We start from the raw sequence: 117429 nt of genomic DNA on the forward strand, positions 1-117429 counted from the left end.
AAAGTCAGAATTTGGTATTAGTTTCTTGAGAGTAAATTAAATGTAAGACCAAATACTTACGGTGAGGGGATAGTATCACGAGGTTTTTTCCTGGTTTTTCCTCGTGATTTACTATGGAATCTCTAACGCGACAATTTTACTGTCATCGTTGCATTTGGTTGTCTTTTTAAAGACAGATCACATGCTATGATTTTTTTGTGGCGGATATTCTTGAGTTTGTAGCAGATGGATTTCTACTACAATATTTTATAAAAAATATCCATTAATTTTAATCCTATCCCAAGAAAAATATCAATTTTTCTAATTTATTTTGTCAGTTTAAATATCTTTAAAATTTCCTAAGCCGCTCCTGTTCGAAATATTTCAGAATATTTTCGCAACAAAGTAAAATCATAGGAAAGTTCCTATTTATTTGAGTAGCATTTACCAACTACGTAGATAGTTATTGTGAAATCATTCATTATTCGAGAATGAATCCTCTAAAAGGTTTGGTGTTTTTCCTTTAAGTTTTGAGCGATAAAAATCCCATGTTATTATTGGTCTGCATTTTGAAAGATCCTTGAGTTGTAGTTGACGATTGGTCAATAGTTTTGGCCGAACGATCGAGAAGAAATGCATCGTTTGGACGCGAGAGAGACGTGACGATGTAAAGTTAGTTCTAAAAGTACATCAGCTCTGTAAGCATCTTTTTGTTAGAACTCAAAAAGTCGCACTTTGCCGGCCAAAATGGTTTTCTTCTTATAGTAAAAGAACTAATGGATTTCTAACATGTCAAGGAATATAATGACAATAGTTTCACGGCATTTTAATGGATATATTATTGTGAAACAGTTCTATTGTTATGCAGTTTGATTTGCCGGTAAAAGAAGTGCGTGGTTTCCTGGTTCCTGTCCTTTATGTAGCTGTTGCTATTTTTATGATGTTTTGATTTGTTCATGTTCCAGTAAGAAATGCCCAGATGATATTATTTGGTATCGATTTTATCCAGTTTTGTAATGATTTGAATATCTTCCCCTCCCAGCCCCGTCTGAATGGAAAATTTTGAAGTTCCAAGTGTTGTGACATGGATTTTTGTTTTAACAAGGTATGATAATGTTTATTTTAAATAATTCACAAGTGGATATTATTGGTAAAGGTTTTACATAATTAAAAATGTTTGTTTTCAACATGGAAAATATATTATGTAAAGTAAATATTAGATGGCAGTGACATTTGACAGCCATGTCAAATTTTTGTTTTGGTACACTGCTAAAAATAAGGTTAAAAATTGTAAAATCATGTATTTTGTTATTATTATTCATTTCTGGTTTGAGAATGTGTCTATTCTCAATAAAAATAAAAAGGTATTAAGGTTTAAATAAACATTATAAAATGTACACATCTTTATTTCTGTAACCTCTTTATTTAAGAAAATTATTAACAGATATCTAATACAAGTGAATAAGTTTTAGAACAGAAGAAAATATAATGGCATAGAAGCCAAATGATGATAATTTGTAGCCCACTATAACCCCAATGAGGAATCTACGATGAATGTCCCCCAGTTGCTTTCCAGTAAGTACTCGATATGAGAATTTGAGGATTTTTCAAACGGCGTCCCAATTTGTTTAAATAGTAGGAAAGTCCTCAAGTCTGTGTAAGTATCCTTTGCTTATTTGGTTATGTAGTTTAGTCTTCTTTAAACCCTCCTACCCCTCCCAACGAATCTACGACCTGCCACCGCACAAAAAATGAGCTGCCGTTCGCATGAAGGTTTGCGTGTCTGTTCCTTCTGCTAGCCCCATTTCGACTCCCCAGTATCTCTATAGATAGTCTTTCCTTGATCCCATTAGAGCAGACAGGTAAAACGCTTCAACTGGCACCCAACGTGTGAGGCCGATTCATTTTTCTGCCTCCTTCAGTATCCAGTTGTTGTCTTGTCCAGTTGAATGCTTCAAATGGCGCCCAACGTGGGGCCGATTCATTTTTCTGCCTCCTTCAGTATCCAGTTGTTGTCTTGTCCAGTTGAACGCTTCAAATTTACTTTTTCTTCTTGGAACATGATAGAGTTTGATTTTTTTGGCGAATAGTTCGTTGACCTCTCTTGTGTTTGTTTATTGAAAGTAGATTGTTATTAAAAACATCCATTATTCGAGAATGAATCCTCTAAAAGGTTCAGTGTTTTTCCTTTAAGTTTTGAGCGCTAAAAATCCCATGTTATTATTGGTCTGCATTTTGAAAGATCCTTGAGTTGTAGTTGACGATTGGTCAATAGTTTTTGGCCGAACGATCGAGAAGAAATGCATCGTTTGGACGCGAGAGAGACGTGACGATGTAGAGTTAGTTCTAAAAGTACATCAGCTCTGTAAGCATCTTTTTGTTAGAACTCAAAAAGTCGCACTTTGCCGGCCAAAATGGTTTTCTTCTTATAGTAAAAGAACTAATGGATTTCTAACATGTCAAGGAATATAATGACAATAGTTTCACGGCATTTTAATGGATATATTATTGTGAAACAGTTCTATTGTTATGCAGTTTGATTTGCCGGTAAAAGAAGTGCGTGGTTTCCTGGTTCCTGTCCTTTATGTAGCTGTTGCTATTTTTATGATGTTTTGATTTGTTCATGTTCCAGTAAGAAATGCCCAGATGATATTATTGTCCAGTTGAACGCTTCAAATGGCCCCGGCAACGTGGGGCCTGTACTTTTTTTGGCCTCCCTCAGACCCCATTTGCATGTTCCCACTACCATGTCCTTTTAGCCTCCTTTCGGTCTCATTTGTACTACAACTGTTAGGCAGTGCCCGTCTTGGGTAGCCGATCTCAGTTTGTGGTGCAAGTGTTTCCGATAACATGGAAGCTCGACTCGTGTCATGTTTTGTATGCCCATTGTTACAAGTCTAGCTTGTAGACATGTTCAACTAGTAGTTAGCCTATCTACTAGTCCCCAATGTCTTTAGCCACCCCCCACTTAGTGTTACATTTGTAACGTACACCCTGAAGTTTGACCCGAGTAAATATCGCCCAAGTCTTCCCATGTAGTTTAGCCCAGATTCCTCTTGTCTTGCCCCCAGAAACTGTTTCATGTCTGTTAGTGCCCCCGAAACTGTTTCAGTCTGTTAGTCCCCATGAAAGAGCCCATTTTTGTAGTTTTTGTTGCAAAAGTTAATAATTTTTCCAAAGAGGTGTAAGTATGTACACATTTTGTTGTGATGTTGATTTGGTCGTGCTGTTGATTGTATAGGCATGTACCATTTCATACATCATAGTGTATTTAACTTGTAACCCCATATGTATACTGGTATTGTATTGTATTGTAAGTATCGTAGAACAGAATTGTATGTTATTGTAGCGTACTAACTGTATTGTATTGATATTGTACCCATGATGAAAGCATTGATTTGAATTTTTTTGAAAATATTGATGAAATATATAGACAAACAGTTGAATAAAAAAGTAACGTAAAATTTTTTTGAAAATTTTGATTAAAAGTAACGTTAAATATTTTGAATATTGAATCCAATTATGAAGTATAACAGTATGTTGTATTTTTTGCATGTATTCCTATAGATCAACAGTTTTTTTTACAGAATAATCGTTTTTTGTGATTTATTGATTTGGTCATTTGATTAGATGTGTGATGTTGTTGGTATGGTCCGTGTATGAGCTTAGCCCCGTATAGTCTGTGTGAGAGTAGTCCCTTGTTTTTCCAGCGAAGCCTATCTCTGTTGGTGTATGTCATGCCACAGGTTAGTTGGAGAAGTCATCCCATTGAGAAGTCATCCCCTTGAGAAGTGGCCCCGTGAAGAAGTGAAGAGGGAAACCGTGGAGAGGCCCCCCACTTCTGTGTTTTTTTCAAGCAGCCAGGAGAAAAGCTGTCACTTTTAGATTTGAAGATAGCGTTCTCTGTCGACACTGTTTGAGAATAACTGTCTTGAAGTGTAGAAGTTAGCCCCTGAAAAAGCCCCCCCCTTGTCTGTGTTGCCCCTTGTTTTTTTTTTTTTTTTTTTTTTTTTTTTTTTTTTTTTTTTTTTTTTTTTGACTAATCTATCTTTGTAGGTGTCAAAAGGATGCCAGAGGTTAGTTAAAAAGAGCCCGTGAAGTAGTAGTTGAAGTCTCCCCCCAGTGAAGTAGTTGAAGTCTCCCCCCAGTGAAGTAGTTGAAGTCCCCCCGTGAATGAAGTATGTCTTTTTGTATCTGACATGTCACAAGTGTAATACTCGTGATGAAGGAAGTGTTGTTCAGCTATCTGTGAACACTTTCATTAGTAGTCGGAGCAAGAAATGTCTTATCCCGTGTGAGCTCATATAGGAACCAAATTTCAGTATTGTTTGTGTTTGTAAGCCCCTGAGTATATCTAGAAGTCAAAAAGTATGTTGTTGTCTGTTTGTTTGTCTATCCCTGTTTTGTTTGGAAGTTTTAGAGCCCATTGTCTGTTGTCCCGTGTTGTCTATTAGCCTGTGTTGTCTATTAGCCCGTGTTGTCTATTAGCCCGTGTTGTCTATTAGCCCGTGTTGTCTGTTAGCCCGTATTGTCTATTAGCCCGTGTCCGTGATGGAGTTTGATTTTTTTTGGCGAATAGTTCGTTGACCTCTCTTGTGTTTGTTTATTGAAAGTAGGCTAAGAGCAGAAGCTGTGACAAGGCTGGTGAGCTTAGGATCTGGCCGCGTTGAGTACAGGTGAAGTTTGCTTTCGGTGGATAAATGGAAGTGGTCGTTCGTCGGAACTGTCATTCTTTCCAATGTCCCTTAGGTCTTTCCCTTGTGTTTGCTTTCATCCCTGTTTTGAAAAAGTAGTCTAACCCCAGTTTGGAAGAGTGAAGTCTACTCATGTTTTGGAAAAATAAAGTCTACCCATTGTTTTGGAAAAGTAAGATCTACTCATGTTTTGGAAAAGTAAGATCATATCCCCGGTTTTGAAAAGTGAAGAATATCCCAGTTAGTGATTTGAAAATGAGAAAGTTGTCTGGTGAACTTTCATGAAAAGCTTTTATGTCCTAGATTGGACTTTGGATTGGAAACGTAATGATGTAGTATTTCCTATGTCATGTGTTACGTTATTTTTTTTTGATCTTATTAAATGGTTTGATATCCCGTTTGAATCCAGTATACTAGTTTTTTTTGGTCTTTTATGTTGTCACACGCATTCCCCCCTGTTTGGTCTTGTTTGAATGAGTTGTTGAGATAAGTTATTTGTGACATTTTATCTCAACGAGGTATTTAGAATGGATTGTCTAAATCCTCCTTTTGCAGAACCGTTGCCGAATGCCCCGTGAAAGTCGCTAGGTGTTTAGAGTTTAAGCAGATGCCTATCTGCTGAGCCAAGAGCTCAGAAAGATTTTTTAGTTTTTGAAAACCAATCCTGGTTAGGCAACGAGGTGATGAGGCTGTGTCTGCCCTGCTATATGGTATATATTATATGGTATATATAGTATATATGTCACTTGTGTTACTGCAGTGGATGTCGGCGAGGTCCACACAGGGCACAAGATTATTTCTTTCCCAAGGCACAGAAACTCTTGTCACCTACAGTTCTTTGTAGAGTCAAGAAACATTTAAGTCTACTCGACTTTAAAGAGTCTGGCGATTGATGGCACGCTAGCCCACTCCCTAACAATGATGTTTTTGTTTTTGTTTAATCCCCATTAGCCATTATTTAAATATTTTTGTATTGTTGTCCTGTCACACCCAAGAAGTCAATGTTTATTTTTGTAGTTATCGAAAACTGAATTGGTAATCCAGTTTCCTCTCTTCCGAGGAGGCTATTGTAGCAGATGGATTTCTACTACAATATTTTATAAAAAATATCCATTAATTTTAATCCTATCCCAAGAAAAATATCAATTTTTCTAATTTATTTTGTCAGTTTAAATATCTTTAAAATTTCCTAAGCCGCTCCTGTTCGAAATATTTCAGAATATTTTCGCAACAAAGTAAAATCATAGGAAAGTTCCTATTTATTTGAGTAGCATTTACCAACTACGTAGATAGTTATTGTGAAATCATTCATTATTCGAGAATGAATCCTCTAAAAGGTTTGGTGTTTTTCCTTTAAGTTTTGAGCGATAAAAATCCCATGTTATTATTGGTCTGCATTTTGAAAGATCCTTGAGTTGTAGTTGACGATTGGTCAATAGTTTTGGCCGAACGATCGAGAAGAAATGCATCGTTTGGACGCGAGAGAGACGTGACGATGTAAAGTTAGTTCTAAAAGTACATCAGCTCTGTAAGCATCTTTTTGTTAGAACTCAAAAAGTCGCACTTTGCCGGCCAAAATGGTTTTCTTCTTATAGTAAAAGAACTAATGGATTTCTAACATGTCAAGGAATATAATGACAATAGTTTCACGGCATTTTAATGGATATATTATTGTGAAACAGTTCTATTGTTATGCAGTTTGATTTGCCGGTAAAAGAAGTGCGTGGTTTCCTGGTTCCTGTCCTTTATGTAGCTGTTGCTATTTTTATGATGTTTTGATTTGTTCATGTTCCAGTAAGAAATGCCCAGATGATATTATTTGGTATCGATTTTATCCAGTTTTGTAATGATTTGAATATCTTCCCCTCCCAGCCCCGTCTGAATGGAAAATTTTGAAGTTCCAAGTGTTGTGACATGGATTTTTGTTTTAACAAGGTATGATAATGTTTATTTTAAATAATTCACAAGTGGATATTATTGGTAAAGGTTTTACATAATTAAAAATGTTTGTTTTCAACATGGAAAATATATTATGTAAAGTAAATATTAGATGGCAGTGACATTTGACAGCCATGTCAAATTTTTGTTTTGGTACACTGCTAAAAATAAGGTTAAAAATTGTAAAATCATGTATTTTGTTATTATTATTCATTTCTGGTTTGAGAATGTGTCTATTCTCAATAAAAATAAAAAGGTATTAAGGTTTAAATAAACATTATAAAATGTACACATCTTTATTTCTGTAACCTCTTTATTTAAGAAAATTATTAACAGATATCTAATACAAGTGAATAAGTTTTAGAACAGAAGAAAATATAATGGCATAGAAGCCAAATGATGATAATTTGTAGCCCACTATAACCCCAATGAGGAATCTACGATGAATGTCCCCCAGTTGCTTTCCAGTAAGTACTCGATATGAGAATTTGAGGATTTTTCAAACGGCGTCCCAATTTGTTTAAATAGTAGGAAAGTCCTCAAGTCTGTGTAAGTATCCTTTGCTTATTTGGTTATGTAGTTTAGTCTTCTTTAAACCCTCCTACCCCTCCCAACGAATCTACGACCTGCCACCGCACAAAAAATGAGCTGCCGTTCGCATGAAGGTTTGCGTGTCTGTTCCTTCTGCTAGCCCCATTTCGACTCCCCAGTATCTCTATAGATAGTCTTTCCTTGATCCCATTAGAGCAGACAGGTAAAACGCTTCAACTGGCACCCAACGTGTGAGGCCGATTCATTTTTCTGCCTCCTTCAGTATCCAGTTGTTGTCTTGTCCAGTTGAATGCTTCAAGTTGGGGTTGATTTCATGTAATCGAATGAACTATCTTTCAGTAAAGTCGTCCCAGGAACGCAACTCATAAATATTGGCAATATCATGTTAAAGCTTTCTACTTTAAAATGTATAATATATGTCTGAATTGCCAATATAAATGAGTCAGATTAAGTAAATTATTAGAAGAATATTTTACTTAGTAACAACATTTTTGTTTAATTTAGTAGTATTTTTATTTTCAAAACGACACCCGATTTGGAAGTCGAAACGTTAATAAAATTAGTTTTTTCAATTTAATTGTGGCTTATTTCTCATATAGATAGTTAATCATCAAAAAATGTTCCTGTAAGCCAGCAAGAGTACTAAAGACAGACAACAAGAAAAAAGAATTGAGGGGATTAGATAACACCAGATAGTTCTAAAAACTTAGTGACAAGAGATACAGATGAATTATGCTGTTGGTGGAAAAATTCCGCAAAATCCAGTTTTGATGCCTACAAAATATTTAAAATGAATTTGCGGCAAACAGATATAAGTGCACCTGTATCTCTTTGCCTCTAACTTGTCGTATATTATTTAAAGTGAATCGTTCAGCGTTATTAGCGTTAAATTAGCGAGAAAATAATACATAATATATTATTATTAAGTAAGTAACAACTTCTTCTTATTCTTCTTTCGCCGCTTTCTCCATTTTCGGGGTCGCTGTTCCCTACTTTTCTTCGCCACTCATTTCTCTCCATCATCGTAACTTCTTCGTCCAAACCTTTCTGCCACAAGTCTCCCACACAGTCTCCTCAAACTTTTGATTTTCTCCTTGGCTCTCCTCTAGTTTTCTTTCAGTTTTCAGTCTCAAAGTTTTCATATCTACGTCTGATGTGACGAAACTGTTGCAGTCTTTGTTCTTGAATATATTTTTAGACTGGGGTTAAATCCAGGTTCTTTCGCTAATAAAGGATTTCCTCCTGGTTCTTTCTGGAGGAATTAGGATTTCCTCCGATAGTTGCGGTTACAGAGCACTGGCTTGAAGTTAACGAGCCTTTTTTTGTAGAAAAATATACTACAATTGCCAGGTATGATCGTCCAAGTTCGGCTCATGGAGGCACCCTGATTCTCTCTAGAAATAATTATTTTTCTCTGGTAACAAAATATGACTTTTTGTTAAGTGAATCCTTCTTTGATTCTCCTTAGTTTATAATAAAAATCTTTATCTTTACATTATTTGCATTTATAGATCACCTGATTCTACCGTGGAACTATTTTTTCAGAACCTGCTAAATTTGTTAGATGACCTGCCTCATAAAAGCAGAAAAATTCTATGCGGTGATTTTAACATTAATTATGCTGCTGCTAGTGCTACCCAAGTGTCCCTGGCAAACATATTTGAATCGTATGGTCTCTCAATGCACGTTGATTCTCCTACAAGGATTACAAAAACTACATCTACCATAATCGATTATATTGTCTCAGATTTCTCACCCCTTGATGTCTGCTCTACAGTTATTAATGCGGGACTATCTGATCATGAAGCAGTGTATTCGAAGTTTAACATCTTCAGCAAACCCTCCTCAAAAACCCAACGTTTAGGTAGGATTTTTTCCGCCCAGAATTTTCGTAAATTCCAAAATTTATGCTTAACTTCTGAGTGGCAATTTCCTTCTATAGACGTGGACTATAATTTCAGTGTTTTTCTAGATAAGCTTCTCCACATCTTCAATAAGGCATTTCCTTTAATTCCTATTAAGCCAAAACATCGGAAACCTTGGGTTACGAAAGGTATGCGCATATCAGCTAAGAATATGCGTTCACTACTATACATCAAGAAATTTACTACCAATGTTGCTGTCACTGAATATATCATGAAGTACAGGACAACATATCTAAAACTTGTCAGGTCAGCTAAAAAAGCCTATTATCAAAATCGTCTGGGAAGCTCTAAAAGTGTTGCAAAAGAGACTTGGTCTATAATAAACGATCTTCGAAATAAAACTCACACAGCTCAATCATTTTCCAAATCCTGAAAGTCTAAACGACTACTTCGTTAATGTGAGTAAAAATATAACATCAACAATTTTGCCGCAACAAGATCCCATTTCCTATCTTCCTAATTCAAGACAGGTCTCGAATTCATTCTTTTTACGACCAGTCGATAACTCTGAACTTATCCAAACAATCAATTGTATCAAAAGCAAATCATCCTGTAGTACTGATGGACTATCTATAAAAATTTTCTCTAATCTCATAGAAAATGTGTTGGAAATCCTCCTCTCACTAATTAATGATTCCTTCGAAAAAGGTAAATTTCTAGAGTGCCTAAAGACAGCCATTATTATTCCTCTTCATATTGGTGGCGAAAAATCTGATGCCTGCAACTATAGACCTATTGCCTTACTACCAGTACTCTCCAAAATTATTGAGAGACTCATTAAAACTCGACTTATGTCCTTTATCGTTGATAACAACATTTTATCACAAAATCAGTTCGGCTTTTTAACAAATAAATGTACCACTGATGCCATGTTTTCTGTACTACATGAGGTTTACCAAGCACTAAACAATAATCTTTATACTGCCACTGTTTTCTGCGACTATGCCAAAGCTTTTGATTGTGTAAATCACGACATCTTGATTACAAAACTAAATTTCTATGAAATTCGAAGTATTTCTTTGAATTGGTTCCAATCCTACTTGAATAATCGGAAACAACTAGTTAGAGCAAATGATACTGACTCTAGTCTCAAAAACATCGTATGTGGAGTACCACAAGGTTCAGTATTGGGTCCTATACTGTTCCTTATCTTTATAAATGACATCACTAATTTAAAAATCAATGGGAAAATTTTTCTTTTTGCTGATGATACCAGTATCACTTGGAGCAACTCAACTATTGCATCTCTTCATGAAACTATAACTTCGGATCTACTGACGATAAAGACCTGGTCTGACTCTAATTTACTCTCTTTTAACGTAAATAAAACAGTAGCATTATCCTATAAAGGAGCTCTTCAACCTTTGCCACTTCATAACAGCCAGATCAGTACCGTTGATTCTGTAAAATTTCTTGGTATTTTTTTGGACAGCAACCTCAAATGGTCACTTCATATCGATTCGTTAAGTAAGAAACTCGCCTCAGCTTGCTATGCAATACGATCTGTCTCAAGGGAACTCAATTTAGCATCTTCTAAAATAACATATTTTTCGTTGTTCGAGTCTCATCTTCGATATGGTCTTCCTTTTTGGGGTTCTAGTACAGCTGCTCAATTTGATGTCATTTTTAGATTGCAAAAAAGAGCAATAAGATATTTGTTTGGCCTCAGAAGATCTACACATTGCAGAAGTTACTTCAGAGTTCACGAAATTTTAACACTTCCATCTTTATATATTCTAGAAACGGTTTGTTTAATTCGTAAACACCTTCATGTCTTTCCATCGAGGCCCAATCATCTTTACTCCACCAGAAATTCAATCTTTGATATTTATTTACCGATTCCATCCACTGAGTTAGTAAAGAAATCTATATTATATTCCGCAAAGAAACTGTACAATCATCTTCCGTTACAACTTAAATCTGCAACATCTTTCCCTAAGTTCCGAAAAATGACAAAAGCCTATCTATCCAAAAGACCATATTATTCAATAGAAGAATTTCTTAATGAATAACTAAGAAAATTGGGTTCCATGCGCAGTAGCATAAACTTGTCAGTTCCTTATGTTGTACCTATTTTATTTTATTTGTTGTATGTTCAATTTGCAATTTATATATATTTTGCAATAAATTGTTTTTGTCTTGGCTTTTATATCTTATACTGTACATTATTGACGATTTATCTAATTTTAGTAAATTGTAGTTGTTATTTGTTATTTATATTATGTTTTTCTTTTGACTGTATGTAAGCTTTGTCCATAAAATTGTAAAAATTTTCAGTGGCAATAAAGCATATTTCTATTCTATTCTATAAAGTATTTCTTGATCCTGCCCCTTCTGGTCTTACTCAACATCCACCATAACATCTCCATTTCAGCTACCTCCACATTCTTTTCCTGAATCTTCTTCACAGGCCACACTTCATCACCGTGCAATAACGTAGACCACACCGTCTCTTGTATATCGTTCCTTTCACCGCTTCCCCAATAGGGAACTTGCAAAAATTTTTAAATATTAAAATGATATTAAAAAACATAAGGTAACATGATCTTAAAACGCTTGCATGCGAAAAAAACAAATATTTTTAACCCGTACGCTAATTACGACGTTTTGAAAATGCTATAAAATTCAAATATCTTAGGAGGCTCTTGAACGTCCTTCTATTGGTTCGACGTCACCGGCCACGGTGAACCGGCGGAAACAACGCGATTAAGGTAGGTATCACGGGTATATTACATTTTAATCGTCTTTAATGTCGGTCTTGACGGTCCAGTTAGCTGGGGCTCAGTCGATCGACAAGTTTAGTGGATTTGCGATTTGCGGTCGCTGGTTCGAGCCTCAGCTAGGTCATGAAATTTATAAAAGGCCAACGCCGTAGTATAAAACTCAATAGAGTCTACGGCTTGGTCTGGAATAAACTGGCGTCTGATCGGTCTATGGAGGAGCGGTACGGGAAGGGATAAGGGCTTCCGGCTTGGTGATACTCCTCCATAGATCCCTACCGAAGGGCGTTGACGCCTAAGAACGGTGTATACAATCGTCTTTAATGAAAATTTCCCAGGTATTATTTATGTTCATCTTATATATTGTAATAAGCAGTTCCCCAATCAGCTTAGTTTTAAACTGAAATTGATAAAGTTGAGTACTACCTTGTAAAGAGTTTAAAACGCATATTATGACGGACGAGGGTTTTTCAAAAGGTCAATCTGACTAACTTACCTACCGTTGATGTCTTCATCGTGGCAACTTTTATAAAAAGTAGTAAAAGCTATTCTATTGGAGAAATGCGAGGTGTCAAGGCAAATAAGTAAGAGTTATTAATAAGCATGTTTAAACCGTTTATAACAATAGTTTGGTACCATTATATTATAGTACTTATACGGTTTACCCCGTGGATTTGATCTACATACCTCTAATCGAAGGATTTCGTATATCCTGGAAAAGATGACGGTGTAATTTGCATTATAATAAAGATTATATTTTATTGTAATGTTTATTAGTACCTACTGGAGCCTTTCATTATTGTGTTCAAAGCCTTCTGAGAAAAGATTATGGTGATTAGCAGCAACAAAATCCTTCTTTACAAAGTTAATAATACGCATAAATAAGAAGAATCATTATTGTAATTGTACAAGTTAATATCTTTATCAAAGATGGGAGAGGAAAATACAACGAGCAATATATGGAGGCGTGAAAATAGACGGTCAATGGAGAAGAAGAAATAATAAGGAACTTGAAGAACTATATAATGAACCAAAAATAACGACGGCAATCAAAGCACAGAGAATCCGATACTTAGGACACATAGAAAGAATGGGAAAGGCGAGAATGCCAAAAATGGTTCTATTACGTAAGCCAATACAAAAAAGAAGAATAGGAAGACCAAGAAGGAGATGGAAGGACAGCGTATATGAAGACTTAAAACAAAGTAATATTGTAAACTGGAAAGAAAAAGCTTTGTACAGAAAACAATGGAAGGAAGTGGTGAAGAAATGTATGGAAAGACTATAATGTTAAGTGTAGTATTAAGTGTTTTATACAAACAAATGTAATATTGTATATATTATAGTAGTATAGGATATAGCATTATATATAAATATGTAATAGTAATTGTAAGGAAAAATTAAATCTTTCAGCCCTAGGCCTTCACGGCCTGTTGAGCTTAATAAATAAATATCTTTATCATCTCAGCTTATACTTACACCGCATCCCTCGGTAGACCGCAAGCTATAGTAGAAAGCCGACTGTAGACCGCATACTATAGTAGCACCAATACTTTTTAGTTACTCTTACTTTTATTACTAAAAGTTTCGTTTATTTTTAAGTTACTTGTTTCTTCTTTGTTCTTCAACACAAGAAACGAACAAAGTAATTTCATAAAAAAGAACTTTTTGATACATGTCAACAGAGATAAAATGTTAATATTTTGCCTGTCACAGAAAAAATCATTTTTGCCACAGAGTAAAACAAGATATTTCAACTATATTATTTATCTATGGGCAAACTGCATTAAATGCAATGGCCCACCCCGAACGGACAAACGATACGAGTGGCCTGTGACGTCAGACCCCAGGTCTCGCTTTTGAAGTTGTTTAAAACGGAAATTTTAGGCGAGGAACTTTGATTAGATGTTGTACGTACACTATTCATTGTTAAGACGTAATATTTTGAATATAACATTTTAAAACATAAGTTAACCATTTTATGCAAAAAAAAATTTTAATGTAAGTTCCCTGTCCAGGGCCCATCTGTTTTGAGATGGACGTTCGAGAGGTGACTCATATTTTTTTGCAGAAATTGCTTGGCATTAACTTATATAATAATAATTGAGTTATCCTCCCACTCAAAAAGGTCCGGAACATTGTTATATAATCAAAATGTCAAAAAGTGAAGAAAAAATTCGATTTTTTTCTTCGTTATTTGATTATAACTTGAAAAGTATTCACTTCCGAAAAAGTTGCATTAATATAAAAGTTGTGTAATTAAATTTCCTACAATATAGGATTGGTTAAAAATTTTAAAAACTGCCACCCTTGTTGCAAAATGGCAATAATTGCGAAGAAAACCATAAAAGAACAAGTATTCACATTTTACGTTTTTCAACCATTTATGCTACACTTAGGACCTGCATGTTTTACCTAGAAAAACCTTATGATACAGTAAAATAATACTGTAAATTTCATCCAGCTTTCGCAAAAAAAACGCTGGACGGAAGGGCCGCCCGAGAACTTTATCGTACCGATCTATTAATTATCGTTATGATACTAGATACTGGCATTTTATAAAAATAACAAAGTTACTCGTTATTTTGATATTTTAGAAACACCTTCTGTACTTGAAAGTATTTTATGGTTCTACGCATCATTAATTCCTGCATTTGAGTAAATGTTCGATGCCATATTTCGGGGACACACTATAGATGTATAGATTATTGCATAAATCAATAGAATATTATAGTCATACTTTCATTTCAAGTTAGTTCATTTTTCTGAGAGATTAATAGTTTACAATATTTGCATTTCATTCTATTTCGATTACGCCAGTCAATGCGCGAGATTAAGAACAATATATTATCTCCAAATTCTATCCTACTGCATGGATTGTAATGAAATTTTGGGAGTAGCCCAATCTCCTAATTCAAAGTCTATCCTATATACTATGGCGCTTTTAGCATGGGGGAGGCTCCCACCACTTCTCAGGGGTGAAATATTTTTATTTTCGAATTACATGGAGAAAAAGGAAGATTTTTAAGAAAATTTTAAAATTAATTCTTTAATTTGATCACATTTTTTACAAAAACCATTTACTTTAAACCCGTTCAACTTTTTGAAAGTGGAAATAACACTATATTAAAAGGTATTGCAAAAGAAAAACAATGCATTTAAATTATGATGGATGGGGAGTTAAATGTATATACTTTTCATTTTTCCTTAAAGTACATTATTCATATATTTTTTTGCACTATATCTCGCTTAGTTTGTATGTAACCGACATTTAACGGTGCTCGTCTTAAAGGCCTTTTCAAATACTGCAAAAGGTGTTGGTAGCATTATACACCTAAAACCTACCGTTCCTCTGTTATTTCAAGTTGAATACACCAATTTGAGCATGCACCAAAAAACAAACTATTTTCACCTACCATATCTATTTTTGTATTATAACTAAAAGATTCATGATGGAACAATTCTCTTTGTTATTTTATAAGCTACAAAAATATTTTATATAGTGCTTTTAGTTCGATTCATAGTTTTTAAGGTATTCACAAAAAATCCGTCCGAAAAGGTGTCATTTTTCAATGAAAATGGCCAATTTTCAACTACGCATAACTCAAAAAGTATTGAGTTCTCAGAAAAAAGTATAGACCAGTTTTTGCTTAGAAATAGGTTCTTTAGCCACTTCCGTGCTTATTTTGACCAACAAATTTTCCACCCCCTTGAAGAAGTGGGAACCGCCCCAAGATAAAAGCGCCATAGTATATAGGGTAGATTTTGTTTCTTGAGCTACTCCCTACTTAATGTGAAAATATCAAGTACATCAATGTAGTAGGATGGAATTCGGAGCCAAATATCCTCATTGACTGCCCTACAATAATAATGCTCTGCTATGATCGCGTGGGAGAGGACACACATAAGACTATAGCAAAATTTCTATTAACCGTAACTTTTCGACTTTTTGAGCTATAGCAATGAATTTTATGTCATTGGAAAGGTAATTTGGCATTCTTTCAAAATATGTAAAAATATATGGGGCGTATCTAAAAAAATTAAGATTTTCTATTCATTTCCGGTTCAACCGGAAGCCATATTTTTGGTAAAATGTATTGTAATAATAGATAATAAAGTACCATATAAGTTTACAAAATTTCAAATTTTAGTATCTATTAAGAAGGAAGTTACGGGCACTCGAATATTTTTTTATAAAAAATTCATAACTTCCCCCCTATGGAGAGTTAAGAAATCTGACTAATGTCATTCAATGTACTGATAGGATATCAAAAACAAATCAAAAAATAAAAAAATTCCTTGAAGCCATTTTTGAGAAAATCTAGTTCAAATTTATGTCAAATTTTGACCCCTTAAATATAGGCAACCCGTAACTTTTTCTGAAAAACGATAACATTCTTCTTATAGCCCCATCTTTAGGCTATATAACGACTTTTTCAAATTAAACTTATCTTAAACAAGTTTTTAGACAGGTAGGGAAATGTGTTGGGTGGGCGGTCGGCCATGTTGGCCGCCATTTTGAATTTGGAAATGTCAAATTCCGTATTTTTATTTACCTATCGATGAGCTTACTTTGTGTTGAATTTCATTTATTTCGGTCAAAATTTGCAAAAATGGGTCCTAAATAACCCCCCTATTTCGGCCCCCCTTTGAGAGGTTTTTTTTAAAGCTTAGTTTCTCGACAAAATTCTCTTAAACTTACTAATACTGAATTTTATCAAAATCGGTTCGGTAGTTTTTGCTGGGCGGTGGCGACATACGTACGTACGTACGTACATACTTCCGACATGTTTTTTTTATTTGCTTTTTAGACTCAAGGGGACTCAAAACGTCAAAAAAAAGTGAAATCTGAAAAAATTTTTTTGCACGATCCTATAACTTTATCTATTATACTATACTACGTATATAGTACGATAAAGTAAAATTCATTTTTTCAAAATCATACAGGACTGAAAATAAAGCAGACAGAAAGTTGATTTTTTTACATATAGAAGAATATTGTACATTTCATTTGCAATTTGCAAAATTAAAATTGTTTAACTACCACGGGGTCAGGATTTTTTTTAAATACACACTAATTTTTGGTGGTAATTTAATTTAAAATTTAATTTGACACTACCTCCCGGGCTAATCTTATCAACTGTGAAAAACATCTTATTTCCCTCGGCTAATATTTTATTCTTTAAAAGTTTCAATTTTCACTGACCTAAGGCTTAATATCAAATAAAAATTTCGATTGTATCTCTTTAATTATTTTATACACTGCGTAAAATATTATCAAAATTAAACAAACCATGTTTAGAAATTTTAAGTATTTTGTTTTTACGTTTCAAGTATTTTTCGAAATACTACGAAGTGCAGGGACTTACGATAATACACTATTTATGATAATATACATGTAAACTATAAAAAAGTTCCAAGCAGTTTTTAAAATTAAAAAAGAATCGTTTTTAAACTAAATTAAAGCACATAAACATATTGATAATATTGTTCATTCATATCTTCTGTGAAAATCTCAATTGACGAGAAGGTTAATAAAGATTACAGTAAAAACAAAAACACTATCAATCATAGGACATCAATCATGATATGTAAAGTAATAGTTTATAAACAAAACCGTCATCATCATTTGTCATTGAAATTTTCGTAATTTGTATTGGGATTATGAAAATAATTTTCTTAAGATGTATGTAAAGATGGAGTAATAATACAGAACTGTAGTAGCGAATTAATGGTAAAAGGTTTGAACTGCAGTACTGTGGAAAATCATTTTACGGATTATGGATTTTTGGACGTTTGATACCTAAATTCTTTTTGTATCAGTATCATGTCCTGCACGATTTAGGCAACACACTACCAATAGACCAGTAAGGATTTGCGAAAAAACGTCTATTTTTTGATGAGAGAGGTGGCATTCGGATTTTTGCAGATAAAGTTAGGTGACACCTTCGTAATAATAATTGACTTATGCTCCTTCTCAAATATGCCCGGAACAATAACAAAAAAATTAAAATCAAGTATATTCAAATGGGAAATAAGCCACAATTTTACCTAAAAATGATTTTATTAACGTTTCGACGCCCAAGTCGGGTGTCGTTGTCAAAATACAAAATAATACTAAATAAACAAAAATGTTGTTGCTTAGTAAAAAATTCTTCTAATAATTTATTTAATCTGACTCATTTATATCGGCAATTCAGACAGGTATTATACATTTTAAAGTAGACGACTTTAAAATGATATTGCCAATATTGATGAGTTGCGTTCCTGGGACGACTTTACTAAAAGATAGTTCATTCGATTATATGAAATCAATCCCAACTCAAGAATATCCGCCACAAAAAATCATAGCATGTGATCTGTCTTTAAAAAGACAACAAAATGCAACGGTGGCACTGAAATTCTCGCGTTAGAGATTCCATAGTAAATCACGAGGGAAAACCAGGAAAAACCTCGTGATACTATCCCGACATCGTAAGTATTTGGGTTTACATTTAGTTTACTCTCAAAACTAATACCGAATTCTGACTTGATATTTTAAATTTTAAATAATACTAAAATACTCAATGTACTAACTCGATATGTTACTGATTTACTAATTGTGGTATTTTCTTTCTATTGACTTCCTCCTTTAATATGGGTAACCACATCCTACTGCATTCTACCGAGGAATTTGCGACACAATTGGTTTCGTTTAGCATAATTAGAGCCGCTTCTTTGATTTTTCTCTTTTTACTATCTGCTTCTTTTAGGACTATACTTGAATCTCTCCACTGAACTCTATGTTCATTATCCCATGCGTGTTGGCATATTTGAGATCTATCAAATTCTCTATTTTTTATATAAGACTGATGTTCATTTACTCTAACGGCTAATGGTCTTGACGTTTCACCTATATAAAATTGTTCGCATTCACAAGGTATTTTATAAATACAATTCTTTGTTCTTTCTTGTTCACTGTTAGGTTTAGTTTTAGATAGAATAGATCTCAATGTGTTTGTTGTTTTGAATGTTGTGGAAATGGAAAAGGAATACAATAACACCCTACCTTTCCTCGATGTTTTGGCCTCAAAGAAGGATACTGGATATGAGACTCAAGTGTATAGAAAACCAACACACACCAACAGATATCTCAATTACAAGTCAAATCATAAAATCAACGTTAAAAAGGGAATCATTAAATCCTTATATGATAGAGCCAAAATTACTTGTTCTAACGAACATTCATTTTTTGAAGAAAAACAATTGTTAACATCTGTTTTATTAAAAAATGATTATCCCATATCGTTTATAAATAAGGAATTGTCAAGATTGGATCGAATGGAACAGAACACCTTAGAACGGGATCCTACAACATTCACAAGAAATAATACGAGGAAAATATCAATACCATATTTAAAAGGACTATCCGAGAAACTTAAAACAATAGGACAACATTCAAAACAACAAACACATTGAGATCTATTCTATCTAAAACTAAACCTAACAGTGAACAAGAAAGAACAAAGAATTGTATTTATAAAATACCTTGTGAATGCGAACAATTTTATATAGGTGAAACGTCAAGACCATTAGACGTTAGAGTAAATGAACATCAGTCTTATATAAAAAATAGAGAATTTGATAGATCTCAAATATGTCAACACGCATGGGATAATGAACATAGAGTTCAGTGGAGAGATTCAAGTATAGTCCTAAAAGAAGCAGATAGTAAAAAGAGAAAAATCAAAGAAGCGGCTCTAATTATGCTAAACGAAACCAATTGTGTCGCAAATTCCTCGGTAGAATGCAGTAGGATGTGGTTACCCATATTAAAGGAGGAAGTCAATAGAAAGAAAATACCACAATTAGTAAATCAGTAACATATCGAGTTAGTACATTGAGTATTTTAGTATTATTTAAAATTTAAAATATCAAGTCAGAATTCGGTATTAGTTTTGAGAGTAAACTAAATGTAAACCCAAATACTTACGATGTCGGGATAGTATCACGAGGTTTTTCCTGGTTTTCCCTCGTGATTTACTATGGAATCTCTAACCCGAGAATTTCAGTGCCACCGTTGCATTTTGTTGTCTTTTTAAAGACAGATCACATGCTATGATTTTTTGTGGCGGATATTCTTGAGTTGGGATTGATTTCATATAATCGAATGAACTATCTTTTAGTAAAGTCGTCCCAGGAACGCAACTCATCAATACTGGCAATATCATTTTAAAGTCGTCTACTTTAAAATGTATAATACGTGTCTGAATTTGCCGATATAAATGAGTCAGATTAAATAAATTATTAGAAGAATTTTTTACTAAGCAACAACATTTTTGTTTATTTAGTATTATTTTGTATTTTGACAACGACACCCGACTTGGGCGTCGAAACGTTAATAAAATCATTTTTAGGTAAAATTGTGGCTTATTTCCCATTTGAATATACTTGATTATAAAAATGCCACAAGAAAATAGCTTCAGAACAACATTAAAAAAATTAAAATATTTAAAAATTTCGAAAAACATCGATTTTTTTCTGCTTTCTTTGCTTATAACTTTAAAACGATTCGTTTTGGAACAAAGTCGTAGAGAAATAAAATAAAGATAATTGAATTTTGTATGATATACGACTGGTAAAAAATGTCTTAAAGTGTTACCTTTTCTGCAATATAGCAATAAATACAAAATAAGCGGGCAAAATAAGTGTGTTATTATTCAACATTTTTTAACCACTTTAGTGGCACTTGTAACCTTAGTAGTTAGCTTAGGAAATTTTTTGTAATATACTTAAATCGTGTACCAAATTTCATTAAAATCGACCTAATAAAGTTTGCATAATAAATTTTGCAATCTAAATGTTTTTAAATAAGTTCAAATTATTTAAAATCTTTCTGAACAAAAAGTAGACCATTTAGAAGTTGGCTAATTTTTTTTCATATAAAGAGGTGCTCTACCTATCTAATACACTTTACAGAATTAAAATCGGATTATTTAAGGGGCCCTATCCATGTTTTAAATTTATAAACAATTTTTTGACTTATAAACAAATAGCTTTGTTTAATAATAAAAAAATAAATTTTTAGCAATGCAAATAATTAAAACCGATATAATTTGACTTAAACTTTCAAATGCTGTCAGCAGAATTGCTATTATATTTTTTAATCAAACCTTATTCGCGTTCAAAAATTGCAATTTCTCGATTTTTTTAAAGTTCCACCGCGATTATCTCGAAAACTATACATCCTACGAAGAAACTTGTAAGAACATTTTTTGCTAAGAATTACCCAAGAAATACAAAAAAAAATGTTTTAGTTTGCGAAAAATCGATTTTTTTGTAATTCCTCAAGTTCTTTGTTTATAACAATCTTATCGACATCCGGATCAACTGTTACCCAAAAAATTCGTGTTCTACTGGTCAAAATACATAAAAAAACTTGGGTAAGTCCATCTAAATAAAGGAGCCCGTAGTACCCCCTCCTAGCCACAGGACTAATTTTTTTATAAGCCAAAAAATTGTTTATAACTTTAAAACATTGCTGAGGCTGTTTAAATAATCCGAATTCAATTCTGTAAAGTGCATTAGATAGGTGGAGTACTTCTTTATATGCAAAAAAAATTTACAAATCATTGTATGTAATGTTTGTGTTGTGCAAGATTTTAAAAAATTTTAATTTTTTTAAAAAAGTTTAGATTGCAAAATTATCAAGTTATCCTCCAACACCAAATTGTTCTATATGGTCCACATAATGTTCAGAAAAAAGTAACACCATTTTGAGCGTAGGGTTTGGGGGGGGAGAGGGGGAGAAATCTACAAATTCGTAGTTTTTTACGTTTTTCGTCAATATTTCTAAAATTAAGCGGTTTACTATGAACAACCCTCTACACAAAATTGTTCTACATTAAATTTGAAATAAAAAAGGCCTAATGCATAACCCTTCTAAAATGAACGGTTCCAAAGTTACGGAGGTAGTATAGTATAATTGGTCCAAAAAAAAGGCCTAACCCAGACATCCAAAGTAAAAGTTTTCCTTCAACACCAAATTGTTCTATATGGTCCACATATTGTTTAGTAAAAAGTTACACCATTTTGAGCGTCCGGTTTCGAAGGAGATGGGGGAGAACTCGGTAAATTAGTAGTTTTTTTAAGTTTTTCGTCAATATTTCTAAAACTATGCTTTAGCGTAAGGAATGTTCTATAGAAAAATGTTCTACATAAAATTTAAAATAAAAACGTTCTATACATAATTGTTATAAAATCAACGGTTCCAGAGTTACGGAGGGTGAAAAGTGGAGGTTTTCGATACTTTTTATATTCACCGATTTCTCCCCCCTCTCCCTCCCAAACCCGACGCTCAAAATGGTGTGACTTTTTTCTGAACATTAGGTGGACCATATAAAATAATTTGGTGTTGAAGGATAACTTTCACTTTGGATGTCTGGGTTTTTGGTATAGTTACATCATAAATATTGCCCAAAAAATATAAAAAGTATCGAAAACCTCGACTTTTCACCCTCCGTAACTCTGGAACCGTTGATTTTATAACAATTATGTATCGAACATTTTTTGTTTTAAATTTTATGTAGAACATTTTCATACATAACATTGTTTACGCTAAAGCATATTTTTAGAAAATACTGACAAAAACGTTAAAAAAACTACTAATTTACCGGTTTTTCTCCCATCTCCCTCCCAAACAGGACGCTCAAAATGGTGTAACTTTTTACTGAACAATATGTGGACCATATAGAACATTTTGGTGTTAGAGGAAAACTTTTAATTTGGATGTTTGGGTTAGGCCTTTTTTTGGACCAGTTATACTATACTACCTCCGTAACTTTGGAACCATTCATTTTAGAAAGATTATGCATAGAGCCTTTTTTATTTCAAATTTAATGTAGAAAGATTTTGTATAGAAGGTTGTTCATGCTAGACCGCATAGTTTTAGAAATATTGGCGAAAAACTTAAAAAACTACGAATTTACCGATTTCTCCCCCCTCTCCCCCCTAAACCCGACGCTCAAAATGGTGTGACTTTTTGCTGGACATTGTGTGGACCATATAGAACAATTTGGTGTTGAAGGATAACTTTCACTTTGGATGTCTGGGTTATGCCATCTTTTGGATCAACTATACTATACTATAAGTCAATTTTAATGAAATTTGGTGTACGGTTTTAGTACAGTACAAAAATTTTCTAAGCGAATTAGGAAGGTTCCAAGTGTAACCTAAGTGATGGAAAATCATTGAATAAAGACAGGCTTGTTTTGCCCCCTTATTTTATATTTATTGCTATTTTGAAGCAAGGGTGATAAATTAAGACATTTTTAACCAATCGCATCTGATAGAAAACTTAATTATCTTTGTTTTATTCCTATAGAGGACTTTGTTCTAAAATGAATAGTTTTTAAGTTATAAGCAAAAAAATTAGAAAAAAAACGAAAATTTTTGAAATTTTTAAATATTTTATTTTTTTTTATTAATGTTCCGGGCATATTTGAGAAGGAGCATAAATCAATTATTATTAACGAAGTTATCACCTAACTTTATCCGCAAAAATCTGAATGCCACCTCTCACATCCACCTAAAAACAGATCCTTACTGGTCTACAAAGCAAATTAATTTATTACTCAAATTGGAAAGTCTCAGATGCAAAACTCACCACTTTAATAAAATTAAAATGGTAAATAATTATTAATATCTGAAACTTTTCGTGTTGAAAATTCTATCTGTTACATCCTTAGTCTGCGACTTTTACAATTTGAGTAGACCACAGACGACGAATATAGAAAACAAAAAGGTTATGCAATCACATTCCGTTTTCATTGGTCTAAGAAAAGGACAGAAATAAACTTCCTAGTACTCAAATCTGAGTAAAGATAGAAAACTAAAAGATGGTTTTGCTTGTTTTTGATTCAGAGGGATGCACAATAGGGTGCATCGAAAAAGGCGAAAAATTTTTTTTTGCGATGGAAAAGTAGTAACACCTCACAAAAGTTACCCAATCAACTGTTAAGTATTTTGGTAAAATTTTTTCGAAATTGGAAAATATCTTCTGCCCCCCAAGACAATTAAAAATTTTGAAAAAATGTTAACAGACGAAAAAAATTTTTTATTTCGAAACGAAATTGTAATAGCTCACAAAATTTGCCTAACACACTATTTAGTATTTTAGTAAAATTGAGTTGAAATAAAAAAATATTTTCTGCCCCCCACGGCAACTAAAAATTAGAAAAAATACATTAATATGCGAATTTCTTTTGTAAGAGAAATGTAATACCTTATAGAACTTGAATAAATAAATTCGGTTTAAATTGGAAAATATTTTCTGGTTTTACAAGGCAATTAATAATTTTTACTAAAACATTCTTTTTATACAAAATAGCCTCACTTATCCGTCTCCATGACGTCGTTCAAGTTTTTTAATACTAAAATAAATATAAAGCAAAGTACAAAATTAGGCATATAAATATTACAAAAAATATGGTAAAAGCATTCTATTCGAAGATGCCTTCCAATTTAGCATTAAAGTGAGGCATAGTTTTTCTGGAATCAATTCGAGTTTTTATAAATCCATCCCTCGAATACGCTCCGCAAACTACTAGAGAAGCTTGTGTCACACGCTTGACATATCATTCTACACATTGTTTGTGGCAGTTATATTTCTCAATCTTAATGTTAAAAGGGTCTAGTTAGGATTCTTAATAAAATCTCGAAGATTGTCACTCGAAAATCTAGAGAATATAGATGGTTCTATAAGGTGATATTCTTGTTAGTTAATTAAAACAAAGTAGTCGTTTGAATCAAAATTCTTATAGGAGAAAGTTTTAAGACCCTCACGTTTTTTGGTACCGGAAGGCGTAGAACGCTATAGAACCGGTTATATATATATATATATATATATATATATATATATATATATATATATACGTTTTTTGATTTGGTCACTGGCAAACTTCTTTTGATGTCCAAGGAGTAGATCATTTTAATGTCGCAGACATACAAACCACTGAAGCGGTTTTTTAAGATGTTCTTGTAACAGCCATATTACATTACCCTTAACGCCAGTATTTACGACTATCTCGTCACATCCAAAAGCTGAATTTGATACTTTCTGATATACCAGACAGCGGATACCCATATCCGAAATATTTGCACCCTGGCTCATGCACAAGTGTTATGTGTTCTTCCACGATCGATTGACCATAAAACTTGGTACTGTTTCTTACTTGAGCTAAAGTTCTGTCTTTGGGTCGGTAACTTTCTTCTTTTACCGTCGATTTCTCTGACTATATTTGTTTTTGTTTTCCCTATCAATCGAGCTTATCACCATTTTTCTGGGACCTCTTAGATTTAATAGAAATTCGCGCTAATCCAGAGCCACTTTTTGAGATTTGCTACAAAGAAAATTAATCAGAGTGTCACATTTGCATGCTGCAAGATCGAAACGTGTAGTTTTACTTTTGTTCTTAAAGCATTGAATTTTATTTTTGTAAAATTCACTGTTTTGCCTGTTCTTAAATGGTTTCATAGGTTTCATATATTTGTCATGATAGGCTTTTAAAAGCTGACTAATTCTTGTATGTTAAATTATTGGAATTAAAGCATTTTTCCATATTTCCTCAAATTTAATTGCAACATGTTCGGCAATACCAGAAAATTCCGGCTCTTTTTTGCTGACTTTTTTATCCTCTTGCAAGCAAAAAACTTCATCGCTTGTTTGTATTTCGGTAAAACATTTTCAGGTATATTTGGTGGTTGCCCAAAAATGAGGCGGTCCACAGCATATCTTGATTTTATTCCCCATCGTCCTGGTTTATCTATTTTAAAAATTTTAATTTAAAAACAACAATAATAGCAAAGTAAGGCATCGCACCAAACATAAGTGAAAATTACACGCACGGACTCAAGAAATGGGACATTTCAAAGGGGTTGGGGAGACTAAAAAACCAAATAAAACTTTAAATATCGTTTAAATTTGTAATTGACAAGTTTTTAAGTTTTCTTTAATTGATTTTATTCCAAATAATTTAAATTGAAATTTACATTAAAATCTGATATTTAATAAAATTCAAAGTCGTTGGGGGAGCAGAAAATTCGCTTAGAAAAAAAAATTAAAAATACTAATATGCTGAAAAATAACACTAGCAACTATTAGATATAACATTTCCAATTTTTATTTTTTCGTTGCACCCTAATGCACAATCGCTGGACAGCTGTTTCCACCATTTCAGGCTTCCTCAACAGCGCTAGCGTGCAGTCCTCTGAATCGAAAAACAGCTCGACCATCTATTTAAGGGGAATCTATGGAGACCTACACAGAGGAGAGGAATCGAGATAGGACGACCTTGAAATTTTTGTACACGATTTTGCCTGTTTGCTTGGTTTCTCGCTAGGGCGGCGGTGGCGTAGAGATAGATGCTAGTTTTGCATTGGAGTGAATGTGAAAATTTCGAAAATAATTAATTATTCGTAGTTAATATAAGATTACTGGTTTTGATGGTTAATATTATTTAAATATGAGTGCCAAGAAAGCTTACACTAAAAGAAATTGCTTCGTACCAGGATTTCAAGTACGGAAGTCAAGGAAAGTCTTGGAATGAGGTGAAGGCCCTAGCACAAAATAGAACCCGATGGCGCGTTTTCACTGAAGCTCTATGCTCCACTTAGGAGTTCAAGAACATTATATATATCGTTCCGATAAAAAATTCAAAAGGGAACTTAACGAAGTTAATAAAGACTTTTTATAAATATTTGTCTTTATGTTATTTATAACGTTTATGTTATTTATACCTATTCGTTTGTATGTTATTTCCTTCGGTGTAAATAAAATTTGTGTATTACCTATTATTGGTTTTTATTTTAACCTAAAAATTATAGTGATAATAATAGCAGGATCTTGAAAGTTTTTCTGTCGAAACAATGCATTTTTTGAGACAAAATATTTCACAAAAATTAACATTAATTTTATAAAAGTCAGACTGTCGTCTGTAGTTAATTTACATATACAGAGAGAGTCTGTAAAGTGGAATAAATTCAATATCTCAAATACCAATTGTTTTTTTGGAAAATGCTCAGACCCGTCGATTAGTATTTCAAATTGTCCTTTTTGACATTCAATAAAAATGTATGCAGGGTGTCCCCATTTTGAGATATGACGTCATCGTCGATTTTCTTAAATGGCAACACTGTCATTTTGATAGCTAATTTGATAGGGTTTGTAAAGTTATACATAACTGCAAAATATCAAATTTTTATTCTCTACCATTTACAAGATAATAGAAAATAACAAAGTTATATCTGTAATTTGGAATATATTCAATAATTAAAATACTAACTGTTTTTTTGAAAAATGCTCAGACCCGTCGATTAGTATATCAAATTGTCCTTTTTGACATATAATAATAATGTATCCAGGGTGTCCCAATTTAGAGATATGACGTCATCGTTGATTTTCTTAAATGGCAACACTGTCATTTTGATAGGGTGTGTAAAGTTATACACAACTGCAAAATTTCAAATTTGTATTCTCTACCATTTAGATGATAATAAAAAATAACAAAGTTATGAAAAAGAAGTAATCAACTAATAATTGAATTTAATTATTTCAATAAATTAAGCAAAAACTCATAATGTTGCACTCAATTATTGTCAAATTGTCAATGGGCAACGTTATGAGCATTTGCTTAATTGAAATAAATAAATTCAATTATTATTTGATTACTTCTTGTTCTTCATAACTTTGTTATTTTTTATTATCTTGTAAATGGTAGGGAATAAAATTTTGAAATTTTTCAGATGTGTATAACTTTACACACGCTATCAAAATAGCTATCAAAATGATAGTGTTGCCATTTAAGAAAATCAACGATGACGTCATATCTCTAAATTGGGGCACCCTGTATACATTATTATTATATGTCAAAAATGACAATTTGATATACTAATCGACGGGTCTGAGCATTTTCCAAAAAAAACAGTTAGTATTTTAATTATTGAATATATTCCAAATTACAGATATAACTTTGTTATTTTCTATTATCTTGTAAATGGTAGAGAATAAAAATTTGATATTTTGCAGTTATGTATAACTTTACAAACCCTATCAAATTAGCTATCAAAATGACAGTGTTGCCATTTAAGAAAATCGACGATGACGTCATATCTCTAAATTGGGACACCCTGTATACATTTTTATTGAATGTCAAAAAGGACAATTTGAAATACTAATCGACGGGTCTGAGCATTTTCCAAAAAAACAATTGGTATTTGAGATATTGAATTTATTCCACTTTACAGACTCTCTCTGTATATATACTTTATTAACTAAATTTAAACATCTGATAAGTATTCAGAATATAGATAAATGAAGTGTTCAAAAGAAAAAGCATTTTAAATTTTGATAAAAAGAATAATTTAAAAAAAATTGATCAGTAAACTTCAAATTATTTAAATAACTTTTTAAAAACAATTACGTACAGTTAAGTTCAATTTTTTCAACTAACAAACTTTTTGATATCAGTTACAAAGATATTAACAAATTAATTTGCAGTTGAAATACCATTGGTATATAAATGAGGCAGTAGATAATGTGACAAAATACTTCCGCTTCAAAATAAGCTGTCCTCATATTAAAGTAATGACAAATTTAAATTTGATGTCACATCTCCATCTACAATGGTATAAAAAGAATACACTTTTTACCACACGTCGATATGTTATAAGGTTAAAATAATTTATTTTTGGCATAAAACACATTCAGCTACAATCCACCAATAAATTAATGTCTAATTACGATAAAAACAATAATAAAATGAGTTAAATAATAAATAAGTCCATAAGAGCTAATGTATTTGTAGCACCTATTCGAACACTTGCGCCTCTAGCGGCGATTGCTGAAAGTTGAATTAGAGGTTGAAAAGTTAGCCCACAAACGATGCATTGCGTTTCCACTCCTTCTTACAGGTCTCCATAGGGGAATCTCAAAGAGCATTGAAATTCCCATTGGGATGCGATCTGCATCTGAGACTTTTCAATTTGTTTAAGAGATGTCGCTGGATCGCGTCCCAATGGGAATTTCAATGATCTTTGAAATTCCCCTTAAATAGATGGTCGAGCTGTTTTTCGATTCAGAGGACTGCACGCTAGCGCTGTTGAGAAAGCCTGAAATGGTGGAAACAGCTGTCCAGCGATTGTGCATCCCTCTGAATCAAAACCAAGCAAAACCATCTTTTACTTTTTTATCTTTACTCAGATTTGGGTACTAGGAAATTTCTTTCTGTCCTTTTCCTAGACGAATGTAAACGGAATGTGATTGCATATCCTTTTTGTTTTCTATATTTGTCATCTGCGCTTTTATAAATTGTAAAAGTCGCAGATTAAGGATGTACATTAGGGTGTCCCGAAAAATCGCTTTTTGTTTTTGTTTAATACAAGACCTCTTGAAATTGGGGTAATTGCTCGTAAATTATCACAATAATTTAAAAAAAAATATAACAGTATATCTTTAGGGTTCTACCGAACTTTAAAGTTTTGAAAAATTGTCATTTTTATGGTAATATTTCGCTATACTTAATTTCGCATCCTGAACTAAATATAAAACATTATTTAATGCAAGACCTCTTAGAATTTATGTAATTGCCAATAGATTATCACGGTATTTTTAAAAATAAAATAAAAATATATCTTAAGGGTTCTACCGATCTTCAAAGTTTGGAAAAATTTTCATTTTTGTGATAATATTTTTTCGGCTCCTGAACTAAAATAAATTGGGATTGTACTGTACTATTGTATAATACTGCGTCGTATTATACGTTCCGTTAAAGTTTAGAGAATTCTGTGAACTTTTGTTGATAAGAAAGAAACTGCTAAATTCACGAAAAGACAGCAGAGAAAAATAAAAGAATCAATGAGCGCAACAAAAAAGTTGTGTGCTACTCAAACGACCGATTCTATATCAGCAAATTGTGATGAAGAAGCAGTGGCTGACTCTTTCTCAACAGAGACACCGTCCACTTCCACGTTTAATAGAAATATGTTGCCGTTGTCAACAGTTGCTAAAGTCAGTGATAGATACGGTTTATCGATGCGATCTGTTGCTGCTGTTGCTTCTGCCGTTTTGGTTGACGTGGGTTTGGTTTCTACCGAAGATCTGACACTGGTTATTGATAAAAACAAAATCCACAGAGCTGTATGTAAAGCCCAAAGAGATGCTTCAAAAGATGTTGCAGGTATTGTTGTAAATAGCATTTACTTTGATGGACGAAAGGACAAGACCATGATAAATGAGAAAATAGGGAATCGTTACCATCGCAGAGATTTTGGAAGAACACATCTCATTGTTATCAGAACCCGGATCAATTTTTTTGGGACATACAACGCCTAGTCGTGGCACTGCAAATGGAATTTTTACTTCGATCACAACTTTTTTTGAGAGTCAAAGTTTGAATTTAGATGATGTAATTTGCATTGGATGTGATGGAACTGCAACTAATATTGGCTGGAAGGGTGGTGTGATTCAATATTTAGAGGAATATTTGGAGAGACCGTTACAATGGTGCGTTTGTTTGCTTCATGCCAATGAGTTACCGTTTCGTCACTTGTTCCTGACCATAGATGGTTCTACTTTGGGTCCTATTGGAAAACAGTTAGTTGCTTATGAAAATAAACTCACCGTGACTTTTTCTGCTGTGAATGGTGATTTGCCTGACTTGCCAAAAAATTTGGTCAGTGAATTAAGTACAGATCAAAAATATCTATATGAAATATGTCGAGCAGTATTAACCGGTTTGTGTACTCCTGAATTGGCAAACCGTCAACCTGGAAAAATGGCGCACTCCAGATGGCTGACTACTGCTAATCGTCTACTCAGACTTTATGTAAGTACGCTTAATCCATCAGAAAATTCACAATTGCTTGTAAACTATGTTGTTAAAGTATATGCTCCGATGTGGTTCAGAATTAAGCAAAAAGCGTCTTTTAAAGATGGAGGGAAGCATATTTTTCAACTAATTATGTGCTCTCGATTTCTACCCGAAAATCTAAGATCTGTTGTGGATACCGTTATCGAAAGAAATGCCTTTTTGCCCACCCAGAAAACTTACTTGTGAGTATGTTGTTTGATGATAGAGATCATATTAGGTAGCTGGCATGGAGAAGAATAAAAAAAGCTAGAGAAAGTAGCGATAAACGCAGAATATTAATTTAAAACACCAAAAATTAACTTCTCTGCTAAAGATTACACCGATATTATTATGTGGCACGAATGTCAGGTTACAACACCGCCGGTTCTTCGGCATATTTCTACTGAGGACCTTCACATCAGGGTACAAGATAAAAGCTTGGATATTTTTGACTTTCCCTGCCACACACAATCTATGGAAAGATGTGTTAAACTGATTACAGATGCCTCGCAGAATGTAACTGATGCTACTTCTAGAGATAGCTTTATGATAACCAGTTTGCAGTCTCGGGCAGAAATGGCAAATTTTGGACACAAAAATAAGTTCAAATTTTAAGTTTTTGTCATCAAATATAGAATCTATTTTGTTTGTTAAGTTGTTTTGAACCTTTTTCATTAATTTTAATAATAAAATATCTTTTAAATTTAATTTGTATATTATTTGAAGTATATGATTTAAGTCTGTACAAACGTAAAATTTACAAAACTTTTAAGTCTAGTAGAGCCCTGAAGGTGACATGCTATCGTATTTATTGTACATTTTTCATTATCTCTGGAAAATTACGCCAATTTGGATACCTCTTGTGATAGTGTAGCTCAAAAAAAAATTGTTTTATGCAAAGACGGGACACCCTAATGTACATACCAGAAAGAACTTTCAACACGAAAAGTTTCAGATTTAAATAACTATTTAGTATTTTAATTTTATAATAGTGGTGAATTCTGCATCTGAGATTTTTCAATTTGTTTAAGAGATATCGCGTCCCAACGGGAATTTCAATTCGCAAATATTTTACGGCTCTCCCTACTTCTTCTGTCTTTACAAGGCAAATTACGTGTAGTAAAATTCTCACTGGTATGGAAACTGCAGATGTAAATATTAGGCTGACAGTGACATTGTCATTAGAATGGTAGAGATGGCTATTTTGGTTTAGTTCAGTTTTTGAATGTTCTTGGTCCTTGGATAACCTTTACTTGTATAAATGATAGGAATATTTTTTCACTAATTATGTATTCAGTGGTTACCATTATTTATATACTATACAAATAGTCGAAAAAGAAAAAAGTTGTAAAGTTATTTTAATAATGTATTGTTACCATGGAAAGCTTAGATAAGGTTTGAACATGTGAAGAACTGCGTTGTATAAATGTAGTATTACTCAATTAATTTATAAAGACTTTATTTATTCCTTTACTTGCGCAAATTAAAATATGGGACGTTGTTACAAGAAATGTGTTACTGAAAAGCGAAGAAATAGACGGTTAGCTCAATTGAAGTAGGGGAGAGTTGGACAAAACGGGATACCATTCTTGTTTATTTATATTACGGAAAAAATGTTAAAGAAAGTATCATATTATTATTTTTTATAGGTATAAAATTTATTAAAGCACACAAAAAACATATTTTTAGCTATTTTTAATGACTGCAAAATAGTAAAAAAAATATTTATTAAAGTCCTGCACATCCGGTTTTAGCATACCACGGTTGGATAAAAGGGGATAGGTTCACAATATTTAATTTTTTTTCATAAAATTATGTAAAAAGTATATTTAAGTAGATATAAGACTGCAAAGCAAAATTTACCTTTAAAAAACAATATCTTCTCTAGTCAGAAACTTAAAAATAAGCCTTTTTTGTAATTTATTGCAAAATAGGCAATAAGACCTTTTATTTAGGACTAGGTACGTATATCAGAACAAAAGTCACATAAAAATATGTTGTTCTTTTTGTAGTATGAGAACACGCTTTATCGCTATTTAAAAAATTAATAGACCAACAAGTAAATAGGTGGATAAAACGGGACATAAAAAACTGTATCCCATTTTATCCAACTTATAAGTGTCCCGTTTTGTCCAACTCAGACATTTCTAAAAACAAAAATGGCTCCTGCCTAAACGTGAAAGTAAAATTAGATAGACTACACATGAGAATATTCGTTAATGAGTGCTTAATTAAATGTAATAGTCACCGGAATTATGTGTTCAGATATGTAGGCAATATAATGTAGAAAACAACGCACTTAAAAGTACAAAGTACCAAAAAAATAGAGTCAAATAATTCTAAACACAACAACTTTTCATCAAATAATGGCATCGAGGTAAAACTAACTGAGAATGTTAAAATGACGACTGAGAACAAGTTTTCGTCGTTATCCGATTGATAGCAGCACTAGTTGGGTCTCTAGGCTAGGTATCTAGTTTTATCCGACTATCTCGTTTTATCCAACTCTCCCCTAAGTACTTTTTTACATAAATCAAATTAATTACTTTTGTTTTTTGCAAATTAATTTTAAATTTATAGTGAAAATATGATCTATAAAATCTATCGGTAAACCAAGAATTTTCGCATTAAATTTTATTCTCGTTTAAAGGAATAAACTATTTGTAGGATTATTTAATTATTAGAATTGTACCGGGTGTCCCAATAAGAATGGCGCTCGGCCATATCTCAGGAACCGTTTATAGTACAGCTTTGGGAAAAAAAAAAATTGTATAACAAAAGTTGCCTCGAGAAAAGCCTGGAAATTATTTTCATAATTGTAAGTCCACCGCTAGAGGGCGTAATTGAATATCAAAAATTAAAAAATCGAAATTTTACAAAATTTGCCCAATGAAAGGGCACTGGAAATCCGATTATCGCATTCTTCATAAAATTCTGCGCATATTTTATTTCACAAGTTTAAGTCTACCTGTGCAAATAAGAGGTAGGGGTGAGTGGGAACCTTGTTATGAAAAAATCGCTGTAAGTCCGGTTCTGCTTAATCGAGTTTTGCAAACTTGGTCTTGTTGAAAACAGCTCTTTTTCGTCAATGTAATATTTATAATTTGGAAACAGCCTATTACGTAATATGCCGGCTAGGAGGCGCTATTTATTTTCTTTTTAGGAATCTAGTTTTCTTTGGAAAATATTAAATACAAGTATGTATTTTTTTTCCTGTATTACAAAATTAGACCAAATTAGCAACAGAATACCGAAAACCGCATGTGTACACCTTTTTTCTATCTCGAGATATCTTAAGAAAAGTGTAAATTTTAAACACAAGTGTTGCTGTCATATAAGTGGAAATATATAGAAGCAAGTAGTGTGCTATGGAAAAAAACAAAGAAACATTTTCCAGATGTCACCTTATATAATAAATCAAAACAAAATATGAAAAACTCTACTACTGGGGTGACGTCATTGGGGATATTTCATTGCATATATTCTAGCCGCAACAATTGCATTTCTTATGCATTCAAAGAATGTGGTTATCATGTCAAATGGTTCTTAGCGTGTAAGAATGCTTGAATTTCACTCTGTATAAATTTTATATAAAATTTAATAGAAACAAACCGCAACAAACCATCAATGAACAAATTTTTATGTTTTACTTATTTGACACATAATTTGACACACGATGACTTTTTGAAGTATATACTTCTAATAGTTCTATTTTTTCCATAGCACACTACTTGTTTCCACTTTGACTTCCTTAACTTAGTTTACCGGTGAAAATAACAGTTATGTATTTATCTTAGTTGGGAATAGGATAATTGATATTAAAATATAATGAAATAAAAATTAAAAATTTGTGTAGAAAATCTGACGTTTTTACATTTTCTACGATTCATCGAGAGAAAAGCAAATGCGCGGAGGCAACAATTCATAAAAATTTACATATTAACGCTATTTTTTTGGTATTATTTTAAGTATTAAAATTAGTGTAATATTTAAATAAAAATAAAATTAAACTGTTTAAAATATATTTATTTCGCTAAAATCATAATAATAGAAGTATAACTTCTTACTCGCGTACAAAGTACACACACTCTTTTTTGTTATATTTTATAGTGTTATTTGTCTTATTGTTGTTTTGATTCATTATATACGGTGACATCTGGTCAATGTTTCTTTGTTTTTTTCCATAGCACACTACGTGCTTCTATATATTTCCACTTATATGACAGCAACAGTTATGTTTAAAATTTACACGTTTCTTAAGATATCTCGAGATAGAAAAAAGGTATCGACATGCGGTTTTCGGTATTCTGTTGCTAATTTCGTCTAATTTTGTAATACAGCAAAAAAAAATACATACTTGTATTTAATATTTTCCACAGAAAACTAGATTTCTAAAAAAAATAAATACCGCCTTCTAGCCGGCACATTGCGTAATAGGCTGTTTCCAAATTATAACTATTACATTGACGAAAAAGAGCTGTTTTCAACAAGACCAAGTTTGTAAAAATCGATTAAGCAGAAACGGACTTACAGCGACTTTTTCATAACAAGGTTCTCACTCACCCCCACCTCTTATTTGCACAGGTAGACTTTAAACTTGTGAAATAAAATATGCACAGAATTGTATGAACAATACGATGATTATATCTCCAGTGCCCTTTCATTAGGCAAATTTTGTAAAATTTCGATTTTTTAATTTTTGATATTCAATTACGTCCTCTAGCGGTGGACTTACAATTATGAAAATAATTTCCAGGCTTTTCTCGGGGCAACTTTTGTTATAAATTTTTTTCCCAAAGCTGTAGTATAAACGGTTCCTGAGATACGGCCGAGAGCCATTCTTATTGGGACACCCGGTACATGAGTAAAAACGAGTGACTCAGATTCCGAAGCGACAAACGAGTTACGCGAGGATAAAAATGAACAATTGTGATTTGTTAATCTTCTTCACAATTATTAAAGTTTATTTGATAAAAGAATGACCCCAAAAATTAAGAATCTTCTTCTTAATTTGTAAATTTTTCTATGACACACATTCATAAATGCTGCCATATTGTAACAAAAAAATACCTACGCCGAAGACGTCCACCCACCAACTTCACTTCAACTGAAGCAAAATACTACTAAACAAGCACATACTTCAAAATCGTAGTACATTCTTCTATGTAGGCTGGTAAATAGAAGCAAATACTACGGAGAAAAGCAAATGCTTTTTAAGTGTAGTGAACTCTTCAAAAATGAAGTACGTTCTTGAAGCATTAGCATTTACTACATTTTATGCCACCATGGGCACTTTATTTTATAGCTAAACTCGTACCTATTCACGTTTATCGGAACAAACTCTTATAAAAATAATACTTTTATTTGAACTTTAATGACTTGAAATACTTGGATTTTCCATAAAAAATATATAAACAATAAATAACCTTTTATTAATTGTACGCATTAAATCAATTATTATTTTTCAAATACACTATCAATGTGTATCAATACTATTTAATAAACAACTCTTTGATTGATTTTATTATCATCGTAAAAGCGTTAAAAAGCAGTAGCAGAATGAACTGCTATATCAAAATAGCGGGTCGGACACATCTCTACTTGTCACTGTCTTAAGTCTTGTCATAACATTATATTCGACTGAGTGCGTTGTATGACAAAGATAGCGAATGTTCGATTTCCACGGACATGGTGTACATTTTTTTCGAATCCTGAAAAATCTAATAAATATTTTTTAAAAATTTAAACACAAAATGAAAAACTAAATTATTATCGAGGGCCGAAAGTCCCTTAGAATATATAAGAAGTTTCTTTCGAATGATATATTTGAAATTAAAAATCACACTACATTTTCTCTTAGTTTTTCACCCCTGTAACTTATTAAAATAAACATTATACAAGTTCTCAGGGACTTTTGGCCCTCGCTAATAACGTAATCTCTCATTATGCGTTTAAATTTTTCAAAAATAATTATTAGTTTTCTCAGGATTCGAGAAAAATGAATCCCCGTTTGAATAGCATTCCAGCCGAAAATACGTACCGATCCTCTTAAATAGATGGTCGAGCTGTTTTTCGATTTAGAAGACTGCACGCTAGGGCTGTTGAGGAAGCCTGAAATGGTAGAAACAGCTGTCCAGCGATTGTGCATCCCTCTAAATCAAAAACAAGCAAAACCATATTTTACTAATTTATTACTCATACCTTATAATATTTTTTTCTTCTTCTTCTTTTTTCTTTTACTTCTTCTTCTTCTTCCTCTTTCTAAGTAAATATTTCTATGGAAGGTTGTCGCTTCATCTTTTGCGTAGTCGGCCGATACTTCTTCTGCCGATTGGTGATTTATCACTTGCTATTTTGACCACATGTACAGCGATTACGGTGGGCAGGGCACGCAGTCAACATGCATGAGAACAGAATCCCCAGAAAATTGGCAAATGTAAGCATGCAATGAGCCTTATGAGCCATTTACTTAAAACATTTCTAAAGGTCATTTTACGTAAAGACAATGATTGTTAATATGCTGGGCAACATGAGAGCCAACGATCGACAAACGGTCTCGGCACCTTAAGAAGAAGAAGAAAGGTCATTCACAAACGAATATACAGTGCAGTGGAATAAGTGTTGCCCCCCCCCCTGTTAACTTGTTTATTTTAAAAATATAAGCAAAACGCTCGGATAGGTCGATTTTTAAACTAATCATAGTATATCATACCATCAACGTTTCGAACTTTACGCGATCCCTCTTCAGGTGATAGGCATAACTTTGATTTTTTTAAATGGTAAAGTACATCATGTGACACCTCATTTAACAGCTTTTAGAATACTGATTTCAAAAAGGTATAATACTTTAATCCTTTTTGAGATCGCAGGCCCAAGATTTCGGTCGAACTCTTTTTAAACGCATTAATTTTTTACGAATTCTGAGAAAACTAATAAGTATTTTTGAAAAATTTAAACGCAGAATGAAAGATTAGATTATTACCGAGGGCTGACAGTCCCTTAGAATAAACAAAAAGTTTCTTTTGAATGATATATTTGAAATTAAAAATCACACTAAATTTTCTCTTTTTTCCACCACTGTGACTTATTAAAATAAACATTATAGGAGTTCTCAGGAACTTTGGACCATCGAGAATACTGTAATATTTCATTCTGCGTTTAAATTTTTCAAAAATATTTATTAGTTTTTTCAGGATTCGAAAAAAGAGAAACAATTCGACCGAAATTTTGCGTCTACGCTCTCAAACAGGATTAAAGTATTATACATTTTTAAACTCAGTATTTTAAGGGCTTTTAAATGAGGTGCCACATGATGTAATTTCCCATTTAAAAAAATCAAAGTTATGTCTGTCACCTGAAGAGGGATCGCGTAAAGTTCGAAACGTTGATGCTATAATATACTATGGTTAGTTTAAAAATAGACCTGTCCGAGCGTTTAGCTTATATTCTTAAAATAAACAAGTTAACAGGGGGGGCAACACTTATTACACCGCACTGTATACAAAATGCGAGGAACAACTAACAAGAACACAATTCGGATTTCGTGATGCTCTGGGAACACGGGAAGCCCTTTTTGCTGTGCAGGTGCTATTTCAGAGATGCAGGGATGTAAATAATTATTGTGATATATACGTACGCTTTATAGATTACCAGAAAGCATTTGACAGAGTGAAACATGACAAATTAATAGCTCTAATGCAAGAAATTGGAATCGACAACAAGATCTAAGAATTATCAGAAACATTTATTACAATTAAACGGTCAAAATCAAAATAGAAGACCTGTTAACTGATAAAATTGCAATAGAACGAGGAGTACGACAGGGCTGTATTTTATCTCCACTACTATTCAATATTTACTCTGAATGGGTATTTAAGAAAGCTTTAGACGGTTGTGCGAAAGTAGTACTAATAAATGGTGAATGGTTAAATAACATTAGATATGCAGATGACAGCATAATTTTTACCGATAATCTGAATGATTTACAGATATTAACAAATCGTATAACAGAAGTCAGCAACAGATACTGACTAGCTCTTAACATAAAGAAGGCCAAATTTATGACAATTAGTAAAAACCAATATTAAACGTTCAACTTGCAATCAACCAACAGAATATCGAAAGAGTTGAACAATATACATATCTGGGTACGAATTTAAATAGCCAATGGGACCTCTCAACAGAAATTAAACAGCGAATAATAATAGTGAAAACAGCATACGTTAGAATGAGACCCATTTTCAACAAGCGAGACATATCATTAAAAACAAAATACCGTTTGTTGAAATGTTACATATTACAGCTCTACTCTACGGAATGGAAGCGTGGACACTAACTGTTGCATCTATGAATCGGCTTGAAGCTTTCGAAATGTGGTGTTATCGGCGCATCTTACGTATATCCTGGGTTGACCGAATTACTAATGTGGAAGTCCTGCGTAGAATGGGGAAAGGGTGTGAAATTCTCATAACCATCAAAACAAAAAAATTAGAATATATAGGACATGTAATGAAAAATCAAGAACGTTACGGCCTTCTCCAACTGATTCTACAAGGGAAGGGAAATGATAAAAGAATTCCTGTCATTTCCTGTCTTCAAAATTTACGAAATTGGTATAACACGACTACCACTGAACTGTTCCGTGCTGCGGTAAATAAAGTCAAGATAGCCATGATGATCTGGAACGGATAGGCACTTTAAGAAGAAGAAGAAGAAGAAGAAGAAGAAGAAGAAGAAGAATGCAAGGAAAAAGACCTGTTGACAGACCGAAAAAGAGATGGGAAGATGAAGTAGATGCCAAAGATGCGAAAGAAGCTGAGGTAGATTTGGTATGCCAAAAGCCTTCTAAAAATGCGGTCATGGAAAAGAACAGAAATAAATCTAGATGATTTGAGAAGCTTTTTGAAGGAGGCCAAGGCCCGGTTTGGGGTGTAGTTCCATTGGATGCATTTTGACCACACGTGTCTCCCCCATTCTGCTTTTACGGTTATTCCATTCTATTTTTTTTTATTTAGTGTCCATTCGTTTACACATTGTAGGTACGTTACATTTTCTTCTGTCTTCACTCCTCTCTCGATCTCTCCGCGTGTTTCCTGTAATTCTTCTCAGTACTCTTATTTCTGCCGTTTCCATAGTCCGTCCCACCTTGACTGTACAGTATAGGGAACATAGGCAATACAGTCCTTATGAGAGTATTTAGCGCGGTGATGCCGATTTTATCAAAAAAACTTGTAATCCAACATTAGAAAGATTAAATTAAAACTGTTTTAGAAAGACAATTTACAATTTTAGGATTCGTATGCGTTTAAGTTTATTTGATATACTATAGTTATTACGCATATTGTTCGTCCGCTATAACCTTTCCCATGCGTCACGATTCATTTTCAAATTAAGTCAAAACATAAAGTGAAACGGACGCCAATGTGTGTAATATAAAGTATACAGTGTGACGATAATATAATTTTATCATCTAGGGTACGCCAATGAATTAAGTAAAACGTGGTTTTGTACCGTCTTGGACGATATAAAAGTCGGATCGAAAAGCCTAGTTGATTATTATTCTTGAAGCGTTGATCGAAGAATAATAATTAACAACAGCGAGGTATAAGAGGTGAGTTTATGTAGGTAGTAGTTCCCGACCATTTTCCGCTGTCGTTTTGGCGAGCTGAGCGAATCCGACAGTTTTCCTCTTACCTATCCTTTTACCTATCCTTATACGAGCGGTGATCGTATATCCCTAAGATGTCTTTTCATCTGGCGAGCTGAGCGAGATTCCCCTTTCTCCCTTTCCTTATACATTTGTATCGTATTAATAAAAGCAATTCATATTTATAAAATGTGTATTTGTTAAAATTGACAATGACTTGCTTCCACACAGCCATGATGTGAACAAGTCAAATTTAGCTCAATGGTACCTCGAGCGTGAAACATTGGATATTTTATACATCCATGTGTAAAGTCACATCATTTTTATATGTTCCTATGACGGATTAATTTTAAAGGGTTTTTACCCTAATATTTTTACTTTAGTGGTTAGCATGTTTGATTCAAGAAACACTGATGATGATCGGTCAACCGATTGAAAAATAGTTCTGTTTGTTTTATGATGATGCCCTGTATAGGGATGTTAACAAATATACCTTTTATAAAAGATTTCATGGTTTTTGTAATAAATGGTATACAGCCAACTACAGGAAATTTTTTCCTCGTGGATTTTTTTCAATTCCTATTTCACGCGATCGTCAAAATCATTCATTCATGTACAAAATATCGTCACATATCGGCCCGAACAGAAAGCTTGATACGTAGATTATAAATATATTTTATTAACGAAATTAACGAGTAATTAAGGCTAATGATCTTATCTTTTGTATGTTTTGATTCCAAATAAAAATGTCTTAAAAAGCGAACTCTTTTCTTCGACTGATTTAGTTACCTGGAGCAACAACGCAACGACCTCGTTACATTGGCGCCCGAGTATTTATTTTAACAGGGTTTAAGACATTTAAACAAATATATTATAAATTTGGCGGAATCAGAAGGTACGTTAGGCTTAGAAATAGCGGATGAGAGGGTAGGCTGGGTATATAAATTAAAGAAAGAGAGAGATTTAACTTAGATACGACAGGTAAATTAGACGATCTTCGATCAAGAATGGTCTTACACTTACGCTCAAAAAAGGCCGGCACAGTTACCAATATCGAAACTGAGAATCCTACAACAGACGATACACAAACGGAAAATGAACACAGTCAAATAATAGACACAGTTAGAAAATGGGGTTTACATTTTTAACGGATCCAAAGACCCCACAGAATTGTTAGAGAGGCTATACGAACTAAAAAGCTGTTACCGTATTCGAGACGATGCTTTATTGAAAGCACTGCCAGAAGTATTTAGAGGAAAAGCGATACTATGGCTCCGAAACAACGTCGAGTCCTGGGAAAACAGTAACAATTTTACGGAGGATTTTAACTTTGCTTTTAAATCAGAAAACTGGTTAAACGATTTGGAAGACCAAATCAGAACGAGAACGCAGAAAACAAACGAAAGGTTTAAAGATTTTCTATTAGAGCTTCAAACGCTAATCAGAAGGTACGGCAAAATGGACAAAACAAAACAATTAAAAAGAATTTACAAAAACATGCACCCAAATTACAAATTATACTTCAAGGAAAAAGATGTCACGTCCGTCAAAGACCTTATACGCCAGACTGAAGAATACGAAACGATTCAAAGCAACATAAGTAAAATAGAGGTAGACAACACTTCACAGAGAAGAAGCTCCCGTTTTAATAGAATATCCCAGAAAACATCAAGAAACAAACTATTCAACTTCGATAGACGAACATGCTGCTGGAATTGTGGAAAAAGGCGCCACAACCGTAATACATGCCGCTCAACGCCGATACTTTTCTGCAGTAGATGCTTTCTGCAGTAGATGCGAAATATTAAATATCTCACACAAAAATTGCAGTTGCCCCAATCCGGAAAACGACACAAGGGTTGAGACACCCAGAGGCATCTCGAACCCAAATCAGAATTAAGGTCCTCTGTAACACCTTTTCGTAATCAGACAACCAATTTCGACAACAGACCGTATTGTTCACTGAGCAATGTAATGAAGTCGTTGCGTTGTTGCTCCAGGTAAATAAATCAGTCGAAGAAAAGAGTTCGCTTTTTAAGTCATTTTTATTTGGAATCAAAACATACAAAAGATAAGATCATTAGCCTTAATTACTCGTTAATTTCGTTAGTAAAGTATATTTATAATCTACGCATCGAGCTTTCTGTTCGGGCCGATGTGACGATATTTTGTACATGAATGAATGATTTTGACGATCGCGTGAAATAGGAATTGCTTTTATTAATACGATACGAATGTATAAGGAAAGCGGGAAATGGGAATCTTGCTCAGCTCGCCAGATGAAAAGACATATTAGGGATATACGACCACCGCTCGTATAAGGATAGGTAAAAGGATAGGTAAGAGGAAAACTTTCGGATTCGCTCAGCTCGCCAAAACGACAGCGGAAAATGGTCGGGAACTACTACTTACATAAACTCACCTCTTAAACCTAGCTGTTGTTTATTATTCTTCGATCAACGCTTTAAGAATAATAATCAACTACGCTTTTCGATCCGACTTTTATATCGTCCAAGACGGTACAAAAACACGTTTACTTAATTCATTGGCGTACTCTAGACGATAAAATTATATTATCGTCACAACAGTATACAAAATGGATATACACATCGACGTTCGTTTCACTTTATGTTTTGACTTAATTTGTTTGAAAATGAATCGTGACGCACGGGAAAAGTTATAGTGGACGAACAATATAAATCCTAAAATTGTAGATTATCTTTCTAAAACAGCTTTAATTTAATCTCTCTAATGTTCGATTACAAATTCTTATTGATAAAATCGGCATCACCGCGCTAAAAACTCTCATAAGGACTGTATTGCCTATGTTCCCTGTACTGTAAAGTCAACGTGCGACGAACAGTAGTAGTCTTTGTGTTGTAACTGTATTGGGTCTTGTTTCTGATGCATATGTCATTATAGGTGTTACACTGGGTTTATAAATGTTTGACTTCATCTCAGTGTTAATATAATCAATTCCGCCATTTTATGCTGTTATTAAAGCATCCTGCCAGTCTATTTGCTTTTTGTACTTGATTTCTCACTTACTTCTTTGTCCATATCTCTGTACCGGACAGTATAATTCAAAGATATTTTATTTCCATTACTTGGTCCATACTGATGCCATCATTTTACATCTGATTGGTTCTTTACTGATTACTATTGTTTTAGATTTCTGAGAGGAGATTGTCATATTGAATTGTTTTGTTCTTATGTTAAAATTGTGGACCGATGTTTGCAGATTTATTTTCTGTATAACCAAAATCCCTACTGTAAAGACTGTCCTATAAGCCAATATATTGTTGCCCGTATTCTTTGACTAGAAGGTACATACTTTATATGAGATACTTTACTGGGATGACCAATTCTAGCCCATATTACTTGGAAAATATCAACTTCAATTTTTGTAAGTGTAACAAGGATTATGTTATTTTATTTCATAATTTTAAGTAGCACTTTCTAAGAAATTTTAATAACCTTTAACATTTAAGTCAAAACATTTTTGTATTTTCTATATAATGCGTTGTAATTTTTAAATAAAATTTTTGTTACATAATTCATTAATTGGAATAAACTCACAAACGAATACATTTAGTTTTGATTAACGATAAGACCAGAAAAAAGATAAACGCTCTCACAAAAAAAAAAAATTCTGATTGCAAGAACTACTATTTTTTATTGAATTAATGATATAAAAGAAGCTCAACGTATTAAACTATCAGTTAGGTTATTTAATGAATGTGGCATACGCGGCAGATACTTTCCCTGATACAGAAAGGACAAAAAGAATGTTAGAAACATCAGAGATGAAACCCCTTCGAAGAATCGATGGTAAGACACTATGGGATCGAGCTAGAAGTACAGATTTACGACGGAGATGTAAGGTGAACTACACTAATAACTATATAAGAAACAAAAGAGTAGAATGAGACGAACACATAAGCCGACAACAAAATAATAAGGACGGCAAAAGACTGTTCCCCAATAGGCAGAAAATCAAAGGGCATACCACGAAAACTATTGAACAACAACTTACTGGAGTCATGTCTACACAAGAAGCAGAAGAAATTTGAATGTGTTTAAATGTGTTAAAAGGGCATTTGAAGAATATAGTCTTAAATTCTCTTGAAGAGTTTAAATTATTGGTTTCATGGTCAATATCATTTCAGACGGAATAGCAGCATCACGTTTATTATAGAATAGAAATATGCTTCATTGTCATGAAAAATTGTACAATTTTATCGACAAAGCTTATAAAAAGTCAAAAAAACAAAAGAATATCAATTCTTCTTCTTCTTCTTCCTTCTTGTGTGTAGGCTTTAAAGCCTGTTTCTTCTTCAATATTAGCCTCCTAAATTATTTAAGTTATCGCACCATCTTTTTCTTGGTCTGCCAATACTTATTCGACCATTTGGTGACTTATCTCGTGCTATTCGTACTATCCTATCCTCTGCCATTCTACTAATGTGTTCGCTCCACTCCTGTTTCCGTTTTGTCATCCGTCTATTTATGTCTTCTACATTGCATGATCTTCTTACGTTTTCGCTTCTCTCCCTACCCAATAGACTTTTCCCTGATATTCGTCGGAGTATTATTATCTCTGTTGTTTCTAGTAGTCGTCTCGTTTTAGATGTGTCAGGTATTGTCTCCGCCGTGTATGCCAATATAGGTCTAATTGCTGCTTTATAGATTCTTGCTTTTGTGTCTTGCCTTAATATCAATTCAATTTACTAAAATTATATAAATCGTCAATATATGTAAAATAATAATAATAATAATGAAGTTTTGTGGGAGTTTTGTGTCAGTTCTTCTGTTTGGAGATTAATAATTTATGTTTATGGTCGCTGCCTGGGGATCGACAGGGTACGTCTGGAGCCGGCGCTGGACGTGACAGTATGCGGGACGTCTGTGGCAGGGTGTTGAGGAAGCGGGCCCCTGTCATACAATCAGCTACAGCCCAACCATAACCACAAGCGAGCCAAACAACAACAAGAGCTCCACCCGCGGAAGGTGCTGCGCTGGAACATCAGCCGGCGCTTACTCAAGCGGGACGACCGAGGTAGCGCATGAAATGGACTGTGTCCATTAATGAAAACATTTTGCGCTTCTACTACAAGGTGACAAACCTCGGTCAAGAAACAATCGGCTACCGACAACAGCTGTATGCCGAATTTTGCAGGACGTACCCAGATATTCAAGTATCTGAGCAACGAGTATCAGACCAATACCGGGTAATTATAAGAAACAACCTTATCCCAGAGACTAGACGCAATACCATCAGAAGCGAAGTCGAACGGGAGATTCATAACGATGTAGTAATTGAAGATCAAGTCCCTGTTGAAGTTCATGAGCAGATTCCTGAGCTTGCCATACAAGAAACTCAACCTGACAATACAGAGCAGAAAAACAACGAGTTACGTGATAACCTAATAAGCGAAATGGCACGTGCGGTACAGGAGTTTAATTCAACAAACCCACTTAGCAGACCACCGCTACCACGAATAAACTCTTGTAAGAAACTAGGGGCGCTGTTACAAATTGTGAACACTGAAGTCCTACCCAATTATGTCGTAGAAGCCCACACATTAGAATATTTTCACATGCTAATCTACTGTGCAGCAACAGCAATTGCTAATGTAATGGGCATTAAGATCAGAACACGACGGGGTACTAACAACGGAAGGACTGGTAACAGAATTGTACCCTGGGAAAAAAGACTGCTTGGAAAGATTGAATACTGCGTAGGGATAGTGGTAAAGTCACAGAATATATACGAGGTGTAAGAAGTAGAAAAGTCATCAGGAGAGCTGAAGAAATAATACTGAGTACTGCAAGACACTCAAGATATGATTCAGAAACTAACACAGCCCAACAGTGCCTGGATACATTAAAACAAAAACTCTCCGTTTATTCAGGACGACTAAGAAGGTACAAAGTAAGTAACAACCTAAAATTCGACAAAGTCCTTTTTGAGACTGCTGAGAAGGACTTCCATCGAAAACTTAATTCCACTGTAGAAAATCGCGATAAGTCTTACCCAAGCCAAGAAGAAATTCATGAGTTTTGAGGAAATCAACTTTCCACACCAGCTGCTCTTAACAACAATGCTGGATGGATAGAAGATACGACACAGAACTGCCAGCACTACACTGCGACTCTCTACGAACCCTTCACCACTGAAGATGTCTCAAATATCATTAAAGAGCTTCATAACTGGAAATTTTCTGGACCAGACGGAGTTCAAAACTTCTGGCTTAAGAAGTTTTGGAGTGTTCATACCATGAACCCCATAGGAGTGTTCATAAATACCCCGTGACGATGTTTATTTTCTTAATAGTCTTATTTTTATAACACTGGGAAACAATTTGATGTAGTGACTATCAAACCATCAGTTTGATCAGCCATGTTTTAAAAATATTTTTTCGAATTTTTCACTCAAGAATATACCAAACAATAGAAGAGCAATTTAGTGGCACACGTATAGGGGTCCACAATAACCTTGGAACCAGAGAAGCCTTTATTATTCAGATTATGGTACAGAGATACAGATATGTCGACCATCATGTATTTTATTGACTTTGATCGAGTCAAACATACTGAAATGATAGACAATCTTCAGCGGGTAGGTATTGAAGATAAAGACCTACATATCAGTAAAAATATGTACTACCATCCACGTGCAAACATCAAGATTGACATGTATAATAATACTGATGAGCTTCAATTACGAAGAGGAGTATAATACAGTGCTGCATTTTGCTTCCACTAATATTTAACTTTCGGAGTTAGTTTTGAATAGTGTTCAACGTGGTATCAACATTAATATCATAATATTGATAATTTGGGATAAGCGAATGAAAGTGTGTTAATTGCAAATATATACAAAGAACTTCAATATCTGACTAATAGGATAATCGCAATGTGTGATCAATATGGACTTAAGCTAAATACCACAAAGACAAAGATGATGGTTGTTAATAAAATGCCAATAAAACCACAAGTGGTAACAGGTTATGGAAAACAACAGAGAATCTTACAAGATAAGTTTGGTTGATAGAGTTCATAGAGAAGTTGTTTTACAGCAATGGGAAAAGTTACGGAAGTGATCATTACAGATAAAAATCGTAATCTAGAAAATTTTTGCCATGGCATGCGTCACTATGACTATAAGAAATATAATATACCTCATAATTTAATACTGCAGATCGAGATGGTAGAGGCAGTAAGAAGGCCCGGTCGAAGAACAACGTCATGTCTTAGAAACCTTAGGGAACGGTTTAACAAATTCTCTGCATATTTTTCCCAAGCTGTTGTAAACAAAATAGCACAGCTAATTTGATAGCCAATGCACGATAATTAAGCATGGCACAGAAAGAAGAAGAACAATTTGACAAAAAACGTTTATGTTCGGTATGATTTTTGAGCTGTGTTATTTACGCATGCTGCTTTCAAAACTGTAGTTATGGTAGGGGAGCAAAGTATGCTAAATTTGCAGTCACTTGAGCGTTATGGGGACCTACTGGGTTGTGATTATTAAGTCCTAAAACCAAAAAAAGTGGAGTAAAATTTTCCATTTTAGTGGGGACTGTCTATTTTTTAATTTAATTTTCCATTTCCAACAATCGTCTTTTCCTACTATAGGGCCATCTATCGATAACTCGAAAAAATGTCTCGAATAAAAGTTGCTTATTTTTAGGTAACGTATCCAAATCTGCAATAAAAATTTGGGGATATTTTTTAAGATTTTACAGAAACCCCCCACCCCACCTCCGCGGGGGTCGTGTTTGGTACCATTCGATAGATTTTTCAAAAACATTTTGAAAGTGTATTTTGTGAAACTTTTTGACTCGCCCATTTCCTTACGCCCCGTTCAAATCGTCAGCTTTTTGAAATAAACAGTCTTTTGCATATACTTAACTTGCCTTATCTTAATCTGACAATTTCGAGTATTTTTAAAGATAGATTTTTTTTCGGGTTCCCTGTGTAGACTTGCCTGTGTTAAGAGCCAACATATGGTAGAGGTGCACCGGCAGGGTACCAGGTTTCTCCCCATATGATAATCTGACGCGCTCGAGTAACTGCAAAATTCCCGCTTGAGCTCTCCTACCATCTCTACCACGTCAAGTTTCTTCTTTACCCCACAATATCGCATCATGACTTGTTCAGTTATACCTGATATCCTGTAGTGACAAGTTCTGAGTGGCTCTGAAATATTACAGCATATTTCTAGGTGCAGTCTGAGGTTTTGTTGATATACAAGGTTAGTAGTATTTAGCGATTATTTACTGATGTGTATTCAACCAGTCAGTTTTTCGTATATAGAATAGTTAGTATTAGTTAGTTCATTAGGTATACCTCTTCTAGTTCAAGTTAACCATCAAATATACGCCTAGTATCTACCCCTTTCAACCGTAGTCTCAGTGCCCGTTTTCAATAAATTATAATCTTTAGAAATACGGAAATACGAGTCTGGTGAAGATCAAAGTGACCCCAACGACGAAGGTTTTGAAACAAAAAGATTCCGTTCGTAAGGAATTTGATCAGCAAGAGTTGAATGATTTGAATGACACGTTGAAAGGCTAGATCCTCTTTTGTGGAGATTGCTTATGGAAGCAGGTAACTTTTGATTTTCACCAAAAGCAACATGCTCGCCTTGGTTTACATCCAGGAAGTGATAACTCACATGATCTGCCTTATATTTACTTTACACTTTACACTTTAAACTTTACCAACAAGATAATGCACTGACAATATACAGCCAAAATTACGTTGGCCAATTTGGAAGACAATCAAGTTGAGTTTTTGCTGGCCCACTAGATACCCCGATATGTTACATTAGGAGTAGGTACTTTTGAAAATGAGCCAGAATTTGCAGGTATGTATTCGCTATTTTCAACAAGACGGCGCTCCACCGCACCTTGGACTTGCAATTTGCGAATACCTAAATGCCGAGTTTGGCATACTAACATAAAGGAAAGGAAGAATTTCGTGGCCAGCACGGTCACCCGACTTAACGCCATGCTATTTTACACTGTGGGAAGTACAAAAACAAAGTGTTCGCCACCCATTACGGGATATTATATATTTTACAACAATAAATCAAGAGAAATTCGATATTCAACAAAACAGAACTCTTTGATAAAACCAACCAAAGCGTAAGTAAGCAGTGTCATGGCTGCATTGAGAGAGGTGGTGTTTTGTTTGAAAATAAAATAGTTTTCTGTATAGTTTTTTTTTTTGTTTGAAATGAAAATTGGTTTACTGACTTATCCTCACCCCTGTATACCTATATCAAGACGTTAGACAGTTCATGTCTAAACCAAAACATAAAATGTTGAAAACCAAATTGGGAATTACCTGAATCCCGCTCATATTTCTTAGAAATAATTGCATATGATATGCAGTGTAATAAAAATGTACTACTTTTGGTTATCTTTATTAGTTTTAATTTGTTTACATTTTTACTATGGGTTTTTCTGGTCTTAACGGGAAAATTGTTTTTAATAAATCTTAACAGTCTTACGAGGAGATTCAATTGATCCAATCAGTATCATCATCATCATCATCTAGCTTATTTTCTTGTCCACTGCAGGACAGAAGCCTCCTCAGCACTTCTCTAGGAAGTTCGATCTTGTGCTAATTGGTGCTCATCCATCTACCATATATTATTTTTATGTCGTCTGTCCAGCGTGTTGGTCATAGGCGTAACAAGGGGGGGTTTGGGGGTTATAACTAGGGATGGGAAAAACCTACCAGTTTAAACCTAAAACCGGTTTTTTACTTCGCAATAACCGGTTTTACCGGTGGTTTTTTTGTCCCGGTTATAACCGTTTTTTCTTTTTAAAGTAAAAACCGGTTATTAGGTTTTTACGGTGATTAGGATTAGGTTAGGTATTATTTTGGATCCCAATTATAATTATTATTCTCAAGTAATTTTTCCAAACAAAACCATAATTCAAATTTTATTTTATTTTATAAAATACAGAAGCAAACTGAAAGTGTAATCTCACATCAGCCAGAAACAGTTATTAAGTTTTATTGTAATATTTCCTTGAAAAGGTATTTGTAATCATAATATTTACATAAGAAGTGATCTGGTTGAATTAGACGCAAACATCATCTATTTTTCACACTTAACTCTTGATATTGAAAGTAGGTGAATGAATTTTTCTGATTACCAAAAATAATGCTCTGACTATGAATATCGAATTACTGATTACGGATGCGAATCTCCAAGAATTTCGCTACGTTTTCAAAACGATACACTCATACAGGAAATATAAAATGAGTTAAAATGTACCTATTCTACAAATATACAAACGTGTTAAAAGTAATACAGGTTCTTTCGATAGTACTAATTTTGATCATATTGATGTCGAGTCGAATGGAGTATCGCAAACTAATGTGTATTGTAAATGTAACTTTATAACCTATTGGATTAAAAAAACCGAAAACCGGTTTTTCCAAAAACCGGTTTTTTTGGCCGGTTATAACCGCCAGGTTAAACCGTAAGAAAAAAACCGGTATAACCGAAAACCGGTGTTTTGTCAAAAACCGCCATCCCTAGATATAACCCCCCAACCACTGGGATGTACTTTGAGCTCTATACGCTTAACACCATACCCGCTAGAGACCTTCCAGTAGTTGTAACCCCCCCCCCCTTAGGGGCTTGTACCCCCCTTCTCCTTAGCGCCATCCTGGTTACGCCGTTGGTGTTGATGGTCTGCCTCGCTTCTCTTGTCCATGCGAGGTCTCCATTCTAACAGTCGTTTTGTCAACCTGTCATCCTGCAGTCTCGCTATATGTCCGGTGAAACTCCATTTCGAAAACAGGGAATTGATCCAATACTATTAGTTTCATTATAGAGAAGTCAAGAGAAAAAAACTCAGAAATGGTTTTAGTGATTTCCAGACATATTAGTCCAAACTTAGCTTTCCAGAGAATAAATATTGTTATAAAAATGCAATATCATGTTTTGACACTTTTAAATGATAACGATATTTATGATACGATAATTACAAGACTATACACATTCAGTAGTAAGAAGAATAAAAATGATCACTGGGAACGTTTTTTGAAAGATATGGAACATGATTTTTATGGTCTCCAAAAGGAAATATGGCGCTTTGTAAGAGGTCAAAGAACCGAGGTAAAGGAACTAATAGAACCAAAGCACATAGAAAAAGATACATGGATTGACTATCTAAAAAAGCTCTATGCAGAGGAAGAACAAATGATGCTAGAACCGGAGATACCAGAAATTACCACAAATGAAGATGTTAATATAGGCGCATAGGAAGTACGAAAAACACTCGAAAAGCTGAAGAACAGAAAAGCTGCAAGTAAGGATGGAATACCAAACGAATTACTGAAATATTGTGGAGCAGCAATGACAGAACAATTAACAACATTAATTAACAAAATCATAAAACGTAATAAAATACCGGAAGAATGGAGAACGAGCGAACTAATTCTACTACTCAAAAAAGGAGATAAAAAGCAGCCAGAAAACTACAGAGGTATCAACTTGTTAAATACTACCCTAAAACTTACAACTAAAATCTTACAAGACGTAATGAATCAGAGGATAAGTTTAGCAGATGAACAACAGGGTTTTCGTACTGGAAGATCATGTACAGATGCAATATTCGTCATAAAGTAAATTACTGAGAAATCACTAGAGTATAATGGACCAGCATTTCTATGTCTGATTGACTTAAAGAAATCTTTTGACAGAGTAAGACTCAAAGATGTAATCCATCTTTTGTATATTAGAGAAGTCCCTCTAGATATCATAAAAACTATTGAGAATATCTACCAAAACAACAAAATAGAAGTCAGAATAGATGGACAACTTTCAGAACCTATAAATATAGGCAGCGGAATAAGACAAGGAGATTCATTGAGTCCTATGCTTTTCAATTGAATCATGGATGAAGTCATCAAAAACGTCAACACAGGAAGAGGATATAGAATGGGAAACAAAGAAGTAAAAATACTCTGCTACGCAGACGACGCAATATTGATAGCCCAAGATGAAGATAGTTTGCAAAGATTAGTCCACAGATTTAACATAAGAGCAAAAGAACTCAATATGACAATTTCATCTCAGAAAACCAAAACAATAGTAATCAGTAAAGAACCAATCACATGCAAAATAGAAATTGATGGTATCAGTATTGAACAAGTAATGGAAGTAAAATACCTTGGAATTACATTGTCAAGTTACGGAGACCTAGACAAAGAAGTAAGAAATCAAGTACAAAAAGCAAATAAATTGGCAGGATGCCTTAATAACACTATATGGCGAAACCGACATATTAACACTGAGAAGAAGTCAAGAATTTATAAAGCCAGTGTAAGACCAATAATGACACATGCATCAGAAACCAGACCCGATACAGACACAACACAAAGAATGCAGGAAACAGCAGACATGAGAGTACTGAGAAGAATTACAGGAAATACACTGAGAGATCGAAAGAGGAACGAAGATATTAGAAGACAATGTAACGTACAGTGTATACACGAATGGGGAAGAACAACCACATAACCAGAATGGGGGAGACACGTGTGGTCAAATAGCACGAGATAAATCACCAATCGGTAGAAGAAGTATCGGCCGACCGCGCAAAAGATGGAGTGACAACCTTCCATAGAGCAGTGGCGTAGCTGACAGGCCCGCAGGGCCTGCAAGGCGGGGGGGCCCGACGTTAGGAGGGGCCCCTTAAAGCCTTCAAGTGTAACACATTAACTGAGCCATTAAAATTTTTTGTTTGTGCCTTCAGGCTCCACGTTGAGAATCTCAATGTTAATATGTGAATAATATTTAACTCACTGAGTGCCTGGGCCAAACAAGGCGTGAGTTAAATACAACTCACGTGGCATTCAATGTGTTAATACTTCTACTTTCTTTAAATTGGGGAACAAAACATATTTTCATAATAAGCATCAAAATAGAGAATTTGGAAAGTAATAATGAAGCGGGTAATTGACGTAACTCTTACTTTTTTCGGGTGCAATTTAGCGTTTCGTACTTATGTGGCCCTGTTGGTAGTTTAGATGAAAGTGATTCCCAAAATGGTAATTTTTGTCGGTGGTTGTTTTACTAGCAAAATATGATCCTGTTTTAGCTAAATTAAGCGATAAAAACAATAACTAAAAAAAAGTTACTTGAGCTCCTAAATACAAAACGAAGTGTTAAATTTGCTGGCTCAAGAAACTGAAAACAAATTGACTAATTTAATTAAAAATAATTTATAAATTAATTTACTTTCCGGTATTTAAATTGCGATGAAAATAATTTATCTTCTAAAGCAGAAGTTGTTAAAAGTTTTTTGGGATTTATTCGCATGTTAGACCAAAGTGCAGACCACAGAGTGTAAATGAAATTTTAAAATTTATCAATCAAAGCACAGTGGCGACGCGTGAGTTTTTCTAAAGTGTTACCAAAACCAGATGTAAAAAAATCTTATTTAAAAAAATATTTTGAACCTCCCAAATATTAGTTTTTGTTTTCAATCCTGTGGATAAAATTAAACAAATCACTATTCCCAAATTATATGTATGTAATTATGTATATGTAACAGGTATAACAATAAATAATAAACAAACTAAACATATTATTCTACCATAAAATTAACATAAAAAAATGAACAAGTAGGAAAAATAACAGATTTTGAAAATTATTGTGTATATTTTAATTCTTCCATTTTCAATAATATCATTTTTTTTTCTTTAAAATAATATATAAAAAATATACAAGTACCTAGAATGACTTTTCAAGTAGTTGATCAATTACGCAATACGTAGCAACACTCTTCCATGTTTAAATGCACGCACACTGTAATGTGTAATAATTAGGTACTAAACCAACGTTACCAATCTTCAAAATGGTGACAATACTGATATGCACAGCGTGCCCGCGCGCCGTCTCTAGACCCGTCGCTCCTTCAAAATTTTCACTAGTCCCGAGCGATAGCGAGGTTTCTCCTGCGTACCGTTACCAGTGCCAGTATTGGTAACAGCATAATAATATATGATAACGTGCCATGGATTCACATATCTCGCCAATATTTTTGTGAGTCTAGTTGGCTATTTACTGAATTAGGTACTATTAACAAGTATTTCTGTTGGTAAAAAATATAAATGGAATTATTTCGTAGTAGTCATAAAATATTTATTTGCAAGATTTGTAACTGTTTTTTTAGTGCAAGTATTAAAAGATAGGATGTACTATGTACTATTCTGACTTTGGATCCATCGCGTTTACCAACACTTAAAAGATTATGTGAAACCCACGGTCATTCAGGCATGATGCTGTTATGGCTTTGCGTCGAGCTTTCTGACAAGTAATTAAATCTTTAACGAAAATTTTATTGCTCTCTAAAAAACGATGAAAAATTATAAGTGAATGCATTATTAGAGCATATGAATAATTTTGAATTTGTTGCTAACATTACTACTCAATCTAAATTACTTAACTTAATTAATCTAACATCAACACTTTTGCAATCTAAAACGTCAGAGTTGACGGTCACCCTTCAACTTTTTGAAAAAACTCGTGATAATCTTCCAGAAATGAGTAATTCGTTTTCCGAAACTTTAGCAAAAGCAGCAGGAATTGCAGAATAGTGGGGTATTACACCGGAATTTAAAAATAAACGGGTAAAACGTATAAAAAAAATTACGATCAGCTCAGCTGTGATGAAAAAATAACTTTTAGCAAAAAAAGTTTTGTAGTTAATGTTTTCAATGTAAATTTAGATATAATATTGCAACAACTTAGGTTTACTAATAAGTTTGTGGTATTAAGATATATGTATAATAGGTTTTTATGTCTATTAAAGAATATGTGCCTGGATGGACTGAAACATGTGAAGACTTATACACGAAGTTTCTCGAAAGTGGTGACCGAGAAATAGCCGATGAGCTTTTACACAACATCGATATAGCTAGACGCCAAAAATGGATAACGACTGTCGAAAACCTTGACTTCAAAAAATCAAGCCGGCAGGCATGGTCCTTGTTGCGGAAAATTGGAGGAGCTAACCAGCTGGAATCCAGAGAGTCTAAAATGTCTCCTAACAAGGTTGCCTCCCATATAGTATCTCTATCCAGAGCTCCACGAGATCGAACACATACTACCAACGTGAAAAGAGACTTAAGGGCATTAAAACAAATGAACAGAACGAACTCCGAATATTCAGCAAAAATACTTATTTCTGAAATCACACATGCGCTGAAAGAAATGAAATCAGGTAAAGCACCTGGCTTTGATGGTATCCATCCAGAGTTCTTGATACACAGTGGTGCATACACGAAACAGTGGCTTGCAATGTTCTTTAATGGTATACTTCAGTCAGGTAACATTCCTTTCTCACTTAAGCGAACAAAGATAATTGCAATTCCGAAACCGGGCAAATCAAACGATAAGCCAGAAAACTACCGCCCCATAGCTCTACTCAGCATGGTATATAAACTATTAGAAAAGCTTCTCCTCAACAGAATTAGTCACAGGATACTAGAAAATGTCCCCATTGAACAAGCTGGCTTCCGCCCTCATCGAAGCTGTACGGACCAAGTGCTGTCATTAACAACTTTTATAGAAGCTAGTTTTCAAAAGAAACAAAAGACAGCAACAGTATTTATAGATCTAACAGCAGCATATGATACTGTTTGGAGACAGGGATTAATATATAAACTGGCCCGCATTATCCCCTGCAGAAAGATATTTAACCTCATTGACAACATGCTGACCAACAGAGCCTTCCAGGTTATAATGGGAAAGGAGACGAGTAGACAGATGAAACTTAACAATGGTCTTCCACAGGGTTCTGTCCTTGCCCCTTTACTTTTCAGCCTCTATATTGCTGACATGCCTGAAACCGAATCTCGGAAGTTTGGATATGCTGACGACTGGACCCTTGCAACAAGCCACCAATCTTTAGAAACTACAGAAATCACTCTCACGAATGACTTATCCATCCTCAGCGAATACCTTAAGAAATGAAGACTACAGCCAAGTACTACAAAAACTGAAGTATCAGCTTTTCATCTAAACAACAAGTTGGCAAACAGAGAATTGCGAGTGTATTTTAATAACAAGCTGTTAAAACACAATAAATACCCGAAATACCTTGGGGTTACTCTAGACAGAACGCTCACATTCAGAGAACACCTGACGAAAACAGCAGCAAAATTGAAAACACGCAACAATATAATACAGAAACTCTGCGGCACTACATGGGGGTCCACAGCATCAACATTAAGATCCTCTGCTCTTGGCCTGATATATCCGGTGGCAGAATACTGTGCTCCAGTGTGGCTAAATAGCAGGCATACCCACCTGGTCGACACCCAACTAAACCGTACTATGCGTATGATAACAGGCACAATCAAGCCCACCCCTATAATGTGGCTACCTACCCTTAGTAATATAGCACCACCCAACCTACGCCGCGAACATGCATTGGTTAAAGAATATAACAAAATAATGGACAGTCGCCAGCTTCTAGTCCACAACGACATCCCCGATATTCTTGGAAACCGTCTCCGATCCAGGTTACCCCCTCTACAATCTGCTCAAGCGCTGCAGCAATCCAACTTTGACTTAAATACCCGATGGAGAGAAGATTGGGAAAGTAGGACAGATCCGCATTACCATAGTCTACCGGACATCATAGGGAAACCTGGCGAATTTGAACGTCCCCGTAAGATTTGGGCAGCCCTTAATCGAATTCGAACAAACTGTGGAAGATGCGCCGACTCCCTCCACAGATGGGGTAAACTCCCCTCGCCTTCTTGTGACTGCGGCGCTGCAAGACAGACGATCAGTCACATTGTTCAGGACTGCCCACGCAGAGCATACACAGGCGACCCTATAGACTTTGTAGTGGCAACCGAAGGGTCAATCAAATATATAAAAAAATTGGACATCTGTTTGTGATGCATTGCATAATGCATAAATCTAAATATATTCTGTGATATACTTAAGCCATACGCTAAATAAATTTATGTATATTCACAAACTAATGAAGACTTATTAAAGAAAGGCCAAATATTGTCATTTACACATATTTTAGTAATTATACTGTCATTTGTTGTCGTTATGTTTATAATACGGGGGCCCACAAAAATTGTCGCAAGGGGGACCCGCAATCTTCAGCTACGCCACTGCCATAGAGGTATCAATCCGCCAATGAACAAGCAGAATTGCTTATAAAGAGGAAGAAGAAGAAGACACTTTTAAAACATCACCAGATATTTTTCTTTCCAACGATGTGAGATCACCAGAAATTTTGGCCACATCCGAACAAGACAGTCGAATAGTTTTTCCAACTGTTTCAAAAAAAAACCTGAATATCAACTCCTGAAGGGGTATATTGGTACAACTACACACACCGGCAAAATTAGCCGAACACCTTAAAAATGGGACATGTTTGATGTCTCGAATTTCCTGAAGCTGTTGTCCGATTTGAGTGATTGATTTAGTATGTTATAGCCTTATTATTTGTGTAATAATATATGTTGCTAGACAGGTAAATGCCATTTTATACCGGGTGTAACAATCATACTGTGTTTTTTTCTTAAAGTTCGGAACACCCTGTGGAATATTCTAGCATATGTAAAATATTGCATTTATCACTTAAGCATAGCCTTAGGCTTTCTTAACATTTTCTTTTTTGATTCATTTGCTTATGTTGGAAAATAAAAAAGTTATGGGCTTTAACAACTAGCCATGTTTTTCATCAATAAATCCTCATAGTTGGGGAGGAAAGTATGCTAAATTTGCAGTTACTCGAGCGTTGTGGGGACCCATTGGATTGTGAAGAGTGGGTGCTAAAACCAAAAAAGTTAAGATAAGTTTTCCATAAAGTGTGGGACTCTCCATTTTTAATTTAATTTTCCATTTCCACCAATCGTTTTTTCCGATTATAGCGCCATCTATCCATAACTGGAAAAAATGTTGCGAATAAAAGTTGCTTATTTTACGTCAAGAATCCAAATCTGCAATAAAAATTGAGGCTCCTATTTAAGATTTTAAAGTAACCCCCCACCCCACCTCCGTGGGGAGTCGTGTTTGATGCCATTCGATAGATTTTTGAAAAATATTGAATACGTGTATTTTGCAGTTTTACGATCTGATGTTCATTTCGCGAAATATCGTATTTAAAATTTTTAATTTACCCCCCACCCCTCTCTGTGGGGTGATGTGTTTAGATTTATTTGATAGATTTTTGAAAAATATTAAACACGTATTTTTTAGTTTTTCAATCTGACGTTTATTTCGCGAAATATTCGCTTTTTTTTTAAACTTTGTGACTCACCCATTTTCTTACGCCCCACTCAAATCGTCAGATTTTTAAAATATACACTATTTTGCATGTACTTAACTAACCTTATATTAATCTGACGATTTCGAGTTTTTCTAAGAATAGAATTTTTTTTTTCGGTCCCCCTTAATGAATTCCCCGGTGTTAAGAACCAATATATGGTATAGGTACATTTACGGGGTACAAGGTTTCTCCCCATGTGATAACCTGGCGCGCTCGAGTAACTGCAAAAATCCCCGCTTGGGCTCCCCTACCATCATTATCTGCTTAGTTTAATAAACAAGCCTAAAGTAATTCAATAGATGTATTAAATAAATAAATTACTAAGTGATGTAAGCGATGTCACAATGACGACCTCTCGTGGATTTCAGCTGAACTAGCTTCGAGGGGGGTTTTAATGTCAAACGCTGAGCGAACATTTATTTGAATCAAGTATGTAATATTCAGTATTTATTTTTGCATCTTTTTTTTACAAATTTTATGTACAACATCGACGAAAAATGAATATCAGATCGAAAAACTGCAAAATGCACGTATTCAATATTTTTGAAAAATCTATCGAATGGCACCAAACACGAGCCCCACGGAGGTGGGGGTGGGGGATTTAATTTAGAATCTTAAATAGGAGCCCCAATTTTTATTGCAGATTTGGATTCTTTACCTAAAAATAAGCAACTTTTATTCGACACATTTTTTCGAATTATGGATAGATCGCGCTATAATCGGAAAAAAAAGTTGTTTCAAATGGAAAATTAAATTAAAAAATGAACAGTCCCCCACTATATGGAAAACTTAACTTCACCTTTTTCTGGTTTTAGCACATACTCGTCATAATCCAATAGGCCCACATAACGCTCGAGTAATTGTTTTAGCATACTTTGCTCCCCTACTATGAGAATTTATTGATGAAAAACATGGATAGTTGTTAACGCACATAACGTTTTTATTATCCTAGATAATTAAATGGTTCGAAAAGGAAAATGTTAAGAAAGCCTAACTCTACAATTGAGTTTTAATTTTAATATTTTACATGTGCTAGAATATTCCACAGAGTTTTCCAAACTTTGAGAAAAAAAACACAGTATGATTGGTACACCCGGTATAAAATGATATTTACCTGTCTAGCAACAATATTATCACAACGATATTCTTAAATAATAGGGCTATAACATACTAAAAGAGTCACTCAAATCGGACCACGGGTTTAGAAAATTCGAGATATTAGACCTGGATCCCGCGTAAGAAAAAAAAGTTGATTAATAGCAAGCTGAAAATTTGTTAATAGCTTAACGGTGTCTAGTCGGACAAACATTGATGCACGGGAACACTGGAACAGGGGAAGTTTTAACGGTGGAGCATGATAAACGTGTCGTCCTGACAAGTTTATGATGGTGAAAAATAGCAAGTTGTTTTTAAGTTTATTCAATAGCCAACATTATATAATATATAAAAAAATGTTTGTCCGATAAAAAGGTTGGGCATTTTAACGAGTCCGACACGTAGAACATGTCACATCACAGGAACTATGTTGGTGATGAATAGCAGTCTGATTTTTGCATGAGAGTTTAATGAAAGATTAAAAAAGCAATTGGAAGTTCTGTCGGACAAAATGAATGGGAAATTTTCCTAGTCGGACATTCTAAACATGTAAGATATAGACAAAAATGTTGGTGATAAATAGCAAGCTAATTTTGATTTGTTTATGTACAAATTATATTTTGTAACGCAAAAAGTTATATGTCGGACAAAAAGTTTGGGCAAATCGAAGGAAATAAATAAAAAACATTTTCTCAGAATGACTTAGTCACATATTGATAAAGCTATTTTAGTTGTATATTATTATTTATATTCACATATTTGCATGTGCATATATATACATGCACACTCCAAAAACAGTGAGGTAAGTATCAATGCATGTATATATTGCAAAACAATTATTTTTTTGAGTGGAGTTTGTTCTAGATATTCTCAAAATGATAATAAAAAATGTCAAAGAACATATGAAAGCAATCTCTTAGGGTTTTCTAATTAGGCGCATCAGAAAGTACGGAAAATTTCCTACAAAAAACGTTGTATACATTTTTTTCCATAATCAAATCTTAACCCTGTAAACGACATTGAAAAATGTGAAGAGTCTAAAACTTCGGTGCTTATAAGAATAGACTTAAATATGACACATTATGCTTATTATAGAAGTATGTATTAGAAGGCTGCATTTGTCAGTGTGACACTTTGTGCTATACAAAGTAGTATTCGAAAGTACATGGTCTCTGAGTTTCTGTTTGCCACGTGTGTTGGAAATTAAAATTTATATTAACTATGGAGTGTTTTTGTGTCTATTAAATTTTAAGTCGCCAAATTAAAAGTGAAACCATTCAACGGAACATTTTTGAGTAATTTTCGAACATTTTACAAAGTTAGTAAAATACTTTGTCATCAATTCAATGAGGTTCAGTTGCCAGATAATTGTGAAAATTCTATTGAATATCATTCTTCGTGCTATAATGCTTTGCTTGATTGAAAAAGGGTACCTAAATAAATTATTACTAAAATTATATAACGTAATTTTTCTCAACTTTCTACAAATGAAATAATAATGTAATTAATATGTCACATGGCTAGAAATAATTTGCTGCCAAAATAAATCGATTAGTTTAAATTTTAAGTTACGATTGCAATTTATTATGAATTATTGTCAAAAGTGACAGTTTTTCTTAAAGGGAAATGTATTCATAGACATAAAGGTAGACAGGGAATACAGTGCAAAAAGTCGATAGGTGGTCTATCTATCTCTTTTAACCAAGCGATCCCGTGCATGTGGCAGACAAAAATAGCTAGACCACTCAATCCATAATATAATTTGACTGATCTACTATAAATGTTTTACAGTGAGGTATCTAAACGATGTTAAGATAAATCGAAAGATATCGATTGTAATTGATTGCAGGTACTTTTGACATAGAATAATCACCCCTTATTGAAATTTCAAAAATTATTTTTTTAAATTGTCCGACTACAAAATCTACCCCTTATTTTTTTCCGACAACAGTCATTCTTGGTAAGGAATAATTTACTTAATTAAATTTCGTCTTTGTCGGAAAGCTATTTATCACCAGCATTTTTGTCTATATCTTACCTGTTTAGAATGTCCGACTACGAAAACTTCCCATTAATTTTGTCGGACAGAACTTCCAATTGCTTTTTTAACCTTTCATTAAACTCTCATGCAAAAATCAGACTGCTATTCATCACCAACATAATTCATGTGATGTGACATGTTCTACGTGTCGGACTCGTTAAAATGCCCAACATTTTTGTCGGACAAACATTTTCTCATATATTACATAACGTTGGCTATCGAATAAACTTAAAAACAACTTGCTATTTTTCACAATCATAAACTTGTCAGGACGACACGTTTATCATGCTCCACAGTTAAATCTTCCCCTGTTCCAGTGTTCCCGTGCATCAAAGTTTGTCCGACTAGACACCGTTAAGCTATTAACAAATTTTCAGCTTGCTATTAATCAACTTTTCTTTCTTACGCGGGATCCAGGTCTATATCAAACATGTCCCATTTTTAAGATGTGCGGCTAATTTTGCCGGTGTGTGTATAATAAAATATATCGTCAAACTCTGTATAACAATCAACTATTTATTTTCAAGGCTAACTTTTATAAATCCATTTAAAAAAGTCAGTGCTTGGAACATCTCTAATATGAACCTCCTTAAAATTGACAAATAGTTTCGACACTAAACCACTTCTTATCAAATTAATAGTCAAACACGTCAAGGATCCCTGACTGCTACCAAACAGAACTTAAAGATCATTGCCCCACTGTAATAAAGGAAATGATTGCTAGCAGGAGAAAAACAAAGGAGGAGTGGCGAAGACAAAGAACACCTGTGAACAAGAAGAAAATAAATAAAATCACCAGGAAATTAAACTACAAATGCATAATTTCAAAAATAATAAAATAAAAGAATATCTTACAGGCTTATTAGCAAAAACAGATAGTGAATACTCCCTCTGGAAGGTCACGGGAGAAACACAACTCTCACAAACCGATACTGTAAGTACCTAGGAATCCACCTTGATAGAAGATTAACTTGGCAAAAGCACATTTTTACAAAAAGAAAACAACTAGGAATAAAATCCCGAGAAATGTACTGAATCATCTGTTGTAAATCTCAACTATCTCTTGAAAACAATCTGCTGATATATAAAGCTATATTAAAATTAGTGTGTACCTATGGTACCCAACTTTGGGGGACAGCCAATCAAACACACTTAGAGATACTGCAGAGATTCCAGAACAAAGTCCTCAGAACAATGCTGAATGCCCCTTGGTATGCGCCAAACTATGTGATATAGCAAGACCTCAATGTGACATCCATAAAAACAGTAGTAACAGAATATTACAAAAAACAACCTCACCGATGACCATAATGATGTATGATGCCTGAAGAGATTTAAAGTAGTGGACCTAGCAAGAAGATTCGAATAATCTGTGATAACTGAACTTATTTTAACTTGTTTTAATTTAATTTATGTAAAGAGGGTGATCACTGGATCTCCCCCTACATGTCGAATTTTCAATTTTTGTCAAATAATTTATCTATTGTTTTCAAAATAAAGATTTTCAAAATAAAAAAAGCTTTGAAAAATATAAAAAATATATAGAATCGAATAAAAAGGTTTGGTGCTGGAAAATGCAAAAAAATTAGTTGGTATATTATATGGTAACACCCTGTATAACAATCAACTATTTATTTTCAAGGCTAACTTATATAAGTATCTCCATTTAAAAAAAATTCAGTGTCAATTGCTTGGAACATCTCTAATATGAACCTGCTTAAAATTGACAAATAGTTTTCGACCCCAAACCACTTATCAAATAATAGTCAACAACGTCAAAGATAAAATTTCTTAATTTTTTAAACAATATACTGGATGGATATAAATAAAGTTTCAAACGCTCAACCTCCGCGAAATTTTTAGATAAAGTCACAATAAAGTGTAAAATATTATGCTCAGGTGCGCTTTATTATTTTCAGCTATATTAGCTATAAGCTTAGTTAATGCACGAGGATTGGTAGAAGACAAGGATTGGTGGAAAACGGCTACATTTTACCAAATTTATCCAAAATCATTTAAGGACAGTAATGGAGATGGAATAGGAGATTTGGAAGGTAAGCACTTTTGAGATTTTGTGTACATATACATAGAGCGTCATTTTTGGAGACTTTGCAGTGTCAGCATCCTATATAATACTAAATAACGGAAAAGCAATGAATTTTAAAAATTTTAAATTTGAAAACAGCGTTTTAAGTTTTTTTATGCTTTAAAGTAACTATGTACAATAATTGATTTATTATTTATGTATTTATAGTCCATTTACTCACGTTTTTGCTCCAAATTTTAAAAAACCTCTTTTTGCTCCAAATTTGTTTCCAACATTTGCATCCAAAAATGTTTAAAAACAGCTTTGTTTTTGTTTTTTTTTTAGTTTTTAGCGTCAGAAGCAAGCAAGTTATGCTCAAAATAAAGTTGATCCCTTTTATTTGGTAAAAAAATGGGAAAAATCATCCCCTAATTAGCATCTCAACTGAAAACTAATCGTTACCGCTATACAAGTTTTTTTCCTTATGTATTATTTATATGATCTCTAAGTGTCATCAATACAAAGTGCTTATTAAAAAAAAATGGTTTTAAAGTAAAATTTTTTGTAGAAGCCTCGGAGGTGTAACCAGAGAAGGTTCCCATTGTTTTCATTCTGGTGGGATGTAGAATAGCATTATGTTGTTTTATATGCCATTAGAGTGAAAACTTAGTCTTTTTGCAAGCAGTTGCCGCTAGGGCATCTATGCCATTTCGTTCGTTGCAATCCGGGACTGCATGCTGGGGTTTGTTTTGGTTGGATCAGGGAGGGCAGCATATGTGCCTCCTGATGAGAGACTAATAAGTTTCGAAACCGGTAGGGGTGCTTGCAGCACTCTCTGATTGGACTAGAATATGGTTCGGCTGTGTTTTCGTTTTGCAACGAAATTGAGAATGGTTATTCATTTTTGATTTACATTTACTCTGTGTGGAGTATGAAGGGAACCATTCTCGTTGGAACTTTACCGCGCTGAGCAGATGGGACGTGAATTGTAAATTGTAGAATTCCCTCATCTTCCTTAGTCTCAGCATCCGTATGGCTTGCAAATTGTAGAAGCCTCGGAGGTGTAACCAGAGAAGGTTCCCATTGTTTTCATTCTGGTGGGATGTAGAATAGCATTATGTTGTTTTATATGCCATTAGAGTGAAAACTTAGTCTTTTTGCAAGCAGTTGCCGCTAGGGCATCTATGCCATTTCGTTCGTTGCAATCCGGGACTGCATGCTGGGGTTTGTTTTGGTTGGATCAGGGAGGGCAGCATATGTGCCTCCTGATGAGAGACTAATAAGTTTCGAAACCGGTAGGGGTGCTTGCAGCACTCTCTGATTGGACTAGAATATGGTTCGGCTGTGTTTTCGTTTTGCAACGAAATTGAGAATGGTTATTCATTTTTGATTTACATTTACTCTGTGTGGAGTATGAAGGGAACCATTCTCGTTGGAACTTTACCGCGCTGAGCAGATGGGACGTGAATTGTAAATTGTAGAATTCCCTCATCTTCCTTAGTCTCAGCATCCGTATGGCTTGCAAATTGTAGAAGCCTCGGAGGTGTAACCAGAGAAGGTTCCCATTGTTTTCATTCTGGTGGGATGTAGAATAGCATTATGTTGTTTTATATGCCATTAGAGTGAAAACTTAGTCTTTTTGCAAGCAGTTGCCGCTAGGGCATCTATGCCATTTCGTTCGTTGCAATCCGGGACTGCATGCTGGGGTTTGTTTTGGTTGGATCAGGGAGGGCAGCATATGTGCCTCCTGATGAGAGACTAATAAGTTTCGAAACCGGTAGGGGTGCTTGCAGCACTCTCTGATTGGACTAGAATATGGTTCGGCTGTGTTTTCGTTTTGCAACGAAATTGAGAATGGTTATTCATTTTTGATTTACATTTACTCTGTGTGGAGTATGAAGGGAACCATTCTCGTTGGAACTTTACCGCGCTGAGCAGATGGGACGTGAATTGTAAATTGTAGAATTCCCTCATCTTCCTTAGTCTCAGCATCCGTATGGCTTGCAAATTGTAGAAGCCTCGGAGGTGTAACCAGAGAAGGTTCCCATTGTTTTCATTCTGGTGGGATGTAGAATAGCATTATGTTGTTTTATATGCCATTAGAGTGAAAACTTAGTCTTTTTGCAAGCAGTTGCCGCTAGGGCATCTATGCCATTTCGTTCGTTGCAATCCGGGACTGCATGCTGGGGTTTGTTTTGGTTGGATCAGGGAGGGCAGCATATGTGCCTCCTGATGAGAGACTAATAAGTTTCGAAACCGGTAGGGGTGCTTGCAGCACTCTCTGATTGGACTAGAATATGGTTCGGCTGTGTTTTCGTTTTGCAACGAAATTGAGAATGGTTATTCATTTTTGATTTACATTTACTCTGTGTGGAGTATGAAGGGAACCATTCTCGTTGGAACTTTACCGCGCTGAGCAGATGGGACGTGAATTGTAAATTGTAGAATTCCCTCATCTTCCTTAGTCTCAGCATCCGTATGGCTTGCAAATTGTAGAAGCCTCGGAGGTGTAACCAGAGAAGGTTCCCATTGTTTTCATTCTGGTGGGATGTAGAATAGCATTATGTTGTTTTATATGCCATTAGAGTGAAAACTTAGTCTTTTTGCAAGCAGTTGCCGCTAGGGCATCTATGCCATTTCGTTCGTTGCAATCCGGGACTGCATGCTGGGGTTTGTTTTGGTTGGATCAGGGAGGGCAGCATATGTGCCTCCTGATGAGAGACTAATAAGTTTCGAAACCGGTAGGGGTGCTTGCAGCACTCTCTGATTGGACTAGAATATGGTTCGGCTGTGTTTTCGTTTTGCAACGAAATTGAGAATGGTTATTCATTTTTAAAATTTTTTAGTTTTTAAATTTGAAAAAATACATTTTTTCAAAATGACTTAAAATTATCACTAATACAAAAAATCTCAAACAGTGAAATGTAGGTTTTGCTTAACTGAATATTTTGGAACTTTTGTTTTTCTGTAAGACAAAAATTGGTTAAGACATGGCTGTTCAAACTTTGCATACACTTATGATTAGTGACTAGTTCAAGCTCTTTCAACTTATATTTCTAGCTCTTTCAACTTATATTGGGGTGATTTTCACTAATTTTTTTTTCCACAAAAAGAGACCAACTTTATTTTGAACGTAAGTTGATGCTTTAAAAACGTTGTAATGAGTTTTCCCCAAAAATTCTTTATTTTTTGTTCATTTCACTTTGAAATGTTCGATTTGGAATTTGGCGAATATGAACCTATTTTTCATTGGTTACAACTCCTCTCTTACTGGGTCTAGAGATCTTATACAGACATATACCGTTCTTTCACTTTTTATGAGCTATATTTTTGGTAAGAATTTCTTTCGATAACATACTTACTTTTTGCGTTATTTACGAAATGCCGTATAAAAACATAGTTTTTTTTTGTTGAAAAATTAACATATTTACTAACAAATAACTCAAAAAGTGTCAACTTAGTAAAAAATCGCTATAGAGCAAAAGTCTCTTAGAATTAGTAAGTTTATCCATTTCCGAATTTATTTTGAACGCATAATTATTTTCACCCCCGATAGTACATTATTTGACGGTTTTTGCTCTAAATTTTAAAGAACCGTTAGAATTGATATAAAATTTGGCATATGCATAGCCAACATGTCAAAGAAAAAAGTGATATTGTGCCGATGTGTGCTTTTGCGCTGGGGGGTGAGTTTCACCCCTTCTAGCGGGTGAAAAACATACGTTCAAAATAACTCCGAAATTTGATAAACTGACTAATTCTAAGCAACTTTTATTCTATACAGTTTTTTCACTAAGTCAATAGTTTTCGAGTTATTTGCGAGTGAATATGTTCATTTTTCAACAAAACAAACACGTTTTTAGACAATTTTTCGCAAATAATTCAAAAAGTAAGTATTTTATCGAAAAAACCATTCTTAACAAAAGTATAGATTGTAAAAAAGTGAAAAAATGGGGTATACATGAAGTCTCTAGACCTAGCAGAAGCAGAGTTATAGCTAAAGAAAAATTGGTTCATATTGGCCAAACTTCAAATAAAATGTATTTCAACGTGAAATAACCAAAAAATGAAGCACTTTCTGGAAAAAACTCATTACAGCTTTTTTAAAGAGTTTAAGAAGCTTTATTTCTATTTTTATAAAAAAAATATTCTAGCATCAAATGTAAGCAAGTCACGCTCAAAATACAGTTGGTCTCTTTTGGTTTGGCATAAAAAAATCGGGGAAATCACCCCCTAATTAACAACTTAAAAATATAATTAATCGTTGCTGCTTCACAAGTTGTTTTATTTATGTCGTGTTTATATGATATATAAGTTTCGTCGATTCAACGTGCTTTTAAAAAAAATGGTTTTTAAATAAAAAAATTTTAAATTTTAATTTTGAAAAAAAAAATTTTTTAAAATAACTTAAAAATTGTTAGTAATACCAAAAATCTCAAAGAGTAATAAAATATTCGTTTTGCTTTTCTGAATATTTTGGATTTTTGTTTTCCTGTTATACAAAAATTAGTTATGCTATGGCTGTTCAAAGTTTGCATACACTCGGGATTAGTGGCTCGTTCAAGCCATTTTAACTACAGCCTTTTCAAAAATAAGCACTTTGAACCGCTGAGACTTACAGATCATATAAAGAATAAATAATCAAAGTAACTTGTGAAGCGCTAACGATTAATTTTATTCGATATGCTAATTAGGGGGCGCTTTTCGCGATTCTTTTTACCAAAAAATAAGAGGTACCAACAATATTTTGAGCATAACTCACTTACTTTTAATGTTAAAAGTTTTTTTAAAAAGCAAAAATAAACCCTTTTTAAACACTTTAAAAAAGTTGTAATGAGTGTTCTCCGAAAAGTGTTCCGTTTTTTGGTTATTTCTCGATGAAATATTCGATTTGGAATTTGACGAATAAGAACCTACTTTTCATTAGCTACAACTTTGCTTCTATTGGGTCTACAGACTCATTATATGCACCATTTTTTTCACTTTTTTATAAACTACATTTTTATTACGAATGTTTTTTCCACAAAGTACTTACTTTTTGAGTTATTTGTGAAAAGCCGTCTAAAAACGTGGTTATTTTGTTGAAAAATGAACAAATTTACTCGCAAATAACTCAAAAAGTATTGACTTGGTGAAAAACTCTATAGAATAAAAGTTGCTTAAAATTAGTCAGTTTATCGAATTCTGAACTTGTTTTGGACATATATTTTTTAACCCCCGAGAAGAGGTGAAACTCACCCCCAGGGCAAAAGCACACATTGGCACAATATCACTTTTTTTCTTTGACTTATTAGCTATGTGTATTGTGTATGCCAAATTTCATGTCAATACAAGCGGTTCTTTAAAATTTAGCGGTTTTGCAATATTTTACCGTTAAAGAACGTACTACGAGAAGGGATTTATCTCACTCCCAGGACAAAAGCACACATCGGCACAATCACTTTTTTCTTTGACATGTTAGCAATCCAAGCGGTTCTTTAAAAAACATAGGTTTTGAAATATTTTACCGTCAGGGAACGAACTATTTGTATCTATTTCTAATTTTTTTAAGCACCCATGTTTCGCATGCATATTATGTGTTCTGATAACTGTTTTGTAGATTCTAATTTTTGTTTTTCTTGAGACATTTCTGAATTTAGTTAATGCTCTCAATATTCATATTTTTATCTTCTTTTGCTATTACTGGTTTTATCTCCCCTTTCTCATGTTCCTTTCATCTTATTTTACACCGAGGTAAGTAAATTCTAAAACACTTTTGAACATGTATGTATGTTCTCCTACTTTCAACGATGAAATTGTCTTCTTTCTCTTTATCTGTTTTTACCATTATCAAGTATTTTGGATTTTCCTTATTTATTACAATTCCATTTTTTTGCTTGTTTTATTATATTGTTCGTTAATCGTTTTAGTTCTTTTTTAATTGTCGTTAATAGTGTTAGCTCGTCTGCGAATGCTATACATTGATGGTCATTTTTAAACGCTTTTCTTTACTTCAATAGTTTGCATCAAATCTTTAGATGTTAATTTGACTGACTTTTCTTCAATGCAAGTGAATGAAAATTTGCAGACATATGCATTCGCAGGAGCAATACACGAATAGTCAATAAAAAAAATTTTATGTTTATTAATTGTTTAAATAAAAAACGATTTTAATGGAAAATGCTTAAATTCTCTTGTCTTTTACAATGTAGAATCTTGAAACTTTTACGGATTTTAGTTAATGATATGAACTATACATAATTTTACTTTTTACGTTAATTGTTTACGTTATGCTTCATAAATAAACAATAGAGTTTCAAATTTTGAACGCTTATATATTTGTTTATATATAAATCGGCGTTTATTCGTGTCAAATTTCAATACGATACGAAACAAAACTTCAACCAAAACTCGAATTCAAAAAATTTGTGTTTTTATCGTATTCTTAGAAAAACCACCGGTAGAGACGTTTTGTGCTACAATTAACATTACAATTCGTTTTATCGTATTAATTAATTAAACGCTTTTCTTTAGTTCAATCGTTTGGGTCAAATTTTTGGACGTTAATTTGACTGCCTTTTCTTCAATGCAAATGACTAAAAATTTGCAGACATATGCATTCGCGGGAAGAATACACGAATAATCGATAAAAATTTTTTTGTTTATTAATTGTTTAAATAAAAAAACGATTTTAACGGAAAATGTTTAAATTCTCTTGTTTTTTACAATGAAGAAACTTGAAACTTTTACAGATTGTAGCTAATTTTATGAACTATACATAATTTCACTTTTTACGTTAATTGTTTACGTTATGCTTCATAAATAAACAATAAAGTTTCAAATTTTTTGCCGATTCCGACTACTTTTCATGTTTCTACATCATATGTTTTATACATATTTTAATAAACATGACGATATATTTTAATGTTTGAAAAGTGTAAGACTAAAAAGTAAAAAATAAAAAAAAAATGTGAACAAAATATTTTTAAGAAACGCTTTTCTTTAGTTACGAGTGACTAAAATTAAACATATTATAAAAAAAATCAACTAAAAAGCAAAAAATAAAAAAAAATTAAAAAATCTAACACATTCGTTAAAGAGAAGCGTGGTGCGAAAACCGCTTATTCGATGAAGACGCTCCACGCTTTTCTTTGACGAATGTGTTAGATTTTTCATTTTTTTTTTTTTTTATTTTTTGCTTTTTAGTTGATTTTCAACGAAAACTTTTCGTTTATAAATTCGCAAAAGCCTGTGTGTTATTGCGTTGCCGCTCCTGCAATACTTAGAGCCGATGTATCGATGGATTGTTATGTAGTTTTGTCTTCTGAATCCAAATCTGAAAACGGTATTTCGATACTTCGAACCGTCTTCGAGATAATCGACCTCAAAATTTAAAATGTGACGTCACAATCCGTTTATTTCCTACCAACGCACTAAACGTCAGTCAGCTGAAATCATAGGAAGTAGGCTACTTTTCAACAAGCTAAACATCAATACGTTACGAGTAGGCTAGTAATAATTATTTAATCTGAATTTATTAAGTAAAGCATCGGTTATTATTTACATTTGAGTTTGACACTTCGTGAATGTCAAACTAAATTTCAAATTATTTAGCTATTAATGAAATATAGATGACATTTTATAGTGAATTTCATTATCATATAAAATATGTGTCATAAATGTATAAAAATACAATTTGAGTATATTTTGAAAGCAATAATGTATTAATAACTTTCAAAAGATTTGTAGGAGTAAGTATAGGTACGGCCTCCCCTTAAATGATAAATAGACTATTCCATAAGTACTACAGTTCATGTGATATATGCTACGTTGCTAGGGGATACAGTGTCAGCTCAGGTAGCCAGAGGCTGCCCACAGGGGGGAGTCTTATCCCCTCTATTTTGGAATCTGGTCATGGATGGCCTAATAGCTAGACTCGACAACGATAGGCATCACGTCCTGGGCTATGCGGATGACCTAGTCATCTAAGCCCACGGAAAATTTAATGGTACAGTCAGAGATCGAATGCAACAGGCTCTGACCGTAGTTACAGAATGGACTTCAAATGTAGGGCTTAACATCAGTCCTCTAAAGTCCAAAATCATGAAATTTACTAAAAGAAGGAATTCAGAGGAATTGGGTCCTCTAAGTCTAAATGGTGTACATTTAAATTTGGTGAGTGAAGTAAAGTATCTCGGGATAATATTAGACTCAAGACTTACTTGGAATCAGCAGATAGAAAGAATAACGAAGAGAGCGGTATCTACGTTAATGGTAGCCAGACGTACTCATGGAAAAATGTGGGGTTTGAGACCAGACATGGTATATTGGACTTATAACATGGTAGTAAAACCCACAATTACATATGCATCAGTGCTATGGTGGCCAAAAGTGCAGCAAAAAAGTGCCATCATCAAATTAAGCAAGGTGCAAAGACTTGCTTGTCTCGGGATCACGGGGGCTATGAGGGGCACACCTACGGCAGATATGGAGGCACTACTGGATCTCCCTCCTTTACATATAACAATAAGAGGTGAGGCGAGAATGGGCTATTATAGACTGCGAGAAAACCTGAGCAACGTACCAGTTAAATCAGGACATAGTAAAATAACGAATGAAACTAATGATGCCGAATGGATGATGATTTCTGACCACATGACATCAAGATATATGCCTGAAGTACCTTTTCAGGTGGACATTTGCCCACGAGACGAATGGGACAGAGGAAACTCTCGACCCAGACTGCAGGGTTGCACCTGGTATACGGACGGGTCTAAAACTGCAGACGGTTCGGGCGCAGGAATATTCTGTAGTGGTGGAAATTTCAACATTTCTATTCCACTGGGAGAATGTACCTCCGTATTTCAGGCAGAGATCTTTGCAATCTTGCAGTGTGCAAGAGAAAACAACCTGAGGGCATTCGAACTGCAGCGGGTTAATATATGCACAGATAGCCAAGCAGCCATTGGGGCTCTTATAAGCCCTAAGGTGAACTCTAGGCTGGTGTGGGAATGTCGACAAGAACTTGATAGACTGGCACAACATAACAGTGTTATACTGGTATGGGTTCCAGGTCATCGGGACATATACGGCAATGAAAGAGCTGATGCACTTGCCAAGAGAGCATCAGCTACAAAATACCTGGGTCCAGAGCCGGCCGTGGGAGTGCCAAAAAGCACCGTCCGTGAACGAAAAAAAGCCTGGATCCGAAGCCAACACAACTCACACTGGGAGAGTGTACCCGGTCAAACACATGGCAAGATGTATATCGGACGGACATGTGCTAGTAGAGCTGAGTTACTGCTGAAAACAAGCAGGAATCAGCTCAGAGTCATAACAGGTTTCCTCACTGGACATGCGCCAGTTAAGGGTCACCTGCATACAATGGGGCTGTTTCATGGAGACTTGAGCTGCAGACTCTGTAACAGAGAAACTGAAACAGTCAACCATATTTTGCATGACTGTGAGGCATTGGATTGGAGGCGGCAAACACTTTTCGGAGACATCGAAATGACTCCAAATTTATATGGCACCCACCCACTAGACCTATACAAGCTGGTACAGGGTTCCAGAATTCTGGAATGGGTTTCATAAACGAATGGAAGATGTACAATAAGCCAAGTGGCTGCAGTACAACCGGTTCACAACAGACGGCTTCCAGGAAAAAAAACTACAGTTCATCATTAAAAAGTACCTATCTTTATATATTATGTATTATATATTATTACATATATATGTATTATGTATTTCACAATATTTGAAAATTGTTACATAAAATGTTGTTTGGAATAAAAAATTATGTTCTGATATATAAAATTACACCCTTCTAATGGAAAAAAAATATTTGACGAATTTTCTCAAATTATGGATAGGTACCAACATCATTTTCATTTATAATTCTTGTATTTTTAATTTGACGAAGAAAAGTTATTCCTCATAAAAAGCTCTTCTTGGTCTAAGATTTATGATGCAACCATCATGAATCAAATTTTATTATTTTTATACGAGGTATATAAAAAATATTATCATCATCATCATCATTCTCTTTGCCTTATCCCTATGCGGGGTCGGCTTCCCTAATTGCATTTCTCCACACAATTCTGTCTTGGGTCATATCAATGTTAATCCCCTTTACCAACATGTCCTGCCTTATCGCCTCCCCCCAGGTCTTCTTTGGTCTTCCTCTCCTACTCCTTCCAGGAATCTGCACTTCAGCTATTCTTCGTATTGGGTGATTAACGTCTCGACGTTGAACATGACCGAACCATCTTAACCTATGCTCTCTCATTTTGGCATCAATTGGTGCCACACCTAGACTTCCCCTAATATACTCATTTCTAATTTTATCCTTCTTTGTCACTCCACTCATCCATCTAAGCATTCTCATTTCCGCCACATGCATTCGTTGTTCCTCTTTCTTTTTCACTGCCCAACATTCAGTTCCGTACATCATAGCCGGTCTTATGGCTGTTTTATAGAATTTTCCCTTCAGCTTCATTGGAATTTTTCTGTCACACAACACACCACTCGCTTCTTTCCACTTCATCCATCCAGCCCTAATTCTACTGCATGCATCTCCATCTATTTCTCCATTACTCTGTAATACCGATCCTAGGTACTTAAAACTATTGCTTTTCACAATCATTTCACCATCCAAAGATACCATTTTATTTGTAGTAGCTCCATCTTTAAATGAACATTCCAAATACTCTGTTTTTGTCCTACTAAGTTTTAAACCTTTTTCCTCCAGAGCTTGTCTCCACTGTTCCAGTTTTTGTTCTAAGTCTCTTTCACTATTTCCTACTAACACGACATCATCAGCATACATTAAGCACCATGGAATGTTACCCTGTAGTTTCGCTGTTATCTGGTCCAAAACTAATGAGAATAAATACGGACTAAGCACAGAGCCTTGGTGCAATCCTACTTTCACATGAAATTTATCAGTCTCTCCCACACCTGTCCTAACACTAGTCGTTACTCCCTCATACATATCCCTCACAATCTTTACATATTCACCAGGGACTCCTTTCTTATTGAGTGCCCACCACAGAATCTCTCGAGGGACTCTATCATATGCTTTCTCAAGATCAATGAATACCATATGAGCGTTTGTTTCTTTACTCCTGTATTTTTCCATCAACTGCCTTATAATGAAAATTGCATCTGTTGTTGATCTACCCTGCATAAAGCCAAATTGATTCTCGGATATTTTGGTCTCTTCACGTATCCGTCTGTCAATTACTCTTTCCCATATTTTCATGGTGTGGCTAAGCAGTTTTATAGCCCTGTAGTTTGTACATTGTTGTATATCTCCCTTGTTTTTGTAAACAGGTACCAGTATACTGCTTCTCCATTCGTCTGGCATTTGTCCGACTTCCATAATTCTATTAAATAGACCTGCTAGCCACCTTGTTCCTGTCTCTCCCAATGCTCTCCATACTTCCCCAGGAATATCATCTGGTCCTACCGCTTTTCCTTTCTTTATTTTTTGAAGCGCTTGAGCCACTTCCTCGTTGGTTATTTTGGTGACCATTGCTGCTACTGTCTCCGTTGACTCTACAGGCTGTCTGTCAAATTCTTCATTTAATAAGCTGTCAAAGTACTTTCTCCATCTCTTTTTGACTTCCCTTTCGTGAACTAGTATTTTATTATTTTCATCTCGGATACATCTAATCTGATTAAAATCTTTTGCTTTCCTTGCTCTCTGTTTGGCTATTTTATATATCTTCGTTTCGCCTTCCCTGGTATCAAGTTGATCATATAGGTTTGAATACGCTTCTGCTTTGGCTTTTGCTACTGCTACTTTCGCTTTCTTTTTCGCCACCATATAGTTTTGAAGATCTGTGTCGGATCTGGTTTCTTGCCACTTTTTATATAATTTTCTCTTCTCTTTTAAAAAATATTAATTTCGAGTAAATTATCTTTATATACTGCGCGTCATAGAAAACGGGCACCCCAAAAATGGGTTATGTTTGATGTCCAGTATCTCCTAAACCTGTCGTCCGATTTAAGCAATTTTTCAACATCTTATAGCTTTATTCTTTAACAATATCGCTGTAATAATATTGTTGCTAAACACGTAAATTTTGAGTGTATAACGGGTGTACGAATCAAACTGTGTTTTTTCGTCAAAGTTTGCAACACCCTGTAGCATATTATAGCATTTATAAAATACTGAAATTAAAACCCTACAATAGCCTCAGGTTTTCTTAACATTCTGTTTTTTGATACATTCGCTTATATTGGATAATACAAAAGTTAGGTATTTTAACAACAAACCATGTTCTTCATCAGTACAGGTTGTTTCTAAATAAGTGCTACAAACTTTAAGGGGTAATTCTGCATGAAAAAATAATGACCATTTGCTTTACAAACATATGTCCTTTATATAAATATATAGATCCTTCGCTTCCAAGATCCAGGATGTTGAATTTTTTCTTACAAACCGACGATTTATTTATTGCATTGAAACCGGTTGAGATATGCAAATGAAATTTGGTGAATTTTTAGAAATAGTTATGCAATTTTGACATGCAATTAAGAATTTTATATTCACCATTGGCGCGCATACGGGTTATAAGATCGATCGTATTACCCGTATGCACGCCAGTGGTGAATATAAAATTTTTAATTGTATGTCAAAAAATGTGCAATAACTACTTCATGAAACCCACCAAATTTCATTTGCATATCTCAACCAATTTTTAAGCAATAAATAAATCGTCAGTTTGTTAGAAAAAATTCAACATCCCGTATCTCGACGAAGCATTTGCGGGCATACGATTGTAGAGCAAACTGTCATTATTTTTTAATGCAGAATTTTACCCCTTAAAGTTTGTCGCACTGGTTGTAGCATTTAGAAACACCCTGTACTGATAAAGACCATGTCTAGTTATTAAAGTACCTAATAACTTTTGTACTATCCAACATAAGCGAATGAATAAAAAAAAACAGAATGTTAAGAAAACCTGAGGCTATTGTGGGGTTTTAATTTCAGTAGGTATTTTATAAATACTAGAATATTCCACAGGGTGTTGCAAACTTTGAAGAAAAAACACAGTTTGATTCGTACACCCGGTATACAATGAAAATTTACCTGTTTAGCAACAACATTATTACAGCGATATCGTTTAAGAATAAAGCTATAAGATATTGAAAAAATTATTTAAATCAGACCACAGGTTTACGAGATATGAGACATGAAAAATGGCCCATTTTTTTGGGTGCCCGTTTTTTATGACGCGCAGTGTAGTTCACAACATTTAAATTAGAATGATACATTTGCACATTAAAACATAATTTTTAATTCTAAACAACTTTTCGTAATAGCAATTTTCCATATTTTGAATTTAAATACGTATATAAACAAAGTTTTCGTTATGATAATACTCGCATTTTCAACTTGTTTTATCATATGTTTAATTTTAGTCACTCGTAACTAAAGAAAAGCGTTTCTTAATAGTTATTTATGATATAAGTGTTAAAAGTACACGTTTAAGGCATGCATGTGAAAGTTTGCAGAATGAGCGATAGCGAGTTCTGCAATTCACATGAGTGCCTTAAAAATGTACTTTTTAATACGCATATCATACAATATTTTTTCTACAAACGTAATTACAGGAAAATATCTACAAAAATTTTTACTTGAACTTGACTGACATTCCATTTTTATATTTTTTTGACATTACATCAAAATTGCCTATACAGTCAATACGAACTTCAGTGCCTTAAAAATTTTAAAGCACTAGTGCCTTAAAGTAGCATTTTTAACGCTCGTATGGAGTGCTAAAAATTGTATTTTTTACACCGTTGTAGAAAAAATAGTTATTTATGAAACGGTTCGTGAAGTATGCTTTTTGCGAACGCACGAAATTTTTAGAGCACGAGCGACAACGGAGAGAGTGCTATATATCGCGTAAGTTCGCAAAAAGTACTTCACGCACAGTTTCATACAATATTTTATCTACGATAAACAAATAAAAAAAACTGTAAATCTTCGTCACTGGAATTCATTTATATTCTACAATTTTTAGAACTTTGACATTTAAAAATTTTAACTACTTTCAAACCACAAAACTGTCAACATTTTGTTGTAATTCATTGCTCATATTGTCATCACCATGACAACGCGAAAGTTAAGGATTGTCACCATGACAACGTTAAGGTTAAAACAGTGCGAAAAAGTAAATCCCATTTAAAATACATTGTTACTTCACGCACACTTTAAACCCTTCACGCACTGCTATCTATAATGACAGTTTTCACAAACTAAAAACTTATACATAATATGACATAGAGTAGATAAATATTTTTTTCATACTTTTTTATTAAAAATGGTTTCCTGCATATTATTGTCTTTTTGTAATTATTATTGTTTGCGGCACCAGATTAAGAAGAGTCGTTGCTAGTGGGTCTCGCTGTCGAAATCTTTCTTTGTTGTACCGGGTGTCCCAATAAGAATGGCTCTCGGCCATATCTCAGGAACGGTTTATAGTAGAGCTTTGAAATAAAAAATTTTATAACAAAAGTTGCCTCAGGAAAAGCCTGGAAATTATTTTCATAATTGTGGGTCCACCGCTAGAGGGCGTAATTGAATATCAAAAATAAAAAAATCTAAATTTTACAAAATTTTCCTAATGAAGGGGCACTGGAAATCCGATTATTGTATTCTTCATCAAATTCTGCGCATATTTGATTTAACAAGTTTAACTCTACCTTTGCAAATAAGAGGTGGGGGTGAGTGGGAACCTTGCTATGAAAAAATGGCTGTAAGTCCGGTTCTGCTAAATCAATTTTTGAAAACTGGGTCTTGTTGAAGACAGATCTTTTTCTTCAACGTAAGCGTGATAATTTTGAACCATCCTAATAAGTAATAAGCCAGCTGGGAGGCGTTATTTAATTTTTTTCAGAAATCTAGTTTTCTTTGGAAAATATTAAATACAAATATGCATATTTAATCATACTTTATAAAATTAGATTAAATTAGAAATAGAATAGCGAAAACCGCATGTCGATACCTTTTTTCTATCTCAAGATATCTCGAGAAACGTGTAAATTATATACATAACTGTTACTATCACCTGTAAACTAAGTTAATGAAAAGTAGTGTGCTTTGGAAAAAAACAAAATAACATCTTCCAGATGTCAACGTATAACAATATAATTAATTAAAACAACAATATAAAGAGAAACAATACTATTAAAATTAAATATAACACAGAACAAAAAGAACTACTTAGTGACGACCTAAATATTCAAATTGTTGCCCATCATACACTACTCTAGAATACATTATCCAGAGAATACTAAACGCCATTCAAAGCATATCGAGAGCAGAAATTGAGACTGCTGTTCAATCTACTCTTGAAAGAGTAAATTTTTGCAACGGAAATGATGGGCAAAAATTTGAACGTTTATATCATCACTAAATAGTTGTTTTTATTTCTTTGTAATAGGGCTTTTCAACGCTTCTCATTTGTTTCGAGCCTCTGTCATATGCCGTATAATCCGTGTATAATATTAATATACGAGATATGAACGAGGCTCGAAACAAATGAGAAGCGTTGAAAAGACCTAATATACGTTGACAGCTGGAAAATGTTTCTTTGTTGTTTCCATAGCACACTACTTTTAATGAATTTCGTTTACCGGTGACAGTAACAGTTATGTTTTTAAATTTACACGTTTTGTAAGATATCTCGAGATAGAAAAAAGGTATTAACATGCGGTTTTCGCTATTCTGTTGATAATTTTGTCTAATTTTGTAATATGGTATTAAAAATGCATGTTTGTATTTAATATTTTCCAAGGAACACTAGATTTCAGCAAAAAATTAAATAACGCCTTCTAGCTGGCATATTACTCAGTAAGTTCGTTCGAAATCATAACTTTTACATTGACGAAAAATATCTGTCTTCAACAAGACCAAGTTTGCAAAATTTTATTAAGCAGAACCGGACTCACAGCCAGTTTTTCATAACAAGGTTTCCACTCACCCCCACCTCTTATTTCCAAAGGTAGACCTAAACTTGTCAAATGAAATATGCGTAGAATTTTATGAAGAATACGACGATCGGATTTCCAGTGCCCCTTCATTAGGAAAATTTTGTAAAATTTAGATTTTTTAATTTCTGATATTCAATTACGCCCTCTAGCGGTGGTCCCACAATTATGAAAATAATTTCCAGGCTTTTCCTGAGGCAACTTTTGTTATAAATTTTTTTATTTCAAAGCTCTACTATAAACGGTTCCTGAGATATGGCCGAGAGCCATCCTTATTGGGACACCCGGTACACATATGTAGATGTACACAGTTTTGACGGCTTTACAAAAGTTCCTTACCAACGCAGTTGTTCCAGTTAATATCATAACATTTTGTGTTTTTAGGAATTATTCAAAAACTAGACTATTTAGCAGATCTTGGAATCACGGGAATATGGCTATCACCGATCTATAAATCGCCACTGATCGATGAAGGATACGACATCAGCGATTTTAGGGATATTAATCCATTATTTGGCGACTTAAAAACTTTCGTTAGGCTTGTAGAAGGAGCACATTCTCGAGGATTAAGGGTTGTTTTAGATTATGTACCAAATCACACCAGCGATCAGCACGAATGGTTCAAAAAATCTGAAAACGGCGAAGAAGGGTATGAGGACTATTTTCTTTGGATAGATAGCAAGGATGGATCTAAGACAGACCTTCCAAATAATTGGGTAAATATTAATTTTTCTTCTTTGTTTTTTTTATTTTATTTTGCCTACATATAATACAAGATTTGATTCATTAAAAACATTATGATGGGAGCTAAAGAGAGCTACATATGAAGCTTTGGGAAGAAGGGCGAAACTACCGACGATAGACCAGGAATGATCTGTTTTTAGGTGGATGTGAGAGATGGAAATCGGATTTTTGCGGATACAAGGTGATAACCTCGTTAATAATAATTTACTTATGCTCTTTCTTAAATATGCCCGGAACATTAATAAAAAAAATAAAATATTTAAAAATTTCAAAAAATTTCGTTTTTTTTTTCTATTTTCTTTGCTTATAACTTTAAATTGATTCATTTTGGAAAACAGTCGTAAGGGAATAAAACAAAGATAATTAAATTTTATATCAGATATGGTGGGCTAAAATGTTTTAATTTAACACCCTTGCTGAAAAATAGCAATAAATATAAAATAACGGGGCAAAACAAGCCTGTCTTTATTCAATGTTTTTCCATCGCTTATGTTACACTTGGAACCTTCCTAATTCGCTTAGAAAATTTTTGTAATGTGCTAAAACCGTCCAAGAAATTTCATTAAAATTGACACACTATATTTTGCATAATAATTTTGCAATCTAAACTTTTTTAAAAAATTAAAATTTTTTAAAATCTTGCACACCAAAATCTAAAACATACAAAGATTTGTCAATTTTGTTACATATAAATAAGCACTCCATCTATCTAATGCACTTTACAGAATTGAAATCGGATTATTTAAGCAGCCTCAGCAATGTTTTAAAGTTATACACAATTTTTTGGCTTATAAACAAATTAGTGCTGTGTCCAGGAGGGGGTGCTGCGGGCTCCTTTATTTAGATGGACTTACCCAAGTTTTTTTATGTATTTTGACCCGTAGAACACGAATTTTTTGGGTAACTGTTGATCCGGATGTCGATAAAATTGTTATAAACAAAGAACTTGAGGAATTACATAACATCGATGTTTCGCAAAATAAAATATTTTTTTGTATTTTTTCGGTAATTCTAAGCAAAAAATGTTCTTACCAGTTTTTTCGTAGGATGCATAGTTTTCGAGATAAACGCGGTGGAACATTCAAAAAATCGAAAAATTGCAATTTTTGAACGAAAATAACTTTTGATTGAAAAATAAAATAGCAATTCTGCTGGCAGCATTTGAAAGTTTACGTCAAATTATACCGGTTTTAATTATTTGCATTGCTAAAAATTAATTTTTTTAATATTAAACAAAGCTATTTGTTTACAAGCCAAAAAGTTGTTTATAATTGTAAAACATTGCTGAGGCCCCTTAAATAATCCAATTTTAATTATGTAAAGTGTATTATATGTAAAATGTATTATGTGTTTATATGTAAAAAAATTAGCCAACAGCAGGCGTATATTGCCCCCTTATTTTGTATTTATTGCTATATTGCAGAAAAGGTAATACCTTAAGAGATTTTTAACCAGTCGTATATCATACAAAATTCGATTATCTTTATTTTATTTCTTTACGACTTTGTTTCAAAACGAACAGTTTTAAAGTTATAAGCAAAGAAAGCAGAAAAAAATCGATGTTTTTCGAAATTTTTAAATATTTTAATTTTTTTATTGATGTTCCGGGCATATTTGAGAAGGAGCTTGAGTCAATTTTTATTACTGAAGGTGGCACCTAACTTTATCTGCAAAAATCCGAATGCCACCTCGCACATTCAAAAATACACGTTTTTTTTACCAATTAGTCCTGGTCTACGAACAAATAAAAGCATATTATTGAGTGATGAACACGAACAACAGAAACAAAACGGGAGTCGTTTTGATGGCTTGATACCATTTTAGCCAATATCGCAATCATCAAAGAATTTTTAAAAGAACAGTTATAAAGAAAGTTGGAAAGCAGGATGGATTACGCCATAAAAAAGGGGATAAGGCAGACTGCCAGAACTACCACTGCATCTCAGTTAGCATCACTCTCAGGAGATTGTACGGAAAAGCTATGAAAACCCTAATCGAAAACGAATATGAACCACTTGAGCTGGAACAGCAAGCAGGATTTTAATTTGGACTATCTTGCATCGAACAAGAAATATAGGACGACCATGAAGAAGATGGATTGATGATGTGGAAGAAGACCTAAAAATTCTAGGGGTCAGAAGATTAAGGGGAAGTTGCCAGGAATCGACAGGAGTGGCGCCTTCTTTGGGAGCAGGCCAAGATCCACAACGGATTGTCGAGCCACTTATGATGAGGATGATCTTCCATCGACCACATACACGTGAAAAAGAATAGCTTGTGACACTCTGTATAGTTTGTCAAACCAAGAAACAAGTTTGAAAATGTTCCAATCGCCATGTGGCGTTATGGCGATTGTAAGATTTTCAAACTTCTTCCTAGATTTGACAAACTGTACAGGGTGTCCCAGACTAATTTAGCCACGCTATATCTCTTAAACTAATAGAGATTTTCGAATGGCACAAAAAGTGGTTGGCAGTCGCTCATTCTACAAGAGACGTAAGAGAGGTGTTTGCACAGCTCGAGGAGGGAACAGGTAACACAGAAGAAATATATGCTGCTGACCAAAAATCCAAGACCAAGAGTTAGGCAGAACGTAACTATTAATGACCACAACTTTGAAGTAGTAAAAGAGTTTAAATATCTGGGAGCAGTAATCACAGAGGACAATCACATATAAAAAGAGGTCTCAGATCATTATTAAGATCTAAGCTGCTGAAAAGACAATCTAAATTAAGACTGTACATGTCAATTATTCGCCCAGTTGTTACATATGGGAGTGAAACATGGACTCTACATCAGCGAGAAATAAATAAATTGCTGATATTTGAAAGGAAAGTCCTCAGAACGATATTTGGTCCTCAAAGAGATGAATTGACAGGAGAGTGGAGAAGGCGCCGCAATGCTGAATTGGTGACTCTATATGGTACTGAAAACATTGTCAGACATATAAAATCTAATCGGATAAGATGGGCAGGTCATGTAGTAAGATCAGAGGAAGACAGAGTGCTAAAGACAGTGTTCTTCGAGAGACCAGACGGTAGAAGATCAGTGGGCCGTCCCAGAAAAAGATGGAAGGATGATGTTGAAACCGATCTATCTAGGATTGGGGTACAACAATGGCAAATCGAAGCGCAAGATCGCAGACGATGGAGGGCCATAGTGGATAAGGCGAAGACTCACCCCGAGTTGTAAAGCCAGTCAAGAAGAAGAAGACAAAAAGTGGTATATCCTACTTGTAATACACTTTAATATGGCGTACAAAAAAATCATCCCCTAAATATTCATCCGTTAGTTACAACCCCTAACTTTAATTTTTTTAATAGCATCCTGTATATCTTTTTATAGTTTTGGATATGGTCTTTTATCGTCTATTCAACACATTTTTTGAAAATAAAATCGGTTCGTAAATAACCAAGAAACTAGCAGTTAATTTTTGTTAATTGTGTGTCCCAGACTAATTTATCCAGGCTATATTTCTTTTAAACGAATAGAGATTTTCGAATGGGACAAAAACTGATCTATTCCATTTGCAATACACGTTCATATGGCGTAGAAAAAATTCATCCCCTAAATATTCATCCCTAATTTACAGAGTGCTATTTAAAAAAAAAGTTACGGGTTGTAACTAAGGGATGAATATTTAGGGGATAATATTTTTTCTACGCCATATTAAAGTGTATTACAAATGTAATAGATCAGTTTTTGTCCCATTCTAAAATCTCTATTCGCTTAAGCAATATAGCCTGGATAAATTAGTCTTGGGAACAAAATTAACAAAATTAAACTGATATTTTCTTGGTTATTTACGAACCGATTTTATTTTCAAAAAATGTGTTGAATAGACAATAGCTACAAATCCAAAGCTATAAAAAATATACAGGGTGCTATTAAAAAATTAAAGTTAGGGGTTGTAACTAAGGGATGAATATTTAGGGGATGATATTTTTCTTCGCCGTATTTAAGTGTATTACAAGTAGAATAGACCACTTTTTGTCCCATTCGAAAATCTCTATTCGTTTAAGAGATATAGCGTGGCTAATTTAGTCTGGGACACCCTGTATACAGGGTGTAACAAAAATACAAGTCATAAATTAAATCAAATTTTCTGGGACTAAAAATAGTTCTATTTAACCTAACTTACCTTAGTACAAAGACGCACACAAAAAAATTTACAGACCTTTGAAGTTACAAAATGAAAATCTATTTTTTCCGATATTTCGAAAACTATTAGAGATTTTTTAATTAAAATGGACATGTGGCATTCTTACTTGTGGCAGGTGTATCTTAAAAAGAAATTATAGTAAAATTTCTGCACCTCATAAAAATTTTATGGGGGTTTTGTTCCCTTAACCCCCCCCCCCCCCCCAAAAAAAAACTTTTAGGTACCTTCCAATTAAATTATTGTTCTGGTACCATTAGACAAACGCAACGTTTTTAAAAGTTTTTTGCCTCTTAGTATTTTTTCGATAAAAGAGTTTTAATCGAGGTGCGATTTCTTTTTTAATATGTTTACATAAAAATTTTATGGGGGTTTTGTGCCTTTTAAACCCCCCAAATGTTGGTGTACGTCCCAATTAAACTATTATTGCGGTACCATTAGTTTGTTAAACACAGTGTTTTTAAATCTTTTTTGCCTTTGAGTATTTTTCCGATACGGCGCCTTTGATCGAGATGTGGCTTCTTTTTAAATGTTTCAAAATATAGGTACCTCAAACTGTAATTTATAAATAAATTTTCATATTATTACCAGGTCTCTACTAACATTATACATATGTGGTGGATTTGAAAAATATTCAAAATATCTCGATAAAAACTAGCTTTTCGAAGAAGTACTAGGAGGCAAAAAAGTTTTAAAGACATTGTAGCCTAATAAAATAAAAAAAGTCAAAATGTCAATTCGTACAGGTTAAAACAAATTTTATATCAAAGTTTAGGTGGGTACAAAAGATATTTTCAAGAAAGTATCCAAATCATACAAGGGGATCATTGTTTAAAAAATTAAAAAGGGGTCATTTTTGCAAAAATTTACTTTTTTAACTTCTGAGGTAATTCACTTATTAATGAAGGTCTATGGGATTTTTTTCTGCCAAGTTGAAGGGTAAATCTTTCTCATAAGTCTTACTAAATTAAATTTGACCCCCTATTTATTTAAATAATTGTACATAAAACTTTAAAAACAAATTTTCAAAAAAATTATTTTTAGCGTTTTAAATAAGCACTATAAAATATCTTATTTTACAGACTAAGTTGCACTATGTTATCAGTATTAAGCAAAAAAAAATTGGTCCAAAAATATTTAATATTTTTTGAGATATTGAATTTGTTTATTAAATGTTACTCTATTTTCTATTGCAAAAACGCGGTTGTTGCCAAAGAGATATTCACCTGCTTAAGATGTCATTATTTTTATTTTTATGTATATATTCGATAAATGTATTGATTAATTCAAATTTCAATTAAACTCCCCCCTAAAATGGCATTTGAAAATTATTCAAATTTGTTTATAATTTGTTTTTTTAATAACGTCGCGGGGATTAAGTATTTTGAAATGTCGTTTCGATAATTAAGTTCCTGGGAATTTTTTACTAATTAACAAAATTTTTTTGTCGTTTTTTCTTCTTCTTTTTTTTTTTTCTTGGAGTTACATTACTACGGGCCCTTTTAGGGTTAAATTTTATTAAGAATATCGAATCTCTGAGTTGTAGTGTTGTTCTGAAGCTATTTCCTTGTGGCATTTTTATGATTAATTATTTATATGGGAAATAAGCCACAATTAAAATGAAAAAAATAATTTTATTAACGTTTTGAGAAGAATTTTTTTGCTTAGCAACAACACTTTAGTTTATTTTAGTAATATTTTGTATTTTGACAACGGCACCCGATTTGGGCGTCGAAACGTTAATAAAATTATTTTTTTCATTTTAATTGTGGCTTATTTCCCATATAAATAATTAATCTGAGTTGTAGATTCTAAACCTAAAAATATTAAGATTTAACTAAAATCTCTTAAATAAAATGTGGCTACTTACTGAGTTACAGGGTGTTTTATTTAAAAATTTAAAAATTATTGTTACCAAGTACTTTAAAACTATTTGACGTATCCTTATGATACTTGGCAGAAAGTGTGGCTATTACACACGCTACTAAATTGTGATTAATAAACGTTTCTAGCTAGTGCCAGAGGCGTACGACCGGGGATAGTGAATGATTGACTCTTCCCAAATTCTACGCCACTGGGTGAATTACTATTTTAGCGAAATTTTTCGATCCTCCAATACTTTGTATGTAAGTAACTTTAGTGGTATTGATAAAGCCATCAGTTTGAGAGATATTGGAAGTTTAAAATGAATGAATGAATGAATCAAAATAACTATGCCGTTTCATTTTTAACGTCCAATATCTCGAAAACTAATGACTTAATCGTTACCAGTAAAGAGTATATTATTTACATAGAAAGTATTGGAGAATCGAAAAAATTTCGCTAAAATAGTAATTCCCTCAGTGGCGTAGAATTTGGGAAGGGTCAACCATAAACTATCCCCTGTCGTACGCCTCTGGTAGTAGCTAGAAACTTTTATTTATCACAATTTATTAGACTGTATAGTACATACACTTTCTGCCAAGTATGATAAGGATACGTCAAATAGTTTGAAAGTAATTGGTAAAAATAATTTTTAAATTTTTAAATAAAATACCCTGTAACTCAGTAAGTAGCCACATTTTATTTAAGTGATTTTAGACCAATCTTAATATTTTCATGTCTAGAATCTACAACTTAGAGATTCGACATTCTTAATGAAACTTAACCCTAAAAGGGCCCGTAATAATATAACTGCAAGAAAAAAAAAAGAAGAGGAAAAAAGACAAAAAAATTTGTTAATTAGTGAAAAATTCCTAGGAACCCAATTATCGAAACAGCATTTCAAAATATTTAATCCCCGCGACGTTATTAAAAAAACAAATTATAAACAAATTTGAATAATTTTCAAATACCATTTTAGGGGGAAGTTTAATTGAAATTTGAATTTATTAATACATTTATCAAAAATATACATAAAAATAAAAATAATAGGATTTAATACAGGTGAATATTTCTTTGGCAACAACCGCGTTTTTGCAATAGAAAATAGAGTAACATTTAATAAACAAATTCAATATCTCAAAAAATATTAAATATTTTTGGACCAATTTTTTTTTGCTTAATACTGATAACATAGTGCAACTTAGTCTGTAAAATAACATATTTTATAGTGCTTATTTAAAACGCTAAAAATAATTTTTTTGAAAATTTGTTTTTAAAGTATTATGTACAATTATTTAAATAAATAGGGGGTCAAATTTAATTTAGTAAGACTTTTGAGAAAGATTTACCCTTCAACTTTGCAGAAAAAAATCCCATAGACCTTCATTAGTAATTTAATGACCTCAGCAGCTAAAAAAATAATTTTTTTGCAAAAATGACCCCTTTTTAATTATTTAAACAATGATCCCCTTGTATGATTTGGATACTTTCTTGAAAATATCTTTTGTACCCACCTAAACTTTGATATAAAATTTGTTTCAACCTGTACGAATTTACATTTTGATTTACATGTAGTGTAATTTTATTTTACTAGACTATTGTGTTTAACTAATGGTGCCACAATGATAATTTAATTGGAATGTACACAAAAGTAGGGGGGTTTAAGGGAACAAAGCCCCCATAATATTTTTTGGGGGCACAAATTTAACTATAATTTTTTTAAGATGTTCCTTTCATAAAGATGCCAAATGTTCGTTTTCAATAAGAAACCTAAAATAGTTTTCGATATATTGGAAAAAATCGATTTTTATTTTATAACTTAAAGGGCTGTAACTTTTTTTATGTCCACATTTGTACTAAGGTAAGTTAGGTTCAGTCGAACTATTTTTAGTCCCAAAATATGTGATTTCATTTATGACCCCTATTTTTGTTACACCCTCTATGTGTGTAGTTTTGCAGTAATAAAAATAAATAAAAATCTGTATGATATTATTTTCTACTTAATTTAATTGTATTTTTCCTGTTTCATAGATCAGTGTCTTCAAAAATTCTGTCTGGGAATGGAGTGATAAAAGAAATAAATTTTATCTTCATCAATTTTTCAAACAGCAACCGGATCTCAATTTCTTTAACGAGAAAGTCCGAAAAGAAATGAGGGTATGTATAATTATATAACTAGTGTTATACTTCAATACTTGGAAATATTTTATTTATAGTGAGACACCTGTTGAATTCTTAGTTTACTATTATTCATTTAAGGTTTTTTAAATATGTATTCAAATTCCAAATTTGGCAAATTGAGCTACATCCTGAAAAATAAGAAATTTCGGCAACACCTTAAGGGTAAGAACAGAACAAGTGGGTCGCGGTGGAGGTGGAGGTGGAGGTCACGGTCAATGTCGATATCTATGTAAAACAAACACATTATAGTGAATGGAAGATAACAGAGCAGGTAAGTCGCGGTGGAGGTTTAGCGCGATGCCATCCAGGAGGTTTACGTCGTTGCTTTTGAAAATAAAATGACTTTGTTTTACATGGATGTTTACTGCACGGCCTACAAGGATGCTTCCCTGTGATTGGTCCGTTCGAAGCCAAGTTGTCATTTTGCGCTATCTGAGTTGATGCTTTTTATATAATTCCTTTTTTATTGAGTTTATTTTTGAATTTCTGATTTTTTTTCGGAGGATTTCGGAGGATCAAATGGATCCTCCTTCATATTTCAAATTTTTGAAATATGAAGGAGGATCGATTTGATTATTTACAGCTGACATTTCATCACTATCATCACTTGACTGACACAACATTGCAAAAGCACAGTCTTTTTGTCATTCAAATTTCATTAAACTGCAGTCGAACCCGCTTATTGGAATAGCCTTGGTGCCAAGCAAAAGTATTCCTATAACCGGGATATTCTAATAACCGATCATTGGTGGCTAGTAATTTTAACTTTACACCAAAAATACCCAAATAAAAATTCACCGCAATTAAATTCTGCATAGAGACGTGTCTTTCCCGATTCACTTCGACGAAAACTTTCCCCGGAAAAAGCGGGTTTTTCCAACAAAATCTTTAATTTTCAACTAAAATTTTAGATAAGTAATTGTTAATCAATAATTAAATAACTTGGTAGCGTACAGGACCTTTTCATATAGATTATAATTCCAGAAGCCGATGGAAATTGAAAGAACAGTTTAGCAACAATTGAATTTTCAATTAAAAATTTACGGTCGCTATAATAACGACGATAATTATGATACATAAGAATAACTATGATTTTTTCATAAAAAGACACTATACCTATCTAATGTACTTTACAGAATTGAAATTGGACTATTTAAGCGGCCTCAGCAATATTTTAAAATTATAAACAATTTTTTGGCTTATAAACAAATAGAATATCTCGGGACATATTAAACTAAATTAAATTGTGAAAACGGTATTCGAAAAACAGCGGCAGGCCGCTTCTTTTAAAAGGAAAAACGTTTAATTACGACGAGTGATTCCTGAGATACAACCGGTGAAAGTTGACCGGAATTTACGGCAAAGATATAAACAACAGGATCATAATTTTCAAACCATCACCTTTTTATTTTTGTCCTCTTTCTCCACACCAATTTTCATATCCTTAAAATACTCATAACATATATTATTATAATAAAAACTATCGATAATACGTGTGAAAATTGCCAAAAATAGCTAAATTCCAATCAAAAATTAGGTTGGAGAAAATGTAACCCTCAAAGTTCAAAACCGGTATACGTTAAAAAAATGCATTTTCTCGGCTTCCCATGCAGCAATTTCCTTCATTCTTTTTTTGTTCCCTAATAACTCGAGTAGAGCCATCGAACTAACTCATTATTAAATGTCAAACTTGCTTTTGTTTTGTTATAATAGATTAATTTATTTATGAGAACAGAAAACTACATATTTTTCCAGTTGTAGGCTTTTTTTTAGATAAACTTACTAAAAGTGTATCTTTTAAAGTTAAAAACATAAATTTTCTCATTTGAAAGCTGTATAATTATTTAAACAATTTTTATTTAAAGAAATTAAAATTTTGTGTTATAATAAATAAATTAATTTATTACAACAAAACAAAAGCAAGTTTGACATTTAATAATGCATTAGTTCGATGGCTCTGCTCGAGTTACTTGGGAACAAAAAAAGAATGAAGAAAATTGCTCTATGGGAAGCCGAGAAAATGCATTTTTTTAACGTATACCGATTTTGAACTTTGAGGGTTACATTTTCTCCAACCTAATTTTTGATTGGAATTTTGCTATTTTTGGCAATTTTCACACGTATTATCGATAGTTTTTATTATAATAATATATTTTATGAGTATTTTAAGGATATGAAAATTGGTGTGAAGAAAGAGGACAAAAATAAAAAGGTGATGGTTTAAAAATTATGATCCCATTGTTTATAACTTTGCCGTAAATTCCGGTCAACTTTCACCGGTCATATCTCAGGAACCACTCGTCGTAATTAAACTTTTTTTCTTTTAAAAGAAGCGTCCTGCCGCTGTTTTTCGAATATACCGTTTTCACAATTTAATTTAGTTTAATATTTCCCGAGATATTTTATTTGTTTATAAGCCAAAAAATTGTTTATAATTTTAAAATTTTCCTGAGGCCGCTTAAATAGTCTAATTTCAATTTTGTAAAGTACGTTAGATAGGTATAGTATCTTTTTATGAAAAAATCATAATTATTCTTATGCATCATAATTATTGTCGTTATTATGGCGACCGTAAATTTTTAATTAACAATTCAATTGTTGCTAAACTGTTCATTCAATTTCCATCGGCTTCTGGAATTATAATCTATACAAAAAGGGCTTTAACATTACCAAGTTATTTAATTATTGATTAACAATTACTTATCTAAAAGTTTAGTTGAAAATTAAAGATTTTGTTGGAAAAACCCTCTTTTTCCGGGGAAAGTTTTCGTCGAAGTAAATCGTAATTTACGGTCTCTATGCAGAATTTAATTGCGGTGAATTTTTATTTGAGTGTTTTTGGTGTAAAGTTAAAATCTTTAGAGTTATAGAACAAAAATTGAAAAAACACGATTTTTGGGCGCCATTTTGTTTATAAAAAAAGTAGCACACTATCTGCGGACTTTGCATACCTATATTATTAATATATACAATCATCAGATTCGATTCCAGCAATAAAATTGCTGGTAAATAACTTTTCCCAAAAATGGCCTATTCTCCGATAATCAGCCCAGACTAAGAGATCAATGGAAAAACATATGTTGTAAATACACTTGAGGGACAAAAAACGAAACCAGTGAGTTCGAAATATTACAAAGTTGATGGATATAAGAGAAAAAGTAGCCGAATCTAAATGGAAATTTGCGGGAGGCAACATCAGGTACAAGGACGACAGGTGGAACAAGTAAATACTACACTGGAGACCATACGAATACAAAAGAAGTAGAGGAAGACCACAGATGAGATGGGTTGATAACTTGAAGAGGCAATCCGGCCCTAGATGGACGAACTTAGTTCAGGATAGGCACAAACGGAGACAAGAAGGGGAGTCCTACGTTCTAAAATGGATAACATGGGTTACATAGATAGATAGATTCAATTTCTAAACAAATTGTGGGAATACTATGTTAGTGTCCACAACATATTCATAGATTTCAAACAGACCTACGACCCACGTCATTAATAGACACGAGTTACATAATAAAATATTGCATAGCTTTAACATAGACCCAGAAATTCATTCTACTAGTAAAAACAACTATACACTTGGAAAGCCCCATTTGATGATGGCAGTAACCCTGAGTCTTCAAGAAATCAACTATACTATATACTTGTAAATGAGCGTTTCCGAAATGCCGTCAAAAAAGTCACTACATTTCCTGGGGCAGATATTGGATCTGATCCTCAACCACTTGTAGCAGATATTAAACTAAGGTTAAAACGAATTCAGCGACAAAAACCCAAAAACCAATGTACTTAACTTTGACGATATAAACATAAAACATAACATTAAAAAAGAATTTAACAATAGAATAAAAAAACATCGGAGAACAACTAGAAGATCCAGAAGAACTATGGAGTGAATTAAAAAATCAAGTTAACGAAATCTCCACAAACAATGATTATAGAAAAAACTTAATCAAGAAAAATAAATGGATGACAGACGACATCTTGAAATTGATGGAACACGACTGATCAAATCTAATGAAGCAGAATATATACACTTGCAGAGAAGGATAAAAAAGGAGATCAAATTAGCCAAAGAAAAATGGATGAGAGAAAGGTGCGACGAAATGGAGGATGTGATATCTAGACACGACTTATTTAATGTGCACAAAAAACTAAAAGAAGTAAGTAACATATTTAAAAAACGAGTTCCCTCTGTGCTCGTTGACAATAATAACAAAATTATTGTAAATGAGCACGAAATAAGAAGAGAATGGCAACTGTATATATCAGAGTTGTTTGAAGATGACAGGAATAATATTGCCGAATTCTACCAAAACTGTACTGCCGGCTCAGAAATTATAAAATGCGAAGAAGAACATGCTATAAATAGTGCTAAAATTAGAAAATCTTGTGGTCCAGATGATACACCAACTGAGTTGCTGAAACTTATAGAGGATGATAACATAAAAGTAGTAGTAAGACTTTTTAATTTAATATATAACACCGGAGTGATTCCCACAGATTGGATCAAATCCATCTTTGTCGCAATACCTAAAAAACACAATGCGAGAAAATGCTCAGAATATCGATTAATTAGCCTAATAAGCCACACTCTTAAGATTTTCCTAAGAATACTTCACAACAGAAATAGACGCAAATGCGAAGAAAGAAGATCTCGAAGATACCCAATTTGGTTTTAGAAATGCTATGGGTACCAGGGAGGCACTTTTTGAGCTAAACATCCTATTACAAAAATGCCGTGATCAAAGAAAAGATGTATTTGCATGTTTCGTGGACTTCAAAAAGGCATTCGATAAAGTACAGCATGTAAAATTAATGCAAATACTGAAAAATATCGGAATAGATGACAAAGATATTCGTGTCATTAAAAATTTGTACTGGAATCAAACTGCTACGGTCAAAATTGGAGATAACTACACCGATAAAATATCCATAAAACGAGGAGTCAGACAAGATTGCATTTTGTCACCAACATTGTTTAATGTTTACTCGGACCAGTTATTTAAAAAGGCACTTGAGAGACAGCCATATGGAATAAAAATCAACGGAGAACTACTTAATGTGATAAGATATGCAGACGATACAGTAATTCTGTCAGATAATATTAAAGGTCTCCAAATTCTGCTTGATCGTATTCACGAGGTAGGAGAGGAAATGGGCATTAAAATAAATTCAAACAATACAAAATTTTTAGTGTTTAGTCGTGACCCACATCCCGATGCAAAGCTTCAATTAAACGGAGTCCAAGTTGAGAAAGTTCACAAAATGACATATTGGGGAACTGTGATAACGGACCAACTAGACCTAGATATAGAAATAAAACGTAGAACAGCAATGACTAAAACTACTTTTATGAAAATGAAGTCATTTCTTTGCTATAATCATCTCAGTTTAGAACTAAGACAAGGAATGGTCAAGTGCTATGTTTGGTCCGTATTTTTGTATAGTGCAGAAGTGTGGACGCTAAATGTATCGATCATGAACAGAATTAAAGCATTGGAAATGTGGATTCATAGACGGATGCTGAAGATACCCTGGACAGCAAGAAAAACTAATGAAGAAGTACTAAGGAAGGTCAACAAAGATATAGAACTGCTAAAGACTGTTAAACATCGAAAAATGTCTTATCTGGGACATATAGTGAGGGGAAGTCGATATAATATATTACAACTGATCCTTAAAAGCAAAATAGAGGGCCGTAGAGGTGTAGGAAGAAAACAGGTTTCTTGGTTAAAAAACATTCGTGAGTGAACTCAAATATCAAATGCTGGACAATTATTCCATATTGCAGAAGATCGAGAAGCCTTCGCAATGGTGATCGCCAACGTCGGATAATTCTGATATGGCACGTGAAGAAGAAGAAGTAAAAACAACAATGGACTCGTCAACCGAAACTGGCAGAATGCAAAATGAGCTCACTGCGAACTTCTCAATAGTCAAAAGGTTAAAGCCAGGAAGGATAAGGGCTGGCACCGACACTATTCAAAAACTGACTCTCGAATATGTGACAACACAGTTGATTATAGGAACAGATAATGTCATAACTAAGGAGCGGATTTATATGCGATCAATTTTGATGAAATATGCGCATATATATGCAGTAAAAAATTACGAAATATGCGCAAGATATGCACAAAAATTCAAAAAATGCGCATTTTGAGAAACCAAAAACTGATAACAATAGTTACCTATTTAAAATAAAACAACAATATCACTATATATTATATCTTCAATTACAATTCACTACAATGTGTTTTCGATTATAATTCACTACAGAAGTAATTGTGGCATATTTAAAATACATTGTTAAAGCCAAAAATTCTACACCAAAATCAATTTCATAAATTTCCATTAAAAATTTCGCGTATATCCTCCAAAGTTTTAAAGCCGTTTAAGACGGGATCTGATCTAAAGCATGAATATGTCAATTTCCGTTAAAAAATCATAAAACTATGGTTAAAGGTGTAAATTCTCTTAACAATAGGAGATTTAAAAGAATCACCAGAATTATAGGTACCTACTAAATTGGGATACAAATTGTACTAAATATAATAAAAGTAAATAAAATTCGGATTTCTCGGTAAACCATCCTTTATCATTTAACATGCTACAATCATTTTATAACGGCGTACTATAAGCACTATAAGTACTTTGTGTAAGGGTATTTTCTAAGAAAAAATGAAAAGGCAGTGAATGAGCCGTCTCTCTTTAGGTAGTTCTCGAATTAATAGATACGACAGCCTGTGCGGGGAAATATTTTGCGCCAAATTAAAAAATTTAATTTTTTTTTACTTAAATGTTTTGAAATAGGCACAAAATATGCATGTTTCTTTAAAAATATGCAAAATTTAGTTAACTTCTCAAATATGCGAAATATACATGCAATATGCATTTAGCATAAAATCCGCTCCCTAGTCATAACAAATAGTTGAATCAGTACAGATTGCCGCTTTTGCGGACGACATCGGTATAATATCTCGCAGAAGGAAAGAAGCAGCAGAAATGTATTCGCAATTTAAAAAGTGGCAAAAGAGATGGAGCTAACAATAAATATCCAAAAGACAAAAAACTAACACACGCAAGAGCTAGGGGAAACGGATGCACAGTAGAATTAGAGGACGATATTGAAACTGTAGAAAGTTTCAGACAGTCTGCTTCTTAACATTTCCTATCAAGTTCCCTTGACGTTGGCGATTAACACGTCCAAACTGTCTCTGTCTCGAGCTATTCTTTAACCAAGACGCCCGTTTTCTACCAATTCCTCTGTGTCCTTCGATTTTATCCATCATAATAAGTTGAAGAATATTATATCGGTCTCTACTTACTACGTGTCCAAAAAAGGCCATCTTTCTACATTTGATGTTATCAAGTAGCTCGCTAGCTGCATTTGCTCTCTTAAGGACTGCCACATTTGTTAGCATAGCCGTCCATGGTATTTTTGGTGTACGTCTGTGCAGCCATATTTCAAAGGCCTCCAAACGATTAATGGTGGATATTTTTAATGTCCATGCTTCGACACCGTATAAGAGGACTGACAAAATGTAACATTTAATCAGGCGCTTTCGGAGTTGAAGCTGCAAGTTATCATTACAGAAGAATGACCTCATTTTTTAAAATGTTGTGCTGGCTATCTCAATTCTACATTTTATCCCTTTATCTGGCTTTAGTTGTTCAGTAATATGGCAACCAAGATATTTAAGACTGGATGCTCTTTAAATTTTATGACCGTCAACATATAACCGTGAATCTTGATGTGCCAAACGTCTAAACACCACGTATTTTGTTTTTGAACAGTTTATGTTTAGGTCAAACTCTCTTCCCACTGTGTCAATGGCGTCAAAGGCATTGTAGTCCATTCATGTCATCACTTAAGATAACTGTATCATCTCCATTACTGACTGTATTTATCAGAATTCCAATGACGCCCCATTCCAAATTATGTTCTTTAAATATTATATCTAAATATAAATTGAACAGCAGTGGCGACAGTATACAACCCTGTCTGACACCTCTTTCTCTCTCCCAAAAGAGAGTTGTAAAGAGAAATAAGCTTATTTTCACTCGCATGTGTTCTGCTCTAAAAACACACACTGGAGATCAAAAATTAGGATCTAGAAATATATTATTAGACCAATAGTATATTATGGATGAGAAACATGGGTGACGACACAAAACAAAAAAACTAGAAGTCCTCGAAAGAAAACTCCTAGGGAAGATTTACTTTGTAAACTATATTTGTAAACCTATTTAAAAAACGGAATATGGAGATCCAGATACAGCTGATCTGGATCTCATCCTGATCTCATCCTGGTCGTCCTGATCTCATAATTTGTTATAATTTAGAGACTTTGATAATATGACCAGAGTAAGACCAAGAAACAGAAAAGCCACGGAAAAGGGGAGAGGATGAAGTGGCAGCGGACGAACAAGATCTTGTAGACGTGAAAACCTGCAGATGTCTGATTTTGATAATGTCTTACCATTTAAAAATATTTAAGACTTATTTACTTTTGTTTTGATATCTATATATTTCTTTAGGATATACTAAACTACTGGCTGGAAGAATACGGAGTAGATGGTGTAAGAATTGATGCTGTGCCTCATTTAGTGGAGGCCAAAAACTTAACTAATGAACCAAGAACCTATGACCCCAATGCATCTCCCAACGAATATGACTACTTGGATCACATTTTTACAAGAAACCAACCAGAGAGTTATGATTTGGTCTACGAATGGAGAAGCCACATCGACGGAATATCCAAGAATACTTCACAAACAAAGTAAATATTAATCTCTAACATTTAACTCACAGTTTATTGAATATAAAATACAAGATTCGCAAAATATGTTTATTTTTTGAATTTTTAAAGAGAATATTACTCTTTTTTTTACTTCATTAGTATAGGGATTAGGTTTTGCCATTCCTTCTTCAAAAAGGTAATATGATGGTCTTTTTCACTTGAAAATTGACTTCCCTTCGGCCACATTATGCGTAATAATAAATACAGATGTAAATATTGGGTTTTAAATCGGGCTGGCCTTAGTTGATTGTAATAACAATTACGTCTTTATCTAAAAAATTTGACGTTTTCACTCCGGAAATCGTTTTCAAAAAAGATTATTATTACAGAAATTATGTTAAAAGAGTGTATAACCTCCAAAGTTCTGAGGAGGTTATGTCTTTTTAAAAATTGACCTTGATATACTTGGTCACGTTATTGTAGGCAACAGCCATGCTTTGGTTGAATAGATCTGAGGGTGGATGGTTAATGTCCTATAAATCAAATTCTGGTTATTTGTTACACATTTTTCTGCTTTTAGTGGGATGAGGACTCCTTCTTTGATTTTTTTTCCAGATTTAGAACCTTAATAAATACCGATTTCTATAGTTGATTCTACACGGCAAGATTAAGAAGTGTAAGACGAGCCCTGGAAGCAAATATGTATTATGTTTGGCTAGTCTTAGGAAATGGACTGGTCTAACGACAACTGATCTATTTCAAGCCGCTGGGAACAGAATAAAATGGGTCAATGTGGTCGACAATATCATCACCATCTTTGACTTTTACAACTCTTCGTGAGTCTTTGCCGCTTTTACTATTCTGTTGTCCTCAAATAGAACGCAGTACGTACAGCGAACTTAAAACCGAGAAATCGGCTATCAAAGTTTTTTCCCAGAACTCCGTATGTTTTGAAAACGTTTTAACGCAAAACCTGTTATATTAATAGTTAAACGTCAACTAAAAATATATTCTTAGAAAAAAATCATGTTTTTATCATTCCCGTAAATAAAAAGTCATATATCGCATTTTAGTTGAGTAGCGGACCATAGGCGCCCATACCCATGGGCAGGGGGGCGTGCTCCCCTGCCGTTTCGAGTGCTTTAAATTATATACTTTCATCCAATGTATACAAAAAGTAATGTGCAACATCTTCACGTCTGCACCCCCACTAAAAATATTTATATGGGCGCCCATGTAGCGGACATATATTACTGGATCAGAAATAGCGGCGTATCTGCATTTTATTTACAAAGAGGATTTTTTACAAGAAAGTACAGTTTCCAAAGAAGAAAAATAAATAGCTTATAATTTGTTATTATATTTATACCCAAAATACCTATATACTTATCATAAATGTTCAAAATACAAATAACAAGTGTATACAAATTTGTAAAGGCCAGCAAATGTTTCCAAAACAATTTTCTATTCTCTGGAAACAGAGTACATACTTAATTGTTTAAGAATGTTATCTCTTTTTTCTTTAGAGAATCCTCTGAATTTTTCTAAAAAAGGTGTGAGTTTAAGAAGCTCTTTTCTTCTGTACATTAAAGCTGTTCTTCTAAACTGTACATTAAAACTTTTCTAATATTTTAAAGTGTACCTACTGGCCGCGCTCAGCCACAATATCTGCATGGTATGGTCGGTTTTCTAAATATTTCTTTAACTTAGTTTTTAGTTCTTATTTAATTTATCTACATTTATTTTAACCGCGAAACTAGCTCTAAAACTCTTTCATATTCAATTTAATAAAATTCCTTGACCCTTTACCAAATTCGATAAATTAATTTGAAATTTGTAGTCGAAATAAGAACCCAAATAAATCTTGATGTACTTTTAGCTAACTAAGCGTATATTTAAATACTAAATATTATTCTAGCTGGGCTAAGCGATCGCAATGAACATAGTAAAGTTTAACTATATGTGATTTTAGGTACAGATTTGCGTCAAACTTATCATCTTATAAAGATAGATCTTCATTTTTCTCCAAAGCCATAGATAATATAGATTTCGTTCTAACGTGAACCATCTCTTGAGCAATCAAATCTCAAAAACAACCGCAAAGGACCACGAATATAAAAATTAACACATAATACCACAAAACAAGCGCCAAATTTAAAGCAAAATTTAAGAAACCATCCGTTCTTAAACGCAGTGCATGCAAATACGACTGAACGAATATGAGATTTTTGCAACGTGAGTCTCGATAAAAAAGCCGTAAATGTGCTGTGCTCAATTAAAACGCGGCAAGTACAAGATACACGCTAGCACATACTGCTCTTTAGCTGAGCACTCTGTAGATACCGCATTTTAATTAAGCAACTATTGAAGTTTGGTACATACGGCATATTGCAATTCCTTTATTTTGGTAGTAAATAAAATGATACGGCTTTCAGATATTGCAGAAGCATAAATAAGGTCACAAGGAACCCACATATAGCAAAAACTCGATTTTATTTTTGTGCAGATACCGCTTTTTAATTGAAGACGGCAGTATTGTCTTTCATTCGTTCCGGTCCTGTGCTACAATTTACCATGGTCACAGTATAAAGAGGGACAGTAGAACCACTCTCCGAAAAATTGGAAGTAAAATCTGTAGTCGCGCATGGCGACCGCGCAATGTTGGCAGTCGCTTTTGCCCCACTCTCGCATTGCTAGTCGCATAGAAACGTACGGAATTTAACAGGGAAAACCCGCATCCACCACTGGTGAACTACCAATTGCGTACTGCCGATATTACTTCTTGAGATCAAAGCGCCGACATAGGAGTGGTTTTACTGTGGAATCTCTATATACTGTACCATGGTCTCACTTCCATCTTCTTCAGGTCTTCTCTGACTGCATCTTTTCACCTTTTTCTAGGTCGTTTAGCCCATCTTTTATCGTATTTCCCAAAACACACTGCTAATCAGTCTGTCGTCATCACTCCGTACCACGTGGCCTGCCTATCTTAGTTTATTGGCTTTTATGTATCTCACGATGTTTCCCTGTCCGAACAGGGTCTCTAATTCATTGTTGTATCTGCTCCTCCATTCATTTGTCACACTGTCCCTGCAAAGACCATATATAACAGGATTTTACGTTCACATACTCAAAGTTTATTGATTTCTTTCTTTCTCAACGTCCATGTTTTACTTCCGTATATCACTGCTGGTCGTATTATGGTTTTGTACATTTTGATTTTGGCAAGTTTTGAGAAAAGCTTTGACCTCAGCAGATGTTGAACGGCAAAGAAAGATTTATTCCCCGCCAGTATTCGTACTTCAACTTCCCGTTCTCCTGTGTTGTCACTAGTAATTGTTGTTCCTAAGTATTTGAATTCTTTGACCACCTCAAAATTATGATCTTTAAGGCCATCCGCACATACAGCTACTAAAAGACACCAGTTGGTAACTTTAGTTACCAGTCAGTTACTTAGTAGTCACTGTCCATGTACTTTAATGAGTGTCCGCACACAGCGCTACTCGTTAGCAGCCGGTCTATAATGCGGGAGTGATCAGTCACAGCGGACTGGACGTGCAGGTCGCTTGGCGACTAGTTTCTAGCTTGTTTATGATATTTTATTAAATTTTAACACGCGAAATGGCGAAATTCTCGCATTGGAGTATTTTTCTTATGAATTGCAGGTACAAGCAATTGTACTAAATGTAAATAGGATTCTTTTGACATCCTATAAAATGCAAGATATTTAGCATCACTTTCTTGCAACTCCTTTGCAGCATCAAAAGCTCTGCAATTTATATTTTTTGCAATGTAGGGATGAACCCAATACCTCCTCTTTTTTTGCTGTTTGCGTCTTCTGTTATAATAATAAAGAATAATTTCGTCCTCACTTGAATCACTAGACATATTTTAATGCGATAGTACTTAATAATATAAAGGTCTAACACGCAATAATATAAAGTTTTAAAACTTAAACACCGTATAACAAACCTTCTGAGTACAAAGTACAATCAAGAAGTGACTCGCTTTATTATTTTTCAGTGGCGTAGTGTGCGAGCCTTAGTTGATAACCAGTTGATAATTCTAGTTACCAACCAGTTTAGTTTCTTTTTAGTAGCTGTGTGTGCGAATGGCCTTATGGTAATGTTTTGTCTTACTCACTGTCTTTCCTTTCTTGACACGACCATGTATTTAGTTTTTTCTTTGTCAACAACATCACTAAAAGGTAATATAGTTATTGTCAATTATTTTTTAGAATTTGTATGACAGAAGCAGCTGTTGATCTTAAATATGTAGTACCATATTATGGTACAGCCGACGGATCAAAATTGGGAGCACATTTCTCATTTAATTTTGTATTGCTTGGATTGGAAACGACTTCCACTGCTGCTGATGTGGCCTCATTGATACACGCTTGGGTGGATAAGCTTCCAAAAATATACACGTCCAATTGGGTAGTAAGTATGCTTCTTAAATATATAAATTTTTTGTTTTTTCAGTTTTATTTAATGTGTAAATTTATACGGATATCAAATCAGAGTTTAGGCAAGATTTAGGAACTCTCTCTCTCTCTCTTCAATCCTGACCCCCCAGAGGGAGTGTAGTGGGCGACGTGATGTCGTGTATTGTCCGTCTCCAAAGATCTCTCCCTCTGGTCATTTCTTTTAGCTCATGCATAGGTCTTTTGCATATTCCTGTAATCTGATCGATCCATCTTGTTGGGGATCTTCCTCGTGATCTTCTTTCCCCTGTTTTCTGTGTTTGCTCTCATAACATGTCCAAAGTATTTTAATTGTTGCAGATGGACTTTACTGGAGAGTCGTTGGCTAACTTTTAGCTCTCTTAAAATTGAATTATTTGTTCTATGGTCGGTACAAGGAATTCGTAGCATTCGTCTCTAACAGAACATTTCAGTGGAGTATATCTTTCTTCTTTCCGAATTTCTCAGGGTCCAAGATTCACATCCGTAGGTCAGTATTGGGGATATTAAGCAGTTAATCAACCTCATCTTTAACGCTCTTGAAATTTAACAGTCCTTCCATATTGTGGTCATTTTTGCTGTGGCGACTTTTGCTAGATCACATCTACGTTTTAATTCTTCCTGTAGTGACCCTGTGTTTGTGATTAATGATCCTAGATATAAGTATGAGCTCACAAACTCAAACCGATCAATTGTGGTTATGTGTGGATGATTGTTATGTAGTCTATCCATTATCATGATCTTTGCCTTTGATATGTTTAATTGCAGACCAAATATTTGACTTTCGTTTTCAACCAGTCATATAAGATCAATCAGCTCTGCTTGATTATTTGCAAGAACGGCTGTGTCATCTGCGAAACGTAGATTGTTTATTTTATGACCATTTATTGAGATGCCTTTTTCCCATCCTTCAAGTGCTCTTCTCATAATATGCTCTCCATATATATTGAATAATTGTGGAGATAGTATACATCCCTGTCAGGCACCCCGTTCTGGATGAAATTCGTTTGAAAGTGTGTCAAGCACTTTAACTGATCCAGTAGTGTGTTCGTATAGTTCAGTTATAAGCGAAATAAGGTGTTGGGGTACGCCTACTTCTTTTAGTATTCGCCATAAGTGTCTCCACTTGACCCTGTCGAACGCCTTACGATAATCTATAAATCATATGTACAGTGGAATATTGAATTTCCTAGATTTTTCGATTATCTGTCTTATATTCAACAGGTTTTCTCGAGTACCTCCACCTTTGGTAAATCCAGTTTGCTCTTGTGGAATTTCTCTTTGAAGGAATTTTTTCAGTCTCTCATTGATTATATGTAGCATTATTTTACTGACATGTGATATAAGAGAAATAGTTCTATAATTGTCGCATTTATGGAAGCTGCCTTTTTTATGAATTATCGTTATTGTAGATTTTGTCCAGTCTTCAAGCCATTGTTTAGAATGCCATATTTGGTTACAGAGTAGACGAAGTAATTTTACGGCAGTTTGTTCTGTGGCTTTGAGCATTTCGGCTGTTATCATATGTGGACCTGGTGTTTTATTATATTTGAGCTTCCTGATCGCGAGTCTTACTTCATTTTCAAGTATATCAGGTTCTTCTTCCACCTCATCAGAGATTTGGTTAACAGGTTCTTGGCGTTGATCATCCTTATATAGGTCCCTGCAATACGATCTCCATGTCTCTTCTATATCTTCCCTGTTTGTTCTCAGAGTTCTAGTGTCGTCTTCAATGGCCCAAGTTCTGGCTTTAAAGTCTCTTGTTAAGTAGCGTATTTTTCGAAATAGATCTCTCGGCTGATTATTCTGATCATGTGTATCAATCTGTTTGCATATACTTTGATAGTACTGTTTTTTGTCTGCCTTGCATCTTCGTTTTATTTCTCTATTGAGGTTTCTTAAACTAGCTTTTTCCCTTTCACTATGCACGCCACTTTGACAAAGATTTCTTCTATCCTCAATGATTTGAATGGTTTCATCTATTATCCAGTGTTTCCGTTTCACACGATTATTTATCTTTGCCCTAGATACAAAGTTTACTACTTTTTAAACAATTAAAATAATTGAAATAAAAATATAATAGACAATATTTTAAATCCAAGACTTTTCGTTAATAAACTGCTTTCTGGCTGCATCCTGTATCTCTGGCTTTTACAATATATAAGCACAAGAGAGGACGAAAATAGGAAAAAGCAAATAGGACACTTTGGCCACGCATTTACCTTCTCTCCGTCAAGGAAAAGGACCAAAAGACAGTTTCTAAATACTCAATTATGAGTAAATATGAAAAATGATAAAGGAAGTTTTTGTTTTTATTCGATTCAGAGTTGGACCACCATCTCCATATAGCTATTTCAGCATCCCATGCATCTTCAGTGAAGCTATGCAGTCACAACGCTGATGCGGACATTAACAACCGTGCCTATTTAAGCGAAACCATCGCGATGCAAGGATTCCGCCTTTTGAGACGCAATCTAGCAACATCTCTCGCAAAACGAGGAAAACAACGAAAAGCCCTAGATACAAAGTTTCCTACTTTTTAAACAATTAAAATAGATGAAATAAAAATATAATAAACAATATTTTAAATCCAAGACTTTTCGATAATAAACTGCTTTCTGGCTGCAAAATTTATTCGATTATATTGTTATAGTTTCATTATTTAATCATTTAAAATTTTCGCTCATGCTTTGGGCATTGGGTTCCTTTTTGAATACAATAAAATAAAATAAAAACTATATATTATATTCACAAAAATATTATCTGATAGACCGGCCAGTATCGTCGCCCCCGCTAGAGAAATTATTCCGATTCGATTTTTTTGCACAAACTTACTCAAAAAGAGGTCCTTATAATATATCCACAGGGTGCCGGACGGTGCCGTGGTCGAAAAATTGTTTAAACAATTTTTTTAAACAAATTCACAAAAATAATTTTTTCATTTCGAACAGTTTTTTTTAGATAATTTGGGTCATTCTGAGCAAAAAAGGTCTCCTGTCATTTTTCTCTAAAATTTATTGTTGTCGAGTTATATGCGATTAAAAATTTGAAAAATGCGAAAATGGCTATTTTAAAGGTTTAATAACTCGATTAAAAAAATTTATTTTGAAATTAAAAATGTGACTAAATCAAGTATCAAACCCCTTCTTTAAGGTCCTGAAGAGATTTTTGTCATTATTTTATTACAAATCAGCTATTTTTAATTATTAACAAATAGCGCTATAGTCCAACTCTATCGTAGCCCCCGTTGGCAAAACTATTTCGATTAGATTTTTTTGCACAAACTTATTCAAAAAGAGGTCCTTATAATACATCCACAGGGTGCCGGGCGGTGCTGTGGTTCAAAAATTGTTTAAACAATTTTTTTTAAACAAATTCACAAAAATCATTTTTTCATTGCGAATGATTTTTTTAGATAATTTGGGTTATTCTGAGCAAAAAAGGTGTCCTATGATTTTTCTCTAAAATTGATTGTTGTCGAGTTATATGGCCATTTTCGCATTTTTCAAATTTTAAATCGCGTATAACTCGACAACAATCAATTTTAGAGAAAAATCACAAGATACCTTTTTTGCCCAGAATATCCCAATCTATCTAAAAAAAATTCTCGAAGTGAAAAAATTATTTTTGTGAATTTGTTTAAACAACTTTTCCACCACGGCACCGCCCGGCACCCTGTGGATATGTTATAAGTACTTATTTTTGAGTAAGTTTGTGCAAAAAAATCGAATTGGAATAATTTCACCAACGGGGGCGACGATAAATCCTGGACTATAGCGCTAATTGTTAATAATTAAAAATAACAGCTTTGTAATAAAATAATGACAGAAACTTCTTCAGAACCTTGAAGAAGGGGATTGAAAATTGATTTGGTCACTTATTGAATTTCATAATAATAATTTTTAATCGAGTTATTAAGCCTTGAAAATGGCCATTTTCGCATTTTTCACATTTTAAATCGCATATAACTCGACAACAATCAATTTTAGACAAAAATTACAAGATACCTTTTTTGCTCAGAATGTCCCAAACTATCTAAAAAAAATTTCTCGAAATGAAAAAATTATTTTTGTGAATTTGTTTAAAAAAAATTATTTAACAATTTTTCGACCACGGCACCGCCCGGTACCCTGTGGATATGTTATAAGGACCTCTTTTTGAGTAAGTTTGTGTAAAAAAATCGAATCGGAATAATTTCGCTAGCGGGGGCGACGATACTGCCCTGTCTATAAGTACCTAGGTAGCGTGGGGCAGTTCGTAGTCGCTTTTAATCCTGCTATAAAACTGAACCCATTAAAATCTAGGTAGGGTGGGGGAGTTCGTAGTCACCCTGCAAAAGATCCGTGTGTCTCAAAGGGCGATGGAGGGTGCTATATTGGGCGTTTCGCTACGAGATAAGATCCCAAACTGCCAGCTACGACAAAGATCAGGAGTGGCTGATTCAGTACAAAGAATAGCAACACTGAAATGGAACTGGGAAGGTCACGTGGCTTGAATGACAGATAATAGATGTACAAAGCGGATACTGGAATAGAGCCCAAGAGATGATGCCTACCGAAGCAGAGGTTGTCCACCAACACGTTGACTGATGATCTAAAACGTTGTCACAGGAAATGGATGCAAGAGGCAGAAGATTGAAATAGATGGAAAATAATGACGGAGATCTATGTCCAGCTGTGGACAAGCAAATATTGAATGATGAACATTTACAGACGGAAATCAAGAGCTTTGCTAACTTGTATAAACAAATAATTTGTATAAAGTTGTGAGTGGGGCATAGATATTGTATATATGTCTACGGTTAAGTTACTGAGACAAGAATCAAAATAAGTAAAAAAATAAACAGAACATTTATTTGGTAAAATAGCGCCAACTGTTTTAGAAGAAAAAGAGTAAAACAAGACAGAAAGTTAACACAAATGAATAAAATCAATGGAAATTGTAATGAAATATTTATTTGAAAAAGTAACAATCATGTGAGGTTTATAACGTCATACAACTTTTATGCAACATATTACATGTATGGGCCATTCCACGAACATACGCCGGTTTTGGATTACTTCGACAACGAATATTTTACTGTGCAAAATAAGAAGAACGAAAGTAAATTGCAAATTACATTGTTGTTTATTGGAATAATTATTAGCGGCATTTACTTTCGTACTTCTTATGTTGCACAGTAAAATATTCGTTGTCGAAGTAAACAGGCGTATGTTCGTGGAATGGCCCATAGAACTGGATCCCGCGTACCAAAAAAAGTTGATTAATAGCGAGCTGAAAAGGGCCTAGCCGGGTAAGATGATGAAAAGTGCCACCAACTCGATTCGAATTACATATAGGTCACCGTTTAGCATATATAGTGAAACTAACTTTCTGAAATTTTTAGCCCCCTAGGTGGTCATGTGACCCACCTAGAGCCTAATTAGAGTTTTTAGGTTTTTATTTTTTATCTCAGCCACATCGAGAACTAGCGAAAAACTTTAAATAAAAGAGTTGTAAGCTTTAAAAAGTTCTGTCCGAAAAAAATTTTGTTTTTAATTTTTGGCGGGAAATTTTAATTTTAGAACGATTTCAAAATTTTAAATGAATATAAAAAAATAACTAAGACATTCGTTTTCACGAAAAAAATATATGACGTGTATTTTTGCATAATGTTTCATCCTGAATTTTTTAAAATTTTTAAAATTGGTGAAACGCACCTTTAAAAATAAAAACCGCATTTTTTCGTTTTTTTTTTTCGTTTTTTGATACAATTTTATACATATTTTTCAAAAAAGGTAACGCCGTCACTGGAGTAGGTAAAAAACTGAAAATAATTGGGGTTTCCTTAATAAACATTTTTTGTAACGCCATCCATTTTCAAGATACAGGGCGTTGAAGAAAACAAAATTTTACACATTTTTACGATTTTGCCGAAACTACTGGCAACATTGCAATAAAATTTGGCGAGTTTTAAGAGGTAGTTGTTGGGCATTTTTTGACATACAATTAAGAATTTTATATTTATCATTGGCGCGCATAGGGGTAATGGTCTGAACTTTTTAAAGAAAAAAGATAGTACGCCACTGACATATTTCGAATTAACAATCATTTTTGAATTCCTCGTTCAATTTGTGACAAAAAATCTATCTTCCTATTTTTTCATACGACGCGCCATTTTTATTCAAAAAATAAAATATCTTAACCGTTACAAAGTATTCGAACTTCTATGAATAAAATACTACTATACCCTATTCCACGAACATACGCCTATTTTGGATTACTTCGACAACGAATATTTTACTGTGCAAAATAAGAAGAACGAAAGTAAATTGCAAATTACATTGTTGTTTATTGTAATAATTATTAGCGCCATTTACTTTCGTACTTCTTATGTTGCACAGTAAAATATTCGTTGTCGAAGTAATCCAAAACAGGCGTATGTTCGTGGAATGGCCCATATTAGTAGTTTCTACATACTACATCTGCATAATCTCGTACATCCTTTATAAAAACTAATTCGAATAATTTGGAAGCGTTAAGATATTTTACTTTTTGCAGCAAAACGGCACCTCGTATGAAAAAATAAGAAGATAGTTTTTTATCGCAAATTGAACGAAGTATTCAAAAATGATTGTTAATTTGAAATATGTCAGTGGCGTACTATCTGTTTTTATTTGAAAAGTTCAGACCATCACCCCTAAGCGCGCCAATGATGAATATCAAATCCTTAATTGTATGTCAAAACATGCACAATAACTACCTCTTAAAACCCGCCAAGTGTTATTACAATGTTGCCAGTAGTTTCGGCAAAATCGTAAAAATGTGTAAAATTTTGTTTTCTTCAACGCCCGGTATCTTGAAAATGGATGGCGTTACAAAAAATTTTTATTAAGCAAACCCCAATTATTTTTCAGTTTTCTACCTACTCCAGTGATGGTGTTTTAACCTTTTTTGAAAAATATGTATAAAATTGTATCAAAAAACGAAAAAATGCGGTTCTTAATTTTTAAAGGTGCGTTTCACCAATTTTAAAAATTTTGAAAAAATTCAGGGTGAAACATTATGCAAAAATACACGTTATACATTTTTTTCGTGAAAACGAATGTCTTAGTTATTTTTTTATACTCATTTAAAATTTTGAAATCGTTCCAAAATTAATATTTCATGCCAAAAATTAAAAACAAAATTTTTTTCGGACAGAACTTCTTAAGGCTTACAACTTTTTTATTTAAATATTTCGCTAGTTCTCGATGGGGCTGAGATAAAAAATAAAAACATAAAAACCCTAATTCGGTTCTAGGTGGGTCACATGACCACCTAGGGGGCTAAAAATTTCAGAAAGTTATTTTCACTATATATGCCAAACGGTGACCTATATGGAATTCGAATCGAGTTGGGGGCACTTTTCATCATCTTACCCGGCTAGGCCCTTTGTTAATATCTTAACGGTGTCTAGTCCGACAAACGTTGATGTACGGGAACACTGCAACAGAGGAAGTTTTATTGTGGAACAGGTTAAAAATTTGGAACGTCAGACTACGAAAACGTTGCATGTATTTTGTCAGACAGAACTTCCAATTAATTTGTTACCATTCCATTAAACTCTCATGCAATAATCAGACTGGTGTTTATCACCAACTGGGCATTTTAATGAGTGGAACACGCAGAACATATCAAATGGCAGGAATCATGTTGGTTAGTAACAGCAGTATTGCTTTTGCATGAGAGTTTAATGAACGGGTAACAAATCAATTGGATGTTCTGTCCGACAAAATACATAGAACGTTTTCGTAATCTGACATTCCAAATTTTAAACTGTTCCAGAATTAAAACTTTCCCTGTTCCAGTGTTTGTCCGACAAGACATCGATAAGCTATTAGAAAATTTTCAGCTTGCTATTAATCAACTTTTTTTGGTACTAGGGATCCAGGGCTATTACCTAGTTGTTTCATTGGGGTATATTTATCTATACAGCGTTTTATTAACGTTTTCTTCTTCTTCTTCGTCTAGCCATTCACGTCCACATCTGAACATAAGCCTCTTTAAGTCTTCCTTTCCATTGTTTTTGATGGACAGATCATCTGTCCATCTCATAAGAGGTCTACCTCTGGTCTTTTGTGTTGGTATGGTCTCCAGGTTGAAATTTTTCTGTGACATTTGTTTAGATCTCTCCTAGCTACATATCCAGCTTATTCCCATTTCAATTTTAATGATTTTTGTACCACATCGGTGACTTTGGTTTTCTGTCTTATCCATGTGTTTGTTTTCCTGTCCTTAAGTGATATGCCAAGCATTGCTCTTTCCATCGCATGTTGAGTGACTATGAGTATGTTCATATTCTTTTTTGTGATTGTCCATGTTTGTGCCCCATATGGTAATATCGGAATGATGCATGCATCAAAAACTTTAGATCTAAGATGTAGTTGAATTTGCTGATTTCTAAGTATACAGGGTGTTTCATTAATAATTGTCCATATAGTAACTGAAGAAACGTTAGCACAAAATACGACGATTTAACCTAAAACACTTAAATAAAATGTGGTTCCTTACTGACTTACAGGGTGTTTTATCTAAAAATTTAAAAGTTATTTTTGCTCAGCATTTTAAAACTATTCGACTGATCCTTTTCATACTTGGTAGGAAGTATAAATACTATAAAGGCTACTAAATTATGTTAAACAAACGTTTCTGGCTATTACCAGAGGCGTACGACGGGGGAAAGTGAATGGTTGACCCTTTCCAAATTCTACGCCACTGGCGGAATTGCTATTTTAGTTCAATTTTTGGATTCTCCAATACTTTTTATAAAAATAATATACTCTTCACTCGTAACGATAAAGTCATTAGTTTTCGAGATCTTTGAAGTTAAAAATGAAATGACACGGTTATTTTGATTAATGTATTGTGTCGCTTCATTTTTAATTTCAAATATCTCGAAAACTAATCATTTTGTCGTTACGAATGAAGAGTATATTATTTACATAAAAAGTATTGGAGAATAAAAAAATTACACTAAAATAGCAATTTCGTCAGTGGCGTAGAATTTGGGAAGGGTCAACCAGTTACTATCCCCTGTCGTACGTCTCTGGTAGTAGCTAGAAACGTTTATTTATCTTAATTTAGTAGGGTGTACAGTACCTACACTTACTGCCAAGTATGATAAGGATACGTCAAATAGTTTTAATGTTCTGGGTACAACTAATTTTTAAATTTTAATCATATATGAATCATATCATAAATTAATCAAAATAAGTGTGCCGTTTCATATTTAACTTCAAATATCTGGAAAACTAATGACTTTATCGTTACCAGTGAAGAGTACATTATTTACGTAGAAAGTATTGGAGAATCTAAAAATGGCACTAAAATGGTAATTCCTCCAGTGGCGTAGAATTTGAGAAGGGTCAACCATACACTATCCCCTGTCGTACGCCTCTGGTAGTATTCTGCCAAGTATGAAAAGTATACGTCGAATAGTTTTAAAATGCTGAGCAAAAATAATTTTTAAATTTTTAGATAGAACACCCTGTAACTCAATAAGGAACCACATTGTATTTAGGTATTTCAGGTTAAATCTTCGTATATTGTGCTAAGGTTTCTCCAGTTACTGTATGGACAATTATTAATGAAACACCCTGTATAGTTCAGTTTGCCGAATACTTCCCATGCTAACTTTATTCTTCTTTTTATTTCTTCCATTTGAATTTCACTATTTAGTATTATTTTTTGTCCTATGTATATATTTTATACTTTAACTTTTTCTATAACTTTGTCGTTTATTATTGCCACGGTTTCTTCGGAGTGCATGACTTTTGTTCAACAAAAGTCACGTTTTCTATCTACCTTTTTTTTACGTTTTCTTTTTTGTTTCTAGTAAGATATCGTTATAAGACCATATTGCATCCTATAAGGCAGCTGAGTAAAAAATTATCACTCACTATTTCAAATTAGTATTTTCAATATATTACAAACATAATATTCAATATTCAGTATTTAATTATAAAATTGTTTTTAGTTGGGAAACCATGATAACCACAGAATTGCTACCAAAGCCGGAAAAGAACGAGTGGACTGTTTAAATATGTTATCTGCTTTCCTGCCAGGAATCCAAGTTACTTACAACGGAGAGGAAATCGGCATGGAAAACGGAGAAGTAGACTGCGAAACACAAGGTCTAGATCACGCCGAAAACTGTACAGATTATTATAAAATCTCCAGGGATTTCGAAAGAACGCCTTTCCAATGGGACAGCAGTGAGTTTGCAGGATTTACCGATGGAAAAAAGACATGGTTGCCTGTCAGCTCAAAGAAAGCTGAGTGCAATGCGAAAGATCAACTAAAAGACGAAAAGAGCCATTTAAGTATATACAAGAAGCTTCAGAGGTTAAGGCCCCAATGGAGGCAGAGTGAATACGAAGTAAAAACTTTGGACGAAGCACAGAATGTTCTCCAAGTTGTTAGGTATAATGAAGGAGGATCAAATGAAGCTCAACTTGTTTTCAATTTTGGATCTGAGCCCATTAAAGGAATTAATCTTAACAGAGGAAATTCTTACGAGGTGGTTATTAGTAGTGGCAAATCCTTACGGAACGCCGGGTAAGCATATTTTAAAATTATTTTATCGTTTACTTTTTTATGATTTTATTTTTTCCTTTAACATTCGACCGATACGCTACTGGCCCATACCTATGTACATTTTTTTGTCTTATACGTCCTATTACAGTGGAACCTCGATAACTCGGATTAATCGGGACCGCGGCCGATCCGGGTTATCGAAAATCCGGGTTAGCCGGAAAATATGGTAAAAATTAATAAAATACGGTATACTTGCAGATAAACTCCGTTAGAATTGAAATAACATGAAATATATATATATAAATATGCACAGGCCTACACATATAAATTACTAAAAACATGCAAACACAAACCTAAGCAAATGGAAGCGAACAATACAATACTGTATTCATACAGTCAAAATCGGAACGATGTTTTGTTATTATGTATTAAGAACAGTGAAAACTAAGACCATTGATTAAAAAAGAATTTTTTAAATAACTAGTCTTTCTTAAACAATGCTAACACAGTTGGCAATGAAATAAAAAATAAAGGAATACTATAGACAGGTGCCTGTTATTTCTGCCGGCGTGTGCCATGAGTCATTTTTACTATCGCAGAGTTCAAATTACACAAATACACATTATCTCTCAAATATTATATTACATACATACATTTTTATTGTTGAAATATTTATCTGATAATTAACTATTTTGATGGAAAATAAGCCACAATTAAATTGAAAAAATAATTTTATTAACATTTCGACGCCCAGATGGGGTGTCAAAATACAAAATATGTACTGAAAATCAAAATGTTTTTCTGATGAAAATTGGTCCGGGTTAGCCGGACTTCCGGGTTATCGGGGGCCGACTTATCGGGGTTCCACTGTACTTATATTTTCCACCACATTTTTTATGTTACCAACACTTCATTAATTTCCCTCAATACTAGCACTCGAGCGGCACACCTTCAAAAAAGCGCTTAGTTTTCGAGATACTGACCACGGAGAGGTGAATGGCTAATTTTATTCATACTTCATATTTTCGAGGATGCTGAAAACGAAAATGAGGTTTATTTTGAATTTTACCTGGGGGAACATTGTCAAAATCGCAATTTTAACCTAAATGTAAAAAAAATATAATCACGTTTTTTTGCGTTTACCTCGCTACAACTCTGTTCCATTTTAATATTTTTTTCTGAAATTTTTACAGTACATAGCTCTAACATTTCTGAAGAAAACGGTACATGCTTCAAGCTTTTATTCTTATCTTCATAAAGGTTATGAATTTTTCAAAAAAAAAAAGGTGAGGATTTGTGCATTGCAAAGTTTAAATCAAAATGTTTTATAGAAAAAAAAAATAGTGCAACTTTTAATGTCGACATTAGAACTCCATAATATATCACTTATTTTTCGAGATACTGACCATAGGTGGTAAATAGCTAATTTTGGTCTTAGATTATGTTTTTGACCGTGATGAAAACGATAATTAAATTTATTTTAAATTTTAGGTGGGGGAATATTGCCAAAATTGCAATTCTACCCTAAAAATAAAAAAATGAAATCACGTTTTTTTGCGTTTAGCTCGCTACAACTCTGGTCCGTTTTGATATTTTTTTCTAAAGTTTGCACACTATATATCGCTCACTTTTTTAAAGACAATGGTTTCTGCTCTAAGCTTTTAGTCTTATCCTAGTAAAAGTTATGAATCTTTTAAAGTGCAAGGTGCAGATTCGTGAATTGCAAAGTTTAATCGCAAAATTTGACTGACAAAATTTGAAATATAGATTTTAAATCAAATTAAAAAATAAAACATGAGTACAAAGAAGTTTTCTGGAAAGTTTTGGATCAAAATGTTTTATAGAAAACAAACGGTGAAACGTTTAACAACTACGTTATAAATCCCCAAAATAACGCTAATTTTTTCGAGATACTGATCATTGGTGGTGAATGGCTAATTTTGGTCTTACTTTATGTTTTTTATGGTGCTGAAAACTAAAATCAAGTTTATTTGGAATTTTAGGTGGAGGAACATTGTCAAAATCGCAATTTTGCCCTAAAAATAAAAAAAAAATTTAACCACGTTTTTCTTAAAATTAAAAGTTGCAACATATTTTTTCTATAACACATCTAGACCCAAAACTTCCCATAAAACTTCTATGAACTCTATGGTTTAACATAAACGTAATCAAATAGATAATTTTTAAATTTTGTCACTTAATTTTTGCGATTTAACTTTGCAATTCACGAATCTGCAACTTTGATTTTTAAAAATTCATAACTTTTATGAAAAAAGATTGAAAGACTACAGTTGCTTTCATAGTCTTCAAAAAGGTGAGAAATATATGGTGTAGAAATTTTAGAAAAAAATATTAAATTGGAACAGAGCTGTAGCGAGTTAAACGTAAAAATTCGTGACTTCACGTTTTTTATTTTTAGTTTAAAATTGCGATTTTGACAATGTTCCCTCACACAAAATAAACCTCTTTTTCATTGTCAGCATCATCTAAAACATAAAATAAGACAAAAATTTGCCATTCACCACCCATGGTCAGTATCTCGAAAAATAAGCGTTATTTTGGGGATGTATAACGTCTATATTAAAAGTTGCGCAATTTTTTTTTATTTAACATTTGTAACTAAAACTTTCTAGATAACTTCTATAAACTCTATGTTTTAAAATAAACGTGATTAATAAGATAAATTTAAAATTTTGCCACTCAACTTTTGCGATTAAAATTTGGAATTCACGAATCTGCACCTTGTACTTTAAAAAATTCATAACTTTTACTGGAATAAGAGTAAAATCTTAAAACAGATACCGTGGTCCTCAAAATAGTGAGTGACATATAGTGTACAAACCTTAGAAAAAAATATTAAAATGGACCATAGTTGTAGCGAGTTGAACGCAAAAACCGTGATTTCACTTTTTTTTATTTTTATGGTAATATTGCGATTTTGAAACTGTTCCCCCACCTAAAATTTAAAAAAAAAATTAATTTTCGTATTTAGCACCGTCAAAAACATAATCAAAGACCAAAATTAGCCATTCACCAGCCATGGTCAGTATCTCGAAAAATAACCGTTATATTGGGGATTTCTATTGTCGATAATAAAAGTTACACTATTTATTTGCTATTAAATATTTTGATCCAAAATTTTCAGAAAACTTCTTTGTACTCTTGTACTCTCTATTTTAATATAAACGGATTAAAAGGCTAAATTTTAAATTTCGTCACTTAACTTTTGCGATTAAACTTTGCAATGCACAAATCCGCACTTTTCGTTTGAAAAATTCATTACCTTTATCATAACAAGAATTAAAGCTTGAAGCAGGTACCGTTGTCTTCAGAAATGTTAGATCTATATATTGTAAAAATTTCAGAAAAAAAAAAGATTAAAATGGAACAAAGTTGCAGCGAGGTAAACGCAAAAAAATGTGATTTTATTTTTGTTGTAAAATTGCGATTTTGACAATGTTCCCCCACATGAAATTCAAAATAAATCTCATTTTCGTTTTCAGCATCGTCAAAAACATACAGTATGTCTAAAATTGGCCATTCACCTCTCCGTGGTCAGTACCTGGTCATTTTGGGGGTGCCTGCCGGTAGCCGGTTTACAGCGTTCTCAGATGCCTTCCGACTCCTAACCGCCATTCTTCTCTCTTTAACCATATACCTGGAGGGATTTCTCTTTCCTCTAGTTTTTTCAATTCTCTCCCTCCAGCTTCTTCCCGGCCTTCCTCTTTTCCTTCTCCCTTGTAGTGTCCACGCCAAAATCTGTTTAGGGATCCTGTCATCTGGCATTCTAGATGACCTATTTTATCCACTAATTTTTTTCCACATATTATGAAAGTTTATTTTTTTTACAGAGATGAAGTGGACGGAAAATCCCTAAGCTTGGATGCCTATGAAGCTTTGATCCTGAAACTAAAAGCATAAATATTTAAAGAAAACTGTGTTACCAAAATCAGTACTGTATTTATTATTAGTATATATTTATTATTAATAAGATTATTTTAATAAAATAAACACAAGTAAATTAAAAATTTAAATTAAATATACAAAATACTAGATAGAAATATCAATAGGATTGTAGAATAATAAAAGAACAAAATAAAAAACCCACGATGGTGCATCTTTGTTTATTTTACTATCCATAATATAGGGCAGTCAATGAGAGCAAGAACAGGTTATTACCTCCGAATTCTATCCTATTGCATGGATTTTAATAAAATTTTAGGAATAGCCTGAAAATATCTCCTTATTCAAAGTCTACCCTATGCCGATGTGTGCTTTTGTCTTGGGGCGGTACCCACCCCTTCTCGGGGGTGGAAAATTTTTTGGTTAAACAACTACGGAAGTTGCTATAGAACCTAATTCTAAGCAAAAACTGTTCTATAACTTTTTTTCGAAAACTATTAACTTTTTGAGTTATTCGTGGTTGAAAATTGGCTATTTTCATTGAAATATAACACCTTTTCAAACGGTTTTTTGCGAATACCTTAAAAACGATGCATCTAACTAAAAAAATTATATAAAACATTTTTGTAGCCCATAAAAAATCAAAGAGATTTCTTCCTTCTTCAATCTTCTAGTTATAACACAAAAAGAGATATGGTAGGTAAAAGTTTGTTTTTTTTTTGTGCATGCTCAAATCAGTGTATTCAACTTGAAATAACAGAAAACGATCAATTTTAGGTGTATACTGCTATCAATACCTTTTATTGTGCTTGAAATGTCCTTTCAAATATGCAATATTAAATGTCGATTACATTCAAACTAAGCGAGATATGCTGCAAAAAATTGATGACTACCGAATTTTAAGAAAAAAATTGAGAAGTATATTTAACCCCTCATCCACAAGAATTTAAATGCATCGTTTTCCTTCTACAATACATTTTACTACAGT

At 33.6% G+C, this 117429-nt stretch overlaps 1 protein-coding gene across 1 annotated transcript; it reads left to right on the plus strand.

The window, feature by feature from the left end:
- Window positions 1–63499: 63499 nt before the first annotated feature.
- LOC114325811 (probable maltase) lies at window positions 63500–116653 on the plus strand. The gene is made up of 7 exons (XM_028273935.2): window positions 63500–63866; window positions 80207–80538; window positions 88620–88745; window positions 97317–97558; window positions 101757–101958; window positions 111979–112559; window positions 116390–116653. Exons 1-7 carry the CDS (start codon window positions 63704–63706, stop codon window positions 116457–116459), a joined length of 1716 nt encoding a protein of 571 aa, XP_028129736.1. The 5' UTR covers window positions 63500–63703; the 3' UTR covers window positions 116460–116653.
- Window positions 116654–117429: the final 776 nt, after the last annotated feature.

Source organism: Diabrotica virgifera, chromosome 3 (assembly GCF_917563875.1).
Source record: "Diabrotica virgifera virgifera chromosome 3, PGI_DIABVI_V3a".
In the NCBI taxonomy this organism is placed as follows: domain Eukaryota; kingdom Metazoa; phylum Arthropoda; class Insecta; order Coleoptera; family Chrysomelidae; genus Diabrotica; species Diabrotica virgifera.

Excerpts from the sequence above, each read along its gene's own strand:
- LOC114325811 (XM_028273935.2), top strand. The coding sequence starts at position 63,704 with ATGCTCAGGTGCGCTTTATTATTTTCAGCTATATTAGCTATAAGCTTA. Across the intron at positions 63,867-80,206 it reads TGGAATAGGAGATTTGGAAG|GAATTATTCAAAAACTAGAC; the intron begins GTAAGCACTTTT and ends TTGTGTTTTTAG. Across the intron at positions 97,559-101,756 it reads AAGAATACTTCACAAACAAA|AATTTGTATGACAGAAGCAG; the intron begins GTAAATATTAAT and ends ATTATTTTTTAG.